Here is a 144179-nt window from a genome sequence, read left to right as displayed (position 1 = left end):
TCCCACAGAGTCAGCCTTCTCCAGGTCCCATCAACTACTAGACAATGTCACTTAGCGGGCCCTAGGGGAAGAACCTTCTTTGTGGTGGACCCGGTCCTCTGGAATCAGTTCCCCTTAGAGATTCGCACTGCCCCCACCCTCCTCACCTTCCGTAAGAGTCTTAAGACTCATTTATGCCACCAGGCTTGGGGCGATTAGACCTTAGCCCCCTGGCCGATGAATGTTATATATGGTCATTGTTTGAATGGGTATGGTTGATTTTTAATATAATTAAGGATTTTAGAGTAGTTACTTAGTTTTAATTAATTGGATTTAGCTTATTGTTTCTTTTTATATGTTGTAAGCTGCCCCGAGTCCTCAGAGAGGGGCGACATATAAATCCAATATATATATATAAATAAATCTAAGGAAGCTAACCATCTAACTACTTCTGGTATGGCTGTGATGAGATCATTCCAAATGCCTTGAAACTTTCTGAGGAGGCATTCTTGAATTATATGTGTCATAGTTTTTCCGGTGCCTCACAATCACATTGTGGACACTTGGCCATTCCCTATATAAAGAGCTACACACATATTGTACTATCAAGACTCTTGATGATTCCATAGATAGACCTTCTACATCATTATCTATCCCCATCTGGTTCTTTCAGATGTTCCAATGATGATTCATCAGCAGTGTAATGGACTCCATCTACCTTACTGCTTATCATCCTCTTCTGGTCATTTGTGTCTCAACTGGGAACTCTTAATTGATGTGTTTTGTCATCTGTTTGTTTTCTTGGCTCTCCATAGTAAATTCAAGAGTCGTCTCCAACATCAACATTGAAAAATGCCCATTCTATTTCTGTTCTGCTTCCTTAAGAATTCCTTAATCCTTCAGTATTTCCCATGTTATATTTTACATAATTCTGCAGCTGTTAAACATATTTAGATATTCTTTTTTAATTAAAATCTTTAGTTCCCTGTAGGGTCCAATTTTTGAAATTGTTTATCTTTTATTTTTCAAAACAAATTGACTTGCCCACAGGAAAAATTCCTCATAATTAATTCCCAAATCTTATTTCAAATTTATCTGGACACTTAATCCATTTATAGCTTTCAAAAAGCAAAGCTTGAATTGTTTTTTGCTGTTTATTTCATTTTTTAATGAAAAAAAATGTATATAGTCCTAAGCATGTAGTTAAATTTTTCTTTCATTAAGAATTGAAGGCAGACTCACCTAGTGTTTTCAGGCTTGTCAATCCAGATCCAAAGTTTTTAATAGCTGAATTATTGTTAATAAGCAATTTCCAAATGTCATTATAAACAGAAATGTCTTAGTGTTCTTTGAAAGCTACCAACTCTAGTTTGAACAAGATGGCTAGTCCTCATCTTTCATTGCTCAAAACCCATCAGAGATTGCTGTCTTGCAGTCTCATCTCAAGGAGAAACTGTCTGGAGCACTTATTTATTTATTTATTTATTCAATTTTTATGCCGCCCTTCTCCTTAGACTCAGGGGGGCTTACAACATGTTAGCAATAGCACTTTTTAACAGAGCCAGCATATTGCCCCCACAATCCGGATCTTCATTTTACCCACCTCGGAAGGATGGAAGGCTGAATCAACCTTGAGCCGGTGATGAGATTTGAACTGCTGACCTTCAAATCTACAAGTCAGCTTCAGTGGCCTGCAGTACAGCACTCTACCTGCTGCGCCACCCCAGCCCAAAAAGTGTTTGCTCTGCTTTTCATAGAGCCTTCTCCAGTCCACTATTTCTTCATCTGTAGTCAGATTTTAAGTATCCTTTTACTATTTTATCTTGTTTGAATTAATCATTATCTGTCCATTGGCATACTTTAGAAAGCCAATTCACTGTTGAAACTTCCAGTTTGGAAACTTTTAGTCAGAAAATATCCTTTGTGATACCATTTGCTTTGTATCTCTTTCAACAGCCCTCTGAAATTCTTTGTTGTTTCATGCTGAGAAATTGTCTTTCTTGGTTTTGGCATCCCTTCTTGTCTTGTCGGTCACCATCAATTTTTCTGGCATTGAATTAATTTTCTTCTGTTGTTTCGTTGTCATGAACACTCCTTTTTCACATTCTTTTTTAACAACTTACTTGATTTTATTAAGAGCACTTCTGAATCTCTATTATTGAGTTTAGTTATTCCTGGTGGTCTTGAAAATGGTGGATAGATGGTCAAAATTATATTGTGAAAATTAGCTTTCTTCTTCTTTTGCTTGACTTGAAACTTGCAATAAGCAGTTCAATTGATTTGTTACAGAGTCAGCTCCTGGCTATGTTTTTGCTATTTTAATTAGGCTCTTTCACCTCCTTCTATCAATAATAATCAATTTGATATCTGTGAATTCCACCTGATGTCCATATACTGTTTGTATATTCTTTTGAATGTTGGAAACCAGTGTTAGCAATGAAGAAATCTAAAAACTGAAAAACTTTTCTTTTGGTTCATTTCTGTTTCCTACTCTATAGAGCAGTGATGGCGAACCTATGTCACGGGTGCCACAGGTGGCACATGGAGTCATATCTGCTGGCATGTGAGTCGTTGCCCTAGCTCAGCTGCAAAATGCATGTGTGTGCCAGCTAGCTGATTTTTGGCTCACACAGAGGCTCTGGTAGGGTATTTTTGGCTTCCAGAGAGCCTCAGGGGGATGGGAGAGAGCATTGGACCAGATTACCTCTGGAACCACCTGCTACCGCATGAATCCCAGCGACCAATAAGGTCCCACAGAGTTGGCCTTCTCCGGGTCCCATCGACTAAACAATGTCATTTGGCGGGCCCCAGGGGAAGAGCCTTCTCTGTGGCGGCCCCGGCCCTCTGGAACCAACTCCCCCCGGAGATTAGAATTGCCCCCACCCTCCCTGTCTTTCGTAAACTACTGAAGACTCATTTATACCGCCAGGCATGGCAGAGTTGAGATATTCCTTCCCCCTAGGTCATTACAAGTTATGCATGGTATGTTTGTGTGTATGTTTGTTTTTTATAAATAAGGGTTTTTAGCTTTTTTCTTATTGGATTGTCACATGCTGTTTTTATCATTGTTGTTAGCCACCCCGAGTCTATGGAGAGGGGCGGCATACAAATCCAATAAATTATTATTATTATTATTATTATTATTATTATTATTATTATTATTATTATTTAATTTATTTTTATTTTTTATTTTTACTTTCCCCCAGCTCCAGGGAAGCCTTTGGAGCCTGGGGAGGGTGAAACATGAACCTACTGGCTGGCCAGAAGTTGGGAAACAGGCCATTTCTGGTTTCCAGAGGGCCTCCAGGAGTGGTGGTCATGGGAAGCTGTTTTAGCCCTCCCCAGACATTGAATTATGGGTGTGGGCACCTGAGGAAAGAAAGGTTCACCATCACGGCTATAGAGTCTAACTCACTTTTCTCCTTACTATTTCTAATTCTGGCTTTTTGGTCTTCAACCATAAGGAGCACTTCTTGCTTGCATGTTCTGTCAATTTCTGATAGCGCTTGACCATAGAACCGTGGTGTTGAATTTATGTCACACAAGCCCCAGCTCAGCTCCACCATGCATGTGTGTGCACCTTCACTGGCCAGCTGGTTTTGGGGTCTCTGCTGCACATGCATTGGGGGCAGCAGGTCATTGGCAGCATTGTATCAAAATACTTCTATATCTTTCCTACATTCTTCTTCACTATGAAAGCAATCTCATTTCTTCATTTTTCATGTTTAAATAGTATGATCTTCTGACTGCAAGTGTCAAATTTCATGCTGTTTCAATTTGTTGATTTTCACGAGTAGTGTTGGGCAAACCCAATGAAGTTCGGGTTCGGTGAACTCACCCAAACTTTGCCGTGAAGTTCGGGTGAGTTCACTGAAACCGAACTTTTGCTTGCAGCAAGCTGCTGCGGTGTTCTTTTCTGTAAAAATAAACGAGGTGGGGAATTCCCCACCTCCTTTTGCTTCCTTTTATTTTTACAGAAAAGGATGCCGCAGCGGTGCCGCAAGCAAAAGGAGGTGGGAAATCCCACGATGTGATTCCCCACTCTTCTCTCGGGCATCGTCGTTTCGCGGTGTTCGGCCGAACCTGAACTTTAAAAAGATGCTATCACATCTTTAAATTCTCCAATTTATTTTTTTTACTCTCTTCGAGTATTGTGATGTTAGTTCTGTATATTGCAATTTAACATATGAGAAAGACATCTACACATTCTGGAAACATTCTGCTGTAATGTTTTAATTGGAAATGAATTGTCCTACAAAAATTGAGTGGTGAATATAGAGGATGGATTTTTCTTTTTCTTAATAATTAAGGGCTGGGTATAAAGCAATATGATCTATGTAAATAGGAGGTAGGTAATATACACTCTCAAAAAAAATAAAGGGAACACTTAAACAGCACAATATAACTCCAAGTAAATCAAACTTATGTGAAATCAAACTGTCCACTTAGGAAGCAACACTGATTGACAATCAATTTCACATGCTGCTGTGAACATTCAACTTTGTACAGAACAAAGTATTCAGTGAGAATATTTCATTCATTCAGATCTAGGATATGTTCTTTGAGTGTTCCCTTTATTTTTATTTTTTTGAGAAGTATACTTATATGCTACTGGATCAGAAAAGGAGAGAGAAAGCTGACTTTATTCTTTGATAGAAGAAATTGTGATACCCTAGTAATTTGATGATGAAAACCTGGCACGAATCCCAGCGACCAGTTAGGTCCCACAGAGTGGGCCTTCTCCGGGTCCCATCAACTAAACAATGTCCTTTGGCGGGACCCAGGGGAAGAGCCTTCTCTGTGGCAGCCCCGGCCCTCTGGAACCAACTCCCCCCAGAGATTAGAATTGCCCCCACCCTCCTTGTCTTTCGTAAGCTTCTTAAAACCCACCTCTGCCACCAGGCATGGGGGAACTGAGATATTATTTCCCCCTAGGCCTTTACAATTTTATGCATGGTATGTTTGTATGCATGTTTGGTTTTATAATAAGGGGTTTTTAGTTGTTTTAGTATTGGATTGTTACATGCTGTTTTTATTACAGTTGTTAGCCGCCCCGAGTCTACGGAGAGGGGCAGCATACAAATCCAATAAATAATAATAATAATAATAATAATAATAATAATAATAATAATAATAATAATAATAAGTCTAGTCACTACTTAAGTAAAGTGCACTATCCATAAATATTAGACTTTTGAAATGTCATATATCCCTTGAAGATTGGGTATATATTCATGGCAGTATTTTTATTTTATTTTTTTATTATTTTAGGTACATAGGTAATTACCAGCCAGACCTTCCAGAAAAATGTTTGGTGACACTTCATCATATCTCCCTGAAACATAAAGAGCAGTTCTTGTTTTAAAGCACCGAAGGCTTGTTAAACTATCTGGAACTAATGTTACTATTGCTGAGTGATTTGTTTCTGAATTTCCCTCTGACAGCTTCCTAACATGGATCATATACTGGCTGATCTTGATGACCTTTAATGCAAAGGGTTTGCGTCTAAAGAGTAGCAAAGGCTCAGAGCAAAATACACTTTCAGACACCAGCCATAAACAGCTCACGTTCTTTCTGTGAGGCCATGAAATCAATCTTCCAGGTCAATTTGTGGCCTGCCTCAGCATTATATTTTGCATTTCTGACAGAGCTAGTTGCACCTTCACTTAAATCAGTGAACCTTTTCTTATTTGATTTTATCTAATACTTCTTTCTAAGTCTCATTGTCAATATGGACATTTCTGCAGGTTTTCAGGATACGTGATGCACTTAAACTTCTTAGACCTTGAAAAAAAAAAGAGGAGAGGAGAGTAATGCAAGAAAGACTGTCTGTTCCACAATAGATTCTGATTATTCAGAAATTTCAGCCCAAATGACTTATGTTACCCCTGCTATCCTTTGCTTCAGTCACTGTAGCAATCCAGCCTTTATTGTTTCCCCCAAAATTATCTGTTAAATTATTTTGTGTGAGGAGCATATACTGTTATTTCTTGGAGCTCCAGGCTGAAGAAAAAATACATTCTCTACTGATCGGTCAGGTAGTTAGATAAATGTGAGAAACATAAAGCTTGCCCACTCTATAGCTGTTTTCTGACAATGCATATACATATGTCTTCTGTATGTACAGTAGTACCTCTAGATACGAGCTGCTCCACATGCGAGTATTCCAAGTTACGAGCCACGAGGGGAGAGAAATTTCTGTTCCAGACCCGAGCTCAAATTCGGGATACGAGCCGAGCGTCCACTAGGTGGCGCAAGAATCCTTGCTTCTGGTTATCTCGGAGGGGAAAAACAGAGTCTAAAGCCCTTTGTTCCAGATGCGAGTTGTTCGACATACAAGCTCCCTTCTGGAACGAATTAAACTCGTATCTAGAGGTACTACTGTATATGCAATTGTGAACCAAAGTTGTAGGTTCACTATACTCCATGAGAAATTTCAAGAATACTTTTGAATCACAGCTAATCACAGCCCCGAGTCTACAGAGAGGGGCTGCATAGAAATCTAATTATTATTATTATTATTAATAATAATAATAATAATAATAATAATAATAATAATATTTTTGATTGCAGTGATCGAGACAATATGAAGCTGTACTTTAGTTTTATATATGGCTTTTACAGTGAGAGTGGGGAAGCATATTAAGAAGAGGTTTCTGTCATCATTACAAATCTATTTAATAATAATAATAATAATAATAATAATAATAATAATAATAATAATAAATAATCACAATGTGTTTTTTTCATTTTTAAACAAAATGTCTGTAGGGGATTTCCTGTCACCAATAAATGTAACTAGTGTCTTTTCTGTGATCAAAGAGGTTGATTTATTCATCTCAACAAGATTTCTCAATTTCCCCAACCATTCCTCCTTAGTGGGATGTATCTTTCCATCTCTGTCCATATAATGCTTTCGCCTCCTATATTGAAATCAAATATTGAATTAATCTTCCATGTCTTTTTTTCTGTTTAATCTATTAATTTTACTTTTAAAAGTAATTTTAAAAGTTCCAGCTTTAATTTAATTTAATTTCAAAATTGTCTATTTTCCAATATGTAATTGAATCCAAATATTTTAATTTTTTTTTACATATCCACCAAGCATGATAAAATATTCCTTCATGTTTCTAAAATACATTTGAAGTGTTTTTATATATTCTAGATCATTTCTTGGCATCATATATCAACAATATATAATTATATAAAAGCTCTCCTTCAAATCATATGTAAACGCTGTGTCTTTTAATTACATTTCCCCATTGGTCCATTTGTATATTATAATCAAAATTCTTAGCTGCCTTTATCATATATTCTTAAATCCATTCTTCCTCTATTTCAAATTTCAAGAAAAGTTTATACATTTTAGCAATGCTCACTATCAGTGCATAATTGTACATCAAATTCTGTCTTACTTTGCTCCATGTCATAAATATTTTTCCTTATTTTGAAAATATACATTGACTTTTAATTCCATTACCATTTGTCTTTTTTTATTCTGTGAGAAAATAATTTCCTATCTTTCAATGCTCTTCACTGTCAGTAGCTATTGAACCTTTATAATTGGATGATGAAAAATTTATTCTAAGCACCATATTTGTTGTAATTTTGGATACCAAACTTCATCTTATTTGGAATCTAAGGTTAAAAGTTCATTTTGTGCTTGCAGACAAGTATACGGAATAGAGAAATAAGCTTCCAAACAGTTTTTTTCTAGATTCTCACATATAGGGAAAAATGATGACTTGCACAAAGTATTGAACAATTGTACAGAATGAGGAAGAATGTATAATCAACAGGGTTATATTTTCTGAATGCATATTTAAAGCAAGCTACAGATAACTTTTGCAGCAATGATGTGATAGAACAATATGAAAAATTATACTCTGATGAAAATAATTGTCCCAAATGTGCAATGCTATAATTCAGCATGTTGAAAATATGCACAAACTAAATGAGAAAATTTTACACACCCCAGTTTTAATTACCTTTCAATTTCACTGTATAATTTGCATAAAGCTGAAGAAATGAAGCTAGGTTCCCCCCCCCCCTGCAGCAGTTAGAAATCCATCTATGCTACACAGATATTTTTCATTAAGTTTTCACCATCTGCTCTCTACTGGTTCTTCTTTACGTTAAGATGTTTTGCAAGCCACTGGCTAATTGTTTCTTGAATAGGATCATTGGAAAAATTAGAGTTTCACACTAAATTAAAATGGCCTCCAGAGAGTTCTGTATTTGTATTTCAACTAGTTTAATGCATTGAGAAAATTTGACAGCTTCAGTAGATTTGTTTTTAAAAGGGTCAAGCACTGGGATTCAATCTGATACAGTACATTTGCTTCTAGCTCTTTTTATTACTTTTCTTTTCACAGTGGCGGATCTTTTCAATGGCATGGGACTTTTCATTTAGTAATTCAGTAATACTGGAGTGGACAGATGCTCCTGGCCTTTGGAGAAGTTACAGAACTAGTAAAGTTTTAATGAAGATATTCCTAAATTAAAAAATGAACTTGAGAGATAGTCGTGCATTCTATTCTATGGAACAGTTTTTGATTTATTTGATCCTTTATTCTAACGGCAACAATATTTTTTTTTTTATCATTTTAGCTTATTCAGGACTTCAGTATAGCTATATACTGGAAAAAAACTCAGAGTCACTTCAATTTGGTATAAAAATAGGTTTAAAAGGGAGCTAAATGATTGTCCTTAGTTCAAGAAGTCCGGTCAGATCAAATCCCTGAATGCATTGAATTCCTTTCTTAACAACTTTATTCTAACTTTATTCTATTTGATCCTTTATTCTAACTGCAACAATAATTTTTTAAAATCATTTTAGCTTATTCAGGACTTCAGTATACCCTGTTTCCCCGATAGTAAGACACCCCCGATTGTAAGACGTATCGGGGGTTTCAGGGGGGTCGGCTAATATAAGCCGTACCCCGAAAGTAAGACATATGTCTTACTTTCGGGGAAACACGGGGGGTATTGCCGCCTCCCTCTCATCTAGCTGCGCGCCGCCTCCTGCCCACGTCCGCACCGTCCCCCTCTCCATACGTCGCCACGCCGTCCCCTGCACTTGTCACTGCCACCTCTGCAAATTTACTCGGGCATGTCCCTACTCCAAAGAAACCTCCCCCCCCCGCCCGTCACAGAAGGTAAAATGCATATACACTAAAAAAACACATTTTACACAGTTTTTTTAGCTGTCAGTGCCCCTTTAACAATATAAGACATACCCCGAAAGTAAGACATAGTGGGGCTTTTGGGGATAAAAAGAAAGTAAGACACTGTCTTACTTTTGGGGAAACACGGTAGCTATATACTGGGGAAAAAAACAGAGTCACTTCAATTTGGTATAAAAATAGGTTTAAAAGGGAGCCAAATGATTGTCCTTAGTTCAAGAAGTCCTGTCAGATCAAATCCCTGAATGCATTGAATTCTTTTCTTAACAACCCACAGTTCATGTCTTGAAAATGAGCAACTTATGCACAAGATTCAGGAAGAGTATGAGGAGTCATACTTTTAGGCAATAAGAGAGAGGTTAAATAATACTGGGAATTACTGGTTCCTGAATTCAAGGACACTTGTACTACTCAAAATATCTGTGATATTAAGTTTCGGATAAGACAAGATAAGAGAGGCAATACTTTCATCTGGTTGAATGAGAAGAAATTTCAGGGAACTTTTAATGGATTTGATAGACTTAATTGTGCTGAAGTCAAGCCACAGCACACATGTAAATTATGCTTAGTTGATTGCTTAGAAGATGGGAATATTTAAGAATAGGGCCAATTTTCAATCCAAATTTGTGGAGTGGAAAATGTATAGATATCCTTGTGGGTTACCTGGCTGAGTGATTATTTGCATATCAGATGGGCATTTTTATGTCTGAGTAACTCTCTTTAATTAGTATAGAAGTGGATTTTATACATAACCCACACTACACCAATTTCTACAGTAATTAAGATGTAGGATATTTTTACAGATTAGAAATAGACATGAAAAATTATCCTATGTCAAAAGCAAGTCAAGATACTTAAGCTTTCTTTTATTTTTTCACATTTGGACTTAGGGGAAAGAATGTTCCTAGATTTAAATTCATATAATACAAAATTTATTTACATATATTTTGGCCATAGGCTGGTTACTGTAGGGAAAGAGGTCTTGTGTAAGTATCTTTCTCTCTCTTGGAGTTATAAAATAGTTTTATATTTTAAGATAAAGAATAGAATTTGACAGAAGTGTATTTATTTATTTATTTTATTTTATTGGATTTGTATGCCGCCCCTCTCCAAGGACTCGGGGCGCCTCACAGCATACTGTATATAGTAGACATAACAATACAATAAATCCAATTAATACAATTAATTTTTTTAAAAAAATTCTAAAACATTAAAAAAATTGATTAACATTCACCCAATAACTTATGCTAAAAACATTTGTTGGTCAGGGGGAAGATTAATTTAATCATTTCTAATATCAGATTACTATTGTACACTGTTTTATTGTTGCTGTTAGCCGCCCCGAGTCTCCAGAGAGCGGCGGCATACAAATCCAATAAATAAATAAATAAATAATTACCCCAGGCCTGGTGACAAAGATGAGTTTTTAAACTCTTTCGGAAGGCAAAGAGGGTGGGGGCAGTGCAAATCTCCAGGGGGAGCTGATTCCAGAAGGCCGTGGCAACCACAGAGAAGGTTCTTCCCCTAGGTCCCACCAACTGGCATTGCTTGGTTGATGACCAACCAAGGAGACCAACTCTGTGTGACTTCACTGGACGCTGGGATTCATGCGGCAGAAGGCTGTCTTGAAGATAATCTGGTCCTATGCCATGTAGGGCTTTATAGGTCATAACCTGGGTAAGGAAATAAACTTCCATCTTCCAAATAGCTTCTGATGAAGAGCAGAAATACTATGAGAAGCTTCAAGAAATCAAAGTAAAGGATTTTCATCCAGAAGATTCTATGTCTGAACAGATAGATAACACATCTATGCAAGAATTTGCATTCCAAGTTAGACTTTTATTTCTTATCTTACATTAAAGTCTTTTTGTCTTATTAGCTTATTTGGCTGTACATGCTAGGAAGTTATGCGTAATATCAGTCTTAATTTCATATTCTAGGTCGTATTTGAACAGATTTCTCTTTAGAATTTCTTATAATCTGTTCTTATAAAATAACTTTCAAGAGTCATTTTGAACAATTTGCAAAGAGCTATCACATCTTCTGGCCTCTCTGGAGTATTGCATTTATTTTGCCTTTTCTTATTTTCTATCTGTTATCCTCAATTATTTCCAATCTGCAAAAAATATTCTACATCTTATAGGAATTGGTGTAATATGGACTATAGAGCTATGGTTAAGTCTATTTAATGTGACCTTATACCACAACTGCAATGGAAAGAAGTTTCAGAAGCTACAGTAAAAGATTCCAGATTAGGGAGCAAGAGAAATGTGTCAAGGTGGTGGTGGAAACAGGACCAATTTAAAAACAGGAAGGAAACATGACCAATTTAGAAATTATTAAACATTCAGCATCAACCACATCATATGCAGAGCCATACAAACCATCAGCAAGGGGCAAACTTTATGCTTCAAAGGCGTCAAACGTGGAGAAGAAACAGAGTTATCTCATGAAGGACTGTATTTAAGTGCATCCTGTAGTAACCATAGTAAGTCTAAAAATGATGGATCAAGGGAACTTCCCTATAAAGACATTCAAATTTAGGGTGGATACTATTGCATTCACAAAAAGAAAAGTTATAATAATGGATGGCTATATGGATTCAGAAATGGCTATAGAAACATCTGAGTCATACTCTCCACCAAACACATCTCACTTATCAATGTCCAGCTACTATCCTAGTTATCACATATGCAAACAATCGAGTCGTTGAAGCGTGGAACTCATTACCTGACTCAATAGTGTCAACCCCCAACCCCCAACATTTCTCCCTCAGACTCTCCTCGATCGACCTCTCCAGGTTCCTAAGAGGCCAGTAAGGGGCATACATAAGTGCACTGATGTGCCTTTCGTCCCCTGTCCAATTGTCTTTCCTTTCCATTTTATCATATATATTCTCCCCTTCCCACCTACTTCTCTTCCTCTTCACTTCCTATCTTTTATATACCACTTAATGTCTATTCCCTTTCATATGTATTGTATATTGGACAAAGAATAAAAAAAATAAAAAATAAAAAAAATGAACAACTCACATCAGTCCCATACCATGATCAGGCAAATTTGTTATAATTAGGAAGGGGTGAGTAAACTGAATGATTAGGGGATTGAAGACTATGCTTTTTATAAAACAAGATGAATATAAAGCAGCATGAATTTAACATAATTCTGTTTTATCTTCCAAATGTTATTTCAACTTCCCAATAACCTAATGAGGATTTGAATGGCTTTGCCATGGCAAATTTATATGACAACATCTTTTCAACTATTTGAGAATAGTACTTTGCACATCTGGAATTGATGATCCGACACATAAGGAGAGTGAAATCTCTACCAAGGCAAGAAATGTGATCTAGTCAAATTAAATAAATAAATAACTAGATAACTAGATAGATAGATAGATAGATAGATAGATAGATAGATAGATAGATAGATAGATAGATAGATAGATAGATAGCCTATGGGGAACATGGGATTCTGTCATCTCTAGAAGCAAACCAGTAGTGGGTTCTAAAACCCGTTGCTCCTGATTCATGAGGGTGCTTGCATGTTTCTCATGACACTTCTGGCATGCGCAGAAGCATCCTGGGTAGGTGGGCGGAACCTCCCACTGATACTGATACTGGTTTGTAGAACTGGGATAAACCAGGAGCAACCCACCACTGAAACAAACATATTGGCTACACAGGATTGACCTGTACTTAGAAAGAAAAAAACAGAGCTTAAAAGTAAAGCTCTATTTTTATTTGTATATTCTAAAATAGAAATGTTTATTTCTGTTACATAAGAGATAGCTCCAGTTACATAAGACTGCACAAAATTATTATTCTTCCTCCCCTATCAGCCACATCTCATAACCTTCTGCAATGCCCCATATCAGTACTAAGAAAAAGCCACAATGGACCATGGAATATATATTCTCTATATTGTAAGGTTTCCTCTCATAGACTTGCAGAGAAAAGATTCCTCATACTATGATGAATGCACAGTAGATTTCCTTTTGCACCATTTAGAGGTTCATCGGGAGATGGCTGGCTTGTAGCCAGCTCAACCCTTTCCCCCAGGGCCTTCTGAAGCAATAACTATTAATATGTTACTCACCATTTGTCTGATGCATTTCCTTGCTCCACATCCATCTTTGGAGAGCTGACTTTCATTAACACTTCAAAAATAATTTAAGCTTTTCGCTGTGAAGGTTAGAAACTTTTCACAGCTCAGAGTTAATAGCTCTGCTGTTTATATGCTATAACGTCTTGATAACCTTTTCAAACCCAGAGTGGCCCACAGCTGACACCTGTTCTTGCTGTTTTTGTTTCCAGAAAGTAAAAACAGAACTGCAGTGACTTCCGCCTCTCCATGGGCATTTCTCCTCTTCAGCTTTTCTTTTATTCTTTCTTTATATTTTTGTGGGTGTCCCTGCACAGTTAGAAAGCCATGCTAACCCATGGGATTTTTCATAGTATACACAGAGTATGCAAACTAGATATAATACATATAGGGGAAGTAGACACTATTCCCTCAAGTACTGAACTCATTTTCTTTCATAATTCCCAATCATCTGTTGTCCTTCTCAAAATGTCCTCTGAGTAATGCAACCAACACTGTAGTCATTTTCACCTAAAGGTTTTCAATTTAGCAATGAAACTATTTCCACTTGTGTTGAACTTCCAGTAGTGTATAGTCTCTACCAGGGGTAAAATGCTTGCAGTTTGGGTGTATTCCTTTATCTCATATATCATATATATTTACTTCCTTTCATATATTTTCTCTTCTATTTTACATATTATCTGTATATATATTACTTCATGTCTATTCTCTTCCATATGTATTGTGTATTGGACAAAAGAATAAATAAATAAATAAATAAATAAATAAATAAATAAATAAATAAATAAATAAATAAATAAATAAATAAATAATGTTAGAAGCGGCAGCCACTGGTGGTTCAGAGAATCAGTAGCGGCAGCAGCGTGATGCTCCGTCCACCCGCCCAAACACCTCCATTTTCTTTTTTTAACCATCTGCGCATGTGCAAAGCCTTCTGTGCATGTCCAGAGGGTGAAAAATACATGTGACAGTGGCACGCATGCTCACTTTGCTCACACGTGTGCACAAATCTTTGCGATCTCATTACAAGCAGCTGTGTCCTCTTCGCCGATGATGTAAAACTTTTCAACACCACCGATAACACGACTACTCTCCAAAAAGATCTAGACTCTGTTTCTGATTGGTCTAACACATGGCAACTCCAAATCTCAACCAGAAAATGCTCTGTCCTGCACATCGGCAAAAAGAATCAGAACTCCAAATACAAACTGAATAATCAAATTATCACAGATAACTCCAACTCGGTTAAAGACCTCAGAGTACTAATTTCAAAAGACCTAAGTGCCAATATCGCCAAGAAGGCTTCAAGAGTTGTTAATCTAATCCTACTTAGCTTCTGCTCTGGCAATCTCACACGATTTACCAGAGCTTACAAAACTTTCGCCAGACCCATCCTAGAATATAGCTCATCTGTTTGGAAAACATACCGCATCTCAGACATTAACACCCTCGAAAATGTCCAGAGATACTTCACCAGAAGAGCCCTGCATTCCTCCCCCCCATAACGGAATACCGTATGAAACTAGACTTACAATCCTGGGCCTAGAAAGCTTAGAACTACACAGCCTTAAACATGATCTAAGTATTGCCTACAAGATCATATGCTCCTGCCTGTCAATGACTACTTCAGCTTTAACCACAACAACATAGAGCACATAACAGATTCAAGCTCAATATCAACCACTCCAAACTTGACTGTAAAAAATACGACTTTAGTAATAGAGTTGTTGAAGTGTGGAACTCCTTACCAGACTCCGTAGTATCATCCCCTAACCCCCAACATTTTACCCTTAGACTGTCCATGGTTGACCTCTCCAGATTCCTAAGAGGTCAGTAAGGGGCGTGCCCTTGAGTGCTTTCCAACCCCTGTCCTATTGTCTCTCCTATATCCCATATATCTTCTCTTCTATCCCTTTATCTTTCCTCTATTCTCTCTTTGATTTATCTTATCCTATAATCTCCCTTGTATTCCTTCTCTAATTTTATTTTCTTTTTTCCCCCTTGAAGGTGTCCTCTACTATCTTCATTGTGTATTATTGTGTATTGGACAAAATTAAATAAATAAATAAATAAAATAAATAAATCACACACTTCTGAACCGGTAGGGAAGGTAAGTAGATTTCACCACTGGTCTCTACCATATCATTGAAATCAAATCAAAGGTCCCAAAGATACTTATGAAACTTCTCAAGAGCACAGTTAATTCTAGAGGAATCTTTCTCCAATGCTGATTAATGAGACTCCTTTTTTGATGTTCTTACCCAGGAATACTACCAGATAAGGAGTTTGTGCCTGTTTGTTTTGACACAGCCTGAGAGGCATCAGTGGTCACGCTTGTGATCAGTTTCTCAAAACTCTGGAGCTTTTAGAACAGTTATTGCTAATGGCTGTTTCCATTTGCTCAAATGTAACATGGCATTCGTCAGACCATAACATAACATTTGAGTTTGTTCTTCCAGTTTAGATCCAATAGAGCCACTGCAATTTGACTGAACTTGGATACAAACCTCTAGTAATTCTGTTTCTAGTTCCTGAACCATATATTAATTATTAGAACTAAATTGCACTTTTCTAGAAGTCAATATCATGCAATCCTACTTCCTCCTCTATCGATGTGTGATAAATTGAGTTAAAGAGAGTGGTTCAAATCTTTCAGACAGTTTAGATAGCTGTGCGTTGAGCTACCTAATACATGAAATAAATGTAAAGTATGTAATAGTAATACCTGTTGAGGAGTTTTGTTATTTTATTGTGATTATCTTGCAAAACAGAAAATGCATTAGAATGGTGTAAACACTGTGTGTGTATTCTTGTTTCTTGCAATCTAATGGAGTCCTTGGTGCTCTGTAAATTTGGTTCTTTTGTTGCAAATATTTGATTACTAAACTAGGTAATGTCATCACTGCTCATGGTACCACACTTTATTAAGATATATCATACCATAACTTATTAAGATATGTAGAAACATAGAAGATTGACGGCAGAAAAAGACCTCATGATCCATCTAGTCTGCCCTTATACTATTTCCTGTATTTTATCTTAGGGTGGATATATGTTTATCCTAGGCATGTTTAAATTCTACTACTCTTTCAGTAAAATAATATTTTCTCACGTTGCTTCTGATCTTTCCCCCAACTAACCTCAGATTGCTCCCCCTTGGTCTTGTGTTCACTTTCCTATGAAAAATACTTCCGTCCTGAACCTTATTTAACTCTTTAACATATTTAAATGTTTTGATCATGTTCCCCCATTCCCTTCTGTCCTCCAGACTATACAGATGGAGTTCATTAAGTCTTTCCTGATTAGTTTTATGCTTAAGACCTTCCATCATTTTTGTAGCCCGTCTTTGGATTCATTCAATTTTATCAATATCTTTTTGTAGGTGAGGTCGCCAGTATTTATATTGTTCTGCCGGCATGTCCCAACCGCCCGTAATTACAGGGTAATTAGTCCAGAAAGACACACCCCACATGATAGAAAGAAAACCAAAAGTCTTTATCAACAGAAAAGCAGAAAAAACTCCCTTTTTAAATGTCAAAGGGATTTTCTGGTACACACAAGGCACAGGTTAAATGTAATCCAATTTCTCACCCAGTAACTGGGAAATTGAGTCCAAATTCCAAAGTCCAGAAAGTCCACACACAGTCTTGAACAGGGAAACAGCAAAACCACAATCTTGATGAACTATGAATCAGATAAACTTCCACAAGTCTAAACCAGCACGTTGTTCTTTTTATCTGTAGCACTAATTACAGCAGCCCCACCCAACCACAGGTGGCCTCACCTATCTCCTGCAATAATCCTTCAGTTGTTCTCTCCTATGCATCATTCTACACATGCATGGGTCTGTCATAAGTTCTTGTTTAGAATCCAGGGATGATAAGGATGATTGATCTCCTCCTGGGCTGTCTGCCAAACTCTCCACTTCCCTGCTACTCATGCTTCCTTTGTCAGGGGAGCCTTCATCGTGAGATTCTATCGGAAGCAAAATAGGCCTGTGGCATGTGGATGTTTCCCCCACATCCACCTCCACATTCCTTGGGGCAGGAGCTGGGCCAGAGCCAACCACAACACCATCCCCCCCGGAAGGCCTGTCCCCTGGCTCCAGTGCAAGGGATGAGGCTTCTATGGAAATTGTTCATGAAATGCCCAGACAAGGACGGGAGCATCAACCAGGGCAGCCTCCACTTACGAACAATCATCAGGCTCACCCTCCACCCATTGCCCAAGATATTGAAAACAATTGTCCACCCAATGGGAGTCCCAGATGGCATGGATCATGACCTCGGGCAGATGATGGTGTTGGTTATGACCTTTAAAGCCCTTCATGGCACTGGACCAGAATATCTCCGAGACCGCCTTCTGCCGCACAAATCCCAGCGACCGATTAGGTCCCACAGAGTGGGCCTTCTCCGGGTCCCGTCAACTAAACAATGTCGGTTGGCGGGCCCCAGGGGAAGAGCCTTCTCTGTGGTGGCCCCGACTCTCTGGAACCAACTCCCCCCAGAGATTAGAACTGCCCCTACTCTCCTTGCCTTTCGTAAGCTCCTTAAAACCCACCTTTGTCATCAGGCATGGGGGAACTGAAACATCTCCCCCGGGCATATACAATTTATGCATGGTATATTTGTATGTATGTTTGCTTATTAAATGGGTTTTTTTTAATATTTTAAACTATAATTTAGATTTGTCATGAATTGTTGTATTCTGTTGTGAGCCGCCCTCAGTCTGCGGAGAGGGGCGGCATACAAATCTAAATAATAAATAAATAAAATAAATGATCTCAAACACAGGGGGCAGGCAACAAAGGGACACTGGGACAAAGTGGGCATTCGGGAGAAACAGGTACCAAAAGGAAATGGTGGAAAACGGGGTGAACACACAGGTTAGCAGGTTAGCAGGCAAAGTAAGGCGATAGGCCACCATATTGATGACCTTCTCAATCGGGAAAGGGCCCATGAATCGTGGATCCAGTTTACGTCAAGATAATTCCGAAGCAATGTGTTTGGTGGATAACCACACCTGCTCACCAACATCCAATGGGGGGATAATAATAATAATATATGAAGATTTTATTTCATATGAACAATTCAGTTTAATTTGCTTTGTATAATTTAATTTTTTATTAATGTTACATGGGGTATTAATCGTAGAATTTCAGTAATTATCTGATTATTTATAGATTTTTTTTTTTGGAAATCACCTTTGTTTTAATTAATAATAAATAAAATAAATGTATGCAGGTAAATTAAGTAAAAATAAATAAAAATTGTTTATTGATAAATGGATATAGTAGTCAAAAGTGTAATCATCAGATACTTTTTCAAAAAGGAAAAATAATGAACTATTATAATATTCAAAGATGCAATCTATGCCAACACGAGAACTTAATACAAGGGAACCCAAATAAGTAGTATTTTCTCAGCTAAACTGGTTTCTACACTGTTAATTTTCTCCTGGGGCATACTGTCTATCTTTATTGAGTAGTTTTGCATGCATGACCTTATAAATGAGAAGCTTTAGCCTACTAAGTTAGTGATATACAATTAATTTTTGCTTTGAGAAGGTACTCGTTATTTCTTATGGTTATTTGCTTGCACCTTTAATTATTGCTTTATCTATTGGGAGCCATAAATGGATGTAATTATGTTTCATTAAAATGCTGATTAATAATAGCCGATGTCTATAATATATAGAGTTGTTTTTTTTATATATTGCTTTATTAAAGTGTAATGTAAGTATAAGCGATAGTATAACATAATTCTATAGTATAGATTAAAGATGCAATTGAGATTGACCCAAACTTTATGTAAAGTTCCCTTGTTTTGTAAAGCATGCTAAGCATGGTGGATGACTATTGTCTTTTCTACCAGATCCATATTGAATCTGAAACTTAAAGAAGTTCTAATTTTAATAAGTTATCCTAGAGAAAAAGCTCCCCGTTATTTTTAGCGAATCATTTATAAACTAGTGTAAATGGCTATTGTAAAAACCCTAATCCAGATTGTGACCACAATAGTAAGCTAAAGCTCAAAAGCTATTTTGCCTACCTATTTCATAAGCAAAGTTCTAATTCCTTTTCAGCTTTTTTAAAATACACAATTATGAGCAATTTCTGTAAAATAAAATATTTTGATCCTTACATAAAATATAATTTGAGTGGAAAATCTGTAAAAACATAAATTGCTGTACTGAAGTGAATAAATTATAATAAATCTATGAATAATTGAGATGGCCTTTGGAAAGTAACATTTTGTATTTAAAGAATAACCTGGACACCTGGTATAAATTGATGTCAGTTTGGGCTAACCATTTGATTTAAGCAGATACAGTATGCTGAATTTCATATTCTGGAATTAAAGTCTTTCAGATGTGTAATAAATGGAATAAGTATCAGACCTTTTGATTCATCCTGCTGATTATGATCTGACCTTTACGTCTGCACTTTTTACTATCAAAACTGATAGCACTGCCATATAAAAATAGATGCCTATTATTTAGGAATTTTGCCAAAATTTGCTCTCTGATATTAACATCATTTTATATAGGATGAAGAAAGCAGCTAATGGTCTTAAGGATGATGGAGTGAGCCAAAACAGGTAGAGCTTAATAAAAAGAAGGAAGAGCTTCAAACTGAAATTTCAAGAGATTGAGTCTATAGATCTTCATTACAGCTTTCTGCTTTAAAAGTAATAATACTTTCAAGAATTCATGGGAAAGTACTTGGTGTGAATGTTGAATTTGTTGCCATTGTTTTGTGAGAATTTATAATAGGTGATAGTTTTTATATTAGCATTATTACTATGATTAATCATAGATATAACAGTAATTTATTAACAGTTGTTAATAAAAATAGTATCACCAAAGTGGTGTATCAAACTACTACTTCGGGACTGTCCTCTGCTGCACGAATCCCAGCGACCGATCAGGTCCCCACAGAGTTGGCCTTCTCTGGGTCCCGTCGACTAAACCATGCCGCCTGGCGGGACCCAGGGGAAGAGCCTTCTCTGTGGCAGCCCTGGCCCTCTGGAATAAACTCCCCCCGGAGATTAGGACTGTCCCCACCCTCCTTGCCTTTTGAAAGCTCCTGAAGACCCACCTATGTCACCAGGCATGGGGAAACTGATAAACCTCTAGCTACTATAGTTTTATGTATGGTCTGTTAGGTTGTGTGATTGTTTTTATAATAAGGGTTTTAAATTGTTCTTTTAACAATAGATTTGTACATTGTGTATTGTTGTTGTGTGCCGCTCTGAGTCTTCGGAGAGGGACGGCATACAAATCTAATTAATAATAATAATAATAATAATTATTATTATTATTATTATTATTATTATTATTATTATTATTATTATTAATCTCCAATTGCATTGTGGTCTTCTGGTTATTGTAACAATGCCATACAACAACAGCAGCAGCAGCAGCAACAACAACAGTTGTAGTCATTATGTAAAAAATACAGTTTCATGTTTAATGAATAAAAGATCATCATCATCATCTTATCATCCATATTTTTCTAGGGGAAGAGAAAAGGCAACAAGGAATGTATGAGTTTACTAAGATATACTAATGACAATTAATGAACTGATTTGCCTGAAAACTGAAGTTTGGGCTTTTGAAGTAGAGCTTCAAAAACTTTCATAGACTTTTCCTGCTTGAAATAGTATCTGCCCAGAAACCCAGCACTGTAATCAAAAAGATAAAGAGAAAAAATGTTGATTAAAATCCAGCACTTAATCAGATTTTGAAAAAGGAAACAATGTCTTAAGTGGAGACTGAAGAGACTGGTACTCAGAACATTTTATTTAGAAGATGCATGGTAAAGATTTGGAGATCTGACGTGGGTCACGGTACTGTAATAAGGAAGCTTGGTAGGAAAAAAATGCTATAGAGAAAAAGAAATAATACATTTAAAATGGATAAAGTTTAAAAACTGGCATGTTGCCTTCAAGACTGTTTATTAATGCAGAAATGGAAACAGAGTACAATATGGAACAGAAAGCTAACTAAACCCAAGGATATTCTGCCGGGCTCTCTGATAGGAGCCTCCCGAAAATTCAAGGGTACAAATTTCAGACACAGACACGGTTGAAAATTCAAAACAATGTTCTTTATCACAAAATTCAAAATAAACTAAGCACTCTTTTTGTATTGCAAAGAGCATTCTTCCCAAAACAACCGGGTAGTTTGTACAATTTCCCTTAAGCAGTCATTAAGTACTTAGCTAGCAGCTGTGAAGAAACTTCACACCCCTTCTTCTTCCAACGAAGTGAGACAGATACACACGTTGCTCTGCTTTGGTTTCAAAGGTGTGAAAAAGCAACAAAGTCCAGCACACAAGATTCCTGATGAACTGCAAACAGATATTCTTCCACAATGGCCAAACCTACATGCTGCTATTTGTAGCAGCAGCCCTAATTACTGGAGCCCCACCCAAACACAGGTGGCTTCCCTTATTTCATGTAATATGTTCTTACTTGGTCTATTCTATGCATAATTTTGCGCTTGCGTGGGTCCAAAATGTCATCATCTGAAGCAATAGAAGATAAGGAAGATTGACTGCCTTGGCTGTGTACCAAGCCCTCCTCTGCCGAGCCACCTTTTTCTTCATCCGAGGAAACTAAACTCTGAATTGATTCTGTCGGCAATAACACAGACCTGTGACATGTTGAAGCTTCCCCTGCATCCACTTCCCCAGAGCTAACCACAGCAAAGGAAAAGATGAATTAATATATTGCTGGAAGAGAGTTGTAAGTGAGAATAGAATTAAGAAGTGTGGTTGAAATAAACACAAAAATATGATGGGCAGACATGATGTAATAGAAAAGAGGTGAATGCTCTCAAGAAACACCGAATTTCATGAAGTGGATGAAGACAATACTCCACTGGAGATATATTTGGTGGTGGTGTTGATGGTGGTGGTCAGGAATGAAGAGCCTACCACTAAATTGAAGCTAACCATAAAAAAACCTAATTACATTGGAATAAGAATTTCATTAGGAACCAGTTGGGCAGATGGTTGCAAAGTAAGGAGATGAATTTTTAAGTTCTATCTTCAGTTTAGAACAGTGGTTCTCAACCTGGGAGTCGGGACCCCTTTGGGGGGGTCAAACAACCATTTCACAGGGTTGCCTAAAGCTATGGGAAAAGACAAATTTCCAATGGTGTTAAGAGGTAAAGCTTCTATTCTGGTGCTTTGGAACGCCCGACTAATCAGGCGTTTACAGTGGGGGTGACCTTCCTGCCAATCTGCTTAAAGCTCTGTTGGAAGAATTGGCGCTAAACTTATGGGTGGGGGTGTCACCACAACATGATGAGCTGTATTAAGGGATCATGGCATTAGAAAAGTTTAAAAGTTATTTGGCAGAAATAAGCTGATATTTTCAAAATGATTGTTGTATGAACTGTATAAAATAAAGATGACAAAGGGCAAGCTGTAATATTTTAGACATTGGGAAAACAAATAAATCTCTGAATTCTAATAGTGTCTACTTGTAAGTTCTTAAAGCATCCAAATGTGGAATAGCTGATCTTCTAAGGAAAATATGTGTAATATGTGTAGCAGAACACTGGAATATATGGCTAGATCTGATGAATTATAGGCCAGTTAGCTAAATATCTGATTAAGACTAAATGGGTAACATGACTTCTGTAAATTAGATTTTATTTTTAACAAGCAAGGAGATCATTCCAATAAACTTTATTTGCTTTTTCTTTGAGATTTTTTTTTTTTTGCAAACTCCTATCATGGAACATTCCTGCCTGAATAAATGTAGAAAATTGTGGGATAACAAAAGAACTCCTCTATGGGTTAGTACTAGAGACAGCAGATGGTAGGAATAATTGACAGAGGGAAGAGAAACTATAAGGCTCCAGGTGATCTGTATTAGGAGGAACAATTATTGTTAAGGATTCACAAATAATTTGATGTAAGGGTTGTGAAGTGAAGCAGATAAAACCACTAAATTATTTAGAGTACTTAAGACAAAAGGAACAGCAGGAAGAGCGAAGTGTATCTGCTCCACTCTTGAGAAAAGAACAATAAAATAGCAAAAGCAGTTGTATGGAAAAATAACAGGATGCCTATTGCGATACAATCCCCCCAACTTTTTACATATACAGTGGAACCCCGACATAAGAGCTGCTCTACTTAAGAGCAACTCGAGATAAGAGCTGGGAGGGGAGAGATATTTTTGTTCTACTTACAAGCCCAAATTCGAGATACAAACGCCAAGGAGCTGTCTCCTGAAGCCAAACGCTAACTTCCGCGTTCGGCTTCAGGAGACAGCCGCGAAGCGGCGCGCGTGTTTTAAAAGGTTGCAGCCGGCCTGGGGGGCTCGGGGGGGTGCTTGCAGCTTTCTTTCTTGCTCTTTTTCTTTCTCTCTTTTACCTTCCCTTCCTCTATTTCTTCTTTTCTTTCTCCTTCCCACCTTCTTCCCTCCCTCCCTCCCTTCACTCATTCCTCTCTTACTCTCCCCTTTCATAAGTTTCCTTGCTTCCTTCCTCTGTTCCTGTCCCTTCCCTCTTTCTTTCTTTCTTTCTTTCTTTCTTTCTTGCTTTCTTGCTTTCTTTCTTGCTCTTTTTCTTTCTCTCTTTTACCTTCCCTTCCTCTATTTCTTCTTTTCTTTCTCCTTCCCACCTTCTTCCCTCCCTCCCTTCACTCATTCCTCTCTTACTCTCCCCTTTCATAAGTTTCCTTGCTTCCTTCCTCTGTTCCTGTCCCTTCCCTCTTTCCTTCCTTCCCACCCTCCGTCCATTCATTCACCCATTCCTCTCTTGATCGCTTAAAGCCGGTCCCTGGTGCAAAAAGGGTTGGGGACCTCTGTCCTACAGGATTGGGTGGCAGAGAAGTTGAACATATGTAAATTTAAAAGTTTAAGAAAGTTTACAAGTTAAGTGAAAGAAACTTCATTATTCATTTATATGTACATGTACATTTCTTCATTAAAAACATGTCTTTCTGCATAATTTAGACTAACTTTGTGAGTTTTTTGAGGGCTGGAACCAATTAAAATTATTTACATTAATTCCTATGGGGAAAAGTCGTTCGAGATAAGAGCTGCTTGACTTAAGAGCCCAGGTCCGGAACGAATTAAACTCGTATCTCGAGGTACCACTGTATTCCATAAAACGAGTGTCAAGGAAAGTATATGTAGTGAACAGCTCAATGAAAATATTATCCCATTACTGTATGGTACTAAATTTTAAAATGGGGGGGGGGGAGTCTCTGTTTCGGCTCTGGGATCATATAGCCTTTATAAAATTTTATAAAGGACTCACATATCGGTAATTGGGAATAATGATTCTCTAAAATTAGGACTGAGTACATTGTTGAACTAAGGGATTTGCTGCAGACCTTGAACTCCAGGTTAGGAGATCATTACTGAGTTTTACTTCGGGTTGACATTTTTTCAGAAGATAAAATGAAATATAAATCTTGTTTGAGACAAGTTAAATATATATTTAGTATGAATAACAACTGTAGTAATATGTATAACAACACTATACATAACAAAAGCTATGAGTGGTATAAAGAGCCATGGAAAAATACATGCTTGGCATTACAAGACAAGATAGAAAGACCTACACATGACTTAGAAGACAATTAAAGCATGAGATATCATCAAGTAAAAGATTTGAAATAGAAATGGTCCAGTCACATAGCAAGAAGAACTGATGCAGGTGCACCAAGGCATTCGTAGAATGCATCCCACTTGATAAGAAGAGTCCACAAAAAGAGACTCAAAAAGATGGCCACATGACATCAGCATGTATTGGGGACCCAATTGGCAAAAGAAAACTCAAGACCATATAGGTTGGAAACATGCAGAAAAGACCTTCATCTTGCAGTGGATAGACAATGGCTAAAATGATGATTATGAACAATTGTAAGCACATATAGTCAAGCAGACAATATATCTAAGAATGCTGCTACTATCTTTGAAATTTGAAAAAGGTCCACTTCTGGAGACCTCACCATAAAAAATATTGAATGCATCCACAGATGGGCAACAAAAATAGTTCAAGGTCAAAGAGACAAAATATATAAGAAGAATTTGGAGGAACTGAATATATACAGACTGGAGAACAGAAGGGAAAAGTGTGTGTGGGGGGTCATATAATAAATTTCTAGAAGATAGTATTTTCAATATTTAGCAAAAATCAGTAACACGAAATTGACAGGAGAGAATTCAAAATAATGCTAGAAAGTATTCTTTCACAGAGTAAGAGAAGTTTGGAACCAACTTCCAGTAGAAGTAGTAGATTAATAATCAATTGCTGCATTTAAGCATGCTTAGGATAAACACGTGTCTATCATCCGACAAAAATTAAAAATATAACAAATAATAATAAAAAAAAGACTGGATGGATCAGTAGGCCTTTTTTGCCGTCAGTTTTCTGTTTCTAAAAATCCAATCTTATATCTTTATTATTTTTTGAATCCACTGTTAGACATCTGCCCTAAATGAATAGTGTAAGACATATCAAGATGTCAGTAACAAGCAAATCATGTTCCTTCTGATATTTCTCACAAAAATTGCATTATTAAGCTCTCAAGAAAGATTTTAGCCTTGTCCTGCAATTTTGTATCACTGTTGTGCTCTATTTCATGTTGTCCTCTTTTGCCTTTTGAATAAGTCGGAGAAGGAAAATAAACGCTAGGTGTCAGTTCACTTTCAAGATGGATAATTTGTTTTTCACAATCATTTCCAACCATGTTTTAAATTGTTTGGCAAAAACGATACTGCATACATTAAGGAGTGAGATTTCTCTCTCTCTCTTTCCTTCCCTTCCCTTTTTGTAGACATTAGACAAACACATTGTGCGAAAGAGCATTCCCTGTGATGCTGCTAATTGATGGTACACTATAAAACTGTAAAATTGTAAAACGTGCAAACCGTTTCACCCTCCCTGTGCTTAGCAGCAATGGTCCACAATTAGCAAAGCTTTGAAATCCAGAATTTAAAATACCATTCGTTGGGCTGCTGTTCATGACATTAATTAGCTGTGTTAATTAGTTGTTTTGGTACTTGAGCAGAATAATCCAACTTTGTGTTTTGGGAAGCCAAAATTATTAGGCATTTGACAAGAGCATGTAGTTAGTTTTCTTTGGTGTTTTCAAAGGCTTCCTTTTTTTTCTATGTCTGTGGGCACTGCTGTGGTTTGTTGATGACAGTATTCTTTCTAAAGTCACCTCTGTGCATCATCTACATAGGAATTGATGGTGCCTGTTTCAGTGTGCTCTCCAGCAGAGATCTGAGAAACGCAGTTGTCTCCAGATTGCTGTAGACAGAAGGCAGCCATGCTGATACCATTTGCATTATTTGTGTTGGGCACAAAAGATGTACCTGAACCACAAAAGTTTCTGTTATATAGCTGCACAGCAGGCTCGTCAAAACTGAGATAAATACTTCTGAAGTCATTAAGTTTCCACCTCATCAAAACATAGCAAATATCTGATTTACCAATGAGTATGTGGCTCCATAGTAGAGTAAGCAATCTGATATCCTCCAGTTGCTGTAGATAATAATTTTACAATCTCTGCCCTTGCCTGTCCAGCCTGGGGTTGAGGAAAGCTGAAGTGCAAAATATAAGGAGGAGGTCTTTATAAGTCTTGATTATAGGTGGTATTGAACCCTACTAAATAAATAATAGATTTCTGTGATTGTTAACAATTATTAGACAACTGTCAGGCCCAAGCCCAAAATCATCACAGTGAAATCCAATCAAGTCCAATTCTATATTTGCTTATATCTAGTAGGCAGAATTTTGCCAGACTAAAGCTATGGATATACTTTCAAGATTGTAGGATGCGGCTTACCCTGAACCTTTTCTTCTCTCTCATATCCAGTTAAGGACTGTACAGTCTCTTGTATCTTTGTCTTCTCTCTGGAATATGCTGCCTCCTCTCTGAGAAACTGTGATGCTCTTGTCTATTATTATTATTATTATTATTATTATTATTATTAATTAGATTTGTATGCCGCCCCTCTCTGCAGACTCGGGGCAGCTCACAGCCATCATAAGAACAATATATAGTAACAAATCTAATATTAAAATCTAAAATAACAATTTTACATTAAAAAGCCTAAAAAGCCCAGTATATAAAAAACATACACGCAAGCATATCATACATAAAACTACATAGACAAGGGGGAGATGTCTCAGTTCCCCCATGCCTGACGGCAGAGATGGGTTTTAAGAAGTTTACGAAAGGCAAGGAGGTTGGGGGCAATTCTAATCTTTGGGGGGAGCTGGTTCCAGAGGGTCAGGTTTAGTCGACGGGACCCGGAGAAGGCCAACTCTTTGAGACCTAACTGGCCACTGGGATTTGTGCGGCAGAAGGCGATCTCGCAGATATCCTGGTCCGGTGCCATGAAGGGCTTTAAAGGTCATAACCAACACTTTGAATTGTGACCAGAAACTGATTGGCAACCAATGCAGACTGTGGAGTGTTGGAGTAACAAGCCATACCTAAGGAAGCCCATGATTGCTCTCGCAGCTGCATTCTGCACGATCTGAAGTTTCCGAACACTCTTCAAAGGTAGCCCCATGTAGAGAGCATTACAGTAGTCAAACCTCGAGGTGATTAGGGCATGAGTGACTGTGAGCAGTGACTCCCGGTCCAAATAGGGCCGCAACTGGTGTACCAGGTGAACCTGGGCAAACGCCCCCCTCGCCACAACTGAAAGATATTTCTCTAATGTGAGTTGCGGACCCTCTCTGAGGGAGTCAATAATTCACCCCCCCAGGGTGATGGTCAGACAGATAGAATTGTCCTTGGGAGGCCACTCCGTGTTATCAGGGTTGAGTTTGAGTCTGTTGACACCCATCCAGACCCCAACAGCCTCCAGACACTGGCACATCACTTCCACTGCTAGATTCCCTCCTCACCACAACACATACATACCATTCCTTTTCCAAGTGCACATTGCATCACAACAATGGAAAACAATGTTTTCACCACATGCTGAAGGTAGTTTCCATTATCAATATTTATGGTTATAGGTAACTGCTCTGTAGCTCATACTTCTTCATTGTTTTATGTGAAATGAACCTGTTGCTATATGATAGAGAGTTACAAAGCCTTGCCCCATATAGCATCTTGGCACAATAGTAGCTGAACTTCTGTCATGAGGTTTCTTAATCTTGGAAACTTGCTGGCTGGGGAATTCTGGGAGTTGAAGGCCACACTTGGTTGCAGTAATAAGGACAAAAAATATTGATTTAAGTCCAGGGTGAGTAAAAGTATGAGTAAAAGTTTCACTTATTAGAAACTGGCTTCCCAAACTCTGTAGAACTATAGCATTGTAAACAGAATATACAGTTTTAAACGAATTGCTGTAGAATTGGGGATGGGTGGTTGGGGGGTTAGAGACTCAGCTCCTTTTCCCCCCAACATAAGACATCCCCTGATAATAAGCCCAATTGGGCTTTTGAATACATGGCAATAAGGCCAGGTGATTATTTCAGGGTTAAAAAAAATATAAGACAGATCTTATTTTGGGGGAAACACAAGTATATATTTGCATAGTTTTGAAATTGATCCAAATTGATCCACAATTTCCCTTGAAAGTATTGCTAATATTTATGAAGATGAGCTTCTGATTAATCTGTTGATTATTCCTTGACACTCTTGAACTTGTTTTATATATTCAGAGATTGAATCAAAGGATGAGACAACATGAACACATGCCAATTCTTGTCTCATCTTTGTTTTATTTTTTTAAATGGTATTTTCTTCTCAGTTTGCATCTCTCGGCTGATTTGCTATGGATATTGCTTTCTGCTAGAGTGATTACTAGTGATTATGGAAACCTGAGAATATTGAATGGAAATGGTGGCAAGTGTATTAAAAAGCATGAGAAACAAAAATAGAATCAAAGCAAGATGCAAGTTAAATTCATTCTACCATGGTTACTGCCCATTGAGGCTGAAAGTTCTGTAGTTTTCCAGATCATATGAAATTTGTTGAGTGCTTGGGTATGTTATTTGCACATGAGTGCACAATTGCTTCCATGTGCATTTAAGCTTCACAAGTCTTTTTTGTTGACTTCCTTCTATTAGCATTTGTTTATGCTGCTAGATATTCAGCAAGAGTTGATGAACTTTATGCTGTTTGTTTAACAAGCCTCCCAGAGTCATTTGATAATGAGATGGGCAACATATAAATTTACTAAATAAATAAATAAATCACACACGCACACACAAACCTCTCTCTCTCACGCACACACACACCAATTTTTGACGTCCATCATCAATTATAAAGTAAGAGAATGAACTGGGAAATCTTTACTAAACATTCAATTAATTTGTCTCACATATGTTTGAATATGCTTTGGAGTTTCTAGAATTTGTATGTTCCTAGATTTAGGTATCCTACAAATGGCTTGTTTTATCATTCATATGGCAGAAAGAGCAAAAGTTCTGAATTGGATACAGATAAAATAAGAATGAAAAACAGACCTTTCCTGTAAAAGGTTTCAGATTCAAGAAATATTCCCAAACAACCAGCAAATATTTATGGCTTTTTCACTGTCTTCACCTAATTAGATAATTAAAACATTTCTTTTTAATCACATTCTACTGGATATTTCGAGAATCTTATTTTCACAAGTAGTCTACAAATGCTAAAAAAGAGAGCAAAATTAAAATTGTTTGCCTATATGCAATAATTTGGTGGGGGGAGGATTATTCATTCATTATAAAAATCAGTCATTCTTTTTTTAATCTTCTTTTCTTTTATGATTATTATGATCAACAGAGAAGATATGTACAGAAATTTATTTATGTAGGCTAAGGTACATTGACCCAGGAATAAATATGTTAACTTAATGAAGCTTATATCTGAATAACATGTATAGGATCACTCTATGACTATCTCTGCTGTGATCTCTATGATTTTATTGATTTATAGAAAAATACTTTTCTGTCAGAATTTGGAGCCTTTTGCCTGTAAACATTACTGCCAACTATGTGTCAGTGAAGATAATTCAGCAAAATTGGCAGGCTGTCTGCCATTGGAGGGAACTGATAGTTTCCCTGCCATTTTTCTATAGCTTCCCATCCTCCAAACACGTTTTATTTCATTGTGTGGGAGGACTGATTGCCAGCTAGCTCAGTAAATAGATAGTGAAAATATCACTTAAATTACTTGATATTACAGGTGACTTGAAGGATCTGTGAAAATAGCATCAATTAAGCAATGCCTAAAGTGTGCAGGGGTGTGTGTTTTCATAGGTGGTTTTGAATGCTTTGGGACCCAGAAGCACCTCTCAGTGTTGCATGAGAGGCACTTCAATTAAAGAGTCAAAGTGAATCTACAGTATAATCATTTTGGCAAGTGAGAATGCTAGTCTGAAAAAACTAGGGAGTGAGCTACAATGAAACCTGGGTTGCTGCTGTAGTTGAACTAGGTGATTAATGTGTTGGGTGAACTGAATCATGTACTTAAGTTGCTCTGATTAAAAAGCATATCATTACATATTGTTCATGGTATGTCCAGAATAGTGTCATAGAAACATAGAAACATAGAAGACTGACGGCAGAAAAAGACCTCATGGTCCATCTAGTCTGCCCTTATACTATTTCCTGTATTTTATCTTACAATGGATATATGTTTATCCCAGGCATGTTTAAATTCAGTTACTGTGGATTTACCAACCATGTCTGCTGGAAGTTTGTTCCAAGGATCTACTACTCTTTCAGTGAAATAATATTTTCTCACGTTGCTTTTGATCTTTCCCCCAACTAACTTCAGATTGTGTCCCCTTGTTCTTGTGTTCACTTTCCTATTAAAAACACTTCCCTCCTGAACCTTGTTTAACCCTTTAACATATTTAAATTTTTTGATCATGTCCCCCCTTTTCCTTCTGTCCTCCAGACTATACAGATTGAGTTCATTAAGTCTTTCCTGATACGTTTTATGCTTAAGACCTTCTACCATTTTTGTAGCCCGTCTTTGGACCCATTCAATTTTGTCAATATCTTTTTGTAGGTGAGGTCTCCAGAACTGAACCCAGTATTCCAAATGTGGTCTCACCAGCACTCTATATAAGGGGATCACAATCTCCCTCTTCCTCAATTTAGGTATATTTTTACTGCAAGAATATTGTACAAGCCTTTTCTTTGCAAATAGAGCAGGGGTGGATTCTTCTCGGTTTGGACTGGTTTGGGCAAACTGGTAGTGACAATGATGTCAATGACCCAGTTCGGTCGGTGCCAGTCCATGAGTGCCGCCATCTTTTTAAACAAAATTATTATTTTTTTCATCTTCTGAGCATGTGCAATAGCTGAATTTCTGGCACTGCGCCTGCAGTCACCATCTTGTTTTGGGCTGTTTTTAAAAAAAAATGGATATTTTTTTTGCCACTGTGAATGCACACACGGACTCAAAAGGGGTGCCAAATGGCAGGCCCATGTGGCATAGGAGGAAGTGAACCACCAGTGAGGTAAGTAGGAACCCACCCCTGAAGTAGATCGGGGTGGGTTCTACTTACCTTCACATCACAATGGAAGCAGATGTGTCACACCTCTGCTCAGCTTTTGCTCATGCCCCCCCTTACACCTCTGCTCAGCACTCCTTTAATTCATTTTTCTTCCAACTGCTCCTATAGCTGATGTCTTGTATTTTATTCAAACACTTGGTGTTCTGCTGATCTTAATATTTTTTACTGATATTATCCACAATGAATTAGTGCATCATTATTATTCCTAATTGTTCTGTTCCATTTCTTTTGCCAAAATCTGTGGCCTTTTATTTTGCAAAACCTTTTATTTTCTTTAATATTTATCTATTGCACATCTAAGACTGTTTTTCTTTTAAATCTTCCCTCGCTAACTATACTAGTGTGTTCTTAGGCTTGGTACTCTATACATTTTTCATGTACAATATTGTTTCCTGCTGTTTCTCTTACAAAAAAATATATCCACAAAAGAAATTAAGAATAACTGAAGTGACCCTGCGTCTCATTGGCTTCATGTTGAAATTATTCTAATTATTGCATACTTGAGTGCAATCCAATCCTGATTTTCAAATGTCATCATCAAAACTTTCAGTTGCTATAATAAACTACTTGCTTTTTAAAAAGTGCTGCTCTGGCAATAAACTGATTATTACAACTTTTGGGATCTAGCTGTCTTTTCAGGTTCACTTTCCTGTTCTGATTTTTTTTTTTAAAGATAAGAAAATCGAATCCCAGACTCAGTAATAATCTTGCTCCAATGTTATGTAGGTAGAAACTTGCTCCGAATACCGGTGAACAGTTGAGTGCTCCCCATAAACATAACACAATTTAGTGCAATTTTCCACAGTTGACATATGTTGATCAATATAAGACTTAGAATTTAAAAAGCATGCAGTTTCAATTAAACTGAATTACTGAAGAGTATAGTCATGACTATACCCAGAAAAAGGTGTTGTAGCAAATGAAACAGCTAACCCTCTCTCTTCTCATGCTGTGCTGCAGCTGGTCTGTGAATTAAAAAATAAGCTTTAGCTTTCAAATTTCATCAACACTTAATTCTTAAGCAAACCATGTCATTAAGGTAAATTGTTTCTCTTCCATCCTCCCATTCCCTCAGGGAGATAGTAGTATTTTTTTCCCAAAAAGAACCATAAAGAACGGATATTTACTACAAAAACAACCAAATATACCATCGATTAGATCAGGGGTCCCCAAACATTTTACACAGGGGGCCAGTTCACTGTCCCTCAGACTGTTGGGGGGCCGGACTATAAAAAAACCTATGAACAAATCCCTATGCACACTGCACATATCTTATTTAAAGTAAAAAACAAAATGGGAACAAATACAATATTTAAAATAAAGAAGTAATAAGTAATTAAGTAATTAATAATTAAGTAATAAAGTAATTTATACTTCTTTATTAACAGGTAAATTTAAACTTAAATCAACAAACTCCATTTCTCCTTCCTTCCTTTCTTCCTTCCTTCCTTCCCTCCTTCCTCTCCACTTCTCTCTTCCCTCTTCTTTTTCTCTCATTTGTTTCATTTTCCTCTCCCTCATTCTTTCCCTCCATCATTTTCTCATTTTTCTCTTTCTCTCTCTTTCCATCTCTTCCTCTTCCTTTCTCTCTCTCTCCCTATCTCTCCCTCTTTGTCTTTCTTTCTCTCTCTTCTCTCTTTCTCTCACTCACTCTCTTTCTAACTCTTCCTCTTTGTATCTCTCACACTTCCTCTCTCTCCCCCTTTCTCCCTTTCTCTCTCTCTCCCTTTCTATCTCTCCTCTTCATTTCTCTCTCCCTCTCTATTTCTCTCTCTTATTATATCGATTGGTAAAATCTTGTGTGCTGCCGCAGGCCGGTTAAAAGACCTCAGCAGGCCACATCCAGCCCACAGGCCATAGTTTGGGGACAGCTGCATTAGATGATGCTTTACTAAAAACAATTTTGCATCTCACAACTACTGCCTAATGTCTGTGAATTCACACATACACTGGCATCCTCAGGGAACAGCTGTGTTTACCATTTGATATAGGAATCTGTTGTGTATTGTAGACTGTATACATATTTATGGGCATAAATTCACACGTTCAATTGTCGGATCTTTCTATGTCATGGGGTGGGGGATTCTTTATTACCTTGCTTTTTTGCTGTGCTGAATGATAAAATACCACTCCATTTTAAACTTAATCTAGCATGGTTACATACGCAGCCTGTGAATAATGTCAGTGACAGCAGGTTTAAATATGATCGACAATTTTTTTCCCTTATTTAGATTAGTGCTTAATCATTAATATGCTTGTACCCATTGGCAAGCTCATGAGAAGTCCTTTACACAAATAAGCATCGAGCTGAATTGGGGGAGATTGGGAGTATTCACTTAATGCCTAGTTTATTTCTGGTTTGTTCTGCTCTTTTTCTCTTTTTCTTTCTTTTTATTGTACTGGTGATATTGCAAGTTGAAGGAACCATGCCTATGCAATTATCTTCTGTCACAGGAGTTGCAATCTGCATCATTAGCTAGGCATTAATGTTGGCAGAAGGACAAGACAAAAGAGGCAATGTTTAATATAAACACCAGCAAATGGCAGCATGCCTTAGGATGCATTGTAACTCTCTTTGTTTCTTTATTATCTCTGTATTCAGATGTTTTGAATACTGTTAATAGAGCATGAATATAGGCAGTGGATTGAGTTATTATATAGAACATGTTGTCCCTGTTTTCATGAAGTATTTAACTGTTAAATTCCTGTAGTTAATGAGTCATACAACAGGAAAAACTAAATCCAACTACCTAAACCTAACTGGATTAACTCTAGTTAGCCTTTAGTTAACCTTTTTTGAGCCACGGCACATTTTTTACATTTACAAAATCCTGGGGCACACCACCATCAAAATGACACAAAATGACACCCTAAGACACTCTCTCTCTTTTTCCATCCCTGTCTCCTCCCCCTCTTGTGTGTGTGTGTGTGTGTGTGTGTACACATTCTGGAACTCTTTCCAAAAACAGGTGAGGGCTGGGGTTTTTCTCTCTCTTATTCTTTGGGTGCTTTTTATCATATGCTTTAAATCAAGAGTCACTTCTCTCTCTCTTTTGTTTCTCTCTCTTTCCTCTCATTCTCTGTCTCCATCATTTTTTCATTTCTCTTTTTTTCCTCCCCTTTTTGCTCATTTCTCTCTCTCTCTCTCTCTCTCCCTTCTTCTCCTTTTCTCTCTTTCTCTCTCTCTTGTTTTCTTTCTCTCTTGCTTTCTTTCTTTCTCTTTCTCTCTTGCTTTCTTTCTCTTTCACTCTTGCTTTCTCTCTTTTCTCTCTCTCTCTTGCTTTCTCTCTCTCACACTCTCTCTTTCTCTCTTTCTCTCTCTCTTGCTTACTTTCTCTCTCTCTCTCAGCAAAAAGTTGCGAGACCAAAACCTGAGCTTCCTTCTTCGCGGCACACCTGACCATGTCGCGCGGCACACTAGTGTGCCACGCGGCACACTGGTTGAAAAACACTGCTCTAGAGACTATATATCTATACATTTACGGTGTTTTTTTAAATCTTCCATAGACATGTAGAAAAGTTTTCCATTTTTTTTAAAAATAAATTTTATTAATTTTTAATAATGACAGATACACACTACATAAAACACAGTGCACAGTGATGCGTGCTCCCACCACCCAACATCATTCATTCAGAACCCTCCACCAAAACAAGGGTGTACTTTTTTATATTATTTTAAACCAAGAACATTACAATATTTACAAATTATAGAGTTATTTAGAAAAGTTTTCTGTGATTAGTTTTGTGAGATACAAATTTAGTGGACATTTCTCGAATAGGATATATTTTAAAAGTATCTCCTCCCGATATCATGTATTTGGGATATTATGTTCACTGATTTGTCACATTTGTCTAATCTTTGTATATGTATGTTACATATTTTAAAAAACAGGAAGACATCTATCAAATAATCATTTATCTCCCTTCATAAATTGATTCAGGAGAAATCTGTCTGTCTGTCTGTCTAGCTAGCTAACTAGTTAGCTATCACCTTTCATCTATCATTAGCTATCAAATTTATGTAGACATCTATCTCACAAGAAGTGAGATGGGAATTCATATTCAAATGCAAGTAAAAGGAATTTCTTCCACAGCTTACTTCTGCTAAAATATAGTTTTTAGAAGCCACAACAACATGGCCAGTGGAGAAAATGCTGAATATAGTAAGGATGGGGAATCCCTTAATATATTTAGAAACAATGCACCAATGCTCCAAAAGAAGGATTCTATTTTTGAAATAGCAGAAATAGATATGACACATATAATCATTGGCTTTTAATATTGTGCTTCTGTTTTAAAATGGATATATTTGCTTTAAAGCACAGGAAATAGCCATCAGAACAACTAAATAATAACACAACTCTTCCATCTACTTGAGCATAGTGTATGAGAATCCCTTTCCAAGACAGGGAATACTTTTGATGAGAGAAAGGGAATCAATTCATAGAGAACTCAACTGCAAATGGAGTCAAAGGAGTTGAGAGAAAAGGGAGAGAAAGATTAATACTTATCTTGCCTGAGAAATGCATTTGAAATTGATAGATGGGTTATAAATACACAAAATCAAGGACAGGAGCTGAAAAAGAGACAGCCTGGTGATTGAAGAGTGATTGTGATTGAAGCAGCTGTTTCCTAGCCAAGGTGACTGGTTGCGCTGGGGATGAAGCAACAGTGGAGAAGGAGAGGAAATACAAGGAGGCTCCATTTTATATCAATACCTGCCAGGATTGAATCTTTAGCCTCTGTGAGCAATGTGCAGGTCCTGGCAGGGTTTTTCTCACAGATCAAATTCATGGTGTGCTTTCTAAATGAGAGACCAGGGGGCAAAATAATGGACACAAAGGTCTTCATTCTTTGTTGGAATTATCAAAGTGTCCCAAGTTGGTGAACAAGCCAGCTATGTAATCGCCTGGTGATGAAATTACAACCCATGCTGGCAATAGCAAAATAGTAACCTCTATTATTTTTCATTTTACCTCATCAGACATTTAACAAAAGGATAAGTCTGTCGGAAAGTGATAGATCTAGGATTCTGTGGCATCTGAGGAAAGAAAATATTTCCTCCCTATAAAAGTGTAGGCACTTCTTCATTACTCTTAAAAATTTCAAGACCACAGAACTCAATTACAATATGTACTGTCGGTATCTTGATTAATTCCAGGTATTCAATGTCAACCAACAATGTGATGCCACTGCAAAAGAAGAATACAATCTAATGCTAGATCAGCAGACATCTAATGTCAAGATTAAGAGAAATAATTCTTCCCTCTTCATATTGCATTTAGAATACTGTATCCAGTTCTGGAAAAGATATTAAGAAAACAAAGTACAGTGTTCCCTCGATTTTCACAGGGGATACGTTCCGAGACCGCCCGCGAAAGTCGAATTTCCGCGAAGTAGAGATGCGGAAGTAAATGTACCATTTTTGACTATGGACAGTATCACAAGCCATCCCTTAACACTTTAAACCCCTAAATTACTATTTCCCAATCCCTTAACAACCATTTACTCACCATTATTACTGATACTCACCATTGAATAAGACACTTAGTGATCCTGATATTTATAAACATAATTATTTATTAATAATAATTATTTTTTTCATTTTTATTTGCAAAAATTATTAGTTTGGCGATGATGTATGACATCATCGGGAAGGAAAAACCGTGGTATAGAAAAAAACCGTGAAGTATTTTTTAATTAATATTTTATGAAAAACCGTGGTATAGGCTATTTGCGAAGTTTGAACCCACAAAAATCGAGGGAACACTGTACTGTATATCCAGAGGAGTAAACCAAAATTCAGCTTACTTAGACTTTTTTCCCCCTTCCTTGATTGCTTTCTGTACTTTCTCTATTTGCCCATATTGGATTGCTTTGCCGCAAACAGTATTTATTGCTAGCTGGCACACATAAATGCTCAGACATACATTCAATTACCTTTGAACAATTTCCATTTACTTTCTATCTTTTGCTTTGCTCCTGTTCAATTTAACCTCAACTGTTCACTGAAATGCCTTTGACTTACATTTACTCTTTTAGAACTCTTATAATTAAAGACTTGTACTAAATTCTGGTCAAAGTGATTCAAATGTTATCTTGTTTAAACATCCTTTCCTGGGATTATAAATTTGCCCAAAACCAGAGACAAAAGAATGCTGCAGTTTTTGTAGCCATCCTTTGCCTTTTGTTTTCATATTCAAATAAAGGTGGCATTTCTTGACTGTTCCCATTGCAAAACATTCACAAACATTGGGCCCTGTATATAACAATACTGTTGCAGACTACATTATATAACTATTCTGGAAAATTTCAGTGGTATTTAAGCCTTTTTTGTTTTTGTTCAGTCCTTTCTTCTGTTCACTTTCTGTCATATCTACACATAAACTATTCTGGGTCCAAGTCATCAATTCTAGTATTCATCTTGTACTAATCCTTACTATTATGTAAATATTTTCAAATTAATATTGAGCTGTTGTTCTTTTACTATCTTGGCATGTATAAGCCATGACAAGAAATACTGAGAAAATTGCCATAAATAATTGACCTCCAAGTGAAGTAACTAATGATATTGGCAGGAATTGGCATTCATATTGGCAGGAGTTGCCAGGAATAGGCAACATATTGGCAGGAATAGTCAACTTTTCATATACAGAAAGATCTTGACAGGCTTGAACATTGGGTGCTTTCAAACAAAATGAAATTCAATGGTGAAAAAAGTAAGGCTCTACATTTAGGCAAGAAAAACAAAATCCACAGATAAAGTATATGTGGTACCGTACCTTGCTCAACAGTAGTAACTGTGAGAGGGAGCTTGTAGTCCTAGTGAACAACCATTTAACCCTCCTGTTCTGTTCGGGTCGTATGTGACCTGAAGCCAAGTTTGAGTCCCTGTAAAAAAATTTCCCTGCATATCTGAAACTTGAAATTTCATGACTTTTCATCATTTCAGGGGTTCTCTCTATGAGAATTTTTTTGGGGGGGTGGGGGGTTTCTTTCTTGCTGAAAAAAACCCCCTCCCTAATGTTATGTTCCCGGGTCTATTTGACCCGGACTGCAAATTGATCATTTTAGGTACTTATATTTGGTCTTTTTGAAAGCTTTTTTCACCTGGAAACAGGTTTGAACATTTCTGCACACAATGGAATGAAAAGTGAAGTGAAAAAATTAATCCTTATTGGTTTATTTTGCACATAAATCTGCCCCCCCCCGTTTTTGTGAAAGTTTTTTTCAATTTATGGATAGTTTTGCTTGCAAAATGCATTCTATTTTACTGGAGTTGGTGTGGGATTGGTAGCTTGAACATTTCTGAATATAAGAAAAATATAAAGGAACTGAAAAAAATTATTCTTACTGGTTTTTTAACATCAGAAATAAGCCCCCCCCCCCCTCGGCTGCTTGCAACCATTTTCACTTTTTATTTTTTTATGCTCCAAATCCGAAATATTCTTTAAAATCTTAGGCATTCATTTACTCAATTTAACAATGCTGATCATCAAAAAATATTTTTGGTGTGGTGGCTAATTGTTTTCTGGGCAAAAAACCCCCATCACTTCGAGTCTGTTTCTGTTCGTATATGACCGGACCAAAAATAATTTTTTTAGGTACTTGAATTTGATCTTTTTGAAAACTTTTTCAACTGGAAAACTAGTTTGAACATTTATGAACATAATGATATGAAAATTGAACTGGAAAAATTGAGACTTATATTTTTATTTTGATCAAAAAGCCCCTCCCCCCATCCTTTCTGAATTTCGTGTCAATTTATATTTTTTAAGGCTACAAATCCCTAAGGAATTTCCCCCCAAAAGGTTTGATATACTAAATTGAACAATCCTGAACATAAGAAAAATATAAATGAACTGAAAAAAATGATTCTTATTGGTTTATTTTTGAATATAAGACCATATTTTATACTCGAGTATAAGCCTACTCGAGTATAAGCCTATTTGAGTATAAGCATGGGGGCCCATTTATGAGCAAAATAAACCAATAAGGATCATTTTTTTCATTTTAATGTTCATATCATTATGTTCAGAAAGGTTCAAGCTACCAATCCCACACCAACTTTAGTAAAATAGAATGGATTTTGCAAGCAAAACTATCCATAAATTGAAAAAACTTTCACAAAAACGGGGGGGGGAGGCACATTTATGTGCAAAATAAACCAATAAGGATTAATTTTTTCAGTTCAATTTTCATTCCATTGTGTGCAGAAATGTTCAAACTTGTTTCCAGGTGAAAAAAAGCTTTCAAAAAGACCAAATATAAGTACCTAAAATGATCAATTTGCAGTCCGGGTCAAATAGACCCGGGAACATAACATTAGGGAGTTTTTTCGAACAGAACAGCAGGGTTAAATATGTGCCAGCAGTGTGCAGCAGCTGCCAAAAAAGCCAATACAATTCTAGGCTACATTAACAGAGGGTTAGAATCAAGATCACAAGAAGTGAGATATAACCACTTTTTAATGCCTTGGTAAGGCCACACTTGGAATACTGCATTCAGTTTTGCTCGCCATGATGTAAGAAGGACAGTGAGATTCTAAAGAGTGCACAGAAGTGCAAGAAAGGTGATTAGGTGACTGGAAACTAAAACATGTGAAGAACTGTTGCAGGAACTAGGTATGTCTAGTTTAATGAAAAGAAGGACCAGGGGGGACATGATAACAGTGTTCCAATATCTCAGGGGTTGCCACAAAGAAGAGGGAGTCAAACTATTCTCCAAAGCACCTGAGGGTAGAACAAGAAGCAATGGGTGAAAACTAAGCAAGGAGAGAAGCAACTTAGAACTTGTTGTGGTTGGCTCTGGGCCAGCTCCTGCTCCAAGGACTGTGGGGGTTGATGTGGGAGAATCCTCACATTATCAGAGGCTGGTTTTACTGCCAACAGCTTCTGACAGTGAAGCGTCTGTGTCAGAGTAAGATTTTGGAAGTGAAGTATAATCAACGGAGGAGGTAATTACAGGCAGCCCATTAGCTAATTACCCCATTAGTGAACCATCATCATCATTATCATCATTAGAATCAGAAGAGGAGGCATTCATAGATGTTCACAGACGTAGGTTGATATCAAGGAAGGAACAACTGCACAAGTATAGGAAATAAGGGAGAACACCTGTGGCTGGGGCAATTAGGCTAATAGGGCTGCTGATAAATTGCCAGTGTTGTTGCCTTTTGGCGTGGGAGTTTATCTGTTTTGAAAGAAAGAGACTTGTGGTTTGCTTCAGAATTTACAAAGACTTTTGTGAACGGCTTCAGGATTTACAAGGACTTTGTGGAATAATTCACAGTTAAGTTTCAGCATGAGGACTCTTGAAGGGGGGTGGCTGTGACGTCTTCACAGCTGCCTTTTATCTGCTTGGCTTTTGTTTTATGTTTTTCACAGCATTCAAGGATTGTGGTGTGTGGGAGTGCACTTTGGATGATTAAAAGTGCATTTTGGACAGTATTTTCCTTTTGATAAACCAACTTTGTTCACTTTACAAACATGTGTGTTTGAATTTCTACTTTGGACTTAATTGGGGGCTTGTAATGTGAAACCCGGCATAACAGAACTAAGGAGAAATTTCCAGACAGAACAATTAAGCATTGGGTCAGCCTGCCTCCAGAAGTTGTGAATTCTCCAACAGTGGAAGTTTTAAAAAAGATGTTGGATAACCATTTGTCTAAAGTAGTGTAGGATTTCCTGCCCAAGTAGTGGGTTGGACTAGAAGACCTCCAATGTCCCTTCCAACTCTGTTGCTGTTGTTGTTGCTGCTGCTGTTGTTGTTATATGAATCCATGTATTTTTTTTAAATTTATTAAACAAATTTATAGGCCATCCAGCTCACACACAACTGTGGCTAGGACTGTCAATAAAAACTGTATTTATATAAATTACTCATTTGTATAATTTAGAATTTTTTATAAACTGGCCCATATGCCATGGATTGCATGGAAATGTGGTTTTCTTGGCAAAAATACAGCTTTCAAACTGGAACAGCTGGGCTGTTTTATTTCACCTAAGAAGCATGCCATTTTCAAGATAGAGACTTCACTGTGGGACTATGGCGTCAGCAAATGATAGTACGCTGGTAAGCAGGTTGTGGGAATGAGCCCATCATTCTACAATCTTCTGCAGACACACAGTATGTGACTGTAGATAATTACAGTACTATTTGCTTTTAGTCCCTGCTTTCTTTTTTTGTTTAAATTATAGTACTGGTTGTTCCATGTTTTTGTTTGTCCTCATTTCCTGAGATGTCTCACTTGATAAAAGCCCTGGGACTGGAATAAAAGCTGAAACTAGAAACTAAAATGTTTATAAGGACTGCAGTTAGCAGAGTTGCTGCATCGCCCAAGAATCAATTTATTCTATTTCAACCATTTCTAGTTCATCCTTTTCATAGTTAAATATTAATTTAACCAAAAATATTAGGACGAAGAAACAGAGCTTTTCTACAAGAATAGAATAGAACAGAACAGTGTGGGGAAACCGTTACCTTTACCTAAGGTAACAGCAGTGCTCTGAAGTTATGACAAATTAATGATGGGAAAGTCTACAGTCTACATCCCATATAATAAACTTCTTGCAGAAAAAAATTCTAGAACAACTGGGAACAGAGCAGACCCCTGGAACCTGTTCCACGATGCCATATTACATAAACAAAAATGTATTGGTTCTTGGACCTGCTGAGCCTTTCGACACTGATTTATTTATTTTATTTTTTATTTTTTTGTTTTTTCACATAAGTATTGGTGGTATACAAAGATATAATATTTATATACATGATACTAGTAAAAGAGAAACATTAGGAGTTTAGAGCGGTTTACTTTAAGTTTGTATCTGTTGTGTGCTCGTGTGTTGTTGTGGATGAAGCTGAAGTAGTCATTGACAGGAGGAAAGATTTGGCAAAATTGAATAATATTACTGATTTCACTTGTCATTTGGGCCTGAAAGAGCCCAGTTTTTAAAATTTGTTTTTATTTTCATGTACTTTGAAAACCAAGAAAATCTTCAGAGTAGTCTGGCTGCTAACCATTGCTACTTTGTTTAGTTCACATTGTTGTGCTATCCAGGGTACACCGTGAGGATGTAAACTAGTTTCACACCTGTAGATCACATTGTGACTACCATATACTGGTCCAGTATCTGATTTTGTTTTTAATATAAACAATGAATAGAATAGAATAGAATAGAATAGAATTCTTTATTGGCCAAGTGATTGGACACACAAGGAATTTGTCTTGGTACATATGGTCTCAGTGTTCATAAAAGAAAATATAGATTTGTCAAGAAACATGTGGTACAACACTTAATGATTGTCATAAGGGTCAAATAATTGATTTGTGCAGTATACAGCTCCTCAATGGAAGGCATGTGGGCAGCAATTGTTTTTCCTACAGTTCTGATTATCCATGTATGATATGCCATATGTTAAATAAATAAATAAGTTTACATGGAAGTTATTTCCCTCCATTAAATCCCATGATCAATCTGAAGTAGAACAATTGCTTTGCCAATTGAGATGACCTCTATTAATTTTGATGCATAAAGAGACCATATCTAATGATGGACATTAGTGCTCTTTGTCACAAATTTCCAGAATTGCTGGGCAATGGAACTTACTGGCATTTGGGAAAGCCACTAAGTTTTCTAAGCCCCAGATTTCAAGTCTGATGGCATGTGGTATTCTGTTGCAAGCAGAGGAATGAAGGAATCTTCTCATAAAGTATCTCTGGACATGTTTGATTGTATTAATGTCCGATATGCAGTGTAGGTTCCAGACAGATGAGCTGTATTCAAGGATTGGTATGGTGAATGTTTTGTATGCTCTGGTTAGTAGTGTAATATTACCGGAGAAGAAGCTATGTAAGATAAGCTACAACTCTTAATGCCTTTTTGGCAATGTTGTTGCAGTAGGCTATGGCATTTAGATAATTGGGTATGAGTACTCCAAGGTCTTTGATTTTGAATATTTGCATATTGCCCGCAACAGGCATGCAGGAGAGCCAGCCCTGCCAAGTAATAAGGGATTTAAAAGGGGGGGTCCACACACGGGACTTTCTTCTCCCATTGCCAAGTGAGGGACAGCCCAGCAGAAAAACAGCTGCCTCTCCTATGTGCCTTCAGAGTCCCGCTGCCTTCCTTCCTCGCAGAGAGCCAGCCATGCCCATTTTTCTGCCGGGCTATCCCTCGCTTGGCGGTGAGAAAAGAAAGTGCCTGGGGCCCCTGCTGGCCCTTCAGCTCCAGGACAGCACGTGCGGATGGGGCAGTGAGGGACTAGGGTTTATCACACCTGCACACCCCCCGTGCCATCTGCACTGCCCCTCGCACCCCCTTGCATCTCCCCCATCAGACCACTTATTATTAAGCCAGTGAGGAGGGAGCAGCAAACAGCCTTTTGCAAGTCTGCTAGTGAATTCTAGTCACTGCGCATGCGCACCAGGAACCCGGAAGTTCCATGACTGCTGCCGGCATGCCCAGCGACATGGCTCCATGTGCCACCTACGGCACACGTGCCATGGGTTCACCATCATGGCCCTAGGGAGTTGGGTGGCATAGAAATTGAATGAATGAATGAATGAATGAATGAATGAATGAATGAATAAATGAACGAACGAACAAATGAACAAACAAACAAATAACTCTTTAGTAAGAATATGTTCTTCTTTGGTCAAAAATAGATTTTGCAACCCACTAAATAGTTCCTCATTCTAAGGAGATTCCAGAAATAATAAAACAGAAGATAACATTGATGTTGCAAAAAGACAAGGGTGGAGATTTCAGGGATTTTTAAAACATCCAATTCCAAACATCTTTTGAAAAAATAAAAGTATTTACCTCCTCCTCTCTTGCCCTTTATTTACAACAATTGAGTGGCCATAGCTTCAATGCCTTGAGTTATTTTATGTTCTCTGACAAAACCTGAAATGTTTTTTTTTAAATAGTGCTTGTTTTAATTGAAAATGTTCAATCAATATACACTCCTGTTTAAATAGCCATTATGTAGTAAATAATCTGAATTGAAGCTTCTGCAGAGAAAGAAGGGAGAGGGAGAGAGAGAGGAAGGGAGAGGAGAGGAGAAGAAAGGAGAGGAGAGGGAAAGGAAAGGAAGGGGCAGCATACAAATCTAATAAATAAATAATAAAATAAATAAATAAATAAAAACTTTGAATCTGCTGTCATATTATACTATAGCAGTGATGGCAAATCTTTTTTTTTTTTGCTTGGGTACCAAAAGGGCATGCATGCATGCATGTGATAGTGCACGTACAGGTGCCCCCACCCATAATGCAATGCCCTCCACACCCATGTATGGTGTGTACAACCCCCCAGTGCTTCCCACCATGTGCACAGGCAGCACTGAAGCTTCTGGACTTCCAGTAGGCCTGTTGGGCCATTTTTTTGTCCTCCACAGGCTCTGGTGGCTTTCCTGAAGCCTGGGGAGGGTGAAAAACGGCCTCCCCCACCCTCTGGAAGACCAAAAATCAGGGCAGGGTGCACCTGTACACTGGAGTTGACGTAGGGCAATTTCTCACATGCTCTCAGGTGCCATAGGTTTGCCATCATAGTACTATACCTTTAGACTTTAAATCCCTGTGGGTTGCACTGAACTTGCAACATGATTGAATGTAGCTACACTAAGGGACTGTCAGACATTTTTAAAGGTAGACACCAAATGACATTCTTTACTGATAGTGGAATATTATCATATTAGGGAGCCTACAAGTTATTCACATAGAAATTGATTTCCAATCTATTTCATAGAATCTCACCTTGGTGGAAGAAAGTGCTTCAGAAGAGTTTTACAAGAGCCAGGCCACCGTTTAAATGGACTAGAGCAGTTGCAAATCAATTTTATTTCTGCATTATTTACAGGACTTATATTGCTGCCTTGTACAGCCCTTTAGCCTCAGGTATCAACCTCTGATCTGTTTGATAAATTGAAGGATCCTGATTCTGCAGGGGATTCAACTGAAACAACTCTGAGACCCTTTCCATTATTGGGATCCCATTGAAAAGTGTGTTTAAACCAAGGAAAAGTTGAAGAAGGATCACAAGCATAGTTACAGTTTCATTTAGTGACTCATTAAAATCCCTCCCTCCCTCCCACTCCTGTCTCTGTCTCTCTCTCTGTCTCTCTCTCTGTCTGTCTCTCTCTGTCTCTCTCTGTGACTTCTGATCACTAGCAGACATGCCCCAACTGGGACACCCAACATTTCACCTCTGACACACACACACACAACCTAGAGGTTAAAAGCTACTGCCTTATAGGACTGCCCAGGTTTATGAGTTGATGAGAGCTAAATAGTTTGAAATAGATCTATACTAATCTCCCTTCATTTTCGTGTTACATATATAGAATATACAGTGATACCTCTACTGACAAACTTAATACATTCCGTGACCAGGTTCTTAAGTAGAAAAGTTTGTACAAAGAAACAATTTTTCCCATAGGAATCAATGTAAAAGCAAATAAAGCGTGCAATTGGGGAAACCACAGGGTGGGTGGAGGCCCTGTTTCCTCCCAGGAGATTCCTAGAGAGGCCCCACGGATGCTTCTCCCCACCTTTTCGGGCCCTGTTTCTTCCCAGGAGATTCCTAGAGAGGCCCCATGGAGGCTTCTCCCTGCCTTTTCTGGTTATAGTTTCAAAGGCTCAGGTTTGTAAGTGGAAAATGGTTCTTGAGAAGAAGCAAAAAAATATTGAACACCTGGTTCTTATCTAGAAAAGTTATTAAGTAGATGTGTTTGTAGGTAGAGATACCACTGTAGTTTGTCGGCAATAAAATTAACTGCCTGGATGGCTCCTATAGGGACCAAGAGGCAAAAAGGAAGCAGTATGCTCCATCCCATATTTGGGTATACAGTACCAGGGTGATTCAACAGAATATATATATATATATATCTTTAATCTTTAGACCACAGGTTCTCCTCCTGTCTTAGCTTGTACCAGGAAAGAATTTTTTTAATATATATATATATATATATATATATATATATATATATATATATATATATATAATTTTATATATATATATATATATATATATATATATATATATATATATATATGTCACATGGTGTTTTGTTTTTTTTGCTGAATTTGAAAATTAAGGGAGACTAGGATAGATCTATTTCGGCCTTATTTTGGCCTCATCAGCTAGCCATACCCACTGGGACTTGAACCTGCAACCTTTGCCTTGTAAGGCAGAGAATTATCCTCTAGGCTACAGTATCCAATCCCTTCAGCTCTGCACCAGGGAAGGGTTACATATTTTTGTGTTGAATCACCCTGGTGTATTTGAAGGAACATCACAGCTCCTTATTTGCCTCTCGGCCCATATATATAAAATTCTTTCCTGGTACAAGCTAAGACAGGAGGAGAACCTGTGGTCTAAAGATTAAAAGCTACTGCCTTACAGGCAGACTGCCCAGGTTCTAATCTCAGTAAAGGTATGTCTACCTGATAAGAGCTAAATATCTTAAAATAGAACTATACTAGTCTCCCTATATTTTTATTATTAGCAAAAATATGTTATACACACACACATCATTAGATGCACTGCAAAGCAGAAACAATATTTACATAACTTCCAATGTGGAAAAGAGTTTAGCTTTTGGGATGTAAGTTGTAAGTCATTATGTAAAGAAGAATGTGGTGCAATGTGAATGAAATGATCTAATAAGTTCATTTAGTGAAACTAACACAGGGTTTATTTAAAAAAAAGTTCCTGGGAGAGCAAGACATATCCATATCTGATTTACATATTAACAAACACACACATGGAGAGATGGGAGAAAAATCCTTATTTTGATAAACTCCTTAATTCCTGAAGGGACTTCCCAACAGGTTTGTTGAATGGAACATCTGTGCTCTGTGTTTGCTCTCTCTTCTCCCTGGTCTTCCTTTCTTTTCATAATTTAACTGCTTGCATAAAACAAAGAACTCATGGCTCTGTCTAATAGTAACCTCAGCCCGCTTCGTCATAGCCTTTAATCCTCTCAGGAGAGAGACTTGGAGGAACTCCAGCCAATAGCACTTCAAGATGACGGAGATGCTGTCCTTTAGAAGAGACATAAAATTAAGGTCCAATCCATTTGATAGAAATCCCCACAGGACCTATAAAATATTGAACATTGCTGCTAACTGGTTTTGCCCTTGTCAAACCTTTATTACTGTGGATACATCGCTTGCTATAGATAGAAATGACACAACAGGGCTTAAGAAAATGAGAATGTGGATTCAAAAAGAGCCTAAGTATTTCCAATAACTGTGATTACTCTGTAAAACAGAGATGGGAGGTGAGTGGGATGGAGAATCAACCCGTAGCCTTAAGAGTAGAGTGGCCTAGCATTTTAATAGGCAAAATGAATGGAACAACGGATCATAATGCCACTGGCCTCTGTCAAGGCAACATTATTAAATGATCAGTGAGCTATTAAAGCCACAATGCTTAGTGTGCCCACTAAAGATTTACTGTGCCAACAGTTTCCAAATTGGGGGTGGTTTTGTGTTTTTTTTTAAGTGCCAGAAGAAGGCTGTCTGTGTGATTCTTGAAGCTGTGGTTATAAGGAATAGTCAGGAATAATGCACTTGGGGAAAAGGAATCCTCAATCTGAGTATTGCATTGACAGTTCTGTGTTAGCAAAAACTTCAGAAGAGAAGGATTTAGGGGTAGTGATTTCTGACAGTCTCAAAACGGGTGAGCAGTGTGGTCGGGCGGTAGGAAAAGCAAGTAGGATGCTTGGCTGCATAGCTAGAGGTATAACAAGCAGGAAGAGGGAGATTGTGATCCCGCTATATAGAGCACTGGCGAGACCACATTTGGAATACTGTGTTCAGTTCTGGAGACCTCACCTACAAAAAGATATTGACAAAACTGAACGGGTCCAAAGACGGGCTACAAGAATTGTGGAAGGTCTTAAGCATAAAACGTATCAGGAAAGACTTAATGAACTCAATCTGTATAGTCTGGAGGACAGAAGGAAAAGGGGGGACATGATCGAAACATTTAAATATGTTAAAGGGTTAAATAAGGTTCAGGAGGGAAGTGTTTTTAATAGGAAAGTGAACACAAGAACAAGGGGACACAATCTGAAGTTAGTTGGGGGAAAGATCAAAGGCAGCATGAGAAAATATTATTTTACTGAAAGAGTAGTAGATCCTTGGAACAAATTTCCAGCAGACGTGGTTGGTAAATCCACAGTAACTGAATTTAAACATGACTGGGATAAACATATATCCATCCTAAGATAAAATACAGGAAATAGTATAAGGGCAGACTAGATGGACCATGAGGTCTTTTTCTGCCGTCAGTCTTCTATCTATGTTTCGAACAGATTAATATCATATTCAAGCAACAACTATGTGATAAAATGTGGATTCTGCAAATTGTTTCACTAGGGAGTATTACAGTAATAAAAAAAACAAGTCATTAGAAATTAAAAATATTGGATTTTTTTTTAAAAGGTCAGGATTATATGTGCCCTTAAATTTGGAATGAATAAAAGAGGGCATTTGATACTTTTACAAGGATTTGGGATCTATCCCATTCTATTTTTTTTCCCAGAAAACCTTGAAGAAGCACACTAACTGAAAAGTTCCCTGGTGTAGAATAATTTATGGTAATTGCTTTTCTAACTATTTATTTTCAGTTGGAAAGTTGGTGGTACAACATTAACCTAATAGTTACCATGAGAGCTATAATGATACTAAGAATTAAAGCAAACAAGTTATTGGAGAGCTACCTTTTTTATTTCTATTGTCATTTGAACCTAAATGTAAAGTACAGTATTTTAGTTCACAATTAAGACGAGTAACAATTGAAAATCATAGACTCTGTGCCAAAAACCAGGTTAAAGATTTAAATGGAAAGAAAGAGAAGAGGATGACCAATAGCAAGGTAGAATGACCAGTTACAGTGGCAGTGGCTACCAAAGGGGCATGCATAAATGCACCAGAGTGCCTTCCGTGCCCTGTCCTAATGGTTTTCTTTTATTAGTATTATAAATATAAATATTATTATATCTTTGTATACCACCAATACGTACTTGACAAAACAAATAAAATAAAATGTTGGAAAACTTGTAAGACCAGATTGTCATGGCGAAAGTCCACCTATGTGTGCCAAGAGTTGAACATTATTTGATAGTACATAATCAAATATTTAATTGTCTTCAATAAATATAAACATTTTGGGAACTGTGTAAATTACTATTTAATAGTAATATTATTACTACATAATAATATGTAAGAATACTATTTTACCATTTATTTATTTATTTATTTATTTTATTAGATTTGTATGCCGCCCCTCTCCGAAGACTCGGGGCGGCTCACAACAACAATAAAAAACAGTATAAACAATGGAACAAATCTAATAATAAGAATTATATAAAAAAACCCAACTGTTAAAAAACCATACAACACATACATACCAAACATAAAATAAAAGAAAGCCTGGGGGAGATGTCTTAGTTCCCCCATGCCTGGCGATATAGGTGGGTCTTGAGTAACTTGTGAAAGACAAGGAGGGTGTGGGCTGTTCTAATCTCCGGGGGGAGTTGATTCCAGAGGGCCGGGGCCGCCACAGAGAAGGCTTTTCCCCTGGGGCCCACCAAACGACATTGTTTGGTCGATGGGACCCGGAGAAGGCCAACTCTGTGGGACCTTATCGGCCGCTGGGATTCTTGCGGTAGAAGGCAGTTCCGGAGGTATTCTGGTCCAATGCCATGAAGGGCTTTAAAGGTCATTACCAACACTTTGAATTGTGACCGGAAACCGATCGGCAGCCAGTGCAGGCCACGGAGTGTTGTAGAAACGTGGGCGAATCTAGGAAGCCCCATGATAGCTCTCATGGCTGCATTCTGCACAATCTGAAGTTTCCGAACACTTTTCAAAGGTAGCCCCATGTAGCGAGCATTGCAGTAATCGAACCTCGAGGTGATAAGGGCATGAGCGACTGTGAGCAATGACTCCCTCTCCAAATAGGGCCGCAACTGATGCACCAGGCGAACCTGGGCAAACGCCCCCCTCGCCACAGTTGAAAGATGGTGTTCCAATGTTAGCTGTGGATCGAGGAGGACGCCCAAGTTGCGAACCCTCTCTGAGGGGGTCAATAATTCCCCCCCAGGGTAATGGATGGACAGATGGAATTGTCCTTGGGAGGCAAGACCCACAGCCACTCCGTCTTGTCTGGGTTGATTTTGAGTTTGTTGACATGTAAAGATGTGTAAACTGATATACAATTTTTTAAGAAGCCTGATTAATCTTGGAAAGTGTCAAACATATACAGAGAAAAAATAGCAGTAGGTGCAGCAAACTGCATGTTGTCAAAATGACAAAGCTGTAGAAAAAATTGAATCACCAATTAAAGTAATTATTAGTAAATTAGCAAAAGCTGCTTCTAGTTTTTGGTAACAAGTACAACACTCTGGCAAATTAAATGTTGCTAGTTCCTAAACAGGTTTCCTCCTAGGTTATTGGACTTCAACTCTCATCATTTCTGGGTTTGAAGCAGGGATGGGTTCTGGATCCTTTTGCTGCTAGTTTTCTGAGGGTCATGTCATGCGCAGAAGCAAAATCTAAGATGGCGGCACCCATGGAGACACCGACAGAATCGGCTCCGTGACATCATTGCTGAACGACTAACGGTTCTAAAGAACTAGTTAGAACTGGTAGGAACCCACCTCTGGTTTAAAGTATGAGGCTGAGCCTTATAGGAGATTGATCCCAGCAGTTAGAAACAAAATAATCTTTTATCAGGCGTTTGTTGTAGTTTGGAGTCTGTGCAGATGAAAAATTTCAGCCAGAGATGATCCATAGACATGGAATGATTTCCATATGAGCATATGGAAAAGATGGGTGAGTAATCAGATAAGAAACCTGAAATTGTATCAAGGAAAACCCAAATGCCAAGCAGAAATTAAATAGCTCTTTCATACAACAACTAAACAAGAACTGAAATTTGATGCAGCTTTCTGTGCCAGGAAGAGGTCTTCTTTTCTTTAGTTGTAGGGTTATTTTATTTCTTACTAAATCCTTCGTTCAAGCAACTTTTTATCCACTTATATCTTTTTTCCCATATGAAGAAAGGCAAATGGGGTGGATCAGTTTTCATGAGAAATCGATCTGCATTGGATCCAAATTGCAGTTTAACAACAATATTATCATAATTTGAAAACAACCCTATAGTCTCACTTGAGGATATATTGCATAGAAAGACAGGATATAAATGCTACAATAACTAAATAAAATTCCAGAACAGCTGCAGTTTTATTGTCATTAAAAAGACTTGTTTATTCCATTTAGGTCTAAGCGACTGACAATGTCCAATAAAATTAGGCTTAAAATGAGAAATAAATGTTTATGCTGTTTCTGGAAACAGAAGATAGCTTTCTCTTGAATATGCATAAATATATAATGTGGAAATTGAATGCCAACATCAGAGACAAATTTCAAAAAATAGTCCAGGAAATCCAAGAAAAATAATTGATACACCTGATTATTATTTTTTAAAACGTAGTATATTGGATTAGCCAACCAAGGCTGATATAGATGATGAATATTTTTTAAATGCATATCTTTCAAAGTGGCATATAGTAAGCTGGGAGGGGCATTAATTATTATTGTTTTTATTAATAATTGATAAAAATATGTTTTTATTCAGGAAGATGCGTACACAAAATTGTAAATAATTCTTACAGTTCAATGATTGTCATAGGGGTCAAATAAGCAATGAAGAAAACTTGTCATTGCCTAATGATTTCACCATCTTTCTAAATACCACCAGTTCTGATATTTATTTATTTGTTCCTTCATTTAGTTATGTGAACTAAATTACAGAATGCAAGATATAGAATTAGAATATTTGAAAATGAATTTATGGCCAAATTAACAGATATGGGACCACAGATAAATTGCTTCCTATAAAGGTAATCCTTTTAATGCCCCTGGCTTAAGCTGATGCATTGTTAGTGTTGTGTTTGTTTGAGTGGCCAGCCACCCAGGCAGAACAGTTGCTACCTAACTGTTCTTCCTGGCCGGCTGGCCACCCAAACAAACACAACACTAACAATGCATCAGTTTAAGACATTAAAATACAGAAACAGGGCAATTGTGTAAGACCAATAAATCCCTGTGGGTCACTGAAGCAGAACAAAATCCAAAGTAGCAAATTAGATGGAAATCTGTCCAGTTTAACAGTCTATCTCTGGGAATAAAAATAATACTCGTTTGTTTGTTTGTTTGTTTGTTTGTTTGTTTGTTTGTTCGTTCATTCATTCATTTATTTATTTATCGGATTTATATGCCACCCCTCTCCAAGGATTTGGAGCAGCTTACAACATATAAAAAAACAATGTACATCAAAATCCAATTCATTAAGTTAAAAATCTAAAAGCCTGAAAACCAATTAAAATGCACTCATATCCATTCAGTCAACAATTCACCATACATTCATTGCCCAGGGGGCAGTGTCTAATGACCACAAGCCTGATGGCATAGATGAGTCTTCAGACTCTTATGAAAGGCGAGGTGGGTGGAGACAGTACAAATCTCCAGGGGAAACTGATTCAAGGGGGTTGGGGCCCCCACAGAGAAGGCTCTTCCCCTAGGTCCCACCAAGTGACATTGTCTAGTTGACAGGACCAGGAGAAGGCCGACTCTGGGGGACCTAGACGGTTGCTGGGATTCATTCAGTTCTTATATAGCTTCTGACAATTACTATATTCATCTCTGAAGTTTTCACCTTTGTGACATTACTAATCTGCATGCACTTTATGTTCCAAATCACAGTTATTTATTTCAATTGTTATTTTGGATTTTGAAAATAATTTGAAGAATTATTCTTAACTGAACTCTGACAGATATGAAATTAGGACGGAATGTGGCCCGAACATTTTTGGATTACTACAGATTAAACACCCTTACTGAAAGACCTTTGGCACCAGTTTCAAGTACATGGTAAGTTTTAGAAAACTATTGGTCGGCTTTTAATTTTGAACTACTTTTATTATTTAAAAATTGTTGATTACAAAGTACAGTTACGATTGTGTGCCTAGCTAGGTTAGCAAAAATCTACAGAGTTCTGCAGATTCTACAGTCTCTTCTTCCATTAATTTTTTTGTGTCTAACTAAAAGAAGAAGGAATAGCCACATGTTGGTGGGCTTTTTGTTTTTCACATGTATTTTATAAAAGTCAGTCCAAAAGTGGGTTGAAAACTTATTCAGACAGAAAATTGTTTGCCTGCCTTATGAAATTCTAGAAATATTGTTCACCTTGTTCAGGCTTTTTTTGCTAGAATCAACATTTTCGCTAAACGTTTCTTCTTAAAAATATGTTAAACTGACTTAATTAATTTGATGCTTTATTTGAATGTAAGGAATTTTTTTTTTTTACTTGCTGGGTGATAAGTGGAGGAAGGAGATAGCTGACCTGTAACTGGGAACAGTAAATCACAACTAAAACTGCCTGTCATCACTCCTATATTTGAGTGATGTTGTTGTATCATGTATAATGAGCCGGGGTGGCACAGCAGGTAGAGTGCTGTACTGCAGGCCACTGAAGCTGACTGCTAGACAGGTCAGCGGTTCAAATCTCATCACCGGCTCAAGGTTGACACAGCCTTCCATCCTTCCGAGGTGGGTAAAATGAGGACCTGTATTGTGGGGGCAATATGCTGGCTCTGTTTAAAAGTGCTATTGCTAACATGTTGTATGCCGCCCTGAGTCTAAGGAGAAGGGCGGCATAAAAATCGAATGAATAAATGAATAAATTCCACCAGCTCCACTCCTTTCAAATCCCTTTCACCACTGCATCTGCTCATTTTTCTTTTTACCAGGTTTTAACTACTTTGAGTGATGCTTGAGTATGAGGATGAGTATCTGATTGTACATATTGAAAAAGTGCTCTTAAGCTGTAATGGTGGGAAATAAAAAAGAAAAGCTTGTGTGGATTTGAATGGCATTGTATCATCGGTTAGGACTGTATGTGTTTCAAAACATATTCAGAAACAGTACTTCAACCCTAACAGAAGCACTCATTGAAGTACCTTGTATTTTTTCCAATATTCACGAAAGCCTGACAAAAGATACAGCTGTGTTAGGAAAAATATTAAAGTTATTATATTTTAATGCTTTGATTGAAGCAGCAGCAGCAGCTTCGTTTTGGGCTTATAAGATGCCTGAAAATAGTCATGCATGTTTCATATAAATTCAAAACATTTTTAAAAATCATTTTTCAAGTGGGACTGCCCTATTGTCAGCTGTGTTATCAATCATCTCCCCCAAAAAGGTATGGCTGACTCCCATGCTCTTATATTTTGAATAAAAATTGAGAACAACCTTTTTCACATAGGCATTTACATGGTAAAAATGTTCCAGAAGCATGCTTCCTCTTTACAAAAATAACACCCCCCCCCCCGCCCCAGTACTGAATATTTAAAATTCTTTTTCTTTTATTGTTTTATATCACTGGAAGTTTTTAAGATGATGTTGGATAGCCATTTGTCTGAAGTGGTCTAGGGTTTCCTGTCTAAGCAGGAGGTTGGACTAGAACAGTGTTTCCCAACCATGGCAACTTGAAGATATTTGGACTTCAACTCCCAGAAATCCCCAGCCAGCAAATGCTGGCTGGGGAATTCTGGGAGTTGAAGTCCAGATATCTTCAAGTTGCCAAGGGTGGGAAACACTGGACTAGAAGACCTCCAAGGTCCCTTCCAACTCTGTATTTATTGTTATTGTTGTTGATGATGTTGTTACAGACTGTTTTATTCTTCTTATTTGCATGAAGTATGGGGGTTCATGTAAATAAAAAAGAACAACGCTGCAAAAATCAATAATGACACTACAAAACACTACAACACTACAAAATACTACAACATTATCAATAACAATATTAGTGATCTCTGCATTTCCACATACTCTGCATGAGCATTCATCTTCCTGTGACATCCCCTGGAAAAACTCATTTAAGGAGTATAAAAGAAAAAGAAAGCTACTATTGCGGTCTTGCTTGCTTGCTTGCATGCTGTCTTGCTTGCTTGCTTAAGTATTTACTTACTAGAGTTAGAAGGGACCTTGTAGGTCATCTAGTCCAACCCCCTGCTCAAGCAGGAACCTTACACTAACCCAGACAAATGGCAGTCCAATCTCTTCTTGAATGTCTCAACCGTTGGAGCGTTCACACCCTCTGCAGGCAAGCCATTCCACTGGTTGATCACTCTCCACCGTTAGAAAGTTCATCCTTGTTTCCAGCTTAAATCTCTCTTTGGTCAGCTTCCGTCCATTGTTCCTTGTCTACAAGGGTGGGCTACTGCCTGGACAGGGAAGGGGGAAACACAGTGGGGTAGCGAAAATGGAGCTCCACCCCAGAGCACCCAATTTGCACTGAAAGATGTTAAAAGAAAATGCAGGGTGTCCTACATAAGCCACACTCACAGTGTGGTAGTAAACATTTTGATAGCCCTTCACTGCTTGTCTAGCTTTCTGGTGCTTGATGGCAGCCCTTCTGGTGCCTCTCTATGGCAGCCCTTCAAGTATTGGAAGACTGCTATCATGTCTCCCCTGGTCCTTCTCTTTTCTAGACTTTCTATGCCCAGTTCCTGCATCCTCTCTTCATATGTAGTGATGGACAAACCGAACCCGCACAATTCGGATCCATACTGAATTTTTCAGTGTTCGGTATGCCGAACACGAACACGAAATATTTTGAATCTTCGGGCAAAGTTCGGGGTCACGTTCGACGTTCGGAGCTTTGACGTCACCAGCAGGTTGCTAAGGACGGAACATGTTTATTTTTATGTGAAAAGACCGCCCTTTGCTTGCAGCGCCGCTGCGGTGTCCTTTCACGTAAAAATAACAATGTTTATTTTTACGTGAAGACCTCCCTTTGAAGGAGCTGGGGAATCCCTCCCATGAAGAGATTCCATGGGCGGAGCCTTGACGTCACCGGCAGGTTGCTAAGGACGCCAAGGTGATCACTTCCTAAATTCCATGGAATCCAGGAAGTGATCACCTTGGCGTCCTTAGCAACCTGCCGGTATACATGATGTCAACGCTCCGCCCCCAGAATCTCTTGGTGGGATTCCCTGTTCGGGTTCAGGTTCAGGTTCGGTTCGGGTTTGGCCGAATTTTGAGTAAAGTTTGTCTGAACTTGCCGAACCCGAACACCATTGGGTTCTCCCATCACTATTCATATGTTTTAGTTTCCAGTCCCCTTATCATCCTGGTTGCTCTCTTTTATACCTTTTCTGGTGTTTCAATATCTTTTTTGTAGTATGATGCCCAAAACTGAATGCAGTATTCTAGGTTTGGTCTAACTAGGGCTTTATTAGGTACCAAGACTCTTCTTAGGGAGTAAATACAAGTATTGTAGGATTGAAAATTGGAGGAGCAATTGGAACAGAGGGAGATATTCTGAAATAACACCCTTTAATTCTCTACCTCAAGACTTTAGAATAGTTTAAGGCAGGAGAGAAATGCTGGAATTCCAGACAACTCGAGTCTGATTTTGTGCAGCAGCAAATTGCATGAGAAATGGAATAGCTATTACAGTTTAAAGGCAAATTATATGTTTTGCCTCAGAAATTAATTTTTGTTTTCCCCCTTGTCAATTGATAATTATAATCTGCCAGTTTTACTCCCACGTGTGTGTGCACATTTTAAATGCAGATCTCAGTTCTTGTAGCTGCTGCTGAAGATAGGGGGGGGATCCTTTCAGCATTAAACTGTGACACATTTGCGTGGGCTAAATGAAAAAGATCCATTTACGGAATTCAGAAAGATTTGCATTGCTTGGACAGCCTCCAGCAGGGCTCACCAAAATACCAGATTACAATAATTACCCTGTCAAATGCTTAGCAATCAAAATGTTGGCTGGAACAATGTAGCCCCACATTTTGAGTACAGACCTGCATGGCAAGTGCTTAAATGTAGAATGTGCTTTTTGCACGGCCAGGAGGGGGGGGAAATTGGAGGGTTAAGTGCTCTGTTCTAGGAGAAGCACTAGGAAGTGCTCCTATTCCATGCATAGTTGTTTATATTCAGAACATCCTCTCTTCCTTTATTTCATACGAAACAATATTAATATAGATTAGGGAATTGGTGAAAAGACTTCATGATACATCTTTGCATTTCAAGTACTTGATACATTTTGTTTCTGCGTTATCTATATTGTTTTAAGAGACACAATAGCTCAGTGGCTAAGATGCTGAGCTTGTTGATCAGAAGGTCGGCAGTTCAACAATTCAAATCTTTAGTGCCTCGTAACGGAGTGAGCTCCTGTTACTTGTCCCAGCTTCTGCCAACTTAGCAGTTCAAAAGCATGTAAAAATGCAAGTAGAAAAATAGGCACCACCTTTGGTGGGAAGGTAACACAGATTTGGCCTTCTCCGGGTCCCGTCGACTAAACAATGTCGGCTGGCGGGACCCAGGGGAAGAGCCTTCTCTGTGGTGGCTCCGACCCTCTGGAACCAGCTCCCCCCAGAGATTAGGATTGCCCCCACCCTCCTAGCCTTTTGTAAACTCCTTAAAACCCACCTCTGCCATCAGGCATGGAGGAATTGAGACATTTCCCTCTTGCCCATGTAGTTTTTGTGTATGATATGATTGTGTGTATGTTTTTATATAATGTTTTTATTTAATGTTTTTAATGTAAAATTGTTATTTTTAGATTTTAAATATTAGATTTGTTACCATGTATTGTTTTTTATCACTGTTGTGAGCCGCCCCGAGTCTATGGAGAGGGGTGGCATACAAATCTAAATAATAATAATAATAATAATAATAATAATAATAATAATAATAATAATAATAATAACAACAGCGCTCTGTGCACCTTCGGCATTTAGTCACGCTGGCCACATGACCATGGAGATGTCTTTGGACAGCGCTGGCTCTTCGACTTAAAAATGGAGATGAGCACTGCCCCTAGTGCCGGAAATGACTAGTACGAACCTTTAGCTTTACCTATGCTGCTGTACAAGAGATGTCCCAGGGATCTGTTGTGATAGAAACTAGGGCTAACCAATCTAGACTGCAAAAATATTGGCAATCCCTAGACTCAGTGAGGAATTAGTTTTCTATCTAATAGCCATCTGAATTTTTCCAACCCACATCTAGTAGCCCTCATGTACATTAGGGTGGTCCAAGAAAAGCTCAATCAAAGATGGATTATACATGTTCCTCCAGCTGTTGTTGGACTCCAGATCAGGATTTGGTTGGATTTCAAACGCTTGTAAACAATGCTGGGATTGAATTTGAAAAGAAGGCAGGGTCATCTTTGCTTTCTGCAGGAAATTAATGACACTGAATTTCCCTCATAATCTGATGGGAAACAGGAATCTCTTGCAAGAAAGAGACTTGCAATCGTGCATATTTATATCAATACATTTTGCTTATAGCTAATATTAGAATTCTTTATTGACCAAGCGTGATTAGATACCCAAGGAATTTGTATATGCTCTCAATGTACTTAAAGAGAATAAAATACATTCATCAAGAATAAAAAGATACAACACTTAGTGATAGTCAAGGTTAGTAATAAACTATCAAATCATACTAGGAAACAAATAAAAACAATATAAATCGATAGATACAACCAACCTGGTATAGTAATAAGTGGGAAGAGATAAGGAAAAGAATAATAATAGTAATACAGTCTTAGTAAATTATTTGACATTGTTGTGGGAATTAGTTGTTATTAGAATAGAATAGAATAGAATAGAATAGAATAGAATAGAATAGAATTTTTATTGGCCAAGTGTGATTGGACACACAAGGAATTTGTCTTGGTGCATATGCTCTCAGCGTACATAAAATAAAATATACATTTGTCAAGAATCATGTGGTACAACACTTAATGATTGTCATAGGGGTCAAATAAGCAATGAAGAAGCAATATTAATAAAAATCTTAGGATATAAGCAACAAGTTACAGTCATACAGTCAATATGGGAGGAAATGGGTGAAAGGAATGATGAGAAAAACTAGTAGAATAGAAGTGCAGATTTAGTAGAAAGTCTGACAGTGTTGAGGGAATTATTTGTTTAGTAGAGTGATGGCGTTCAGAAAAAAACTGTTCTTGTGTCTAGTTGTCTTGGTGTGCAGTGCTCTGTAGCGAAGTTTTGAGGGTAGGAGTTGAAACAATTTGTGTCCAGGATGTGAGGGGTCAGTAAATATTTTCCCCACCCTCTGTTTGACTCGTGCAGCATACAGGTCCTCAATGGAAGGCAGGTTGGCAGCAATTGTTTTTTCTGCAGTTCTGATTACCCTCTGAAGTCTGTGTCGATCCTGTTGGGTCGCAGCACCAAACCAGACAGTTATATTAGTTGTATCTCACAAGCTTACTACTTGTACAGTTCTTTGTCCTTCATACTGGCAAAAATAGACTTCTTTTCTTCCCTACCTGATAAGTTACAGCTGGTAAAACGACAGTGTGTTGAAAAGTTGAGGATAAAAAGTAGAGTTAGAAATCTTAGTTTCAATGTTTACATGAATATTTGTGTTCCATGAAAGTAGGGTGTAGGTAATCAATCATTTTTGCTCTTTGTGTGAGCATGTATAAAAGACAATGAGAGATATACAGTATATGGAATTCCTCCCTTAAATAATAAAGTATTTGGTGGGCAAGGTTTCAAGTAAAGACAGATCTGTAATCAAAGCAGCCTTTTGGTGTTTTGCAGAAGAGCCCATGGAAATGAGAATTTGGGGATTCTGTCCCTCCCCTATTGAAATGTATGTGAAAAACCTCAGCCCAGCCTGAGCAAGACATATTAACTTAGTCCCACAATTTACCATCTATGAAACTCGAGCCAATCTTTTCTGGCCATTAACAAGCAATCAGTTTAAAACAGGATGGACAGCCAGCATCCATAATTCCTAATTATGTCAAATGCCTTTCCCCGAGAGTCCCAAATTAATTAAGCAGAGCTCTGTAGGAGGGTTCTTGTTCCTGAGGATGTCTGGCACTTTAAAGTATTAAACACAAACAGGAACACAAATCAGGTAGCAAAACAGTTACTGACAGGCAGTTGAAAGAAAGGCAGGCCAAGCACGACCCACAGAAATGAATTTTACCTGTTCAGAAACTAATAGCCAGGTTAATTAAACTATTGAGACCAGACAGACAGGAATCAGAACCATGATTCTTAATAATGATTAAGATGCTCAACTAGGACCGAGGAGACCCACATTCAGTTCCATCTTTAGTCATGGAAGCTTTGCTTGGTCTCATTCAAGACAACAATGAATCTGCATACAGATGGTAGGTTAAACAACTAGCCTTATGGTGTCACCAGACCAATCTTGAATTAAATACACTCATAACTGTAGAAATGGTGGTGGATTTTAAAAGAAAACCTCCTATAATACCACCTCTTACAATACTAGACAACACAGTATCAACAATAGAGTCCTTCAAGTTTCTAGATTCTATCATATCTCAAGACTTAAAATGGACACCTAACACCTAACATCAAAAACATCATCAAAGCACAACAAATAATGTTCTTTCTGTGCCAGCTCAGGAAGCTCAAACTGTCCAAAGAGCTGATGAATCAGTTTTACAGAGGAATGATTGAGTCTGTCATCTGTTTGGTTCTGCAATCCAACAAGACAAACACAGACTTCAATAGATAATTAGAACTGCAGGAGAAACAATTGCTACCAAACTGCCTTCCATTGAGGACCTATATACTTCATGAGTCAAAAAGAGGGCTGTGAAAATATCTACAGCCCACTCATATCCTGGACAAACTGCGTCAACTCCTACCCTCAAAATGACGTTATAGAGCACTTCACACCAGAACAACTAGAAACAAGGACAGTTTCTTCCTGAATGCCATAACTCTGCTTAATAGTACGAAGGACAAAAAACTATAAAAGTAGTAAGTTTGTGAGAGAATCTACATGAGATTGTAAAGCAATCTTGGAAGTGCTGCATCTTTTGTGAATCTGATACTGAATTAATAAATTGCTCTTGCTTCCCACTTATATAATGGATTCCCAAGAGCAGCTAAGTGGATCCCTATTATAGGTTTTGTTCAGTGCTGGTAAAGATCTTTTCTTTTCCCCATACATTTTGAAAAATCTTTTATTGTACTGCTGGAATCTCCATTTTACTTCAAGCATTTACAGTACAGTGATTTTACATGCTGCCTTATTATTGCTGTTGTTGAGTTTGACTACTGCATTAAAGTCAATATTTCCATAATTTCTACTTTGTATAGTATGTTTCTCACTGATTTGTGCACTATCCAGAGACTTGAAGTTATTGAGTAGTTTAGAAGTATAGTAGACGAATGAGCGAGAACTGATTAAATAGTAAGAATGGGTTTCTGTTTCACATAAAAACATTCAATTGGTGAAATGACTTTTAAACAATGCCACCTGAGATACTAGATATGTGTTGGTATTTTACTAGCCAGGTTGTTAGCTTCTGCAGAGCATATCTGAAACCAAACTTGGCAACAGCTGTTACATCTTTATATCCTGCCTGTGTTCAATAGAGCAGAATTACTCATAATCAGTCATCACTAAGTGTCACGTAAGTGATAACTTTCCTCCCTTTTAAAATTATTTGGATGTTTATAAATTTCTGTTGCCTCTCTAATAATTCTGGGAAAACAGCTGTCACCTCATGCCAGGATGGCGATATTCTCGAAGTTTTATGATTTGTTGTACCTTGTCAATAGACTTCAGCTGTTAGATAGGAGGTTACCAGTCTAACAGGAATGGAGACAAGACGAAGTTCTGAACAGAAATACTTTATTACTAACTTCAGCACCACAGGTAACAAGAGTGAACAGAACAGCAACATGGCATTTGACAGCTCCTTTCATAGTCGAGCTGTCAAACTGGCAACCAGTCAGGACATCCCAATTTTCCTCTAGCCGGCTGTTCACATCTAGCCAATCAGATAGCTGCTTGGGTATTTTGGTGGTGTCATAAGTCCAAGGACTTAACATCAGCCAAAACTATGTCCTATGTTTTTCAGCCTAATGTTCCCTTAAAATTATTTCTGCATGTTATGCAGCATCAAGTTTCTCTAATGTAACCATCCCTATACTTACAATTTATTGTATACATTTGCTTAGCTTTTTGCTTCATTGGTTTGCACTTATTAGTAGGTAGCAGTTGTTATATCTTGTGCGCCATCCTAGGGTTTGTCCTATATATTTTTTCATATTGTCACACTTAAAGAAATGCACACTGCTCATAACATTAGAAATAATATTTTTTATCTTGTGTTTATGCCTAAACATAGTCAAAGAGTTGCCATGTGTCTAGAGATATTCTCTGTGTATATGTGCTTAACTTTGTATGTCGCTATGTTGTTTATTACATATTCATTACTTAGAAATGCATTATAAGGTGCTGATTTGGGTGGGGTAGCAAATAATGCACTGGGGAACAATTTGTAACACAATTTCTGTTGAGTTTGTTTTTTTGAGCTTTTTTATAGTTAATTAGGCATGCTGGTTTCAAAACTGTAGTTAATTTTCTTCTACCATGTCAAGTTTTTTCCTCTACACCTTATATATATAATATAGTTAATTAGGCAACATGACCATCAAATTGCATTTTTTACATAGCCATCTTGCTACCTTTCCGGAAAAACTTGGTGCTGTCAGTGATTAGCAGGGTGAGCGATTCCACCAGGTTTTGAAGGTCATGGAGGCACAGTATAAAGGTAGATGGGATGTACATATGATGGCTGACTATTGTTGGAGCATTATGTGGGAATATCCACAGATTAAACACTCCAGAAAAAGCTATAGGTTAAATTTTTTATCTTAATATATATAATTACCATTCAATAAAAAAACAACTATCCGTATGAACACAATTTAACTTGCAATAACTATTATAGCCTTTTGTATGAATAAAATTATTCTTTGTAAACAGTATATTTGATACGTTTTTACTTTACTTTCCTTTAAATGCACAATTTGTATGACTTTTGAGGGTATCTGTAGCTTAAAAAGTTGATGTGATAGACAAAAACTGTGGTTATTTTTGGATAGAGAGGCCAAAAATTAGTTGAAAACAAGTCACAGATTTAACACAACAAAATTGCTGTTCCCCATTGTAATTTAAGTGTGGTCATTTGTGCCTCAAATGAAAACCCTGGATTGATTTGTTGACTAATACATCAGTTTCTTTTCTTAACTGTCCATAGTATTGTCAAACGTCTTCTCAAAGGCATCAATATTGTTTTTATTTCATTTCTTTAAAGTACAACATTTGCTTCCATAGAGTGTCACAGAGACTATCTTGGTTTGCATGATTCTGGTCTCTGTAGGTATAGACACATCACAGCATTTGAATATCTTTTGCAAGAATATGATAGCTGCTTCATCAAGTACTAGTCTGCAAACATTTCTTATCCACTTGTTCCTTTATTAGCTGATCCTAAAAGACAGAAGATAATCTACCACTTCAATATCTGTATTGTCAATTCTAAGACTAGTTGTTCTGCCTGTTGTCATTAGTTTGGTCTTCTTATATTTAATTTTATTCCCATTTTCCCCTATGATACAACTGTGACTATAAACTGTGCAGATCATGAAGTCAATAGAGAACTCCTTTTCTCTATTTCTGAAAATACTGAACTATTGGTTTAACAAATCACTCAACAAGAGTGTGTTAAATCAAAATGCCCTTATATCCATAAATATTGAAATTACATCATTTGTTTTTAGTTGCAAAACATCATTTGTTTTAGTTTAATCCATCATTTTCATGGATCTATGGACCACTTCAGATGGGAAAATGTCCAGATTTTTTTTGGTCTATTATTTCTAAACTCCACCTAATTGGGGTCTGTTATACTGAATATTTAATGTACTAATAAAGCTTCACATCTAGCTGTGAGCGATTAAGATTCTTTCTTCCCAAATACAAACCAAATCAGATTGGCATTCTCCTGTATAATTTTCAGATGTTTGGCATCTGTTCATTAATTATGAAATTAAAAGACTACTTTGAGTGTTTTGAAACATATACATTTTTGGATGGCAGCTTAACTCTGCTCAAATATTACCATAGAACAGGGTGTCAAACTTGATTTCATTGAGGGCCGCATCAGGATTGTGTTTGACCTCGGAGGGCTACGGGGGGCATGGCCAGGATAGGCATGGCCAGCTTAATGTCACTCATCGAAATTCTGTTTTCTGCCACAATGGCCTCCTGCAGCCCTCTGCCAGCAAAAACGGAGCCTGGGGAGGCCGCGAACAGCCAACCCGGGCTCTATTTTGCCTGCAATGGTCTCCCCAGGCTCCATTTTTGCTGGCAGAGGGCTACAGGAGGCCATTATGGCTGAAAACGGAGCCTGGGCTCCATTTTTGCTGAAAGAGGCACCACAGGCTGGTCTTTCACTGTTTCCAGGACAACCCTGCGGGACAGATCTAAGCACCCTGTGGACCAGATCCAGTCTTGCCATAGAATGTAGAAGGTAATGTAGTCTTGATATTATTTAGATTACTCATCTGCCTTGTCTATTTTCCCTATTGGCAGGAAAGAAAAAACTATTCCCTATAGATGTTCCTACCATCGAATCCAAGGAAACAATCAAGCTGCCAACAAACCAGAGAAGAGGTCCCATACAACACTTAAGCACACTCACTCATCATAAATCACTAAGGAGAAATACCTTTCAAAAGAAATGGAAGAAACAAGTTATATCAGCACTTTTTACATTTAAAATTATTATGATCAATCCTCCTTCCAGCCAATTATTTTTATAACAGGGAGGCAAAATGTTTTTCTTAGATATGTTGGTCTTGACGTATTATTCACTAATTTATCACAAGTTCGTTCTCAAAAGCAAGCTATTAAATACAGAATTTTAATTCTTATTCATCCATGTGGAATGCTTAACATAAAAATGCAAATAGAAAAGTTTGTCCTACCATATTTTGAAGCAGGAAGTCTTATAACAGACTGAATTCCAAAGAAACTTTGGGGAGTTTTCCATGATGCTGCATGCTTTCTACATTTATTACTTTTTAAGTATTGTTTGCAAGGTTTGTAAGTTAAAATATATAATGTACATGGATGGAGTATTGTGAAATTTAATGTTTAGATATTGTAATACTCCTTGAAATGGTTTTCTCTTATTTTTAATAGTTTTTGTTTAATTGAAATTGCATGTGCTTGGCAAGACTTTATTCATACTTGTAACTAACTTAAGACATTCTAATCCAAAACAATTATTTCCATCCTCAAGGCATATTGTGACTGCAACTTCAAGAATTTGGCTATGTTGGCTAGGAAATTCTGATAGGTTAGTACAAATGCATCTGAAGTGCATAGGTTTAGAGAAGATTCTTGTAAAGGGAGCTGAATTTGTTGACCACAGCAAAACCAGCTGTACATATGCAATAGCATACTAAAGTATCTATGCATTACTATCCCTTTATTGCTTATATAAATAAATTGCAGTATTAAAGCAGAAAATATAAGAACATTGTAAAACAACAATCAGAATAAGTGAAATTTGAGCCATTTAAGAAAAAGAAAAATGCAGTCCAGTATGTTTGACCTTTACATTTATTTACTAAATAAAACTTCAGCTTATTTCAGCTTGGTGCCTGAGATTGTAAGAAGGCAATCAGTTAGTTATTTCATGGAACAGAGATGCCAGGGAGTCAAAATCTTATCGCCTTCACTTCCTTCTCATCTGAGCAGCTATTTGACTGATAGTCACATTTTTATTAGGATTATGCACACAGAACTGGCAATCAGAACAAGGGGAACTGATGTGCAATATTTAGTTGTATGTCCTTATCTATTTACAAAAGTACATAATCCAATGTCCATGCTATAGTTGGATATGAGCATATGTGTAAGAAGAGTGGCAGACTACAAAAGGAAAAAAACAAGAAATATGAAGATTTTGTTGAAAACCAATATAATTCCATACAATTAGAATTTCAATGCTGAAATTGTGTGCAATTTCAAGGAAGGATAAGTTTTAAAATGTATAAAGTAAGCATTATATTTTTCTGGTCCTATAGGCTGATTAATCACTAACAGATGTTTTGATAATAAAAATAATTTAAGGTAGATGGAAAATAAATAAGATATCCTGTTGGTTAATTGCTCCTAGTTGAGCTTAGTATCTAGTGTTCGGTTCTGAAAGGCTTCAGATGCATATTTTTAATTGATTTGCAAAATGAACCATAGAAATTCAAATTTTATATTGAAACAAAATGTTTACAAAAGTTTTAGATTTGAATAGAATTTGTGTTATAAAGTAAGCTGAGTAAACTCTGGAAATTTGCTTTTGGAGCATTAAATAAATAATTGAATGAAAGATTGCTTGTATTTACTTCCTAGTTTTGTTTACTGTCTTCAGAGTTCTTAAAAGACACAATAATTTACTAGCATTTTCACAGATTCTTTTCTCCTTCAACTACATTCTGAACGGAAATGCTGACAAGCCTCCTTCCAATGCCCTTCTGCCTAATACATATATAATTGGTTAAAGTAATTTTAGTTTAGCATGCCTAAACGAGATTACAAGTTGAGGATGACATATTATCTAAATCCAGATATATATTTAAAATATGCTAGGCAAAATTGCTTAATAGAAGGAGAATGTTTAGTAGAAATGTTTAGAAAACCTCACGGACATTCATGCCCTAGTCATTTACTGTCTTGACTATTGCAACATGCTCTACATGGGGCTACCCTTGAAAAGCATCTGGAAGCTCCAGTTGTTGCAAAATGTAGCGGCCCACATGGTTTTGTGCAGACCTCGTTATGCACATGTTTCACCATGGACCTTTCCTGGATCCACTGCCACAGAGAGGTCGCAAAGGCGCAATCCGGTCCAGTGCCCTACATGTTGCCCTATTCCAGGCAACCACTAAGGAATCAGCCATATTAAGGACAAGGGAGTCAGGAATCTCCCCAAGCTCCCTCTGGAACCCTTCTGGGTGCATTAGGTGTCTGGGGCGGAACCACTTAATCGGCTCTGCCTCCCTGCGATGGGGGAGTGTGCCTTAAAGTCTAACCTTAGCAGAAAATGATCTGACCATGACAAGGGAGAAACATCTATACCCCTTAATTCTAGATCATATCTCCACTGCCCCGAGAGGAACAATAGGTCAAGTGAACTACTTGGAATAGATTCGTGAATGTTATAGAAGCCATGAACGTCTGAGCTGCGTCCAAGGATTCGGTAAGTTGAAGTTCCTCAGTACCATAAGCCTGGGAAAGTCCACCACCAACACCCATCTACCACCTCTAGCAGCACAGGCAGGGTTCTTGTAACACAGGTGGGAGGTAGGTACGTCGACAACAAAAACAACTGAACCCCTGAGTGCAACCTCAAGAGGAGAGATTCACACCAACAAACTCTGGGGCTGGGATCCCATGAGGACAAAGACTCTTCCGGACAATAATTGCCACCCCTTCCCTGGAGTCATGGCTGATGCAATAGCCGAAACCTGACTGGGCACATCTCTGAGAGGGAAACCCCCCATTCCTCCTGTCCCAGCCAGATCTCAGTTATAGATGCCTGGTGGACCCCCTCCTCCAGGAATAAATCTCGAATGAGGGGGGCCTTGTTGACAACAGACCTGGCATTAAACAGCAGCAGCCTGAGCCAGGACTCTGACATCCCATGTGGTAGATGCAAGTAGAAATGATGGTCTGAATTCCTCTATGGGGCACTCTGGGCTTGTTGGAATATTAAGCTTCAGATCAGCTCCAATGTCAATTTCAGGGGTTTTCTGGAAAACTAACATTCCAGCATAGGCTTTGTGAATATAAAAATCTCCTTTATAGTTATCCCTTGTTAAAGTGCCCCCAAAGTGCTTTTAATATTCCAAATATACCAAATAATGCAAAATGCTTAGAGACACCCTCATCGCAGTCTAGTCATTGATGCAATCAACTTCCATTTACTCTGACTGGGAAATGGTTTCTTATAGTTGAAGCTATGCATAAAAAATTATGAAGTTACACAAATAGAATGGAAATGAGAACAAAATGCCCCCTTTTCTATATATTTTGGTTATCTGCTGGAACCTAGAGTACCTTCCTGTGCTGATGAAGCAGTTCACAATATGACCTGATCAGTGGGTCGACCAGCTTCCTGGAATATCCCCAATCAGCTGTTCCCAGAGGTGAATATTAGCAAAAGGTTCATTGATTATGATATCTGCGTCTTGATTTTTTTCCCTGCCTCTGAAACCTCCATTTCAGACTTTTTTTCTGAAGCTCCATTTCAGAAGGGTTTTTTTAGTCTCTGCAACTTCTGTTTGAGAGGCTGGACAGAGCTACAGTACATTCAGAGTATAAGACACACAGAGATTTTCACCTTCTTCCTTTGGGGAAAAAGATGCATCTTATATTCCAAAAAATATGGTATGGAGGGGAGGGATACACACACACAAACACACACACACACATGGGGGGAATGATGCACAGGAATAGACAGGTTTCATACATGATCCCCTCCATTCTAAAATTATAATTATACTGCTAAAATTAAATAACAATCGACTCCATCCATTTTTCAAAACAAGAAGTTAATTTGTTTTGCATACATTCTTCTGTCCTGACCAGAAAATTCAACTGCAAACATCAAATAATAACTACTACTACTACGACTACGACTATGACTATGACTACTACTGCAACTACCACAACTCTGGTTTTCACTTTCTTCTAAGCCATCTAAAACCACTTTATTCCTAAATTACAAGCCTAGAAACAGAAAATAAGCTATCACTTTCATGAGGGGGCAGCAAGGCAATTTTAGGTTTTATGTATTTATGCCAATATTGCATGTGGAATTCCTGGGTGAAGATTCTACAGAGGAGAAAAAGAATATTTCTATAATGCTTTTATGACATTTACTGGTATGGATAAAATGAAGAGAGTTTAAAATTACCAGGCTTGCTATCACAAGGAGACAGGTGAATTATTCCAGCTATCACTGTTTCATGCTATAGCAAACAGAGAAGCATTAAGTAGCTCATATGCAGGAAACCACAGTGAATGGATACCATCTGAAAAGGAAAACAAACAAACAAACAAACACACACACAGAGAGAGAGAGAGAGAGAGAAAGGAAGAAGATGAAGAGAGCGAGTTGTTTTCCTTATCATAAGATAGTAAAAAGAAATTGTATTGGCTGCTTGGCTCTAATGGGTTCTGACTTGTCTACAAAATTAGAAAATAACCCACAAAAACAGTTATACCCCCCCAACCCCCATGATTCCATAGCCTGTTTTATTTCAAACTAGTTGAAGCAGCTGTCCAACTATGCTTATGTAAAAAATAATGAGTGCATCCATTTCCATGTTAAAAATATATTAGTAACTGCTATTATTTTATTGTGCATCATTTAGGGACAGACCCTAATACACAAGAGTTCTGTGCCACTTTTTTGCCAGCATACCCATCCCATCGTATTGTGAACAGATGGCGGAGATTCTTGAACTGCCATTAAAAAAAATGTAAATAGAAGCTAAATCTCATCTTTGGTGCTCCTCCTCCCAATAGGAGAACATTTTTTTATCCAGATAAGCTTTTAGCATCTGACCTGACACTGCTGGTCTCCGTTGTTCTTTACTCTGGTGGATGTGATTTTTTTTCTTCACACTGGTTTGTTTTTATTTATTACTACATTAATGTTTAAATCATGATTCTGAATTTTCATCCAAAATGGTTTGTAGTAGAAGATAGCATACCAGTTGAATGAATAACTCTGATGTATTAATGTATGCAGAAGCAATTCCAAGACAAAATAAATACACGACAAACAAAGCCTCTCCCAAACAACAAATAAATATTTTTTAAAACTGCTAGGCTGGGAGAATGTCATAACAGGAACAGAATGATATGGAGCAATTGCCCCTGATGCATTGCAACGGTGACTGAATAAGCAATATCTGGAATCAATATTTTTATTTTGATTGCTTAATCATGGTGAAAATATGGAAGAGGAGAAAATACCTTTATAATATTTGTTCATTCCAGTTGAATTGGCTGAAAGTGATAATACAGTAAATAATAATATTTTTTTTAAAAGGTTGGTTCTAGATAAATTGACTGCACATTCAATTTAGATGGATGTGCATATTTTTAGGATTGCTCCTATCAGTGATGGGCTGATCAGAAATCCATTAGCACTTTTAATGGGTTCCAGAGGCCGGTGTGGGTGTGCACGCACTTAACATGTGTGTGCATGCCTCCGCATGAGATTTTGCTTTTGCGCATGCATTTGAAGTGAAATCTCATGTGAGGATGCTTGCGCGGGCAAGATTTCAACAATTTTTGCCCTCTTTTTGCTTTTGCGCATGGGCAGAAGCAAAAAAGGTCAAAATGGCTTAAATCTTGCATGTGCGAGCGTCCTTGTGTGAGATTTTGCTTCATGCGCATGCGCAGAAGTGAAATCCTGCATGGGGCATATGCACATGTGTTAAATAAGGTTCAGGAGGGAAGTGTTTTTAATAGGAAAGTGAACACAAGGGGACACAATCTGAAGTTAGTGGAGGGAAAGATCAAAAGCAACATGAGAAAATATTATTTTGCTGAAAGAGTAGTAGATCCTTGGAACAAACTTCTAGCAGACGTGGTTGGTAAATCCACAATAACTTAATAATTTAAACATGCCTGGGATAAACATATATCCATCCTAAGATAAAAATACAGAAAATAGTATAAGGGCAGACTAGATGGATCATGAGGTCTTTCTTTGCCGTCAGTCTTCTATGTTTCTATGTGTCACGCACATGCATGCCCACGCCGACCTCAGAATCCTGTACCGGGGGGGAGGAGTGAGTGGAGCCCTTCGCTGGCTTCTACCCACATATTGTAGAAATACATACAATAGATAATACAATGACACCTGCTTAATGGAGATTCCTGTATAGTTTAGAACATAGGTATCACACTCGCTGCATCACGTTGCAGTCTTGTGACACCTCACACATTTTTTTTCCATTCACAGAGCTGGGCTGGACATGGCTTGTGTGTGACGCATCTGGCCCATGGGCTGCCAGTTTGACATTTGTATTCCCTATGCCAATGATGGCGAACCTATGGCATGGGTGCCACAGGTGGCACACAGAGCCATATCTGCTGACACATGAGCTGTTGCCCTAGCTCAACTCCAACATGCATGTTTGTGTTGGTCAGCTGATTTTTGTCTCACACAGAGGCTTTGGGAGGGTGTTTTTGGCTTCCAGAGAGCATCCTGGGGGATGGGGGAGGTTTTTTTTACCCTCCCCAGCTCCAGAGATGTCTTTGGAATGTGGGGAGGGTGAAATACAAGCCTACTAGGCTCAATAGCAGTTGGGAAACAGACCCTTTCCAGCCTCCAGAGGGCCTCTGGGAGTGAGATAAGCTGTTTTTGCCCTCCTCAGGCATTGAATTATGGGTGTGGGCACTCACGCATGCACAATAGCACACGCCCACACTCTTTCGGCACCTGAGGAAAAAAAGGTTCACTGTCACTGCCCTAAGCTAAGAAATAATAGTCCATTGCAATCATTTCATGAACATGGAAACTTCCAGGGAATCTCTTATTGGAGATTTTGAACTTTGAAATTTAGAATCTGATTAATCAATCACAAATGTTATCAGGAATCTAGTTAAAATTTTCAGATTTAACTAACGTCAATCGGTTCTACAGCCAAATGAATATAGACCCATATTGTTAATACTTGGCTTAATATAGTTTGTTAACAATATTATTTATGCCATATTTGTATGTGCATCTCAAATTAAATACTAACATTTGTTGTCTTTAATCTTTCTGATTAATAAAAGCAATATCGTTGCTACTTGTTTGCATACTTAGAAGCTGTAGGTGGTAAGAAATACAGAAAGTGAGGCTTGGAGAAACCATTCCAGGGACTGATTAATCATAGGCATATCTCTTCCTCCTGCCTTTTTATCTTTATTTCTTATTTATGGATGATATAGTAATAGGATGATTTTTAATAAGCTCCTAGCTTTTTGCTGCACTCATCACTTTTTAAGTCTCAAACTTTGAATATTAATCATTCGGGGACACCTACAGGAAACACAAACGCTTGAATAAAATCGAGATCAGATAAAATGGAGTATTACTGCTATGACTTATTTAACGTCCAGATCAGTGTTCCTAAACTTGGCAACTTAAAAGATGTGTGATTTCAACTCCCAGATTTCCCCAGTCAGCTAGGCACCACAGGGAATGATGATGCAAGTTTAATTAAAAAGTGTGATGAATTTTTTTAAACTACCGGTCGGATTATTGATTTTATTTTTGAAAAATCTGAAAAATATTGCAATGTGGAAGTCAACGTGCCACCAATAGAAATGAAATAAAACAATTTAAACTAAGCAGCATTTTAATCTAATATAAACTGTCTTCTGTGTTTGATTGTAGCTGTGTACTGGTCATCTCAGCTAACAAATGGTAGCACAGCTGAAGGAAGAGAATGAGAAGAATAAACCAGGATCCCTCTTAGTAAAGCCATTATTTATGCCAATGTGCTAGATATAGGTAGAAATGATGGCCTGAATTCCTCTGTGGGGCACTCTGGGCTTGTGGGAATATTAATTCATGTTGCAGCTTCAGATGAACTCCAATGTCAATTTCAGTGGTCTAAAAGGGACAATCCCCCTTTGGATTAATTCTGGACCACTTTGAAACTGGAAAAATAGAAGTGGCCACCATGACTTCACTGAAAATAAGAGGGAATGTTAATTTTTCTACTAAACTTTTCTACATATTGTGGAAATTTGGCATCCCTCGTGACAATATTGTAATCTATATTTAGACAGTTGGAAGAAAATAGTTATTTTGTTTTAGTAAGGAAGACACTGGGAAAACTGAATTATCCAGTTCTGAAAAAGTAGAGCTGAAACATTTTCCTATAAACTGGAGAAAATCTTTATAAGGGACCATGGGATAAGGTTTCAGGACCATATAGCTTGTATCAAGAGGCAAATTCTTGATGTAAATCATGTCCATCTGAGACTCCTTCAACTCCCTATATATGCAAACTTAGCTGGAGAATTGCCAAAAATCAAGGACCTTAGTAACTGAATTCTAATCCTGTTTATTTAATATTATTTAATTTTCTGGGGTCTACTTGCTACACTGAGCTACAAACTAGCTAACATAAACAAACCTGGCTGTATGAGCCATAACCATCATAAATAGTAGCATGTCAAAATTCCATCAGGACCACACTTAAGCATACTTATATTACTGTTTTCTTAGTCCTGGATTAATGAGGTTGATATTTTCATTAAGGTGATGGAGATGGATGAAGCTATATGAATTTAGTTAGGCAAAAATAAAGTTCCACATGATTTCTATGTAGTGGTTTGCCGCCCAGAGTCCGGAAGGAGATGGGCGGTTTATAAATGATATCAAATCAAATCAATCAATCAATAAGATACATACACTATAAAGGTGTCAGAAACTTTAAACTGTTATAGTTCTAAGGGAAGCCCCTAAATTTCAAGCAAAATGCCCATTATTTGTAAGGCAAGAGAGACTACCATCCTGTGATTATTCTTCTAATTATCTGTTAGAACACTTTTTCGGTGAGACATTGATCACCTTCTCATTCTAGCTAGTTGGAGCCACATTCTGCATTCCCACTAATGATGGCATGAGGAAAAGCAAGTACCTGTACTGTAGTCCATTTCCCAATAGCTAACAAAGATGAAGCGACTGGAAGAAAACATGCATATATTTGCACTTTTAAGGGCCACTGGCTTTTGTGGCTGAGAATGATAGGTTGCAAGAAATATTTTGAGTAGAGAAAAAAAATATTTTGGGTGGTGTGTGGAGTTTGTCCCAGCACTTGGAGTTAAAAACTGATTGTTGGTGCAATTAACTCAGCCTTCCATCCTTCCGAGGTGGGTAAAATGAGGATCTGGACTGTGGGGGCAATATGCAGGCTCTATTAAAAAGTGCTATTGCTAACATGTTGTAAGCCGCCCTGAGTCTAAGGAGAAGGGCGGCATAAAAATGGAATAAATTAAATAAATAAATAAATAAATAAATAAATAAATAAATAAATAAATAAATAAATAATCAGTTTGTCTTAAAAACAAAGGCAGGTGCTTGTTTCTAAAATGCACTTGAGTTTTCAGTAGCATTTTTGTCAAGAGGAAGCAATTCATTGTATTCATAAACGTTCCCTTTATTGAAGCAATGGAAAATGGAAGTCTTTTTTTTACCTAGTTGATATTCTTATATGAAATTGTGTTTCTATGCAGCAACCTGATCTGAACACAATGGAATAAGTGGATCTGGCCCAAAACAAGCATATACTGCTCAAAAAAATAAAGGGACCGTTCAAATAACACATCCTAGATCTGAATGAATGAAATACTCATTGAATATTTTGTTCCTTACAAAGTTGAATGCGCTGACAACAAAATGAAATTGATTGTCAATCAGTGTTGCTTCCTAAGTGGACAGTTTGATTTCACAGAAGTTTGATTTACTTGGAGTTATGTTCTGTTGTTTAAGTGTTCCCTTTATTTTTTTGAGCAGTTTATAAACAAAGCAGTGCTTTGCAGAATTGGATCCCTGGCCCATCTACTTGAGTGATCTCTTAACTCTGTTATCAAGCCACTGATGCCATGACTAAATGCAGTTGACTGATTGTTCTTGTATTACATAACCTAATCATGGAGTTTTACTCTGGAGCATGTTGATATTTTTTCTGCTGCTTTTTCCTGTGACATTACAGTGTTAATTGTCATAACCAATCAGAATCTCTCCAATTTAAATCTCATCTCAGTCACAAATATGTAAGTTAGCCTTAGCTGAGAGAGTACACCTCTTCCCTTCCATCTGTAATTTATAATAACACTGAACAAGTTAACATATACGTTGGAATGAGTATCTAAAACGATAGGAGCAAAGGAATCAAAATATAGCTATTTCCTTAATTGGACAGGATCAACTATTTATTGACTCAGAAAGCAACAATGAATTGGAATTTGGGAGCACTTCACCTGTATCTCATGTTCTCTTCAAGACCACCTTTATACTCAAGGGAGAAAAAAATACATTGAGGAGGGGGAAAGATAGAATAGTTGCAAAGAGATTTTGATTACAAATTAAATGATACTCTGAAGTAGGGCTACTAGACTGAAGCTGTAAAAATCCAGAAAACCGCAAATATTGTATTCTGTATCGCTTTGTTGCCTTTCATTGATATTCTAGCTTTTTGTAGCCCAGATCTGATGGTAGAACCTTTGAGGGAGAAAAAAATTGACTTGTATGAGGCATTCAGACTCATTCCTCTTACCTTCACCTTAGTCTGCTCTTGCCTTCTCCATTCATGTTTAGTACTGTCTCCCATTATTATGTTTGATTGGTAGTTACAAATCCACACTGTTTTGAGTGTTCATCTTAACCAGGACTATCAAACTCAATTTTATTGAAGGATGCCTCAGGGCTGTGGTTGACCTTGGGGTGGCCTGGCCAACTCAGTGGGCATGGCCAGCTCTATGCCACTCACTGGGTGTGGCTGACTGGGTGGGCATTGCCAGCTTGACATGATTCCCCAAAATTCTGGCATGTTTCCATACACACTAGGCAGACTGGGATGAAGCCATGCTGGCCTGATGTTTCTTCTTCACATTTGGTAGAGCGGGCCGAAACCACACTGGCCCAATGTTTCATCTTTGTATTGGGTAGACTGGGTCAAAGCAATGTGAGCCGTCCCCTTATATTTTCTACTATGGCCCCATGGGTCAGATCCGACCACACTGCTGGCCGGATCTGGCCCACGGGCCTTGTGTTTGACATACTGGACCATACTGAAATTTGAGGCCAAACAAGGCAAATTTATACCTAAATTTATAAGGAATACTTTGAGCGTTTCAGAATTTCCTGTCATTTTATATCTCTGTTTCATGTGCTTCCCTAAAAACCTATGTGATTGGTCACGATTAAGGGTATATCTCTCATAACTGAAATCTGAATAAAGTTTCATATTGTATCTTATTGTTATGTAGGGTCAACTATGAAGTAGCTATACAAATAAGTCTGGAATGTTTTTCCCCCCTCTACATTTTGAACTTTCAAAAGGCAAGTGTTTGTTCCCCTAATTTTTTTTAAAAATGGAGTCACATAAAATGCAGTCATGCAGGATATGAAAGGGAAAATTGTTAAACATTTCTGGTAATCTTAGAAATTAATGCAGAAATGATGGGCAACTTTGGAAGAGATGACCTACATGAGGCTCTGTGATGAGGTAATTTCCCAAGCATTCACTAGTCTAGCCTAAAATAGGAGATCAAATGGAAGGAATTACTTTATTATAGATAATGCTGCCATTTCCAGATAGTTGTGCTTCAGTTAAACCTATTGAACCAAGATCCTCTGTGCATTTCTGTCTAGAAAATTACTCTGTTGAAAGATATGCTATAGAAAAAGCAAATGACTAGACTACAGACATTTTAGGCCCATTAACAAAGAAACAGTCAGCTGCAAATCAGATTTCAAATCATGCTTTTTTTGAGAGTTTGTTTTTAAAGCAGTGGCTTGTCAGCTTTGAAAATATTTCTCTCTGGGGTGCAGAAAGAAATGAAATAATGATCCCAGAGTACTGAAGAATTATGATGGGTAGCTTTGCAAGTAAGTACCCTTCGCCCTTTGGACACCACGTTCCTCTTTATAACTACATGGTTCTCAATGTATGATCATTTGTGTAGTTCAAGTTAGGGCTACTTATAATGCGATTCCAAAGTTCTGACATCACCTCCCCGAGTCATGTGACAGCATTTTAGGTGCTCAGCAACTGACCCACATTGATGGCTGTTTGCAATGTGATGTTTTTGCTGAAAACTGGCATTTACTTCTGGTTTTTGGCAAAAAATGGTCCATGGCAAACAATTGATTTGTTTTACCGCAGTGTTCACTTAACAACCATTTCCCAAAAGGTCATAAAATTGGGTCAGTCAGGTGGGCGACCTACTTTACGCCTGGCTTGAGTTACAACTATAATGGACAAGCTCTATAAGTTTTAAGTTGAGGACTTTCTATGATGCCAACATCTCCAATAACGCTTCCCTACCTCTGCTACATTTTTTTCTCAAACGCCATCACCCTGCTAAATAAATAATTCCCTCAACACTGTCAAACTATTTACTAAGTCTGTACTACTATTAATCTTCTCATCATTCCCATCACCCATCTCCTCCCACTAATGACTGTATGATTGTAATTTTGTTGCTTGTAACCTTACAATTTCCAGTCAACGAAGCAGTGGAAGTGATGTGCCGGTGTCTGGAGGCTGTTGGGGCCTGGATGGGTGTCAACAGACTCAAACTCAACCCGGATAAGATGGAATGGCTGTGAGTTTTGCCTCCCAAGGACAATTCCATCTGTCCGTCCATTACCCTGGGGGGGGATTATTGACCCCCTCGGAGAGGGTCCGCAACTTGGGTGTCCTCCTCGATCCACAGCTTACATTAGAGAACCATCTTTCAGCTGTGGCGAGGGGGGCGTTTGCCCAGGTTCGCCTGGTGCACCAGTTGCGGCCCTATCTGGACCGGGACTCATTGCTCACAGTCACTCATGCCCTCATCACCTCGAGGTTCGACTACTGTAATTCTCTCTACATGGGGCTACCTTTGAAAAGTGTTCGGAAACTTCAGATCGTGCAGAACGCAGCTGCGAGAGCAGTCATGGGCTTACCTAGATATGCCCATGTTTTGCCATCACTCACAGTCTGCATTGGCTGCCGATCAATTTCCGGTCACAATTCAAAGTGCTGGTTATGACCTTTAAAGCCCTTCATGGCACTGGACCAGAATATTTCCGAGACCGCCTTCTGCCGCACGAATCCCAGCGACCGATTAGGTCCCACAGAGTGGAACTTCTCCGGGTCCCGTCAACTAAACAATGTTGGTTGGCAGGCCCCAGGGGAAGAGCCTTCTCTGTGGCGGCCCCGACTCTCTGGAACCAACTCCCCCCAGAGATTAGAACTGCCATTACTCTCCCTGCCTTCCGTAAACTCCTTAAAACCCACCTTTGCCGTCAGGCATGGGGGAACTGAAACACCTCCCGCGGGCATGTACAATTTATGCATGGTATGTTTGTGTGTGTGTTTGTTAATAAATGGGGTTCTTTTTAAATCTTTTAAAATATTTTAAATTTATTTGGATTTGTCATGATTTGCTGTATCTTGCTGTGAGCCGCCCCAAGTCTGCGGAGAGGGGCGGTATACAAATCTAAATAATAAATAAATAAATAAATAAATAAATAAATAAATTTATGTTGACTGGTTCCTAATATGATTTGATTGCTTATTTGTACTTGGACTATCCTTAAGTGTTGTACCTAATGATTCTTGGTGAATTAAGTTATCTTTTCTTTTATGTGCACTGAGAGCATATGCACGAAGACAAATTCCTTGTGTGTCCAATCACACTTGGCCAATAGAAAATTCTATTCCATTCCATTCCACTCTATTCAATCTTTCCCCCTTATTTTGTTCTGTGTAGAGATAATTATAGAATAGAATAAAATTTTATTGGCCAAGTGTGATTGGACGCACAAGGAATTTGTCTTGGTACATATGATCTCAGCGTACATAAAAGAAAAAAGATACATTTGTCAAGAATCATGTGGTACAACACTTAATATTGAAAGCTAGGGTATTCAGGTATGGTTGTGTGGCAATATCTGTAAGGCCTACCCCTAAATTTGAAGGTGCAGAAAGTAGTTGGATAGGAAGGATGTCTGGTCACAATAGTACATAGTTGCTAAGTAGGGCAATAGTGTGTATCACCATGTTAAGACAGGATTTTTTTTAAAAAATTATTTATTTATTTATTAGATTAGATTAGCCGCCCCGAGTGTACGGAGAGGGGCGGCATACAAATCCAATAAATAAATAAATAAATAAATGAATGAATGAATGAATGAATGAATGAATAAATAAATAAATAAACAAACAAACAAACAAACAAACAAATGCCGCTCCTCTCCGTAGACTCGGGGCGGCTCACAACAACAATAGAAAAATTCATAACAAATCTAATAATTTAAAAACATTTTAAAAATCCCATTATTAATCAGACATACATACAAACACACCATACATAAATTGTATAGGCCTGGGGGAGATATCTCAATTCCCCCATGCCTGACGGCAAAGGTGGGTTTTAAGGAGTTTACAGAAGGCAAGGAGGGTGGGGGCAGTTCTAATCTCCGGGGGGAGCTGGTTCCAGAGAGTCGGGGCCGCCACAGAGAAAGCTCTTCCCCTGGGACCCGCCAAACGACATTGTTTAGTCGACGGGACCCGGTGAAGGCCAACTCTGTGGGACCTAATGGGTCGCTGGGATTCGTGCGGCAGAAGGCGGTCCCAGAGATATTCTGGTCCGATGCCATGAAGGGCTTTATAGGTCATAGCCAACACTTTGAATTGTGACCGGAAATTGATCGGCAACCAATGCAGACTGTAAACAACTTAAAACCCACCTCTGCCGCCAGGCATGGGGGAATTGAGATCCTCTTTCCCCCTAGGCCTTTACAATTCTATGCATGGTATGTATGTATGTATGTTTGGTTTTTATATTAATTGATTTTTAATCATCAATACCAAATTACTATTGTACACTGTTTTATTGTCGCTGTTAGCCGCCCCGAGTCTCTGGAGAGGGGCGGCATACAAATCCAATAAATAAATAAATAAATACCTGGGAAAGCCCATGATTGCTCTTGCAGCTGCATTCTGCACGACCTGAAGTTTCTGAACACTTTTCAAAGGTAGCCCCATGTAGAGAGAGTTACAGTAGTCGAATCTCAAGGTGATGAGGGCATGAGTGACTGTGAGCAGTGAGTCCCAGTCCAGATAGGGCCGCCTATCTTACCTGCAAGTAATTATGGTCTGCTTCATACATATGGCTAAACTAAAAGGGAAGTTTATAAACCACAGTAGCTCGGCTCACATAGAATATTTATCTCATATCAAACAAGGTTTATTGTGACTCACAACAGAATGATAAACCACCTGCTCTTAGCCATGAGGTCACATAACTATAGCAAAAAGAAACAATATGTAATATGTGAATTCAATCAAATGTAAAGCACTCAAGAGCTATCTACTTTTTATTATTATTCTGCTAACAGCTATAGAATGTCTTTCATGCTTAGAGTTTTTTTGGAATCCTGCTCAGCAGGCCGAAACATAAAACTGTGATGCCAAAGGACAAGTTTTTCAACAACTAGAGAAATAAGGAATTATTTGGTTGAAATTATGCAGGAGTTTGCTGTCCAGAGCAACAAACTCCACAGTCATTCGAACAAAAAAATAAACTAAACTTGAAATATCACCACTGCATCAATTCAAGCAAATGAATACTAAAGGTGAATGTAAAGGCAAGCTTATATAATTTTAACTCTAGTGGCACAATTGTACTTCAATTATACTTTAGTAAAACTTGTTTATTAGCCAAATGTATCTGATCTCAGAAGGCCTGCATGACAAGTTCATTGCATATCAATTTAATTAGCCAATTTACATTTAATTTACATTTCAATTAATGTCTTTAGCAACAAACGTTGCATTAATAGGGTAATTGCCTGTTAGGCAATATGTAATATGTAAAAGAATAAATAGCCACATTCTGAGGAAGCATTCCTATTTTCTCCATTTTATTACCATAAATAACCTAAATAATTATTGCTCTTAAGGGGCTATGTCCCAGTTCCCTTCTAGGCCTAATTACAAAGACTTAGTACCTCATTAAGCAAAATGGTTTTGAAGTCACAAAAAAGCATTACTGTAATCGTGACTCATTAGTTTCAACAAAAGGAGGGTGAGAAACTGCAAAGCAGCAGTTTGGGATATATTAATTTTTGTGGTAGATAAGCAGAATCCTATTTATGAGGTGGTACTTAGGAGTTGTTTAGGTGTTTTCATCATCTTTAAAAAAAAGTAAACAATGACTTTGTGCAACTGACATTGCTAATTTAAAAAAAACTGAAGAAAATTATTTTTTATTTATCAGATTTAAATGCCCACCCATCTCACAAAACCCACTGCCATCCTGGCATGGCACAGTCTGTCATGTCCCAATGACTTTTTCTTTTTTGATGAAAAGTGCAGTTAATTTGTTTAAGAGTTGAATTACAGAAGCTTGAAATGCATCAGAGGTCAAATTCATAGCACTTGAGAATCGTGCAATTCAGAACAGTAGTAGTCAGCCACAGATTTAAGAGACACAAGGTCAAAACCAAGGCTTTGTGGCAAAGTTGATTTTACAACTGACTTTTTAAAAAAGATGGCAGCAAATGTTAGTTCTTCATGAGTCAAAAGTGAAAGCAAGAGTAAAATGGTCTTCTCTATTCTGATTGTTGCAAGAATGGTGAACTGCAGATGGAGAGAGGTTTTCATATTCAACTGTCATACAGAAAGTTAGAAAATAAAGACAGGGTAAGAAAAGGGAAGGTCAAAAGGCATGCTCTTAAGGGAGAAGGGGCAGGGAGTGTTGCCAATGCTGGAGATTGCTGTGTTTGTGAAATCCAAAGGGCTAAATAAGCTAGCAAACTTGATACCAAGAGCAGAGCAGCTGATGGTAAACAGAGAACAGTTAACAATGGTACAGGCTATTCCATGCAGAAGACGCGAGAGTGAACATTGTGAAGAGAGACCTGAAATCTGTGGTTGGGAGCACCCACTGGTGCTCTTGTCATTTGTGTGCAGCGATGGGCTCCTATGGGTACGGTCAGGAATGCAGTACCAGTAGCAAAATTTGGAGCTCTACCCCAGAGCACCCAATTTGTACTGAAAGATGTTGAAACAAAATGCATAAGCCACGCACACAGTGTGGTAGTAAAATTTTTGGTAGCCCATCATTGTTTATGTGTCTTCTTTTGCTGAAAATGAAGAAGCATAAGAAATTGGCTATTCCTAAAGCAACATTGTCAAAATGTGAGACCTTGAGGAAGAAAAGTCAACGGAAGCACATCTGGAAATGACAGCAAGAAGAAGATATTGAGAGGCTTTAGAGAGTGAGGAAAATAGGAAAGGAGGGAAATGGACAGGAATAAGTCAATGCAGTTTAGGGGGCATCTTTTTTTTTTAAAGTGACTTGCCTGTATCTTTTTCTTAGGGATGAATGTATCTGGCCGAAAGTCACACAACTGGCTTTTGTATCTAAGGCAGTTTCCAGGCTTCTAATCCATCCTCCCTTAGCTACTAAACTGGCTTACCTTCTCATATGAGAATCCCTTAAATTCCATACCAAACAACTCCTTACAAATAATAGCAGATGTTATATGGCAGTCTTTATCGCCAATACACTTTCTGCTCTTTCCATCCTCTAACTATTCACTTTCAAGTGTCCTTCCCAATGTTTCTGCCACCTTTCTTTAGTAGGTGAGCAGGTGTTAATCTCTATTATTTGTCTGCAACTTTGCTACAACCTTGGTAAGGCTTCCTTATTCTCTGAGCCATCGCCTCCTTTTTCTAGGTCAGTGTTTTTCAAACTTGACAACTTAAACATGTGGACATCTTGGACATAAACTGTTTCAACTCCTACCCTCAAAACGTCCCAACTAGACACAAGAACATTTTTTTCCTGAATGCCATCACTCTACTAAACAAATAATTCCCTCAACACTGTCAGACTTTTTACTAAATCTGCACTTCTATTCTGTTAGTTTTTCTCATCATTCCTATCATCCTTTTCCTCCCACTGTATGACTGTATCTTGTTGTTTGTATTCTAGGATTTTTATTAATATTGTTTCTTCATTGCTTATTTGACCCCTATGACAATCATTAAGTGTTGTACCACATGATTCTTGACAAATGTATCTTTTGCTTTTATGTACGCTGAGAGCATATGCACCAAGACAAATTCCTTGTGTGTCTAATCACACTTGGCCAATAAAATTCTATTCTATTCTATTAAGCTCTACACCAGATTGGTTTTCATGTAACAACTATTGCCAAAGTAGAAACAATAGTCATAAACTTAATCGGCCACAATAGTATTTGCATGATATGCTAAGCAACCAGGTTTTAACCAGGTTTTGAGGATTACTGTGCAACTGATCCCTGAGCCTTAAATACTCATTCAAGTCAGCCAATAGCAAAAGCCTGGGCCTAACCTTCTTCAGAAATCATAAATTCAAAAGATTTATTATTCATAAATAACAAATCAAATACTGTTTCTCCGTAAATATGTGCCCAAACCATTTCTAACTATCATTCTCAATTTCTTAATTTTTCTCCTTGATTCTTTTTTCCCTGGTGGCTGTAAGTGGTAATGCTGATTGTGTGGTGTCAGAGACTTAAAACAAAACATGAAAAACAAAACAATTATTTGTTTGAATCATTACAGACAAGATTTTGTTTCCAAAAATAAAGTCTGTAACCCGGAGGTTATTCATTTTACTGTCATTATACTTAGTATACCTTAGCCAGCCTGGTAGTTTCTTTTTTTTCCTGCTTTCAAATACAAAATAGCACATACATAAGAAATGAAAAACCTCCAATTTATTTTACAAAACAGTTCATCAAGTAATATAGGGAATTGAGGAAAAGATTAAGAGCTTACATTTTTCATTTGACTTACTTCACATAAAATTTTATTGAGCATAAAATGATGGGAGGCAAAGAAGCAAGGATATTTCTGTTTTATCTCTGTCTGAGGCCTATAAATCTTCTTGAAGTATCATTAATTATAACAGCATCTTTCATGATGCTATTGTAAAAAGTCCTCCTGCCTCTACATTACAGTCCTACTGTTTCCATATGTTTATAACATGAGTAAAAAAAAATCTTATTAGGCTAAACTTTACTTAGACAGAAAATCTGCAGGAAAGAAAATTCATTTTCTAAAGACAGACTGTGTTATTAAATAGCAATAATAATCAAGCACACAGTACAATTTAAACAAAATACTTCCATTTTGATTTTTCAATGCAAAGCAGACTTGCTTTTATATAAGATGGCCTTATCATCTTATCACTTGCCTTGGATTACACTTCAAAAAAATCTTGCTTACAAGGTAAAGGTAAGATTAAAATCTATCATAAATATTTAACCTAGAGCTTTTAGGGTGAAGGGGGGGATTTTGAGTCAGTATTTGACTTCTGGCAACTGCCTGAAAAGCTCCTGCAGTTTCTTTGGCAAAGTTTTGCAATAATGGTTTGCCACTGCCTAATTCCTAACTCTAGAACTGAAAGAGATCAATCAGGCCCAAAATCACCCAGTTGGTTAGGTGCAGACTCTGAAATCTCTTTAAGTCCCTAATATACAGTGATACGTCGTCTTACAAACGCCTCGTCATACAAACTTTCCGAGATACAAACCCGGGGATTAAGATTTTTTTGCCTCTTCTTACAAACTATTTTCACCTTACAAACCCACCGCCGCCCCTGGGATGCCCCATCTCCGGACTTCTGTTGCCAGCGAAGCATCCGTTTTTGCACTGCTGGGATTCCCCTGAGGCTTGCCTCCATGGGAAACCCCACCTCCGAATTTCCATGTTTTTGTGATGCTGCAGGAGAATCCCAGCAGGGGAATCCCAGCAGTGCAAAAACAGGCGCTTCGATGACAATGGAAGTCCGGAGGTGGGGTTTCCCAGCGAGGGGAGCCTCAGTGAAATCACAGCATCACAAAAACACAAGTCCGGAGGTGCGGTTTCCCATGGAGGGGAGCCTCAGGGAAATCCCAGCAGCGCAAAAATGGGTGCTTTGGCTGGCAAAAGGGGTGAATTTTGGGCTTGCACGCACTAATCGCTTTTCCATTGATTCCTATGGCAAACATTGTTTCGTCTTACAAACTTTTCACCTTAAGAACCTCGTCCCGGAACCAATTAAGTTTGTAAGACAAGGTATCACTGTAGATCTTATCTTCCATAGTTTTTTATAAGGTGATAATTATTAGGCATTAGAATGCCAATTTCCTTAGTTATTGAATATAAAGCATCTTCCTCCCTCCCTCCCCCACTCTCAATCTGAAACAACTTTGGATTCTTACAAAATAAAACAATGTATAAAAAGATGTATATTATCTGTTACAATAGTATCTATTAAAGGACCCAAAACAGTGCAGAACAGGAAATAGGGTATTCCCAAGGACTGGAGTTACCAGAGATTTAGAACAAGTTAACATGCATCTTAAAGGTTTCCTTAAATACTACCTTTTCTTGAATAGCCACCGTATAGTTTATGACAGAATAGAAAGAAGCTTTGTGGCAAAGCAGCAGAGGGATCGTAAATTGCTGAGAAACAAACTGTCCTAAGGTCCTTGAGAGGCACAGTCAAACCCTCTGTCAAGAAACTTGCATAATGAAATATTCCAATAATCTACCTAAACTCTTAAGAAATTAAACAGTATCCTGTTGGAACATATTTCTGGCCTGTTTAGTCCAGCAATCTATTCTCACTCAATGACCAACCACTAGTCTCCCAGCAGAAGGGCAATCACATTCCCATCAAGTCTTAGCCATTGAACCTTGTGATTTCCATGAATTTGTTTAATCTTTTCGAAAACCAGTTGAGCTAGAAGTCAACACCACATCTTGTGACACTGAATTACAAAGCTGAATTATGTGCAGCATAAAGAAAAGACTTCCTTTTGTCTATCCTGATTATTTCAAGACTCAATTTCATTGATGATCTCTGGTTCTAGTATTTTGGGAAGGGAAGAAGAGTTTCTCCTCATCTATTAAAATGAGGCATAATTCTGTACATCTCAATCATGACATCTTTCATTTATCCCCTTTCTAAACTAAAAATAAATGTTACAAATTTCCTATGAGATAAAGTTATAATATTTTGGTATACAGTGATCCCCCGGTTATTACGTCCCCAACCATTGCGAACAGGGTAATTTGCGAATTTTGAACCCGGAAGTCAAAATACCATCTACGCATGCGTGCCCTTTTTTCTATGGGCACGCATGCGTAGATGGCGCCCGGCAGATCAGCTGCTGGGCGGCTTCCCTGGGTCTTCCCCCTCTTGCTGGCGGGAGGGCGAGCAGCGGGCATCAGCAAGGAGTTTCCCCACCGCCCACGCAAACTCCTCGCTGCCGCCCGCCCTTCGCCCGCCCACACCGTTCATTCTCGCCGCTTTCGAGCTGAGTCCTGAAGCGAATTCGCTCCAGGACTCAGCTGGAAAGCGGCGAGAGCCAGCGCGGAGAAGCCGTTCGCTGGCGCTGGCTGTCGGCGCTTTTGAGCTGAGTCCTGAAGCGAATTCACTCCAGGACTCAGCTCGAAAGCGGCGACAGCCAGCGCGGAGAAGCCGTTCGCTGGCGCTGGCTCTCGGCGCTTTGGAGCTGAGTCCTGAAGCGAATTCGCTCCAGGACTCAGCTCCAAAGCGGCGACAGCCAGCGCGGAGAAGCCGTTCGCTGGCGCTGGCTGTCGGCGCTTTTGAGCTGAGTCCTGAAGCGAATTCGCTCCAGGACTCAGCTCGAAAGCGGCGACAGCCAGCGCCAGCGAACGGCTTGTCCGCCGCCTGCCTGCCCGCTAGCGAGGAGCCGAAGATTGGGGGCGGCGCGGCTGTTTAAAAATGTCGCCGCCGGCATGGGGGGCTTGCCAGCACCCCCCGGACCCCCAACCCGGGTTTGGGGGGCTGCTAGGAAGCCCCCCATGCGCCGCGCCGCCCCCAATCTTCGGCTCCTCGCTAGCGCTGCGGGAGTAAAAACACCATCTGCACATGCGCAGATGGTGTTTTTACTTCCGCAGCGCTACTTCGCGAAAACCCGCTCGTTGCGGGGGGTCCTGGAACGGAACCCTCGCAACGACCGGGGGATCACTGTAACTTTATCTCATAGGAAATCTGTAACATTTATTTTATAATGATATTGAAAGGATAAACCAAAATTCCTTTATTGTAAGAGGCATGTGTACTTTTTTTCAAGTTTAGGATGGAAAAAGACTTATGTAAGCATATTGGGAATCATACTCTGAAAAGGAAGCAGGGAGCAAAACAAATCTGATCAATTTTTGGAACAGAACAGAGACAAAAATGTAAGATTTATTTATTTATTTTATTTATAAATTGGATTTGTATGCCGTCCCTCTCCGAGGAGTCAAGATTTCCTTGAGTTTAGATTCAAATATGGGCCTAAATTAATTAACCATATTCATTATTTGACTAATATTTTCCTTTATTACCTATGACATATTATAAATCAAAGATTTGGACAAACTGAATGATCATTTGCTGCTTTAGATCCTCAGTTTGCACACTTCTAATTTAGTCTTTGGAGAACATGACTCCTGATATCAATCATTTATCACTTCATCATAGATTTCTATAGGCACCTTTTTTAGCTACTAGCATTATCACAAAATGACATTGTTCTTTCTTTAAGAATTTGACAAATTAATTAGTGATAAAAGTTAGTAAACTGTCCTGCAGAGGAGAAGGAGGTCTACAAGTGGCAGAGCTTTCTGAGGCATCATTACAGGTATCCCTTAACTTACAACCTCAATTGAGCCCAAAATTTATATTGTTAAGTGAGAAATTTGTTAAGTGAGTTTTGCCCCATTTTACGACATTTCTTGCCACATTTGTTAAGTAAATCACTGCAGTTGTTAAATTAGTAACCCGGTTGTTAAGTGTATCTGGATTTCCCTTTGTCTTTGTTTGTTGGAAGGTAGCAAAAGGAGGCCTTGGAACATATCAATGGTCATAAATATGAACCTGCTGTCACATGTAAATCACCTGACCAAAGGGATACTGCCATGATCATAAATGTGAAAAATGGTCATAAGTAACTTTTTTTAAGTGCCGTTGTAATTTCAAACAGTCTCTGAATAAACCGTTGTAAGTCAAGAACTACCTGTGTAGTTATGATATAAATCTGTGTAGTTACATATGATATAAATTTCCCTTCTGAGTAACTATATAAGGGTGAAAGGCTCCTGGTTTGCTCATGCCTACCGGTCATCGGAGAGCTGGTCACGAAGGGAGTATGAGGCTCCACCCACCCTCCCAGACACCATCACTTGAGTTCTTTTATCCTCTGCGCATGCGCAAAGTGTTCTGTGCGTCCGTAGAGGGTAAAATAACCAAAATGGTTGGGGAGTTGGGCGGAGCCTCACACTCCCTTTGTGACTGGCTCTCTGATGACTGATAGGCATGAGCGAACTAGGAACATTTCACCCCTGAACCTTATTAATATTATAGATGTCATATCATATCAAATTTGCTAGCTTTTATTTTCTGCTTCACATGTATTTTCAAACAACTTTAAAAAGCCCTCTATATAAGGGATGAACAAAATAACCAAATGCATTCTTTTTTCATCCTCTTCCCAATATTACTATGTACCTAACAAGGCAATCATATAAATGAGTAACAATGGCTTGCAAACAGTACCTTTCATTAACATATTTCAGAACATTTCATTATTTAAACAACATATATTCCTTCCTTTGTTCTGCTTATGGTACTGATAGTTTACCATATCAATCAACTGTATCGTCAGAAGTCAGGGCAGCTTGGCTTTGCTTAAAATGAAGATTACCATAGATCATTTCTCAATATAATTTCTTACCTAAGGCTTGAGCAGATTATATGTTTATTTTTAGAAATATTTTTTATACAAAATAGTTGTAATTCTTTCCAAAATTCATAGGTAGTCTTTAATCTGATCTATCATTTCATTACATTTGGTAATTTGATTCATTTTGCTACTTCTAAAGGCAATTATAATATTTTTGTAAATTACATTCTGCCAGTCTGTTGGATTGTTACATTTTAAATTTTTTGGCTTCTTCTCTTTGTTAAACACATTTTACACACCGTAATTTGGTTACTGTGAAATGTACTATTAATCTGGTAATTTATTAATCAGGGATAAACAGATGAAATGCCATTCCACATAAGACAAATTGTCCATCATTGGAAGGCATTAGGAAGCACAGCAAAATACAAATAATAAAGATGCAGGTTAACAAATGGAAATAATGTTACCTTTTGCCATGGCGTCTAATTAAAATGGATATTCACATTTTTAAAAATATGTCACGACAATGGATATAGTGAGCTATCAGTATTGTACTTAAACAAATCATCATGTAATATGCTACGATTAATACTGAAGACCTGACTTAATCTTAATAAAGATTTGAGACTAGTACTTTATCATAGACTATATATAACTCAGTACAATAAGGGTAGTCTTCAACTTACAATCTATCTTTTAGTGACCATTCAACGTTACAATGGCACTGAAAAAAATGACTTATGACCGTTTTTTCAGTTATAACTGTTGTGGTTTGGTCATGTGATCAAAATTTAGAAGCTTGCAAATGGTCTATTTTTATTATAATTGAAGTGTCCCAGCATTCTGTGATACCTATCGTGACTTCCGTACGAGTAAAGTCAACGGTGAAGACAGGTTCACTTTACAACTTTGTTACTGTACAGAATTCAGGAAATGGCACATTGGACTGAAGATCCAGGAAGGAAAAATGGGAAAACGGACATTATAAAACATATCTTAGATATTTTATTAGATAGATCCAGTTTCTCTTTGAAGACATTCATGGTAGGAAAGTCTACCCTTCCTTTGTAAGTTTTTCTTAAAATTCAATTGGAATGTATCTCCATTAAATTTAAATGTGTCATTACATAATAACACTCTGTAAAATAAGGACTAGGTCTTACATTTCTTGCACGGGATCCCCAGGTATTTGATGAGTGCAATACTATTATATTCCCACAAGGTATCCTATCTGAATAGTTCCAGCAGCAACCGCAGCCAATTATTATGCAACAATATCCGACAAAGCTTATGCAAACAGTATCAGACAAAGGAATGCATGGGCAGGTGGTGAAAGCTCTAACAGCTGTTTGGGAACTGAAAGAATTTTTATCAATATACAGATACAAACACGAAATTTCATTTCATTTTATTTCACAATTTAGAGGCCACTGACTGCACCAGACTCTAGGTGGCATGTAAATTTAAAAGCAAAAAACAAGATTAAAGGAATGAAGATCATAGGCATCTGGACAAAAGACCAGACCAAACAAAAATCATGCAACGTCTCAACATCTAATTAGTCCAAGGTCTGGAAGAATAACCAGGGTTTTTTCAGTGTTTTTCTGGACACCATTAGAGCTACACAAATCATGTGGAGTGAGAGTTGCCATTTCAGATGGCAGAGACTATGACAAAAAAGGCAGTTCCCAGGTTCTGCTACATGCCATTATTTAATAGAAGGAACATGAAGCATGGATAACTCTGCCTACCTGTAATTTTATATAATGGGCAGAAACTGCAATAGGCAGCCGCTAAAGGGAAAAAAAGACCAGGCTCTGTGACATGAAGACTTTATAGGTACAATCAGTAACTTGAATTATACCAGGAAGCCAATTTGTCCAATGTAATTGAATCTAGTGATGGCCTTCCAAGGAGGTCTGTCACTACCTTTTTTAAAGTCAGAGAAGCCTCCTTCTAGGAAGCTGACTGTTCTGCATGAAGCTCAACACACTTTACCTCTTGGGGGCTGCTTTAATAACACCAGAAGGATATAGATCTAATGATCAGTAGGCTGAGCTCAGAGTTTGTAAGACCCTCTCCACTTCATCAGTCACCTCACACAATTGTGCCCCAGGTATCCCCAATGGAATAGCCCAATCAGAATACACTTCTGAGTGGATTTGAACAACTTTATCTAACAAAAATCAACAATATTCTTCATATCTATAGAAGTTCAGATCAAACTCCAAGTTACCTTGAACCAGCTTTAAGTGTGACCTCTGATATACATCAAGCCTTTGATACCTTGTACAGGTCCATGGCCAACTCCCAGGCTGCCTGGATACAATAAAGTCTGGCGGCAAGTTAAAATATCCAGGTACCTGTGGCATAGCACCTCTGAGAGTGCGCAATGATCTGTGAAAATCTTCTGAACATGAATATAGAATAGCAGAGTTGGAAAGGACTTTGGACATCAAGCTCTTGCTCAAGCAGGAGAACCTATATCACTTCAGACAAATAGTAGTCCAGTCTCTTTTTGAAAGGTTTCAGTCAGAGACTCCACTTCTGAAGGCAAACTATTGCAGATTGCTCTCATCGACCCTTCCACTGAACTCTAGTTGATGCCAAACTTCAAAGTTGAACAAGTACAACTTCAAACACCCCCACCCCCCACCCCGTCCTACCAGTCCTACCCAAGCACTGGTTACATACACCAGATCAAGTACCTCATCCAATTAAGTCCTACTTCCATCTCTTCTATCACTCAGATGGGCTTTTAAGCCCAAAAGTTTAAAAGGTTTTCTATGTGTCATGCTGATTTCACTCTAAAGCCAAAAACAAAGCACCTAACCAAGAGCTAACAAAATTAAAAAAAAACATTTGTTGAACACCATAATGAAAAGAAATCCTTAATATTCCCTCTTTTTAACACAGGAAAATGTTTTCATGAGGAAGTTAATTTTCTAACTGCATATTGGATAGCGGAGGGGTGGTAGCAAGAGACAATGGGCAATATACAATTTACTCAAGCAATGTTTATTGAATTGCTATTAAGACTGTGTCAAACTATAAATGAAACAAGTGGTGTCAGGGAGCCAAAAACAGTGACTTAGTCTGCTTTTTAAAACTGCTGCTAGCTCTATTTCTATTTCTTGACATCATTTTTTATCAGTACCCCTGGCCTACTATAATACTTAGGGAAGAGGGAGAGAAATCAATGTTGTATGCATTGAAGCTTCAATTTAATGTTTAATTACCTTTCACCTGAATTAAGATAAGGTTTTCAACTAGCATTGTTACCTTGGCATCAACAAGATTCTGGTTTCTTAGTCTGGTTCAACTATATTCTGCAGAGTTTATTTTCTAATGAAAGCAAACTGTGTTTATCTTGGAGGACATTTATGGTCTGCTAATTAAAAGATAAAGCTGGGAAGTGTTAATGAGTCTCTTCTGACAACACTTACTCTATTTTGTATGAACCACAGTATTCCTTCACTTACTCTTTTAAAGAGGCATCAGTTGTAGGCAATTGTAATTTAAAACTTTTCTGCTGATTTCTCTATTAATTAGCCAATTAGGAGGCTGATGGCTAAAACAAGCCAAGCCATTAAAAAAAGGCTGCATATTTTAGGAGGGTTAATTTGGATATCTTCTTTTATATAATTCTGGACACTTTCAGAATTAGACTTTCAGATGCTCCAACCAGCATATCAAAATGGGAAAGAGGCTTCTTTTCCTTCCTCCTCTGCCTAATTAAAAACCATTCAAACCACAAAATGTCCTTATTCCATCTTTAACCGGTCAATGGCCCTAGGCAGGAGGCGATAACGTCTGCCATTGGACCCGGAAGTGACGACACTTAGCCCTCTTCAGCTTTCTCGTCCCGCCAAGCCTGCCGTTAGCCACGCCCTCCTCGCTCATACTACTCGCAGGGGCCCCATTAAGCGTTCCGGCGCCATGGCAACCGAGTCTGTCCGGCGCGTTCCGGGCCTAGCCAAGCAACCCGTCCTATGAAAGGCCGGAACGGGAGGGTCCCGCCCGTCCGCCCCCCCTCACTCCCTCCTCAGCCTGCTCCTCTTATCTGGAGGCTGAGAGGCAAGGCGGCCCCATGGCGCCTTGCAAGGGCTTCGTCTGCGTTCTGGAGCTACATATCCGCACGGTGAGGAAGTCCGGGGAAAAGTAGGGTGACCGGACGGAAGCTCCTTAAAGGCGCCTCCGAGGGCCCCGCTCGCTTTCTAGGGGCGCTTGGTCTCTACGGGCGACGGGCCTGGTGGGCGGAGCTTGAGGGGCGAGATTCGAGAAAGGGGAGAACTCGGATCTTTCGGTCGCGAAGCTAATAAAGCCGAACGGAGCGGATTCCTGAAGGAAGCGATGTAGGGAGGGGAAGCTTTTCTGGTTGAGAAGGTCGGACTCTTCTCAACCAGAAGAGCAGCGCTTTGATTTAAAGGCCGGTGGAGGAGGAGGCAGCGGCCTCCGGGAGTGCTTTCTTTTCCGCTTTGTTTTTTATGCCTTTTCTCCCCGGCATTAACTAAATAACCGGTGGTTCTTCCGCAGAGCAAACGACGCTCTTTTAACTTCATGGTTCTCCTGGTTGCTGTAATGGAGTCTCTGCAAAAAGAAAAAAAACTAGGACCACCACTAAGCATTCAAGTGAACATCTGGGTTTTTACAGCCAAAGATCTGGCACTTCCTTTAGTGTCTCTGTCCATTTAGAAAATTGGCTCCGTTTCCCTTTCTTCTTTCCTCAGGGGGTGAACTAACGGTTGAGGCTACATCCGGGAATCTCTCGTTTCTGGCCAGTTCCAGTGTTCAAAATACAAATTTGTGTGCGTGTGTGTATGTGTGTGCGCGCGTGCTCTACATCTCTCCTCTTGTAAGAAGTTCAGTCGGTTAAATTGAAATAAAGGGAACACTTAACACAATATTACTCCAAGTAAATCAAACTTCTGTGAAATCAAACTGTCCACTTAGGAAGCAACACTGATTGACAATCAATTTCACATGTTGTTGTGCAAATGGAATAGTTGTGCAAATGAAATATTCAGTGAGAATATTTCATTCATTCAGATTTAGGATGTGTTATTTGAGTGTCCCCTTTATTTTTTGGAGCAGTATATATCACATCAGATTCACATACTAAGGCTGAGTGTATTACAGTATCATTTGCCAAAGTAAAAAGATTGGTTTCTTAACTATGTATTCATATTTGGGTGGGCGGGGTGGGGGTAAAGTCTGTTTTGAATAGCTGAGCTTCTGCTGATTGCATAGATATAAGGGTTATCCAGAAAGTAGATTACAAGGCACATAGCTCTCATGGGGAAGTTGGTATTACTATAGTGTAGCAGGAAGCCAGCGGAAGAGAACGAGCAGTCCTCATTCCGTTTCCCTCCAAGTGCGAAGTGCGCACTGTAATACACTGCCTAAATGTTAAGGGCATGAACGCTGTTGCAAAGGATGCCCAAGATTTTTTTCTCCAGTTGCTGAGTTTTGAAATTTTTGGCTGAAAGAGAATGGGTATGGAACCACTGCATCAATTGACATTTACTATCTGGAGTATGGTGGAAAGCCCAAGTTTAATCTCCTGTCACTATACAGTTGATAAAAGCCTCACCTTCAATCTTGAAATAGCATCGGGCGGTGCTGTCGATTTTGTGTGATTCAGTAAACATCTTGGGCACCCATCGCAGCAGCGTTCATGCCCAGTCGATGAACTACTGACCACTGACACTGCTCGTTCTCTTCTGTTGGCTTCCCGCTACACAATAGTAATACCAATTTCCCCTGTGAACGTTCCCCGCAAGGGCTCTGTGCCTTGTAACCTTACTTTCCAAATAATCCTTGTACATTATATCAAATCAAATTCACATACTAATGCTGAGTATATTACAGTATCACTTTCCAAAGCAAAGAGTCATTTCTTAACAATGTATCCATATTTGGTGGCTGGGGTATGTAAATTCTGTGTTGAATAGCTGAGCTTAAGCTGAATGCATAGAGATACTATTCATGTGGTTTTCTTGGCATACCGTGTTTCCCCGAAAGTAAGACAGTGTCTTACTTTCTTTTTATCCCCAAAAGCCCCACTATGTCTTACTTTCGGGGTATGTCTTATATTGTTAAAGGGGCACTGACAGCTAAAAAAACTGTGTAAAATGTGTTTTTTTAGTGTATATGCATTTTACCTTCTGTGACGGGCGGGGGGGGGAGGTTTCTTTGGAGTAGGGACGTGCCCGAGTAAATTTGCAGAGGTGGCAGTGACAAGTGCAGGGGACGGCGCGGTGACGTATGGAGAGGGGGACGGCGCAGGCGTGGGCAGGAGGCGGCGCTCATTTGGATCAGACGGAGGCGGCAGATGCGGTGACGTATGGAGGGGGGGCGTGGGCAGGAGGCGGCGCGCAAGATGAGAGGGAGGCGGCAATACCCCCGTGTTTCCCCGAAAGTAAGACATATGTTTTACCTTCTGTGACGGGCTGGGGGGGGAGGTTTCTTTGGAGTAGGGACGTGCCCGAGTAAATTTGCAGAGGCGGCAGTGACAAGTGCAGGGGACGGCGTGGCGACGTATGGAGAGGGGGACGGTGCGGACGTGGGCAGGAGGCGGCGCGCAGCTAGATGAGAGGGAGGCGGCAATACACCCGTGTTTCCCCGAAAGTAAGACATATGTCTTACTTTCGGGGTACGGCTTATATTAGCCGACCCCCCTGAAACCCCCGATACGTCTTACAATCAGGGGTGTCTTACTATCGGGGAAACAGGGTATTAGAGAAGTACTGCCTTTCTCTTTGACGAAGATTCCCCCCAACCCCAATTTCTCAGTCTAACCTATAGATTTTAAATTTCCCGTTTCTGTTCAGATTTTAACCAAGTCTGTCCTGTTTAGTTTCCTTGCCCAGACATAGATGCTATTACTTGATGAGATACCATACCACATAAAAGATGAAAAATTTCTTCCTAAAATAATGTTTTATGAAATATTCTACTATTAAGATTGCATAAAAAGACCAAGAGAGCCAGATTGGTTTGGTGTGGTTAAGGCACCAAACTGGAAACAGGGAAGACTGAGTAATGGGGAGACTGAGTACTGCCTTGAGCATGTCATTTTAAATCCTAGGGAAAAAAAGGTAAGTAGCAAGCCACTTCTGAAATCTTCTCAGGAAAAATACAGGGACTAATTCAGGCAGTTGTCCAGAAGTCAACAGTGACTCAAAGGCCCGGGGGGGGGGGGGGGGGGGGGAGAGGGGGGAGAGACCAAGCAAGAAACATTCAAATGTAAATTTGAAAGCCATTGAATTCCACAAGTGTATCTTGTAGATTAGTTCTTGTGTATTGCTGCAATTCATATGTACAAAACAAAACACTGAAAAAACAACATTTCTTCATCAAATTATTCTAGATTGAGTAAATATTTTCCCCACAATTTTTAAAAAGTGTCCATTGCTTTATTTTTTATTTGATTATTGTTATTTTATTTCACCCAGTAATGGTTTGGAAATCTTAATCTCCTAATACAGTGTTTCTTAAACATTTTTCTTCTTAGGATCCTTTCCCTTTTAAAAATGCTGAGGACCCTAAAGAAGCTTTATTTATATAGGTGATATTTATCAATGTTTTCTGTATTAAAAAATTAAAATTAGCTTTTACTATTGCTTTTCATTATTGTTTGAGGGGATGCTAATATTGTATTCTTTTTTTTAAATATAGGCTGTTAACTAATTTTGATTTCCAGTACGTCTGAAAGATCTTGAGGACATCCTCAGACCACCATTTGACAATCACTGTCCTAATGGTTTATATTTGAATTATAAAATTAATACATACTAACTTCAGTGACTAAAACCATTGCTGTTCAGAAATTGGTACTATACTTGGTTTCTGTTTTATAAAGTGGTATGATATATATTGTATAAAAAATGAGAACTATCCAGCTCTCCCACAACTTAGCAAACTAAACTGATACATAAAATATCTACAGATATTAGAGAAATTGATTCTCAAATAGTGGTCTTTATCTTTCTAGTTTTTTATTTATCACATCTGCTTATCTCCATAACTGTCAAGACATAGAATGGTAACTCCACAACATGTACCAGTAAATCAGAAATTGGAACGTTCATGGTAACATAGGGAGATGACATATTAAAATAGCTCAATTTCAAGCAGAGCAAGAAACAGGAAACCTAAGTAATAATATTTGGTTGATAATCCCTGTTTAATTCTAAAATACACTATCTTCAGCACTTCTGGAAGACTAGCAGGAGAGGGCTAATATAGCTTCAAGTTGGAATCATTACAAGCATAGATGTGATTATAGAAAACAGTGACTTGTTTTGCAGAAGTGGGGAACCACCCATGGTTTATCCCAGTATGAATGGGTAAATTAAGCCATAATATGGTTTGATTGGTTTGACGTAGTAGATTGGATTATCCAAGAAATAAAGAAATGTTGCATAACTTTGTTCATATTGAGGGTCACACCAAGGCTTCAAATGGTTGTGGATCCACAGATTTCATCAAAATGCTGAGAGCTGTGTTCTGCGATATGAGCTTTTTTGGTTGCATGTTTGGGATTACCATAATGATATTCTGCTATCACAGAACTATTGTCATGGTGCAACACTTCAGTTATCATTTAACTAACATGAGTAGAAATGGGACTGCTTTTTTGGAAAGAGATTCAGGGTTTTATATATAGCCTGGTAGCTTGTACAAGATATCCAGATATCAATTTCCGACATTTACTCTTGAAATTGCTATTACAGGTTGCTAATGTTACCCATATCAGCAAACATTTATTCATCCACTCACCTATTAAGATATATACATTCAATTCAAAGAAGTAATAGACCAGAAAGGTTTTTAGCAAAAAGGAATAAATGGATACATCAGAAATTAGCAGTATTCTGCAAACAGTGGAAGAAAATTTCAGATTCCCCCACCTATTGCCTTTGATTTTAAAATAGCTATTCTTGACCAAGGAATGCTCAAAGAACCATGTATAAACTGCTTAAAACCATTTCAGTGCAATTTATTTAAAAATTCAGTTATATTTTTTGTAATTACATGGGCTTATTTTATTTTTATTATTATTTTATTTACTTGAATTTATAAGCTGCCCTTCTCCAGTGGACTCAGGGTGGCGTACAGAATAAAACAAATACAAAACCTTAAAACCCCAAACATTAAAAGAAAACCATTCATCCAAGGTTCATCCAATACCACAACATACTACCGGCTGGTATGTTGTGGTATTGGATGAACACTCAACGGCCCCAGGTCTGCCGGCAAAAGTGTGTTTTTATCAGGGTCAGTTTATAGGTACCTGGCACATTTGCATTATCATCACTATTGTTTTTCTAACCATGCTCATCAGGTTTACTGTGCATTTCATGGACTATGGGGCTTAAGTGTTACATAGTTAACATTCATTAATCATAATTATTATGAATGATTGCTCTTTCAGGTAACATGCCCAGGTGTTGTACTAAAACCCAGAGAAGATGTCTATGTCAGTGCACGTATTTTTGGACAGCATAAGAAAACTTCATGTGTTCGTGCAATATTTCCTCTGATATTTGATGAGAAATTAATGTTTGAAAAAGTAAGTACTTACATTATCTTGACTAACATTTAATGTGTATTTCATATCCAAGCACTTTGTTTGCCAAATTCTTATACATGTTTCTGTAATATTTCATTTTCAGCTCACTTTATTTTTGAATTAATGCATATGTAAGTATTAATAGTTATATATTATATAATTGTATTTTTATTAGAAACATAGAAAAATAGAAGTCTGACGGCAGAAAAAGACCTCATGGTCCATCTAGTCTGCCCTTATACTATTTTCTGTATTTTATCTTAGGATGGATATATGTTTATCCCAGGCATGTTTAAATTCAGTTATTGTGGATTTATCTACCACGTCTGCTGGAAGTTTGTTCCAAGGATCTACTACTCTTTCAGTAAAATAATATTTTCTCATGTTGCTTTTGATCTTTCCCCCAACTAACTTCAGATTGTGTCCCCTTGTTCTTGTGTTCACTTTCCTATTACAAACACTTCCCTCCTGAACCTTATTTAACCCTTTAATATATTTAAATGTTTCGATCATGTCCCCCCTTTTCCTTCTGTCCTCCAGACTATACAGATTGAGTTCATTAAGTCTTTCCTGATACGTTTTATGCTTAAGACCTTCCACCATTCTTGTAGCCCGTCTTTGGACCCGTTCAATTTTGTCAATATCTTTTTGTAGGTGAGGTCTCCAGAACTGAACACAGTATTCCAAATGTGGTCTCACCAGCATTCTATATAGCGGGATCATAATCTCCCTCTTCCTGCTTGTTATACCTCTAGCTATGCAGCCAAGCATCCTACTTGCTTTCCCTACCGCCTGACTGCACTGTTCACCCATTTTGAGACTGTCAGAAATCATTACCCCTAAATCCTTTTCTTTTGAAGTATTTGCTAACACAGAACTGCCAATACAATCCTCAGATTGAGGATTCCTTTTCCCCAAGTGCATTATTTTACATTTGGAAACATTAAACTGCAGTTTCCATTGCTTTGACCATTTATCTAGTAAAGCTAAATCATTTACCATATTACAAACCCCTCCAGGAATATCAACCCTATTGCACACTTTAGAGTCATCGGCAAATAGGCAAACTTTCCCTATCAAACCTTCCCCTATGTCACTCACAAACATATTAAAAAGAATAGGACCCAGAACAGACCCTTGTGGCACACCGCTTGTAACCTGACTCTGCTCAGAATACTCGCCATTAACAATAACTCTCTGCTGTCTATGCTTCAGCCAGCTGCAAATCCATTGAACTATCCAGGGATTAAGTCCAATCTTCACTAATTTATCTATCAGCTCTTTATGTGGAACCATATCAAAGGCTTTGCTGAAGTCCAGGTAGGCAATATCCACGGCACCACCTTCATCCAACACCTTTGTGACATAGTCAAAGAAATCAATGAGATTAGTCTGACATGATTTGCCTTCAGTAAAGCCATGCTGATTTGGGTCCAATAAGTTATTGTTTTTTAGGTATTAAAGGTATTTTTGTTCTTTTTAATAACTGAGGCTATTGTTTATGGTAGAAATGCAGTATGAATTCTTCAAGAATTAGATATTTACTACATACATTCTATTTGTAGAAATAACAATTCATCTCTACAGTCACTTGATTAATAGAACAGTTTAGTCCCTGAATGGCATTAGTGAACTATAGTATGTGAACAATTGGAAGGAACTTCCTAAAAAAAGAAACTTTTGTGAAGATACCTACACTGTGTGCACAATTATTAGGCAAGCTGTATTTTTGAGGATTATTTTTATTATTGAACAACTACAATGCTCTCAATCAATCCAAAATGTTAATAAACCTCAAACTGAATATTTAAAAGAGTAAAAGTGATGTTATGGCTTTCTTAGGAGAATATCTATCTGTGCACAATTATTGGGCAACTATTAGTGTGAGAATTATGCAATTAAATGAAAATTTTCTCATCTCATTTATTTTCAGCTGTTAAAGTGAGAATAATAAAGAAACAACTGAAAATTTACAAATAAACATTTCTGACAGTTCAAAAAACATATCAGTGACCAATATAGCCACCCTTCTTTTCAATAACAGTCATAAGCCATCCATTCATAAAGTCTGTCAGTTTCTTGATCTGTTGATTATCAACATTTTGTGCAGCAACAACCACAGCCTCCCAGACACTGTTCAGAGAGATGTACTGTTTCCCTTAACCATAAATCTCCCATTTAAGAAAGACCCACAAGTTCACAATAGGGTTTAGGTCAGGTGACGGAGGGGGGTGGATGTCATTATTCTTTCAACTTTAAGATCTTTATTGGTTAGCCGCATAGTGGAATGCTTTGATGCATGCGATGAAGCTTTGTCCTGCATAAAAATCATTGTCTTCTTGAAAGATGCAGACTTTTTCCTGGATCACTGCTTGATGAAAGTGTCTTCTACAAACTGGTAGTAGGTTTGGGAGTTGATTTTGAGTCCATCTTCAACCTGAAAAGGTCTAACTACTTCATCTTCAATAATATGAGCCCCTACCAATACCCCACCTCCACCTTGCTGGCATCTGTGCTCAAGGGCCTATCCATCTGGTCCATCAAGGATCACTCTTATCAGTCCATAAAACCAAAATCTGACTTCAGATATTTCTTGTGTTGTCTTGTCATTTCAACTTATGTGTCTTGTTCAGTAGTTGTAGGATTTCAGCCTTCCTTAATTTGGCCATGTCTCTGAGCACTGAACACTTTGTACTTCTGGGCACTCCAGGTAGGTTGCAATTCTGAAATATGACAACATTGGAGGATAATGGGGCCCTGGTAGCTTCATGTTGGATTATTCTCAAATCTTCGGCAGTTACGGTGCGCCTTTTTCTCTCAACATGTTTTTTCCAGCCCTGTTGACTCTATTTGCTACAAAATGGTTGATGATTCTGTGATAATGCCCCAATATCCTAGCAATTTCAAGAGTGCTGCATCCCTATGAAAGACTTTTTACAATTTTTGACTTTTCAGAGTCAGTTAAATCTCCTTTTTAGCCTATTTTGCCTGAGGAAAAGTAGCTGCCTAATAATTATGCACACCTTCATATAGGGTGTTGATCTCCTTAGGCCACATCGTCCCTCATTACACAAATACACATCACCTGATATGCTTATTCCAATTAAGCATTCAAGTTTATATAGGTTGGAGGTGGAAAATATGTATAAAAATGATGATATGGTCAAAATACTCTCTTGCCTAATAATTGTGCACATGGTGTTTTGCAGTGATGGCGAACCTATGGCACAGGTGCCACAGGTGGCACGTGGAGTCATATCTGCTGGTATGCAAACCGTTGCCCTAGCTCAGTTCCAATGTGCATGTATGTGCAGGCCAGCTGATTTCTGGCTGGCACAGAGGCTCCGGGAGGGTGTTTTTCACTTCTAGAGAGCCTCCGGGGGATGGGGGAGGGTGTTTTTACCCTGCCCCCACCTTCAGGGAAGTCTTTGGAGCCTAGGGAGGGCGAAACATGAGCCTACTGGACCCAGCAGAAATTGGGAAACAGGTTATTTCCACCTTCCAAAGGGTCTCCAGGGGACAGGGGAAGCTGTTTTCGCTCTCCCAGGCATTGAATTATGGGTGTGGGTACTTGCATGCGCCCACACTCTTTTTGACACCTGAGGGTAAAAAGATTAGCCATCACTGGTTTATAGCAATCTTTACAGATATGGTGACTAGGTTTGTAAGATGAAAAGTTCGCAAGACGAAGCAATATTCCCCATAGGAATCAATGTAAAAGCAAATAATGCATGCAAATCCATCCCAAAAGTCACTTCATTTTTGCCGGCGCTGCTTTGAATCCCAGTGAGGGGAGTCCAGAGGTGGGGTTTTCCAGCGAGGGGAGCCTCAGGAGAATCCCCGCGCTTTGGCTGACAATGGAAGTCCGGAGGCAGGGCATCCCAGTAGCAGCGGCTCGGGTTCGTGAGGTGAAAATAGTTCAGAAGAAGAGGCAAAAAAATCTTAAGCACCGGGTTCGTATCATGAAAAGTTCGTATGAAGAGGGGTTCGTAAGACGAGGTATCACTGTACCGGTAAATAAATAGTGTCAACATCAGAAACTACAGGGAAACTATTCAGCATGGGGTTGTTCATGTTTGAATTTAAATTGTACATTTTAAAGTAAAAGTTCTTTAATAATATGTTCTGTAAAACCTATATTTTTTCCAAACTTGTGTAATCCCTCCTATGTTAGTGTATTAATTGATTCAGCAGACTTCATTTTGTAATGGTAGCTGATTATGACACTGTAGTAAATAAAGTATCCCCATACTTTCTCAGCACAGCACAGAATTGCAAATCTTGACATAACTGCATCATGATTTTAATAGATCTTCCAGCCTTGCTCTTTGGGTTCATAATTAATGTCAAACCTTAATTATGGTATCTTAAACTTGTCCCCACTGAACAACTCCTACTCAGTTTATTGGGACTAATTCCTAGTTGGTTATATTGACCTGGAAATACATGTTCTTAAACTTACCAGGACTTACTTCTGAGTAATATATTGAATATATTTTAACTCTATGATATAATAACTATAAATGATGTTCCATCCTTTTCTAAAATGAAAGAAAATAATTCCTTACTTTATAACAAGGTGGGTTAATTTTTAATTTAAGAATTAAAGACAGTATCAAAACAGTTCAGAAATCAACAGAGAAAATAAATGCTTCTTAGAAAAATGATTGTTGGAAGTGAGAAGTTGTTGATGTTGTTTGACTGTTTTATTATCTTAAAGAACTTACTAGTCTATAAATTATTATATATTTATTAAATGTCCTCAGGATTGTTTTAGCAGAATTGTTCCATTTCATTTTCTAAAACTTTCATTTTAGGTATATACTGATGTAGTTGACCCAGGAGATCTTGTTGAACTTTTTGAAAGTAGGTTTTTGGATTTTTGGTTTTTTGATTACTTTTTATTTCATATGCAAATTATTTTACAGTATACAACATCAAAAATCAATTAGAAATTTCAGAAGATGTTCAGTGATAGTATGAAATGCACTAGAAAATTTTCTCTGAAATAATGGAAATTCAAATTAAACTATTAAAAATAAGAAAAATAATTTCATTGGAACATCTCATTAATATTTTTAGATGATTATATATACTGGTAGAACTATTTGGCATATTTTCTAGGAACATCTGCTACTTTTAAATAACTGAAGCTTTTGTGATTTCAGAGGTTTGTCAGAGGACTCTTTCCATTTCTTTAGTATTCTTAAATAACAAAAGCATAATTAAAAAGAGTATGATAGGATTTAAGACAGAGCGTCAATTATATTCAAATTTATTATTTTTGATTTGTTAAGAGCTTCATTGGTTTGTTTTTAGCTCTGCATTCTATTCCTTCAGAAGTAAGTTCCACTAAGTTTTCAAACAATGGTATGCAAAACTACAGTCAAAGTAAAGAAATTTATTGACTTGATTTGAGCTGGAAAAAAATTGCAAGAAAAAACATTTACATTCCACTTGACGTATGCCAGATTTATGCATTAAAAACAGCTAAACTGAGAAATTAGCTCCATGTTCTTACTGAGTAGTGATGAGAAAAGCTATCATAACTATTATTTAGAATATGCTTTACATTTACCTACTGACCCAAATGCTTGAGTTCCACTCAGCACAGAACATTCTCCAACTCCAATCATGATTCTGCATTGTCTCATATTTTAGTCCTGGTAAGACGGGAGGGGGATATTTTGAGGTAAAGAAAGAGAGAACTTTGGCCCACAGATCAAATATCAGTTGTGTTTCCAATTTCTAACCTAGACTGAGACCTGCAGCTTTTAGTATGATTTTATAGCTTACTGGAAAATGCTTTGGGTTTTTATCTCTACCTAATGTGGGGTAGGAAAAAAATCTCAATCAGGAAAAAAGCATTCCTCCTTGGGAAACCACGTAAAGGATTTTACTTCAAGAATAACAATAAACTGGCATTTAGATCATTGATTCATGATAAGCTCATTTTCTGGTCAGTAAATCCAATTTAGGGAAGTCTTGATGATTAGAAGCTAAACTTTGCCATCTCCCTCTTCCTGCCTCTGCCTCTGCTTCTCTCCCTCTCTCCCCCCCTTTCACTTTTCAGAAACCAGTAGATGGCCATGATAATAACAAATGTAATAAATTGTACAAAGTTAGAGATAAACTGTGTTTTTAAAAAACTTTGTTATCAAAATGATTTCTGATTATAATTTCCCCCCTTTTCTAGCTGATACATCAGTGGTTCAGTTGATACAAGCTGTTCCTCCAGGTATAGTATCAATATTTTCATAAATCAACACAGTTCTCTGGTAAATTTCTGTATATAACAATTTATTCCATAAAATATAGTTCTTCAGGTACAACTTTTGCCCATCAGTAGATACTAACTGTATACAGTATTTACCCAGATTCTCAAAACTTGTATTTAATCTTCGGTGCATAAATTCCGTACATAGATTTTATCTTGTGATCAATATCTTGCAGTTTTTCAGATATGTATTCGAATTTTATTGTATATGTGAAAAACTTATTTGAACGTAGCACCCAACAAGAAATGCTGATTAAAATGTAGGGAAGAGTAGTTATAACTAGTTCTTATCTTTGCAGTATTAAGATAATTGGTTATGCAATTATTCACTTTTGACTTCCAAGTGAATTAAATAGAATAGAAACATGAAAACCCATTTACAGTCTTCCTTGATTTCTTGTGCAAAAATTTGTATCGACAATTTTAAGTAAGTTTTCTAAATCAATGCACAAACATACATACAAAATAGTTGAACTTTAAAATTTTGGTTGATAATGTTAGCTCCTCTCAATAATTTTGTTTTCCTTATTGCATTTCAAAAAGCCATGATTTTTAAGAACCCACATTTTCATTAATTTCTAGATTATATTGTTGGTGAATTCCAAAATCAAAATAATATGTTTAATATTTTACTTAACCAAATAAAGCCATATTTATTGTTGACTGGATGCCACCATAAAAAAAATTTAAAATAGTTTTTGGGTTCCAATTTGGATTGGTACTATCACAAACTTTTCTAATTAATGAGATATTGCTCTGTGGCATTAGCAGGCAAAGATGAGATTTCATATTTCTTATGTTGTGTTGTGATCAAGAGAATCTAAACATTCATAGCTTTGTTGTATCAATGTCTCTTTTTGTATGCTTCAATGCCTGCATTTCTCTGTGTGATCATGTAGTTACTGTTTTTCAATTAAAACATATAATTCACTTTCAGTGGGAGAAATTTTGGCTAAATATGAAGAAAATACAAGAGATTTCCTTTTTCCTACTCCTAAGTTTATTCATCAACCACGAAATTCAGTTCGTGAGGTTTTAATGAGAAAGGCCTATGATTTTACAGTAAGTATGTTTTAATATAATACACCACAAGAGCACAAGAACCACACAAATGTTGATCTATATTTGGGGTTTATTTGACATATTTCTTAATGATTAATAATTTAGAACCATTTTTTTACAATGGTTCTAAATGATTCATTATTTATAATGAAACTTATCTGGACTCAGAAGGTAATCAGAGTCATTCATTTATAGTGCTTGGGAGAGTATCAGGGAATCACATTGCTGCAGATAAAGGAAGAAAAAAATCTTGAAAATTGCAGATGCAAACTATTATGGCCCAATAGGCAAGATATTATTTATTTTTCCTGTTCTCTGTTGAAAAACTAGTCTTTTTTTCTCCTTGAAATAATCTTCCTTCTTGTTCACAGTAAATTAATTTGATAAGTATTGCTAAATTAGTGAGTTGGGTATGTACTTTTATATTTGTATTTCTCCTTTGTTTTTACTATTACACATGGTAAAGAGGAAAGTGAAGTATCATAGCTTATAATCAGATAATGTGTTTTGCATTGAAAATATCTCAAGTTCAAAACCTAGTATTTCTGGTCCAGAGGATGATTAACAAGATAAAATAGTTCTCTTAACATCCTAGAAATCTGGCACTGTTCGAAATAAATAATAGTGGGCTTGGTGAATAAGCCATATGATTAGTATAAATCAGGAAGACAAGACTTTCCTGCCCAGATACTTATTTTGATGATATTCATGAATCAGAAATTAAATGATTTGTAATTACATTGATTCTACCTTTTATGAATTCTAACATTTGGGTAAAGATATGATGTCCTTGTTAAAGAAGGGAAGTACAGCACCTTTTATTGCTATTTTACTTAGGTTTTTTGTTTGTTTTACAAACATTAGAATATTGTAAACAATATTACTTTTGTCACCATTAATATGCTTAATACAGATATGGAAGAAACGGTAAGTTATTAGCGGTAAGGATATCCTAGTTTCTCTACATATCTTAAAACATTTAAAAGGGTTGTGACTGATGGCTGATGGCCTTTTAATTAGTATTATATAATATGCCATAAAAATTCCTGAGAAATGTTTTTGACAAAGCAACAAGTTGAAATACCGGTAAGCATTAGACTGTAATTGTTGCAGAAAAGCAGTATAATTACTAGTAATTGAATTGTCAGAAATGCAAATGTTATCTTCTTGACATTTGCTATTGCTGTTCTGTCTTTTCTAATTATTTTTATTAAAGGCAGAAATTAACAAAGTTAATTATTCAAGTTAGGAATAATTTCTTACAATATATAACATTTACTGTTTTGTTATAGATATTCAGTTGGAGTTTTATGTTCAATTATTGTTTCTTTCTTAGGGAATTGCACCAAAATTGAAGTTTCACACAACTTGTATTATTTCAGAAAGTCTGTTAAATTCAGCAAAAGCTCAGAAGCAGAAACAGGTTAGTATAACTTAAATAGCATCATATTTTGTTACATTTATTTTTAGGTGGTTTATTGAAATAATTCTTATGAAACTTAATATAAATTTCATTCTTAAATGAAAGTTTGCTTTAATTGTAATGTTTGGTTGAAAGTGAAAGACTGCTGAATAAAATTTTATATGCTTTTTAAAACAGTTAAAATAGTTAAAAGTATTCAACAATCATCTGCATAACTGATGTTAGCAAGACAAACATTATTTTCATGTGATAAATGTTTTTTTCACTCTGTAGTTCTTGGTATAATCATTAAGTACCCTTGGTAGAAAAACCTTGGCTTTTTACTATTCATATTTCTTTTTTATCATTAGATTTTTACTTTATTCAATAAATTAAAACACAAAATCCAAAGGGAAAAAATTAACAAAGATAAAACAAAAGTAGAAAAAAAAAGAAAAAAGAAAAAAATATGTGAATTAAAAGGACAAAAGAAATATCCTCCCTACTTGAACACTGACAAATAATAGCTTTCCCCTTGCAAAACAGGTCTGAGATTTATAAATTTCTACATCTATTTGCAATCCCAATTTGACCTGTATTACATTACCTACTTGCATGTATGTATGTATACGCATATAGGTGAAGAAAAAATAACTGTTACAGTTTTTAATTACAACTTATTGTAATTAACTCATTGAAAGTCTATAAGTCTTTTAGATCCCTCTTCTCTGTAGGTACACAGTTGTCTTAAGGTCATCTTGGGTCCTTGCTAGTCTCCCCTTCAAAAACGGAGGAAACCACTACCAGTTTTGGCCATGATATTAACTGTTTGTGAGAGGGAGAAAAATAATTGCCTGCCCCTCAATACACCATCTTGGGTACTACTCTTCATTTTTCAACTATTTGAGGTAGATTTGCTGTTCTTTCAGAAAATGGGTCTTATAGGCCATTTGATTGGAAAAAAGAGTCTTGCCTAATAAAATTGATTGCCTCTTAGGTTTTATTCCCGTGTCTCCCACTCCCACTAAAACTTTTTAAATAGTTTGTGAAAGATTGTTTGAGGTTTAAACATAAGGAAAATATATGAACTGAGAATTGTTCATTAATTATGGAGCTATCAAATAAGATAATTATTGGTTATGATATATTCAATGGTGAGATCAAATAATTTGAAGCTTTTTAGTCTTAATAATTTCTTCCTTTAATTCAGGATAATTTAGATGGGCTGTTTCATTCATCTGCAGAAGGAATACGACTGGTCAAATCTTCAAAGAAGAACACAACTTCACCTGAGAGAAACAGGCCCTGCTTAGCTACAAAAAGTTATGAGCAACCTACAATAGCATCTCTTTCTCGATCTCCTTCTCCTTATACAAAAAGACGTATGTCTGAGCTTCTGCAAATCAGACAACGCCTGGCTCACCTAGACCTAGGTCCCTTTGATTTCAGGAAAGAAACAGACAGACCTCCATTTGTAATTCGTCGTGTATGTATCCTCTAATGCTAACATTTTAAGCATAGATCAAATCTTGCTCTTCCAGTTACCGTATTTTAGAAAGCTTTTAATTAATTTTACCCTTTTGTGTCAACTAGTTTTTTCCTGGTCTAGAGCAAAGATTAAGTAGCGTTAAAGTTCTTTACCTGACCTCAAAAAAATTAAGCAGGATCAGATCTGGTTAGTACATGAGTGGGAGATCATCAGAAATTCTAGGGGTTTAGTCTAGAGTGAGATATTAGAAAAACATCTGGAACAAAAGCAGTAGGAAGCTTTGGGGTGTAAATAAAATTGATTGGGGATGAGATTCCTAGACTTCTTGTTCTGGAATAAGAAAGACAAATAAGTGTGTTGGGAGACAAGTAAAAGTTCAAACTCAAACCTTTGCCATTATGGCAAGTTTGAATCTATCAGTTCTCTATTAGAAATCCAGGCTGAAGAATTGGCTGCTGGATTATTTTAGCATCTAGCACGTTAAGGCATTTAATTGAAAAGTAGAATGATACTCCTCCCCAAGAATCTATTGCTCAATCTAGCTATTCTGTCTCCAGTCCTTCCTTTTTAGGGAAGGTTGTGGAATAGGTGATTGAGATATAGCTTCAGAAAATCTCAAGTTAAATAAATTACTTGGATCCCTATCTATTACGATTCTGGTTTAAATATGAAACAAAAATTGCATCAACTGCAATAAAATTATCTTTGTAGGAAGTAGGAATGTACCTATCCTACTGAACCTCTCAGCAACTTTCAATAACATCATACATGGTATCGTTATGCATAGGTTATGGTAGATGGGAGGGGGCACTACGTTGCAGTGTTTCTTTTGTGGCAGGTCCCAAGGCTCTTTTGTTTGGTACTGTCTGAGAAGTCAAATCTTCACAGTTACAATCCTTTTCTAAACAATAGCTTACTTCTGAAGATCAGACTAGTCCCACTGCTAAGTTTAAGGAAAACTAAAAACATGGCTTTTTAAGAGAGCCTTGAAGAGGATCTCATATAAATTAGGAATGCCACTTTTCGTCATGCCCGAATGCTTATTCTTCCTTTGAGGCCATAATTTTCTTTGTAATTTTCTTTCATAGTGTTAGACAACTTTTTGTCACACTATTTTATTTTAAACTTTTTATTGAAAGTAAGAAATATTTACCAATCAGTGTTTTTCTGGATTGGAATAATATATAAGTTCGTATGTTGCAATATTTGAAGCTTTCCAGTGGCTTTCAGGAGCAATCACATGTAGAACAAAGTGCAATAGTTCAGTTGCAGTGTAACACAGTCATGAATGATGGTGCACAAAAGGGTGGGCTTTAGCTGGTGTGCCAGATGTGGATGTACAAAGGTTCCCTTGATCAGAAGTGGTAAGTCCAGGAGGATCCCCATCTTACAGACCAGCTCTGATGGAGGCATGATCTTACCCATGCATTACATATACAGGTAGTCCACACTTATTGACCATATGATCAGTGACTGTTTAAACATATAGTATTATAAAACAATAATAGCAGACCTTTACAGTATCCTTCAGTCATGTCACTGCCATGACAGTCAATACATGCACAATTGTCCTGTGCTAGACCTATGTATTTCTCCCCCCTCCTTCCCGAGATTGATTGGAGAGAAAGAAATTGGAAGAAAATAAGCTCTTTGTTGTTCTATATATTGAAAGCAGTGCGATTGTGCTGGCAGTCTGTCGGCTGGCAGCCATAGTGTGCTATGCAGACAACTTACTCTATTGAAATTTTCCCTGCTTAAATCTTTCTGTTATTGGGGGGGGGGGGAGTTGTAGAAAAAGCACCCCCAAGTTAGGTAATCTCTCTTGCCTAACCCTTTCTCACTGCCAGTGTGATCCCATTGCTTTCGATGTGTAGGAGAACAAACATTTTTTGAAGTTTATTTCTCTCTACTTCACAGTGAATGCAAGGGAGAGGAGGGGAGCAAGAAATTTCCATAGTCTATCTCTCCTTTGCTTGACATTCCCCACCACCATATTTACAGTACTGTAAATTATTTGCATAGTTTACTCATGGCTCCCAGCCTTAGGTTACAGCATAATTGTAATGCTATTGACGTGTACAACACAGTTGAGGATTACAAAGTATGGGTAAATGTGTGGTTGCATAAAGGTATAAAATTGATAGCCATGTCTCTTTCCAGCTGGAAAGCACAATTGCAGTCATGAGGGGGTTTTTTTCACATTTATTTACTTATCAAATTTATATACTGCCTGTCTCACTATCTAAGTGACTCTGGGCAGTTTACAGATAAAATCATTAAAACTATATAAAAAGAGAATTAAAAAACTAAGTTAATAAGGCAGAGGGAGCGCCCTTAAGCAATCAACTAAGCCAAGATTTCATACCACTCTTGGTTCCCTTTGCCAATTGGCATATTCAGGTTTGATGCTTTTCTGGAAGGCCAGGAGAATGGGACCAGCCTCCCGTCTAGGGCCAAGATGTTCCATAGGGCAGGGACAGCAGCAGAGAAGGCTCTCCTCTTAATCCGTGCCAATTGAAATTCTTTAACTGACTGGGCTCCTAACATACCCTTCCTTCCTGACACTTAGTGACTGCTTTGCTTAGGGTGCGCAATTGCCAGTTCCAATTAGGGTCGTTAAAAGATTACTACATATATTAAGTAATTTAATAGTTATTTAATTTTAGGTTGAAGAGTTGACTCCCTCACCTGATGTTCATACTTGGTGTCGTTCTAAGGACAATAATGAAGAAGGAGCAGCCTATGGCAAGTAGTATATTAGTGTATAAAAGATGCATGTAGTTATAGATTTCAAACCTATTTTAGTGGCCTTAATTATGTTTTTGCTTTGTCTAGTTCATTGACATTTCTGGTTCAGAGCAAAGTATCTGATTTCTTACATTTTCACTGACATAACATGTTTTAAAGAATGCTGCAATCTAAGTGCTTTATAAAACTGCTAGCTCAATTCCCTTTAATTGGCAGCAATTTCTTAGTAGAAATTTTTAAAAGTCACGGCAGTTTCTTACTGTGGGAATTTTGTGACTTGTATCATACAGTTGATATAAAAAACATAGCTCTATTGTCTTATAAAATAAACTTACACTACTTTTAGGAAGATCAATTAGTATATTACCTCGTTTCCCATTCATATCTCATGGATTATGTGTTTCTATTGCTTCCAGAAATCCCTATTATCTGTTCAGGGAAAGCTATATTTTTGCATAGAATTTTCTTATAGCATTTACCTCTTCACTGACCTACTTCACAGTTAAGCTATTATGTGTCCTAGAAGTATTTTTGTTTGTTTTTTGTTGTCTATGTAGCTTTTGGGATGGATAGTTTTTAGCAATCAATATATGATTCTGGTTGTAAAACCTTCAGGAAAGGATGCTTTCATTACAGGTAGTTCTTAGGATAAAAAAATAATTTCTAAAAATGAGATGTTCTGTTTGACAGTCAAGCCTTTTCACACAATCCACATCCTGTATAGTGTTTTGGACTGATGTAAACTAAGACATTTCCATTTTAGCCTCAGAGATAACCCAGAATTCCCCCTCCCCTTATTTTTGGAGATGTGGATGCTGTTTGGGATTCCTTTCCATGTTGCAGAGAAAGGAGGACATATCACAGTTCTTTTTTTGCATATTCACAAAAGAGCTAGAATGTAAATCACATATTTTCAGTGATATCTAATATTTTGGGGGGAGGGGGGGGCAGAGAAGAAGCCCTATAGCCCTATGAATATGAAAAAAACACTAAATTTCTTTCATTTTCTCCATATACATTATAGTATAAAATTGATTGTCTCATTTAAATAAAAACTTTGTGGTTATATTTTAAAATATTTTGGGTACATTATACTTTTATAGGGGCTGGTATCTTATTCAAGAGTTAGATAGATGGATAGATACAAAGATAATCAAGCTACTTCTGATTATTAGAACTAGATCTGATTTGCTTTCATGTTGATCTTTAACTTCTGGATGGATATGTCTTATGAGACTGATCCTCTTATGTTGCTACCCTTTTCTGAGGAATTGGGGATTGGAAATCATATAATTTAAGGGTAACAGTTCCTGAATAGTCTGCAGCTAGACACTGTTTTGGAAATCAGGAGGTGAGAGAAGGTCAGGACATCAATGCCTCAAGAGACCTTGCAGGTAGAAAAGGGATAATAAAATTGTTAGCAAGGAAGAAGATCTTTAGCTAAAAAAAATTGGTACAGGAGGAAAATAGATGACTTTATCAATCTTTCCTCCAGTTGGGGAATAGAGCTGCTAACCCCTATATAGGAAAGTATTATTCAAAAAGGGGGAAAACAGAACTCAGAAGCAGAATATTGAAAGGGGAAACTGAATACCAAAAAGTACATTCATACATCCTATAACAGGATACATGCTAGGATCTTACTTGTAGAAGTGCCTTCTGTTGATCTCTACAAGACAGCGGTTTTCAGCTCTATCACCAATTGAATGCCATATGGAATAAAATTGTATCTAACATCTATCCCAAAGATCCTGGTTTTCAGTAGTAGAATAATTTATTATTTATACAATTTATTAAGGATATGGCATACAATGTCAGGGGAATCTACAAATGCTAGACTCAACACAGTCCTCTCAGTGTAAATTGCCAGTTCATTCTGTTCAGTACTTATGTGCCTATCCTTAGTATATCCCAGGAGTGAACTACGTTATACTGGCTGACTAGTGGTGTTCAGATTGCTAGCTCTACTGTGCTCCTTTGCTGGTATCACTTCACCTTGCCTTGTGTTGCATTGCCTCATGTCTGGCCAGGTCAAGTACCGGCTTCTGCTCTCTGCATTCACGGACACAGCTATGTATTTCATCTACTTGCAATATTGAATGCTTCTGAAGTGTTGGGTGGGCATGAGCCAGGGAATAAGCTGAGCTCGAACCGCTGAAGCGCATACCATTTCTGGCCAGCAGTTCCAGTGTCATTAAGCCACTCTGCCACTGCATCCCCACACTTGTGATTATTCAACAATTATTCAAATAAAGAATGCTGCCTTATTTGAGTCCAGATAATTGCAGAGTTGTATTGTTCCTGATCATATCTCCTACTTGGCAGCATGCAAGAAATGTCTGCAGGAGGTGAAGAAGAATTAGAAATAGCAATTGCAATTAGAAAGCAAAAATCTATTGTCCTGCTTTCTGGATTCTCCTCCTACTGAAACTGAGTACACCCCTTGCCTATTCCTAGTTCCTCTTCAACTCTCATATTTGGATCGCATTTTGGGCAGCCTCCTCTCAGACATTGGAGTGAGAAAGCATGTTCCGTTGATTATAACTTAGTGGGATGGGAGGAAGACTCTGAAATCTCCTGAATTCTTATGTGCATTGTGATGGTAGCCTGTTTTAAAAGCCCAAATAGAAAAATAAGGGTTTTATTGAGAAAAATATTTCAGAAATATTGTCTATGTCACAAATGAAAATTATCCCACTAAATACTAGTTTAAGGGCTTTATTATAATTAATATTGTGGTATTCAAGTAAACTAGTGTTCTTGGTCATTATTTAAAAAATTAAATGATTTTAATTTTTCAAAATGCTTTGAGTATTTTTAAAAATGATTTTATAATCTGAATATTCTAATACTAATATTGTAAATAAAAATATTTTAATTTTATTAATTTTTTTTCTTTTTAAGATTCTAGACTTCTTGGCAGTTACAGGCCCAAATATACTAAAGTGAGTACAGAAACAGAATACTTCATTAACTACAATTGATTTAAACACTTATTATCTTTTTATTTCCTGAACAAAATTGTCATAAGATTGTTAGTGATTAGTTTATATGGTTAGAATTAAGATATGAACATTTTGCAAGCTTAATGGACATTTTTTATTTCTTGATTGAACATCTGAAGTACTCAAACCTATCAAAAAAATAGAATGTTAGGTTTGGAAATTGGAAATCATAGCCAAATCCCTACCTAGTTGAGGAATCCTTTACTGCAGGGCTGTCAAAGTCCCGGACCATGGGCTGAATACGTTATGCGCTGGCCACACCATGACTGGTTTAGTGAAAGGAAAAAAAGTCCTGATATATCGCATGATGCCGATGTGACGACGCCCCTGTATCATTCTCAGCAGGTAGACTTAAACCTTTCTTTAGAAACTACTATTCTCTTTCGAAATAATCCATTGTTGAGCAGCTTCATATCTTTATGAATATTTTTGTATGCTCAATTAAAACCTATTTCATTATAATTAAAACCCATTTGTTTCTTTCATATCACCTGGAAAGAAACTTACCTAAGGCTTCCAATCATATCTCAAGTATTTCTTCCAGGCTCTTTATGATCTTGACACCCTCTATGGTTGTGCTCAAGTTTGCAGGGCCATTCTAAAAACAGAGTTTCTAGACATAATCTTCTAGGTGTGGTTGGACCAATGCAGATCTTTTTTATACATACTACTGCTCAGTACGGTCCTTACCATACTTGGCGTTTTTGATTTTTTTTTCTACTCAAATGTAGGATGTTGCATTTGTCCTTGTTGAAATTCATCTTGCTAGTTTTGCCCACTTATTTCCTGTTGCCTAAAACAAAGAAATATATTCAATTTTTTGTATAAAACAAATCTAACACCTCTCAAATAAATATCAGAAATAAAAAATATGTGATGGAAATGTCAAATTATATGACTTGATAGATAGCTTTGCATTGGCAATCAAAAAGATTGAATTTTGAATAATCCAAAGCGTGATTATTGTGTGAATGTGAATGAATGTTTTAAAATTAGAATAATAAGAATAATTTTTTAGCATATTAATTGGACAAACTATTGTTATATATTTTGGTATATGTTGTGAGCTGTCCCGAGTCCACAGAGAGGGGCGGCATACAAGTCCAATTAAATAAATAAATAAATAAATTTTCATTCCTGACTTCACAGTCTTATATATTGTTACATTGTTAATGGTGAACTATGAGATCTAACCAAGACATTAAATGTATTATATTTTCTACAATTATCATTTGGGGTTTTTGTGTATGTGTTTCTAAACAGATTATTGGATCACATCATGAGAAATACTTTGATTATTTTCCCGATGCCTGTGAGGAGCACTTGATCAAAAGAATGAGCAGTGGGAAGGTTTATTCAGATCGTCTGTTAATGCATTCAGCACCTGCATCATTGCCGAAATTTTTTTCAACACCTATGTTAGATCGCTCATCTCTTAGAGAAAGGTAATGACACATATTTTTGGAAAATTTAAAATAGCATGCTGTCTTCAGGTTTATACTGAATTTTCAGTGTTTAAGTTGGTATGTACTTTAATTAGGATCTTACTTTTTAAGAACGCCATTGTTTAAAATCTGGTATGGCACCTAGTATTATTTCCAATATAGCATTGCATGAATCAATATTGGTGTTTAATCAGCATTAATTTATCAGTAATTAATACATTCCTTATTAGCAATGCCTACTATTAGACTATGGAACACCTGATAATAACAGGCTGTATAGGTTGGCTACTCTTATATCTGTGGGGGCAATAGGCTGGCTCTGTTAAAAAAGTGCTATTGCTAACATGTTGTAAGCCGCCCTGAGTCTAAGGAGAAGGGTGGCATAAAAATTAAATAAATAAATAAATAAATAAATATACCTCAATCTCCTACAGCTTAATACCTTTTAAGAAAGGAGTTCTCATATTGTGGGTTGCAGCTCCGTTTTTGCAAACAAATTTGATGGTGGACATTAAGCGGCGGGGGAGACGACTTTTCAAGGAAAGCCAGAGCTTTGATAAATTACTTCCACTTTACGTGGACAAGCCAGCTGTCTTTCTGTATTCTCTGAATGATTATTTGGTTGTCACAGTAGCAGCCTTTATCTGGAGTAAATCCAAGGCTTCAAGATCTCTTGATTCTGCTGCTATACATTCCACTTGCAAGTCCCACCAATTGCCACGTTATTTTTTTTCTACTCCCCCAATCAGTGGAGCAGCAACTAAGAGCCTTGAATTTTGACGATTACAGCAACAGCGACAGAAGAGTATTAAAAGAGAATTTGGGTTTTAAGGATTTTATTCCACAATGGCAGTTCTCATAACGTCAGGGATGCCAAAGACAATTCATAGCCGAAGGCCCTTAAATGATGGAAATAACAGCCTTTGGAGGCTGTTCTATTGGTGGGAGAAAGGAGGAGAAAGCAGGTGGTGGAAAAAGAAGGTGGTAACAGAGGAGATAATGAGCAAAATGAAAACCCAAAGTCTACTGTGGACAAGGTATGCTATTAGGAAAACCAAAACAATCAGTTGTAGAATAAAATAGACAATCAGGTTTTCCAAGCTTGGACATGGTAATGACAGGCCTGGTGATTTATACACAGAACAATGTAGTTTTATTTATCATTTACACGAGTAAGACAAATTCATGTGTTGCTTAAGGGATCATGGAGCACAATGTTTGAGGGCCACTGAACTATCCTGGTCCACATGGGATAAACTAAAATAGCAGAAGTTTTATTTCAGTGTTATTTCAAGATTCAGTGTTATTTTAACGTGGAAGGAAGGAGGGAGGGAGGGAGGAAGGAAAAAGAAAGAAAGAAAGAAAGAAAATAGCTTAGATTAGTTTGGGACTTGCATTCCCAAATGCAAGAGCACCACAGCTCTTACTGTTACTGTGGCTATTACTACTATTTAGTTATTTGTCCTCGGTCTCCAGTTAGAGAATGTTAGAAATAGAATTTGCATCTTAATTCAGTAGCAAACTATTTTTTGTAAACACAGGATGAATTCATTGTATGACCCACATATTCATTGATGATCCACATATCAGAAATGAGTTCTGCAATCTGTTCTTAGTGTGCCAGATTTTCCATATTGTAACAAATTATGGCAGTACTGTCTTTTAACCACTTTGATGTCCTCGGTCATTCACTCAATGCATAGAGTATTTCCAGTAATAATGTATAAGATCTGTATTTTTTTGCCTCTAATCCCAAATGGATTGAGAGACAAGTAAAACTGCAAATCACATACTGTCTGACATGAAATTAAGTTCATGAGTTATTTCCAGTGTAGGAGAAATTGGAAATGTCTTTGCTGATGGATGCAAACCCATTTTAAAATTAGAGTAATTCTTTATGGATGGGAGTAGGGAGAAAATTCATCCATTGACTCTATCTCCACCCTTTTTCCATTTCCCTGATCACTAAATTAATAATAATATTAATATTACAATATTATTTATTCCTTTGTTTTATTTTTTAAAAACAATATATTTATTGATTTTTTTGTTTTAAAAACAATACATAATCATATTTACAAGTGAATCAGCATCATATATACATTTTTATCAACATTGTCTTTTAATTGTTTTTGAACTTCTTGATGTTTTATTTCGGTGTTTAGTTTGAGTTTCTTTTTTTTTTGTCCATTGATACCATTTTGTCCACATTTCATAGTAGTCCAAATCTTTTTGATTATTTAATTTCATTGTCAATCTGTCCATCTCTGGGCAGTCGTATATAGTTTCTATTCAGATCGTATAAATCTTTCGCCTTTTATTCCTTTGTTTTAATGTATATAATTGTGCTTGAGTTTGGATACATTGTGTGTTCTTATTTTTGTTCATTGTGCAACTTGGTGTTGACAGATTGCTGTCATATGGCTACAAAGGCAGACTGAGATTTATTTGATTTTCAAAGCCATTCTTCAATATTCCTTTCTACCCTTTGTGATCTACTAGTATCTTTTCTTTCTTTTCTTAGGTTCAGAGACTTTAGAACCATGTGATTTTCAATGTATTTGGATTATTCTTTTCTTGGTTGCTTTTTCATAGTTTTGTTCCTTTTATTTTATTTTTATTTTTGTTGTTATTTTCTGGTTAGTAACATGGTGATCATTTCTTCTCTAATGAATTTAAAGGCATGTACAAGTTTTTGTTCAGGTTTTCAGAAATGGCTGTTTTTTTAAAATACAAAGTTTGTTCAGCTTTACAAAATAATATATCATTTTATACCTCCTTGCCCTAGCTGCAAGATATTAACACTAGTCATTTGTGGAAATTTCATCCTTACAATGAAGCCTTCACTTTGGTGCGAATCCATTACTAGAGTCGGGTGAAACATAGAAACATAGAAGACTGACAGCAGAAAAAGACCCCATGGTCCATCTACTCTGCCCTTGTACTATTTTTTTGTATTTTATCTTAGGATGGATATATATTTATCCCAGGCATGTTTAAATTCAGTTACTGTGGATTTACCAGCCACGACTACTGGAAGTTTGTTCCAAGCATCTATTACTCTTTCAGTAAAATAATAGCTCAACAAACAAGAGTAGTAGATCATCTATTTATACTATAGCAATAAGAAGAGTCTTTAGAAGGTTGCAACTGACTTGGCTTCAAATGTCCTGTTACTCTTGCTACTACCTAGCTACTTTTCTACTCTGATGATGGGTGGGATCAGATGCTTGCCCAGTAGCTATATTTGTGTACAAGAAAGATTAATGAAGAAAAACATCTTCTCTATAGTCACCTCCCTACAGGGGTATCTCCCAATATAGACGTAAGGTGGAGTTTCTGAGTTCAAGTTGGTAATCATCCATATATTTGTGAAAATCCTTAGTTATTTTTAAAAGAAAGTTGCTAAAGATTCTAAGAAGCTACATAGCTATATTATAAAATCATGCTACTCTTTTCTATTTTTTCATGTATTTATTTATTAATTACAGTAGTTTCTGGGGGAGTAACTTACTCAGTATTAGTTAACATTAATTGATTCACAAAACTACCAGGCTGGCCTATAGAATAAGAAAGTTATAGCTCATCACAGTTACTCTAGACCTTTACTATTTATCTGTTATATTAGTTCATCGGAACTTGATTTTGTCTATTAGAAGTTAAAACAATAGATCTTTATGGTATATTTTTTTTGAGAAATTGATTTATTGATTTCAGCTGTGCATTAGACCACCATAATTCTTAGATCTTTTCTCAACATATAGTTCAACTATACAAGGTAGACCTCCATAACCTCAGCTGCTTTTTCTTAGCACCTTTACAGTTAATTCTTTTTTGGGTGCAGAAGTGTGAGCCCTGCTGAGTTCAGTGGAACTTACAATTGTGTATAACATTGCTGTCTTAATGCGTTAAATTCAAGCTTGGTTCACTGTTGAGTTTTCAAAAATTCATTTTAGCTACTTCAGTCATAGAGCAATTTCTTTTTAGCCATAGAGTGATTTCTTTTCACCAGACTCCACAATAGTTGCTTGCACTGTAGACGTGCATGTTTTCCTGTATTATATTGATCCACCCCTCCCCGTGGTAGTTTGTCCTTGTATGTGGACTTACTTTTCTTTTCAGCACAAATCCTCTGCATTTGAAGCTGATAAATGTATGGTTGAGCTTATGAGGGGTTTTTGGAAAGGAAAGGATTTAATAAAGAGCCACAGTGTTTTGCAGAATATATTTGTGATAATTTTGCTAATATAAAATATATTAAGTTTTTCATAATCCTGTTTCTAAGATCTAGGCCAGAGTTCTTCAAATGTTGCAACTTTAAGACTTATGGATTTTATCTCCTAGCATTCTCCAGCTAGCATAGCCAAGTTTGAGGACCCCTGATTAGGCAATGATAATCAACTGTTAGAATCTTTCCGTGATGGGAATATTTTTGTTTATAATTTTAAAAATACAGTTTGAATATAAGCTTCAGAAAATGTCTCCCATAATCTTGAAGAATATAACAGATGATGCAGGGTTTTTTTTGTATGGTGACTTTTGCATGATATACTATACGTGCTACCATAATGATTTAAAGGGTTGCCTGGTTTTTCTAATTTATAAAATTATATGTTTACAAGGTAACTGAGATTAGCATATCATAGCATAGCAAATATAAGTAAATATATTCATTTAAAATAAAGTTATCTTAAATATTAACTAGTAGTAATGCTTGTTTTGGTTGGGAAGATCAATACAAAGTGATCAATAGACATTTCTTAAGTTATAGCGCACACTAGTGGATTTTTCGGTCATTTCAAGAAAAAATAAACATTTTATATAGAAAAGGATTTTTGTATTACAGTATATATTAGAAAATTGTGATTAAGTCATGTGCATATCATAGAATTGCAGCTTGTATAAAGTCATCTGGTTAAACTTTATTGCAGGAATATTTTAAACTAGAGTCCCCAACCTTTTGGACCTCAGAGACAACCAAGGTCATACTTTTAAATCCTGCGGACCACCAAATAATTTTAAGTCCCACAGACCACTAATATGATTTTTTAAAAAGATAAATACATTTGTAAAATAATGATAAGAGAACTTCCATTTTAATATGAAATGCATAACAAAATTATAAATGCTTATTTAACTATAACAAAAACATAAATGCTTATTTAATCATGAAATCTTTAAAGTTTGTTTAATTGTAACAAAATTATTAAAGGTAGTGTAATTATTACAAAATAATTGAAACTTATTTGATGGTGGCTTGCTGATATTGTTGGGAAAATCAGTCCCATATTCCAGAATTATAGCTGTAGTCCCTTCCTTCCCCTCTTTCCCCCTCCTTTCCCTTCCCTTCCCTTTCTTCTTCCTGGACTGGATTAATTGCTCTCAGCCATATCAGGCCCAGGGGCCAAGATTTCTCGACGGATCACCAAAATTTTCTCTTGGACCACAGGTTGGTGATCTGTGCTACCATCTGGATCCACACTATTCTTAACAGATTTATTTCACTGCTAACCAGTTTTTAGCATCAGGAAATGCTGCCTAATATTCAGTTTGCATGTCCTTTTTTAAAAAAAAATTAAAGCACTCATCCTTATTGTCTTTGGTTTTTGTTTTTGTTTTTTTAAAAAAACAGCTTCCTAATCCTGAAGCAACACCTTTGATATTTCTGAGTGCTTATATTTGTCATCATTGAATATCAACCAGTCAAATTAAATTTGAACTATGGACTTATTTTATTAAGGTGTTGCTCAATCCCACTAATATCATTACATAGTTAATAAGCACCGGTTTAGTGTAATTTCATCTTTTATGAAATCTGTAAAGCTGAATGGCACAGGCCTGGGAATTGCTCTTGGGAAACCTCATCAATATACCTTTCCTGAAAAAAATGGAAAATAAATTTCAAGCACTTTTTGAATGCCACTGACTCAGTTAAAATCCACTAAACCTTAATAACTTGCATTTATCTATTTTGGCCACAAGAGAATGGAGATAGCCTTAAAGGGAGAGGAGTGAAAAAGAAACTCAGGATTGCCCCATTTTGATTCTCTTTGTTCTAAATGCAGAGAGAAATTCTGTCAGGTCTTCAAGAAATTGTTAATATATTCTGCATCAGTGAAGAATTTTAGTAGACCATGTATATCCTGGTCTGGCCTTAACACAAAGATATAATCACTGTGTATTGGATGCTTTATTGAGATCAACAGTAGCTCCACAAACATTTTCTCGTTCTTAATAAACTAGTTACTTTACTTTATCATAAAAAAGGATAAGATAATAAGTTTATTATTGACAAACCCAAGATGGCATCTGCTAACGATAGTATTCTTTTCTGAACGCTTGCATATAACTGGTCTGTAGTTTCTTGGATCCTCCTGCTGTCCCTTTTTGGATATTAAGGCAAATGCTCATCTCTCCTCTTCTGGTATATTAACTAACTTATTTTTTATTGTTACCTGATACTGTTCTGATGTTATAGTAACAAAGATGGCAGTGAGTGTAACTACCTGTGGTATGCTTTTGTAGCTGTAAAAGTATTATATTGACTATATGTAACATATTACTAGAATTAAGAATGTCCAGCGTTTTCTTCCCACAGTGGCCAAGTAAGTGCATATATAAAGTGCAATTGCACTCTCCTTTTTGTCATCCTCTCCAGTTGATACTAAGAGGCATAACCCCTTTCCTTCTAAAAATAGAAATATATCAAATAGCTATTGATAGCTTTATCTTTCATATGCATCTATAAAAGTAAAAATAGTGTATTGTACCCATTTCCAAATGTTAATCTATGTTAAAATGTTCATATGAAGTGTCCTAACTTGTAATATTTGTTTTTGAATTTTAGGTCTTACACAGGTTGGAACACACCAATAAATGGGGATGAGATTCATAAACGAGTGAAAAATATTTTAAGAACACACAGTGCAAGGCAAAGGCTAACATTTGTAAGTCTGAAAATCAATTGGCATCTCTTTTCCTTCCTCGGGTTTTAAGCAACAAGGTTTATTAACCATTTCCTGCAATTATCAATACTTCAGCTATAGCAAACAGAGGTTCACTATTCAGCTTGCTAGTTCCTTCAGGCATTACAGTTTCCTCTCTGGATGCTAACAGCATACCCATAACGTCTTAGAAAAGGCAGTCATGACATTCCCTGTGAGATAAGACAATTTTTCAGGAAATATCTTTCCCTTTCCAAAGCACCATTCAATATTACATGGACTAGAAGGGCTATAGGAGAATAAAGAATGTTTGTTCATTGGCATGTGTAAATAATTTGGGATGCAGCATATCCTCTCTTGTTCATGCCAAATTTTAGAGCAAAAGGAAGCACATTTAAAGCAAGCACATACTGTATTCAGTTTTGGTCACCCCACTACAAAAACAACATTGAAACTCTAGAGAAAGTACAGAAAAGAGTAACGAGAATGATAAGGAGATTGGAAACCAAGACATACGAAGAGAGGTTGCTGTAACTGGGCATGGATAGTCTAGCAAAAAAAAAGGGCCAGAGGGGACTTGATAGCAATATGAGGCATTTGAGGGGTTGCCACAGAGAGGAGGGGGTCACACTATTTTCCAGGGCAACTGAGGCCCAGACCAGGATCATATGGAAACTGACCAAGGAGAGATTCAAACCTGGAAATAAGAAAGAACTTTCTGATGGTGAAAGCGATCAACCAGTGGAATGGCTTGGCAGCAGAGGTTGTGAACGCCCCATCACTCAACACATTAAAAAAAATTGGACTGCCATCTGGCTGGGGTGGTGTAGAATTTCCTGCTTGAGAAGGGGAGTTGACTTGATGACCTGCAAGGTCCTTTTCAATTCTAATAATAAATAAAATAAAGAAATACAAAGAAACAGAAATGTATCTATTACATATTTGGTTCGTCCAAATACTACCATAATGGCATGTTTAGGATTTGTGAGTGAATCTTATTCTTAGGCAGCTATATATTGCTCTGTTGTCAGTTACAAAATTGCACAAATTTCAGCCATAGAATTACAGTATCTTCCCCTTTCCAAATTTGAATGATCTTCCAGTTCCTAAGGTGGGTACACTCTAAGCCTCTTATTCATCCTCCTCCTTAATTCATACAGAAGCCATGAATAAGATTCTACTTTTTTCATTAGGAGTTTTTGATTAGGACTAAATAGAAATACACTGCTCAAAAAAATAAAGGGAACACTTAAACAACACAATATAACTCTAAGTAAATCAAACTTCTGTGAAATCAAACTGTCCACTTAGGAAGCAACACTGATTGACAATCAATTTCACATACTGTTGTGCACATTCAACTTTCTACAGAACAAAGTATTCAATGAGAATATTTCATTCATTCAGATCTAGGATGTGTTATTTGAGTGTTCCCTTTATTTTTTTGAGCAGTATAGTTCATTTTCTATGAATTATTCACAAGTGTCTTTCACATCTAGTTTGGCATCTAGGGAAAAGTTGGCTTTGTGGATGTCTAATGTAGGATGATAAATAGATTCTAATTATTAAAAGTATATGATGTAGGTTTTAATATCCACATATATTCTATTAGTCTTAAAGCAATCCTATAAAAGTCAGTGTTACTCTCCCCATATTGCCGGGAGAAGCAATAAACTTAAAAATAGTTTAAATACTTTTTTAGAGGAAGTACAGTGGTACCTCTACCTAAGAACACCTCTACTTAAGAACTTTTCTAGATAAGAACCAGGTGTTCAAGATTTTTTTGCCTCTTCTTAAGAACCATTTTCTACTGAAGAACCTGAACCTGGAAAAATTTTCCAGGAAATTTGAGATCAGCACGAAGGCCCGGCCAGTTTCCTGTCATTCTCCCTTTAATCCCAGCCATCTTGGGCTTTTCTGGGCTGCCAGAAGAGCCTTCCGGTGGTGCTTAAGGAGGCTTTGGCAGTCCAGAGTGAACGAAGCATTTTCCTTTCCCTGGGCACTTGCAGAGGAAATAAATCTCTGCCAGTGCCCAGAGAAAAGAAACGCTCCCTTCGCTCTGGGCAACCGGCTACAAAGCGAGTGAGCGAGGGGAGAAGGGAGCCCTTCAGCATGGGAAGGAAGAGGAAGCTGGTAGCAGCAGCAGTCGCCTTTCTGTCAAAGGAGCGGGAGGTTCCCCCCTCTCGCCCGCCTGGGTTTCTCTCTCTCGTGCAGTGTATGGGAGGCGTGTGCTCCTCCTCGCCGCCTCAGAGTCCCTCTTTTTTTTAAAGCCTTAAAGTTTTGGATTTTTTTGATCCCCCTCACCTCACTTTCTTCCTTCGGCAGCGACTGTCATCCTCCTCTTCTTCCTCCTTCTCCCAATCAAATTCCAAGCTTTTATTTCTTTCCTAATGGGTTTGCACGCATTATTTGCTTTTACATTGATTCCTATGGGAAAAATTGCTTCTACTTACAAACTTCTCTACTTAAGAACCTATTCACGGAACAAATTAAGTTCTTAAGTAGAGGTACCACTGTAATATGTTTTGATTATCTGATTCTATTATTGTTTTTTTTTTAATCTTTATTTCTTAGGATGAGACTACTTTGTCAAAGGAAGAGTCTTCTAAGACAAGAGACTCAAGGATAATTGATTTCGGAAAAAGAGATTATTCACATACAGATTCTTTAAACAGTAATTTTCGCAACAGGTAAGGTCTCTTTCCATTATGGTCCCCTGTTCCCATTCCTCCCTACCTCCCCCTCTTCCAGTTCTCAGTCCTACCCCAGATTCTCTCTGAAATAACTTTAGCCCTTATATGGTTAACATGTGCATACCATAGCTATTAGAGACTAAATTTAAATAACTTTTTGCACTAATTCCATGCAGGTCATTTGAGCTGGATAGTTAACATGTTTGAACCAAGGTACACCCCAAAGTGAACCTCTGTTACTTTTACTAGATACAATTTTCTGCCTTTCTCCTGGTCTTTTGCTTTTTCCTGCATAGCATTACTTTAATGGTGTAACAGCCATTGTATCTTTGTACAATTCCATTTTAGTGTTATAACTGGGATAATTTAATGCCCAAAATTATGTCAGTTGTGTCTGTGATGCAGGTCATCTTATATTACTAAAACTCATATTGTTTTTTATGTGTATAACTAAAAGCCACACTACTGTAGGGCTCTTTATAGTGTATTGACGTCACTGGAGGAATAAACCCTTTACTGTTTCAGTGGGAACATAACAAACTATACTCAATCAGACTGTTAAGACATTTAAACTAATATCAGTTACATTGATTAACACTGACATTCAGAATTTTAGCCCAGAGTTGTTTCTAATTGCTGTTTTATACCAGGAATTGAACCAGGGATTTTTATTTTTTGCATGCAAAATTTGTACTTACCTTATATTTAAATTTCTCCTTTTAACTGGGAACTAACTCATACTTCAATATAATCAAACATTCATGTATTTTGAATTTTTCTGTTATATATATATATATATATATATATATATATATATATATATATATATATATATATATATATATATATATATATATATATTCTGATGGAGTCAATGTGGGAAGTACAACACATGAATAAAGAATTTGCAGCTCTTAGAGAAACAACATCATTGAGAATAATTGACTTTGAAATGTTAATACTGAAGTAAGGTCAAATGCTGATGGGTTTGTTCCATCCTTTAGGCCAGTTAAGTGAGTTGGGAAATAAGAAGGCTCAAGGATATTCTGACAGTTTCAGGTCTGAAGATGTCCTCATAAATAGCATGCCAAAGTAGAGTTCAAAGGAGAGAGTAGTTTTGCTGACCAAATGTTCACACTAAAATAAATGATTGAAAACCTCTGGGATTACCCAGAATATATGTGATGTTGAAATATTTGGCATGAAAGTGACTTTGAAAGGAACTTGTGAAACTCTAAAGGATATGGAACAAAACCATGTGACAGATAGATGACAGGTATTTCTGAAAGTGGAGTCAGTGCCATTATCCTGCTTTTAATACAATTTCTGCTTGTAACCCCCAGATCGCTTCATTTTAGCTTGTCAGAGTAGTTTTCAGTTAAGATAGCACTTTTTACAACATGGATGTAGATCTGTCCATTTCATTGTGGTATTCCTTGTGAGGAAGGGATGGCTAATGGCCCTGCATGAAAGTGACTGCTGACCTTGTCAGTATGCTGATCTGAAACCAACAAAAATCACTGCTGCTTTTTGTAAGAAAGTCTTAGGCTGTGTTGTGATGACTAGTTTTAAGTGAACGAGCTTGAATTTGTTAGAAGCCGACTCTGAGTAATATGTTGGCAAATCCAGATTATTTGGGATATTTTGAAGTTGCTTGTTTCAGATGCAAGCCAAGAATGAAAGTGTGAAAAACTCAGAATTTGGCACATACAGATATGTTTAGGGTGTAATCAACCAACTATTGTCTTGATTAATACCTGACTGGTAAAAGCTATTCTAAAACATGTGGTTTCTCTAAGTGAAGAGTGATCAAATCCTTTGTAGGAAAGGAAGGGGCACATAATGCTTTTTCTGTTTCTTTTAAGTCACACGCATGCTAATCTTATTTATTTTTGTCTTCCTTTCTTCAATACACTTCAATACCATTTCCTATCTTGGAAGTTTGCAAATAAAATGTATTTCAGTGTAATATAAAATGGAAAGAAAATGTTTAAAAATCCACATGCATAATATTTACATAAGACAGACACAGAACTTCAGTAGATAAAATAATAGCAAACACTTCAGAGTCATTGTAGAGCAGAGTTCCAATCTCTCCTGCTTTGCAGACTGGACAGGGGAAGGGAGAGAGGGGATAGATCTGTGCAAGCGGTGTGCACATACACACACATGGATGTGCAGGTCCATTTGCACAAATGGTTGGCCACAACCACATATCGGTAGTGGGCCACAGCCCAGCAATTGGGGACCCCTGTTGTAGAGAGAACATTTCAGGAGTAGGTTCCATCACAGACAATATAAATAATTGTAAGGTGACATTCTGTTACTCATGCATATCTGTCTCCTTGGCAGCCTCCCTGGCCCAAAATTAATCACATAGAAGAAAACTATTAAAACACTGTCCATGGAGGTTCTTAGTCATGATTACCCCAGAAAAAGATTTTCCCCCCAACTGCAACTAGATTTCCTTTATTTCCTTGATGTTTCACTTCTCATTCACTTCTCATTCTCTTCAGATCTAACTGGTGAGGAATGGAAGGGACTTTATATTCTTTGCAATCAGTCAGTTGTTAACATTCTGAGGGTTGTTGAAATCAGCTGAGGGCTAACTTGTGCCCTCAGAGTCACCTAAATTAGGGAAATCAGGAAGACATTAAGATAGAAGACCAAAACACTCAGACACATACAGGGCAACATTGTATATGCAATGCAGTGCAAAATTGTACATTGGGAAAATGAAACTATTATGTAAATGCATAGCACAGCATAGGAGAAACCAATTCAACATGGATAGAATTCAGTAGTCATTCCACATCTGAATGAAAAGAGTAATAAAGTTTACCTTCAGAAGCTAAACAGAAAGGACCAGAAAGGCAGAAAGGACCACTGGTTTGAAAAAGGAGTAAAAAAAGGCTATCTGTGTTAACACTTGAACATGCCTCTTTCAAGGGTGTACATGTGTAATGACAACACTTATCTCCTGTTTACAGTGCAGCTTTTCAATGGTCCCAAGAAGGTTCCATATTTGTTTGCAGTTAGGACACAGATTAACCCCCAGCTGATTTCAGTAACCTCAGAGAGAGAATGCTTACTGCAAAGAATAGAAATCCTTTCTATTCCCTCCCTATTAGTTAGAACTTGGTTGAGAAGTGAAATGTCTTCAAAAGAAAATGAAAGAAGTCCAATTATAGTTTGTAAAAAAAGCATTTTGGGGGAATATCAAAACTCTGATCAGAATACAGTTCATTCATAAAGATTTGTGTTTAGAACACATTTGTATGAATAGAATTAAGAATATTCAAAGTTCCTAAGAACAGCTGCCTAAGAACAAGTTGAAGTTTATTTTAAAAGTTACATGCTTTTGCGTGTGTGTGCTATACCTTTGAAGTAGGCAGCGTCAAACACGGGCATAGCAAAGATTTCACCAAAAACTCTTTACTGCTATAGGATAGAATAACAATCTTGAAAGCCTGTCAGAATTTCTTTCTGCCTCACCTTTAAATCAAACCAATGCAAAGTAAGGTTACTTTGAGTTTCTTTCTCACATTTTCTTATTTCTTAGGACTTTCCAAAAGTCTCCCCTTAACATACCTACCTCCTCTACTCCCAAGGCCAGGTCTATATTCCTTCAACCTGCATCTCTGAGCTTTGTATCATCACAGTGAGGGCACCAGAAGGAAATACAACTCCTGTGAAAAATAGACTGACAGGGATGTGTTAAGGGTCATCCAAAGAAAAAAGAAAATTTGCCTTTAGTAACATAAAAAAAAGAAAAGTATTGATACTTTTGGAGCTGCATTTCAGCAGGCCATGGTTTTTTAATATAAAAAATAAGCACGAGGTAAGGAAGCTCCCATACTATTTGAAGTGTGAAGGAGGTTGTGTAGTGTGTAATCTTCAGGCATAATCTGATACTGAAATGAGAAGCAGACTGATAAGCAGAAGCTCTAATCAGGTAGATTAAAATGCAGGTGCAGATAGAAAGTAATAACACCATACATATTCCTGGAAAGAGATCACCATCACTGTCTAGAATTTTCCAGACTGGCAAGCAGTACATTATGTGCCTTTTTCTAAATAGTATTTCATATAAGCAAATATTTGTCATTGTTAATCTTGGTTTATGAGTAATTAACACACAATGCAAATTATATAAAGTGTAATAAGTAAATGATAAATGCCTGTTACTATTGTCTGAAATTTGAAAGGTAATGATTTGCTTTATTTTTATTTATTTTTTGGTCGTGTGCTTATGGGCTTTGCCAGTTCATTCAGCCAGCCAAACATCATGGTTCATTTGGATAATGATGAATATTGGAGCAGTCAAGTTGCGGAGTATAAAAACAAGCCCCACAGAGCCATCTTTGAAGACAGCCTGGAAAAAATATATCGAAACATGTACAGAAATGCTTCCAGCTCCCTTTCAAAGAATAAATCAAGCTGAATTCCTAACAAGTGCTTAATGAACAGTGTATAAGATCAGTATTTTTTAATTATGAAGATTATTATTTGTCTAATAACTCTATCCTATTTTTTAACAGAACTGTTTTTACATATGTGAAATTTTTGAGGCTGGGATTTTCAATACAAAAATAAAATCTGGAGGATTTTTGTTACGATGTATTGGTTTTTTATCAATTTATAGGCATGCCAGCAGTTTTAGTTTCTGATTTTCAGACATCAGGTTTTCAATTAAAGAAAATCTAAGTCATTTGCCCATGATTTTATACTTCCACTAGGCAAATATATGAAGTCTTTCCCTATTGCTTCTGGAATTGTATTTCTAACTCTGCTGATGAAATACATCAACATCATTATCATCATTTCTCTCGGTCTCTGAGTCATGCCATTGTATTTGTGCTTCATGTATGTGAGTGGTGACAAGAAGTTGATTGTGAAGTGGGCGTCCAACAGCATCAACTCTTTCAGAACTATAACACTGGAAGTTATTACACTTTCTGGAATTAAAAAAAAATGGAACAATAATTAATAACCACCTAACACAATTATATAATATTTGAAACTTATGGTATATACAAGGTGGTACAAAAAGCAGATGGCATTCGCTGAGAATTTATAGCAAATTACTCAATTCAGTCAGAGAAAGGAAAGAATTTATTTTTAAAAATAGATGAAATAGAAAAGTCTGTTCAGTTAAATGGGGGAAAGATTGAAGCAGGAGTTCAGAGAGTAGCAGGTGAAAAAGAAGGTTTCAAGAAGTTCTGCAGCTCAAAAAGAACAATGATAAACTGGAGTGAGTTTGGTAGACTAGCAAAGTAGCAAGGTGTCTGAAAATGAATCCCTGTGAGGAACAATTAAATGTTTTTTTATAAATTGGGTTTGAAGGAAAAATGAGGGGAACAATAGCAGTTTTCAAGTATCTGAAAGATAGTCACACAGTCTTCTATAATGAATATAATATCCACAGTTCTAGAATATAGGAACGGAACCACTAAGTTATAATTGCAAGTAAAGGAAAAGATTCAGGCTTGATAGCAGAACAGCCTTTCTGATTAAATGAGCTGTCATCCAATATCAAAGGCTGCCACATGAAATGTTGAGCAGTCCACTAGAGATCTTTGAACAGGTTGAATCGTGATGTGTCAGATTCTGCACTGAGCAGGAACATTCCAACTTGATAATGATAAATGATTTATTTTATTTTAGTGTTAAACTACAAAATGAAGAAAAGGAAAAAAATGCTGTTGATGCCACAAAGAAAGCCGCCTGCAATACTGACACATGCAAAGCAGGGGCACTTTTTTTGCACAAACGCTGCTTTGTTTAGGAATGAGAATAAAATGCAACGTTTCTGGATTGAAGATGAAGAGAGAGAGAGACCAGGGGAAGGAATAACTGTCACATCTATCTGCCCTGATCTACAGGGGATGGATGGTGGAAGGGAATGAAGGAAGGAAAAGAATAAAAGGAAAGATCCATTCAGTTAGCCAGGTGAGCATCCTGGAACCAGTAATTTTGCACCATCCTTCTAGCTCTTGGAGCACTGCTTTCATGTTTAAAACAAACAAACAAACAAACAAACATGAAGATGATTGGGTAAGGAAATCTTATCAGGCACTTGATCGCTCCAGGAAGTAGATCCTCTGCCAGAGATATTTGTAAATTAGGTACTTACTAGACAGCACCTTGGGATAGTCCAATGACATTTCTGGCTTATAATTTGAGAATATGGATAACTAGCCTACTGTTAAAGATAAGACATTTCTAGCAACCAGCACCTAGAGATAGTCTAATCATTTGTTGATCAATAAATTGGGAATTCTGACCCATTGCTAAGAATATGTCTATAAGAAAAGTGCAGTGTTGCCCTCTCATTGGCAGGGATTGCCATATTTTTTGGAGTATAAAATTCCCCAGAGTATAAGACGTACTTTAGTTTTTGGGGAGGAAAGCAAGGGGAAAAAATTCTGCCTCTCAGCAATTTGCCTCCCAGCAAATAGTACAGATGATACACACCATTTGCTGTGTATTTCTGTGCATGTATGCCTGACTCCTAGAAATAGCAAAGAATTGGGAGACATGTACATTATTGCAGTATATTAATGCCAGAAAATTTGCTTAAATGTAGTCACACTAACTCCTCCCTATTATTTAAATAGATCTATTCCAAACATAAGTCAAGGTTTAACTCAGCTGCCTTATCTTAATACTGAACAGGACAGTGTTACATTTCAGATTATACTTTAAAATTGATTTGGCTTTTTAAAAGAAGATACAAAAACACTGGGCCTCTTCAGGTCAAGCATTTATTTTAAAAAGCTTTCATTTGTTGTCTAGAACAATAATGAACCAGTCTAATAATTTGAACATTCTACAGACATTTATAGTTATTGACTGACGTCTTTGCATCCAGTCCATCAGAAAATAAAAATCTGCATTTCTCTCTGAGCAATTTGCCTCCTTCCAGCTAGTTTCACTTTCAATTTAGGAAGGGGCTGCAGCCTCAAATCACCTAAGGGTCAGTAAGCTGATAATGAGTTGCTTGGCTTAAGAGGCTCTGTTCTGTTTGCTGGGAGAAAGAGGCCAAATAGTGAAAGGCTGGTTGGGGCTACATTTGGTGTATAAGATGCAACCAAGTTTTCATCCTCTTGGGGGTTAAAAAGGTGTGTCTTATACTCTGAAAAATATGGTAGATTAGGAAATTGGTGTTGACTTCTTTATCTTCAGGTCACAAATAGGAATACAAAAGAAATCCTCATAGAGGAAAGTAATATCTGCAAAGCTTGCTAAAGAACTTTTTCTAAGTGCAGGTGAAGCATTTTTGCTTCAAAATATGTCTTTCAGATGTTTCTTCTAAGTATGAAGAAAAAAGGGGGACTGCATCATTATCAATGGCCCTAATCAATTCACTGCAGGGTGATGGGCTATTCAACCTCTTTCTAACTGCTTCAGCGCACTGCAAGTCATTTCCAGTTAACCCCTTGAACTGAGTTGCATCATCTGAATGTTTCTTTGGTTGTCCAAATCTTTGCAAGCCAATTGGGTGTCCAAATCAAGGATTATGGTTGCCCATAGATCTGTTCACCAACATGTGCCATTCCCACGAGGCTGTCACGTTTACACATAGATATAAATTTCATATTTTTTGGAGTATAAGCTGTTCTGGAGTATAAGATGCACATTAATTTGGGAGAGGAAAACAAGGGGAAAAGTTCTGTCTCTGTCTACCAGCATCCAACGATATTCATCTGGCTAGCATCCTGCCAGCAAAGAGCCTGGTCAGCTTCAGCACGTTATCACAGCCTGATTCAGCATGAGCAGCTGATTGGGTGTCCAAATCCAGGTTGGATTGGCCTCCCGGAATGCCACCAATTAGCTGTTCCATGCTACAGGGATTGCCACAACTCATCACCGCCTCTATGTGTCATATTTTTGGCCTCCAAATACTCATTCAGACCCATTCTAGGCTGCCAGGATTGCCATAGCACATCACCCTCCATCGTTGCCTCCATGCGTTGTGTTTTCGCCCTCCACATGCTCCGTTTTTGGCCTTTGTCATGCTTTCAGCTGGTTCCAGGCCTGTGGCACATAGAGACCAAAAACACAATGCGTGGAGATCGAAAATGCGATGCAATGAGGTAGCGATAGGCAGCGTCATGCTGTGATGATCCACGCAGTCTTGAATGGGTCTAAAATGCATGGCCCAAAATGCCACATGCAGAGGCCGAAAATGGCCAAGGCATGGGGGCTGATGGGTGGGTGGGGCTTCAGCAACATTAGCTATATAAGATGCACAGACATTTGCACCCACTTTTAGGTGTGGTGAAAGTGCATCTTATATTCCCAAAAATATGATATTTATTATTTATTTATTTATTTATTTATTTTATTTATTAGATTTGTATGTCGCCCCTCGCCGCAGACTCGGGGTGGCTAACAACAGTAAAAAGACAACGTGAACAAATCTAATATTAAAAATTTCTAAAAAACCCAATTTAAGAGATCAGTCATACATACAGTCATACCATACATAAATTTTATAAGCCTAGGGGAAGGGAATATTTCAGTTCCCCCATGCCTGATGACAGGTGGGTTTTTAAGAGCTTATGAAAGGCAAGGAGGGTGGGGGCAACTCTGATATCTGGGGGGGGGAGTTGGTTCCATAGGGTTGGGGCCGCCACAGAGAAGGCTCTTCCCCTGGGTCCCGCCAAACGACATTGTTTGACGGGACCCGGAGAAGGCCAAATGACCCAACTGAAGGCGGTCCCGGAGATATTCTGGTCCGATGCCATGCATTTCTTATGAGTGAGAGACAATGTGTGATTTTTCAGTGTTGGATTGGAAAAAAACCAGATTCTAGTCCCTTCCCTTCCTTAGGCTCAAAAAGCAAGCTAGGTGATTTGGGACAGTCAGACTCTCAGTCTGGAAGTTGAGAATCATCTATGAACCAAATAATTTATAATGCATTGATTTGGACTACTTTTGTGTTTATATGTACAAGCAAACAAACACAAATTAATGAATACATACTTGTATGAAAGTACAAGTGTATAGTATTGTATGCTACATATTACATTAATTGTTATACACTGCATCCTGCTTTTCAGAGCCTGTATTTAACAAGAGATTACAAGGGAAGACCTCCAAGATCTTCTAAAATGCTCTTTCGTATTATACTTGTTCCAAATGTTACTGGAGCCCAATGTTACTGGAGATGCCAGTGCATTGTTTGCATATACAAAGAAAAATAACCTCAGGCATCCTGGGGTATTATATCCACCCAAATATCAACGTTTTGCATATTTCTTGCTTTAGTCTGAACAGATTTGGATTCTGTCCTTGCAAGCTTAAAGGAAGTCTTGGCAGAACTGTATTGGCAAAGCTGGCATCTCTCTGCTAAAGGCCACCAAATGTTCACCAGCCATTTTGAAACTTCCCTCGAGAAGAAACCTTTCTAGCCTTCCACTGAGTATATCCCACATGAACAAATCAGAACAGGCTGCCCACTTTCACGAAGCATCACAAGATTTAAAGCCAGGAAAAAGGATATGTTATATTTCTCCTCAAAGCACCCAGAAATAGACCCTCAAAGGTAATTTCAGCTGTATTTTTTTCAGACACAAAATACATCATATAATACTGCCATCTGTCCGCATTTTCCACTGATCCGTTTTTTAAAAAGATGTTTCTATAAGGATTCAGATATAAAATTTGGACAGATTAGCAATTATATTTGTTTAGATCGATGGTGGCTAACCTTTTTGTCGTCGCTTGCTGAAATAATATTTCTCTCAAGTACAATATTAAGAACATATCCTGATGGTTTTTTAGTGGCTGTTGATGGCACACGGTTACAAATCTCTCTGTAAAGGAAGGGAAATAGTGGGTTTTGTCCTACCTGATTCCTGATTTGAATAAATATTCAGAAGCTTGCCGTCTTTGGTAAAAGTGTTTTGATTTCCTGAGCACCATTCCACTGACATGGTGGAGTATTTGAAGAGATACTGGCTATTATTGTATGCCTTTTTCTTTAAAAAATATTTATTTTTGCCAAGCATATATAAGATTACAGTAAAAGTATAAACATGTATACATTAGATGGTTATGAGCACATGGGAACATTAGGAGAGGGGTGGTAGGCATGTTTGTGTGCTTATGCACGCCCCTTACAGACCTCTTAGGAATGAGGTCAATAGTAGACAGACTAAGGTTAAAGGTTTGGGGATTTGAGGAAGAAGCCACAATGTCAGGTAGTGTATTCCAGGCATTGACCACTCTGTTGCTGAAGTCATATTTTCTGCAATGGAGTTTGGAGCAGTTTACCTTAGGTTTGTAACTATTGTGTGCTCATGGATTGAAGCTGAAGTAGTCACTGACAGGTAGGACATTGTAGCAGATGATTTTATGTGCTACACTTAGGTCAGACCTAAGGGGGTGTAGTTCTAAATTGTCTACGCCCAAAATTCAAGTCTGGTGGCATAAGATGTTCTGTTGCAAACAGAGGACATTCTGGACATTCTCAATTGTATTAACTCTATGTAGTGCGGATTCCAGGCAGATGAGCTGTATTCAAGAATTACCGGTAGTCTAGCACAGTGATTTTCAACCTTTTTTGAGCCACGGCACATTTTTTACATTTACGAAACCCTGGGACATATTTGGGGGGGGGGGGGGCCTAAAAAAAGTTTGGACAAAAAAAATCTCTCTCTCTCTCTTCCTCCCCTTCGCTCTATTTCTTTCTCCCTCCCTCTTTCTCTCCCTTCCTTCCTCTTTCTTTCTCTCTCTCCATCCCTCTTTCTTTCTCTTCCTTCCTTCCTCTCTTTTTTGCTCTTTCTCTCTACCTCCCTACCTCCTTCTATGTCTTTCTCTCTCTCTCCTTCCCTCCCTCTCTTTCTCTCTCTTGCTTTCTTTCTCTCTCTCTCTCTCTCTTTCTCTCTCTTGTTCTCTTTCTCTCTCGCTTGCTCTTTCTCTCTCTTGTTTTCTTTCTTTCTCTCTCTTGCTTTCTCTCTCTCTTGCTTTCTTTCTCTCTGAGCTTCGCAGCACACCTGACCATGTCTCGTGGCACACTAGTGTGCCGTGGCACACTGGTTGAAAAACACTGGTCTAGCAAATGTTTTGTATGCTCTTGTTAAAAGTACAATATTACCAGAGAAAAAGCTATGTAAGATTAGGTCAACAATTCTTAATGCTTTTTTGGCAATGTTGTTATAGTGGGCTCTGGCACTTGGATCATTAGAGACGAGAACTTTAACAGAGTGAGGGTCATCTACAAGGTCATGTCCACCCAGCTTGTATTTTGTCTTCTGATTTTCTTTTTTCTTTTAACATTTGTTGGTTCAGATTTGAACTTGCCAATTGTTTGACCATTCTGACACATAGTCTAGACACATAGACCAGTCTTTTTGAAGGGGAGCAGCATTGTTGGTAATGTTGAATAGTTTTACATCATCAATGAAGAGAGCGCAGTTGCTTTTAATATGATCACAAAGGTCCTTTATGTAAAGTATAAAAAATGCTGGCCTTAAAATGCTGCCTTGGGGGAGATTGCTGTTAACAGGGACAGGATTTTATATAGCATTTGATATTTTGACCACAAGTTGCCTGCTTGACTGAAACACAATTCTCCATTTATGCAGGGGTCCAGAAATGGCATATTATTGCAGTTTTAGAAGTAGTTTGTCATGCACCACTGAATCAAAGGCTTTACAGAAGTCTATGTAAATTTCATCTATTGCTTTGCCTTGAAAGAGTTGTGTAGTCCATATGTTTTTGCAATATAGGATATAAATAAATATAAATGTGTAGGATAACTAAATAAAATCCTATGGGATTCTGTGAGGCTTCTGAGTAAAGATGATCTGAATGCTGTTAGTGCAATCTGTGTATCTCTACCTACTGTTTATCCAGTTCTGAAAGTACCATTGCTTTTAGGCTTGGATACTACACGGCGTAGTAAAGGGAAGATAAAAGGGAAAGCAAAGTGCTCCTAAACCTTCTGGAAAAAGTCTTCCACTCTGTTCTGATATGTTATATTACAGAAAATGAAGTCTGATTAAACAGGACTAAACCTGTCTGAAGCAGCCTTAATCGACCTCTTCGAGGTCCTCTGCAGTGCACTATGTGGTATTGAGGTGAAGAGCCGATGCAGCTCATGTTTCATCATTACCTCCCCTGGAGACACTTTCAAGAACTAGAAGAGGCTTTTGCGAGCTATCATAAGTATTAGTGCAGGCAAGTGAAGCAAGTGAAGAGTTTGCTCTTCCTTTAGTGAAATGAAGTGCCTCCACAAAGATCTGCAATAGCCTAATGTTCTCCTGCATAATGCAGTGTTTGTCAATCTCATTATGCTTCCTGGGGAATTGCAGGGAATTGAAATCCACAGATCTTCAAGTGGCTGAAATTGAGAAGCATTGACATAATGCCTAAAGCTACTTCTCGTTGCAGGACTCATAAATATCAGGCTGTCTTCTGACTCATGTTTCCCAGTTACTATTCATGGAATCTCATTGTATTAAAAATGAGCCTAAGATTAGCAGAACCAAAAATTTGTATTTGTATTTATTAGATTTGTATGCCGCCCCTCTCCGAAGACTCGGGGCGGCTAACAACAATAAAAAAGACAATGTGAACAAATCTAATATTAAAAGACAATCTAAAAAACCCCAATTTAAAGAACCAATCATACATACAAACATACCATGTATAAATTCTATAAGCCTAGGGGGAAGAGAAATTTCAATTCCCCCATGCCTGACGACAGAGGTGGGTTTTAAGGAGCTTGCAGAAGGCAAGGAGGGTGGGGGCAACTCTGATATCTGGGGGGAGCTGGTTCCAGAGGGTCGGGGCCACCATAGAGAAGGCTCTTCTCCTGGGTCCCACCAAACAACATTGTTTAGTTGACGGGACCCGGAGAAGGCCAACTCTGTGGGACCTAACCGGTCGCTGGGATTCGTGTGGCAGAAGGCGGTCCCGGAGATATTCTGGCCCCATGCCATGAAGGGCTTTATAACCAACACTTTGAATTGTGACCAGAAATTGATCGGCAACCAATGCAGACTGCGGAGTGTTGGAGTAACATGGGCATACATTATAATAACTCTGGGTAAACTTGTGCAAATTTCATCTGGTAGGACGGGATACATTCTTCCCCCAAAACATTTTTTCCAAGAATTTGTACCAAAGATGCTTTAGCAGACATAGGAATGTGAAAGAAGCATCTCTTTACAAATAGTTAAAACTAGTATGTCTGTTTCCAGTTTTGCTTAGATGAATGTCCCAGCGGTCTCTGTAAATGTGTGGATTCTCAACCACTTCACATTTTCCCAGCAAAGTGAAGTGGCTGTGAATGTTTTCAACTTTAATGTCATCAATTTGGCTTGTTAAGGACTATTTCAGATGTGAAGAACAGGTAAAAAGCCTGCTATCCACTCACGGATAAGCCTCAAATCATTTTGACTCTCTTGGCTAATTTTCTGTGAGTTGGCAAACAGCTTGCTCCGGCATTGGCTTTTTCTTTGACAGCGGTTTGTGGCAAACGATGTTAGAGGCAAATGAATCAATATAGAAATAAACAGTGATTATTGTGTGCACCTTGCCTTGTGATGCGGTTTAAACCCCTTCTATCACATGTAAATGTCTTAAATTCCTAAGTGGGGTTTTAAATAGTGCTTTCCCATCCATGTTCCTTATCTTGTCCCATCCACAAAGCAGTCTGCTAGTGATGGGGGAATGGCACAATTCCACAGCTTTGTTTTGCATTGTTAAAAGAGCTACTTGTTTAAGGGAAATAAGGATAAATGAAAAGAGCCAGGATCTACACATCATTTCTTTTCTTTAAACTACAACAAAACTGTTGCACAATGTGAATGTTCTGCTGCATAAAATGCAGTGTAAGGAAATAAAACAATCTAAAAATGTATTGAGAAGATGGTGACTTGGTCAAACTATTTTATCAGTTGCATGCAGACAATGAAGCATTAATGGTAATTTCAAAGATATCAAATCTGTTGATACTTAAATATTTCTAAACGTGACTCCCTTTGCATGGTAAGTCAGTTTCTTTGCATGAAGAGCAGAGCAAATGGATGTACCCAATAAATTCATAAATGGAAGGTAAATAAGAATTTACCAATTAAAACCCTATCATGATGCACCGGTATTGTTTTTTTTAAATAAAAAGAAATAAAAAGCTTTAAAACCCTATGAAACAATCAGCTAGAAACACAAATGAGCAAAACAGTAGAAAGTGAATAGGTCAATTGGTAAATTACCACTTGATAAATGGTTTGCTGTGTATAACCTGAGTTATATCTCCAGTCGGTCGCAGTCGGTGTTAGTGGGGGGTCAGAGGTCGATCTCTAGGTCCCTCCTTTGTGGGGTGCCTCAGGGGTTGGTCCTCTCCCCCCTGCTATTTAATATCTACATGAAACCGCTGGGTGAGATCATCCAAGGGCATGGGGTGAGGTATCATCAGTACGCTGATGATACCCAGCTGTACATCTCCACCCCATGTCCAGTCAAGGAAGCAGTGGAAGTGATGTGCCGGTGCCTAGAGGCTGTTGGGGTTTGGATGGGTGTCAACAGACTCAAACTCAACCCTGATAAGACGGAGTGGCTGTGGGTTTTGCCTCCCAGGGACAATTCTATCTGTCCGTCCATCACCATGGGGGGGGAATTATTGACCCCCTCAGAGAGGGTCTGCAACATGGACGTCCTCCTCGATCCACAGCTCACATTAGAGAAACATCTTTCAGCTGTGGCGAGGGGGGCGTTTGCCCAGGTTCGCCTGGTGCACCAGTTGCGGCCCTACTTGGACCAGGAGTCACTGCTCACAGTCACTCATGCCCTCATCACCTCGAGGCTCGACTACTGTAACGCTCTCTACATGGGGCTACCTTTGAAGAGTTTGGAAACTTCAGATCGTGCAGAATGCAGCTGCGAGAGCAATCATGGGCTTCCCTAGGTATGCCCATGTTACACCAACATTCCGCAGTCTGCATTGGTTGCTGATCAGTTTCCGGTCACAATTCAAAGTATTGGCTATGACCAATAAAGCCCTTAATGACACCGGACCAGAATATCTGCGAGACTGCCTTCTGCCGCACGAATCCCAGCGATTGTTTAGGTCCCACAGAGTTGGCCTTCTCCGGGTCCCGTCGACTAAACAATGTTGTTTGGCGGGACCCAGGCGAAGAGCCTTCTCTGTGGTGACCCCGACCCTCTGGAACCAACAGCCACCAGAGATTAGGATTGCTCCCACCCTCCTTGCCATTCATAAACTTCTTAAAACCTATCTCTGCCGTCATGCATGGGGGAACTGAGACATCTCCCCTTGCCTATGTATTTTTATGTATGGCATGTTTGTGTGTATGCTTTTTAAATAATGGGGTTTTTAGGCTTCTAATGTTAAATTGTTATTTAGACTTTTAATATTAGATTTGTTATTGTATATTGTTTTATCACTGTTGTGAGCCGCCCCGAGTCTGCGGAGAGGGATAATAATAATAATAATAATAATAATAATAATAATAATAATAATATATTAAGAAGAAGATTCAGAGTTTACTGGTCAGCAAGTAGAAGAAACTATTGATTCCAACTAGAGATACATAGGTCAGCAGCTGACTTTCAGTCAAAAAGCTTAAAGAAGCAAATATGGATTGTCATAAACTTCTGATTATAATGTTGAGATGTTACAGAAAGTCAGATTTGTCTGCATAATACTGCCATAATTTGATTTTTTTTCTCATATTTATTCCAGTATAGAAAATATTATTAGCTAGAATAATTAAGTGTTCACATAAGTACCCTATAAATCAAAGAACACTTCACGTTAGGGATCTCTAGTCCCCAAATCTCGTAACTTTTTGTTGCATTTTATTTTCCACCATTTGTTAATGAATCTGAAGGGTTGGCAGAATCAAAGAGATCTGATGTTTGTGACCTGTATGGCTTCCTAATTTCTCCTTCTAATGAGATATTTTTTTCGAATAATGTCTTTCTTCTACTTTCAGGATATTTGTTTCCATACATTCTGATCATCTCTCTAGAATTTAAATTTCACTTTTGTTGTTTAATCAATAAGTGTAACATACAGGTACATCTTATAAATAAATTAATGCATTTTGTTACAATATGTAAGCAATGACATCGCTATTACCTATCCTCTTTATTTGTGTTTCATTTTGAATCCATTTTTTGGCTTATTTTTCTGTTATTTTTATATTCCAGCAATTTATTACTATACAGTACTAGTTTTTTATTCTAATTTCATTGTGTTCTACAGTTAAGGTTCTCTTTGCTTTCATTTGTTATGCATGAAGTTTATTTCTCCATACGTGAATCCACTGTTAGTAAAATTTGCTTTGCAGATTATTTAAATCAGCTGTTTGGTATTGTACTAATGAATCATCTTGTGTTTCTAGGAGAAGAGATAGAAGAAGTACATCAACCTTCATCTGACAGGAAGTGTTTCCTATATCAGGAATGAATTCTGCAAGATGTTTTAATACCCATAATTCCACCTATGAATTTGGTTTTGTTTTGTTGGTTCTTTTCTTTTACTGAACCGATGTAATTTCAGTTGAGCTGATATATAGCAAGATCTGTCTGTCTGTCTCTCATCTATCTATTATCTAACTTCAATTCCCTTGAAATTTAAAAAGCTCCAACCCAATTGGATTTTGAAGAGCCCTAATGACTTGACTCTTTGCCGAGACCTTTGATGATGATGAATGACACCTCTTTCTTTCTTCCTCTTTTTTATATTGATAGTTGCTATCAATAGAAAATTGCAGTTCAAAAATCTCGGGGGAAATTTTCATCATGGAAAAGTAGCGTGCTTTATAGTTTTCTTTAATTTTTTCCCCTTTTTATTGTTTTGAGCTTCTCCCTCCCTCCCCCAATCTGCCTCTCTCCTCCCTAATTTGGCCAAATCAGGAGGTTAATTTTGACAGCAGGGAGCCTTTTAACCTCTCCAATGTTTGTGTTTGTGCTTTGACTTTGCAAAATAAAAACAGGGAGCAATGTCTCCGCTCCATTCAGGGTTACAACAATAAGAAAACCTATGGTTTGTGATGTTTGACAGTTTTTGTCACAGAAGTGATCTATCGCTACATTAAAAAAAATAAAGCTACTGTTTTTAAGAGGCCCGGCACCTAAAAAAAAATAATACTGTGGCCTTCCTGGTTTATTGGGTTTTAATCATGTAGTTGTCAGGATTAAACAGCTGCTGTTCCTCATCTGATGGATCCAAATGTTAAATCGGTCAGAGTCTGCAGAGACCCAGCAAGGCTCATATTTATGGGCCGGGAGCTTTCTGTTTGTGTTCTTCTCAATTTTTCCTGATTTAGAGCTCAAACAGCAGTCTTGTTCTTGCATACCTGAAAAGCAAGGTCTTTTAAAATGACTTGATGATGCTTAGGATATCACACTCCTGAGTTCTGTTCGGCCCCTCGGTGCCTTTCCAGACTCTATCAAAATTTTATTGGAATAATTGGGAAACAGTAAATAATGAAATACGTTTAAACACAGTGAGCTGGGGTGCAGTTGAGCTCAATGCCACATACGTCAAGAACTAACAGCATCTATGTTGAAGTAGCAAATCTTTTTCCCAAACGCCTCAGTAAGAGATTTGGACGAAGAATGAAAATAGGGCCTCTAACTCCTGAGAGAATGCCGATCAAGAATTACATCTATCTCAGGCGTCCTTCTCGAGGATTATTCCAAAGCTTTTCTTTTCATGTAATAAATGAATGAATGAATGAATAAGTCACTGGGTGGAATCTCGGTTCTGCTTATTGTAAGCAGCTCTGCATAAGCCTTTTGACCTCCAAAAATTCCTTAGAGGACAAACTCTTCTCTTGTAGCAGGTTTACAATCCAATAATCTCAAAAATCTGATCTTGGGGGGAAAATGACTGTAAAGTTATTAACAGTGTGGTGAAACTATAATTCGTACATAGATTCTTCTATGCTATAGTAACAGTATTTATTTATTTATTTATTTATTTTATTTTTATGCCGCCCCTCTCCAGAGACTCGGGGCGGCTAACAGCGACAATAAAAACAGTGTACAATAGTAATTTGGTATTGATGATTAAAAATCTATTAATATAAAAACCAGACATACATACATACATACCATGCATAGAATTGTAAAGGCCTAGGGGGAAAGGGGATCTCAATTCCCCCATGCCTGGCGGCAGAGGTGGGTTTTAAGTTGTTTACGAAAGGCAAGGAGGGTGGGGGCAGTTCTAATCTCTGGGGGGGAGTTGGTTCCAGAGGGCTGGGGCCGCCACAGAGAAGTATGTACCATTTGTTGTATTAAAATGTATCAAAATCTCCCTC

The 144179-nt window shown here is 37.6% G+C and overlaps 2 protein-coding genes and 1 long non-coding RNA gene across 4 annotated transcripts in view; all 3 read left to right on the top strand.

The window, feature by feature from the left end:
* BEND5 (BEN domain containing 5) overlaps positions 1-67080 on the top strand; it is a 1001406-nt gene extending 934326 nt beyond the window's left edge. The window contains exons 12-13 of the mRNA XM_070745887.1: positions 53630-53726; positions 65280-67080. Of these exons, the coding sequence (XP_070601988.1) occupies positions 53630-53726; positions 65280-65397 (215 nt within the window). The 3' untranslated portion in view covers positions 65398-67080. The remainder of the gene's footprint in view (positions 1-53629; positions 53727-65279) is intronic.
* A 25948-nt stretch (positions 67081-93028) lies between these two features.
* Positions 93029-130487, top strand: SPATA6 (spermatogenesis associated 6). 2 transcript variants are annotated; one of them, XM_070745844.1, is made up of 14 exons: positions 93029-93370; positions 98669-98806; positions 103624-103672; positions 105003-105044; positions 106021-106145; positions 107482-107568; positions 108758-109033; positions 111703-111781; positions 114689-114729; positions 115000-115134; positions 116053-116234; positions 123082-123181; positions 125753-125868; positions 130138-130487. In XM_070745844.1, exons 1-14 carry the CDS (start codon positions 93320-93322, stop codon positions 130313-130315), a joined length of 1599 nt encoding a protein of 532 aa, XP_070601945.1. In that variant the 5' UTR covers positions 93029-93319; the 3' UTR covers positions 130316-130487. The 2 variants fall into 2 exon arrangements, with proteins under 2 accessions (XP_070601945.1, XP_070601946.1); XM_070745845.1 differs by lacking the exon at positions 115000-115134 and having other exon boundaries at positions 93066-93370.
* A 1027-nt stretch (positions 130488-131514) lies between these two features.
* On the top strand, positions 131515-143914 carry LOC139164137 (uncharacterized). The gene is made up of 3 exons (XR_011558583.1): positions 131515-131823; positions 135148-135424; positions 142257-143914. It is a non-coding gene; the product is annotated as an uncharacterized lncRNA (long non-coding RNA).
* Positions 143915-144179: the final 265 nt, after the last annotated feature.

This window comes from Erythrolamprus reginae, chromosome 3 (assembly GCF_031021105.1).
Source record: "Erythrolamprus reginae isolate rEryReg1 chromosome 3, rEryReg1.hap1, whole genome shotgun sequence".
In the NCBI taxonomy this organism is placed as follows: domain Eukaryota; kingdom Metazoa; phylum Chordata; class Lepidosauria; order Squamata; family Dipsadidae; genus Erythrolamprus; species Erythrolamprus reginae.
This window is presented reverse-complemented; position numbering and strand designations above follow the sequence as displayed.

Coding starts and splice junctions, on each gene's coding strand:
- SPATA6 (XM_070745844.1), top strand. CDS start 93,320: ATGGCGCCTTGCAAGGGCTTCGTCTGCGTTCTGGAGCTACATATCCGC. Junction 123,182..125,752: donor CAAGGCAAAGGCTAACATTT/GTAAGTCTGAAA, acceptor TTTATTTCTTAG/GATGAGACTACTTTGTCAAA. Junction 125,869..130,137: donor AACAGTAATTTTCGCAACAG/GTAAGGTCTCTT, acceptor GGGCTTTGCCAG/TTCATTCAGCCAGCCAAACA.